General features: G+C 48.4%; 9 protein-coding genes, 2 long non-coding RNA genes and 1 other non-coding gene across 12 annotated transcripts; 8 read left to right on the top strand and 4 right to left on the bottom strand.

The window, feature by feature from the left end:
• Positions 1 to 830: 830 nt before the first annotated feature.
• On the bottom strand, positions 831 to 11,465 carry dek (DEK proto-oncogene). The gene is made up of 12 exons (XM_072461286.1): positions 11,405 to 11,465; positions 10,074 to 10,278; positions 9,231 to 9,329; positions 8,950 to 9,059; positions 7,789 to 7,883; positions 7,592 to 7,715; positions 6,325 to 6,705; positions 2,922 to 3,050; positions 2,716 to 2,797; positions 1,499 to 1,641; positions 1,197 to 1,265; positions 831 to 965 (listed from the first exon to the last, which is right to left on the bottom strand). Exons 2-12 carry the CDS (start codon positions 10,189 to 10,191, stop codon positions 954 to 956), a joined length of 1,362 nt encoding a protein of 453 aa, XP_072317387.1. The 5' UTR covers positions 10,192 to 10,278; positions 11,405 to 11,465; the 3' UTR covers positions 831 to 953.
• Positions 11,466 to 11,474: 9 nt separating this feature from the next.
• LOC140374621 (uncharacterized) lies at positions 11,475 to 14,983 on the top strand. The gene is made up of 2 exons (XM_072461549.1): positions 11,475 to 11,571; positions 12,726 to 14,983. Exons 1-2 carry the CDS (start codon positions 11,475 to 11,477, stop codon positions 14,396 to 14,398), a joined length of 1,770 nt encoding a protein of 589 aa, XP_072317650.1. The 3' UTR covers positions 14,399 to 14,983.
• Positions 14,984 to 19,965: 4,982 nt separating this feature from the next.
• On the bottom strand, positions 19,966 to 75,243 carry LOC140374619 (uncharacterized). The gene is made up of 10 exons (XM_072461548.1): positions 74,681 to 75,243; positions 71,201 to 72,623; positions 69,910 to 70,072; positions 56,518 to 58,286; positions 36,246 to 36,399; positions 35,542 to 35,605; positions 35,167 to 35,487; positions 34,546 to 34,977; positions 21,172 to 21,378; positions 19,966 to 20,640 (listed from the first exon to the last, which is right to left on the bottom strand). Exons 1-10 carry the CDS (start codon positions 74,817 to 74,819, stop codon positions 20,252 to 20,254), a joined length of 5,061 nt encoding a protein of 1,686 aa, XP_072317649.1. The 5' UTR covers positions 74,820 to 75,243; the 3' UTR covers positions 19,966 to 20,251.
• On the top strand, positions 24,175 to 29,084 carry LOC140373854 (uncharacterized). The gene is made up of 2 exons (XM_072460553.1): positions 24,175 to 24,240; positions 25,530 to 29,084. Exon 2 carries the CDS (start codon positions 25,538 to 25,540, stop codon positions 28,247 to 28,249), a length of 2,712 nt encoding a protein of 903 aa, XP_072316654.1. The 5' UTR covers positions 24,175 to 24,240; positions 25,530 to 25,537; the 3' UTR covers positions 28,250 to 29,084.
• Positions 47,918 to 50,191, top strand: LOC140373856 (uncharacterized). Its single transcript, XR_011929049.1, has 2 exons — positions 47,918 to 48,480; positions 49,066 to 50,191. It is a non-coding gene; the product is annotated as an uncharacterized lncRNA (long non-coding RNA).
• Positions 58,480 to 60,181, bottom strand: LOC140373857 (uncharacterized). Its single transcript, XR_011929050.1, has 3 exons — positions 60,040 to 60,181; positions 59,515 to 59,558; positions 58,480 to 58,708 (listed from the first exon to the last, which is right to left on the bottom strand). It is a non-coding gene; the product is annotated as an uncharacterized lncRNA (long non-coding RNA).
• Positions 75,244 to 76,189: 946 nt separating the features above from the next.
• Positions 76,190 to 80,215, top strand: LOC140374618 (uncharacterized). The gene is made up of 2 exons (XM_072461547.1): positions 76,190 to 76,193; positions 78,221 to 80,215. Exons 1-2 carry the CDS (start codon positions 76,190 to 76,192, stop codon positions 79,591 to 79,593), a joined length of 1,377 nt encoding a protein of 458 aa, XP_072317648.1. The 3' UTR covers positions 79,594 to 80,215.
• An 18,024-nt stretch (positions 80,216 to 98,239) lies between these two features.
• LOC140373855 (uncharacterized) lies at positions 98,240 to 100,825 on the top strand. The gene has a single exon (XM_072460554.1). It carries the CDS (start codon positions 98,325 to 98,327, stop codon positions 100,326 to 100,328), a length of 2,004 nt encoding a protein of 667 aa, XP_072316655.1. The 5' UTR covers positions 98,240 to 98,324; the 3' UTR covers positions 100,329 to 100,825.
• A 12,454-nt stretch (positions 100,826 to 113,279) lies between these two features.
• Positions 113,280 to 113,361, top strand: trnas-aga (transfer RNA serine (anticodon AGA)). The gene has a single exon. It is a non-coding gene; the product is annotated as a tRNA-Ser (tRNA).
• A 560-nt stretch (positions 113,362 to 113,921) lies between these two features.
• Positions 113,922 to 116,995, top strand: cfap418 (cilia and flagella associated protein 418). Its single transcript, XM_072461546.1, has 6 exons — positions 113,922 to 114,083; positions 114,545 to 114,902; positions 114,969 to 115,033; positions 116,020 to 116,085; positions 116,206 to 116,301; positions 116,414 to 116,995. Exons 1-6 carry the CDS (start codon positions 113,965 to 113,967, stop codon positions 116,574 to 116,576), a joined length of 867 nt encoding a protein of 288 aa, XP_072317647.1. The 5' UTR covers positions 113,922 to 113,964; the 3' UTR covers positions 116,577 to 116,995.
• Positions 116,996 to 121,890: 4,895 nt separating this feature from the next.
• Positions 121,891 to 127,360, top strand: wdr73 (WD repeat domain 73). The gene is made up of 8 exons (XM_072460575.1): positions 121,891 to 122,020; positions 122,285 to 122,352; positions 122,457 to 122,542; positions 123,314 to 123,402; positions 124,164 to 124,231; positions 124,299 to 124,490; positions 125,405 to 125,755; positions 126,804 to 127,360. The coding sequence occupies exons 1-8, from the start codon at positions 121,908 to 121,910 to the stop codon at positions 127,031 to 127,033; spliced, it is 1,197 nt and encodes a 398-aa protein (XP_072316676.1). The 5' UTR covers positions 121,891 to 121,907; the 3' UTR covers positions 127,034 to 127,360.
• A 1,456-nt stretch (positions 127,361 to 128,816) lies between these two features.
• Positions 128,817 to 139,502, bottom strand: plekhf2 (pleckstrin homology domain containing, family F (with FYVE domain) member 2). The gene is made up of 2 exons (XM_072461245.1): positions 139,395 to 139,502; positions 128,817 to 129,601 (listed from the first exon to the last, which is right to left on the bottom strand). The coding sequence occupies exon 2, from the start codon at positions 129,590 to 129,592 to the stop codon at positions 128,852 to 128,854; it is 741 nt and encodes a 246-aa protein (XP_072317346.1). The 5' UTR covers positions 129,593 to 129,601; positions 139,395 to 139,502; the 3' UTR covers positions 128,817 to 128,851.
• Positions 139,503 to 140,535: the final 1,033 nt, after the last annotated feature.

Below are 140,535 nucleotides of genomic sequence, written 5' to 3'. Positions count from 1 at the left end.
GGGGCAGTGGGGTCCATCGCACTGGAAAGATACGAAAACGGTCAGTCAGCGTGAGTTTGATCTTAGGCAAAGCAGTCGCTCAGTGAAGCTCGCAAAGTGGAGCCCCAGAACACACAAGCTCAAAGGAGGTGAGGGAGGGAGAGGAAGAGAGGGGGAAAGAGAGAAGTGGAGACAGGTTGTTGGTATGAGCCGAAGGAAAGTGACTCTCAAAGTTTCTAGCCCCTCCCCCGAGTGTTACCATGGAGATTATCTCACTAATAAATGTTATAATTCTTAAAAGAGCTACAATGAGGGGCTAATAAGCATATTTTTATATTATTTAATCCATTTGTGGCCATTTGCTTTTTAAATTATTCTGCAGTAATAAAGAGAGGGGAAGTTAATTGTTATTTACAAATAAATAAATGTTGCAGCGACAGCGTGAAGCCAAATAAAAGACATCCATAAAACACACTTTGCTTCACTAACATATCTGGGGGGCGGAGGGTGGGGGGGGGGGGGTTTCTTCTTCCTAGGAGAGGGGCTTATCAGAAAATTATTGAGAAGTTGCTACAGCCTAATTATGGATAAACAAATAAAAACCGGTTTGATACTGACAATAAAAATAATACTAAATTATACAATAACTTACAGCTATAGTAGCTCTTCGGGCTTTGTCTAGTGAGGCTTGACTGCAGTGCACTTTAGAGACCATTAGATGGACGTCATCACTAGTTTGTGAGCAATAAAAACATTAAAAAACTAAAACAAGTTTATTAAAACTGAAAACCGAACAGATTTTCAAAAATATTTTTTTTTATCAAAACAAACATATTTACATTCTGTTTTTAACCTCGTGGAACAAGCGCAGCGCAAACACACGAGCGACATTTTACACAACATGAAGAGCAAAACTATTCAGACCGGACGAAGCCTCAACGAAGCCCCGCCCGACCGGACGAAGCCCAGCGCGGTCATGTGATCAGCTGCAAGAGAAAAACATGATAAAATGTCAGAATTTTATTTAAATAATGTGAATTAAGTCATACATTTGGTAAATAGCCACTTTGAATATGTTTTATGTAAAGACATCGAATAAAACACATTCTCTTCTGTCAAAACGGGTCAAATGTTGAATATGTTTAAGCTGCAACGACACAGTATTCTCACTCTCTGCTCCTTCAGCTTTATTCTCAAGTGAAGGTCAAGTCACTCACAGATTTCACCGTCTGTTTGATGAAATCCTTTTTACTGCTCAAGTCGTGTTCTGAATGAGCTTCAAAAACCTGCAGCAGACAAAGAGTTACAACAGTTACAGGAGGAGGAGCAAGAGGAGAAGCAAGAGGAGGAACAAGAGGAGGGGCAGGGGCAAGAGGAGCAGTAGTACGGGCAGTAGTACGGGCAGTAGTACGGGCAGTAGTACGGGCAGTAGTACGGGCAGTAGTACGGGCAGTAGTACGGGCAGTAGTACGGGCAGTAGTACGGGCAGTAGTACGGGCAGTAGTACGGGCAGTAGTACCTTCTGGCAGATCTGCTTCATGGTCAGCTCCTCCAGGTCAGCCTCCTTCAGTAAATTCTGCACCGTTTCCTTCAGCTGTTCATCACTCGGAGTTTTCTTCACCATTTTACTGAGCGGCTCGTCTTCATCAGAGCTGTCGTCCACTAGAACACACAACACAGGGCTCAACGCTGAGGGCCCAACGCTGAGGGCTCCACACAGAGGGCTCCACACAGAGGGCTCCACACAGAGGGCTCCACAGAGAGGGCTCCACAGAGAGGGCTCCACAGAGAGGGCTCCACAGAGAGGGCTCCACAGAGAGGGCTCCACAGAGAGGGCTCCACAGAGGGCTCCACACAGAGGGCTCCACAGAGAGGGCTCTACACAGAGGGCTCCACACAGAGGGCTCCACAGAGAGGGCTCCACAGAGAGGGCTCCACACAGAGGGCTCTACACAGAGGGCTCCACAGAGAGGGCTCTACACAGAGGGCTCCACACAGAGGGCTCTACACAGAGGGCTCCACAGAGAGGGCTCTACACAGAGGGCTCCACACAGAGGGCTCCACAGAGAGGGCTCCACAGAGAGGGCCCAACGCTGAGGGCTCCACACAGAGGGCTCCACACAGAGGGCTCTACACAGAGGGCTCCACAGAGAGGGCTCTACACAGAGGGCTCCACACAGAGGGCTCCACAGAGAGGGCTCCACAGAGAGGGCTCCACAGAGGGCTCCACACAGAGGGCTCCACAGAGAGGGCTCTACACAGAGGGCTCCACACAGAGGGCTCCACACAGAGGGCTCCACACAGAGGGCTCCACACAGAGGGCTCTACACAGAGGGCTCCACAGAGAGGGCTTCACACAGAGGGCTCCACACAGAGGGCTCCACACAGGGCTCCACACAGAGGGCTCCACAGAGAGGGCTCCACAGAGAGGGCTCCACAGTTAGGGCTCTACACAGAGGGCTCCACACAGAGGGCTCCACACAGAGGGCTCTACACAGAGGGCTCTACACAGAGGGCTCCACACAGAGGGCTCCACAGAGAGGGCTCCACAGAGAGGGCTCCAGAGAGGGCTCCACACAGAGGGCTCCACACAGAGGGCTCCACACAGAGGGCTCCACACAGAGGGCTCCACAGAGAGGGCTCCACAGTTAGGGCTCTACACAGAGGGCTCCACAGAGAGGGCTCCACAGAGAGGGCTCTACACAGAGGGCTCCACACTCGCAGCTCTATATTTACCTGTGGTGCTGGTTGTTTTTCTGTTGCTGCTGCTGTCGGCTTTCTTCGTCTTTGCCGCTGGTTTGGACTTTTTCTTTTGCGGCTGAAAAGGAGAAAATGCAGAGTGAAACCCAGAGGAGACAGAATAATCACCCTGCCCCGCCCCCTGACCTGGCCCCGCCCCCTGACCTGGCCCCGCCCCCTGACCTGGCCCCGCCCGCTCTCACCTCGTCCTCGTCGCTCTCAGACTCAGAGTCCGTCTCGTCTTTCCTGCTTCTCTTTTTCACAGGTTTCTTGAGACTCTTTTGTTTTTTGGCTGGAGTCGTCTTCTTCACTCGAGCTTTAGGTTTGGGCAACTGAAACGAGATCACATGACCTGAGATAAACCAGGTCTAAACTAGAGTTAAACCAGGTCTAAACTAGAGTTACACCAGGTCTAAACTAGAGTTACACCAGGTCTAAACTAGAGTTACACCAGGTCTAAACTAGAGTTACACCAGGTCTAAACTAGAGATAAACCAGGTCTAAACTAGAGATAAACCAGGTCTAAACTAGAGTTAAACCAGGTCTAAACTAGAGTTACACCAGGTCTAAACTAGAGTTAAACCAGGTCTAAACTAGAGTTAAACCAGGTCTAAACTAGAGATAAACCAGGTCTAAACTAGCGTTACACCAGGTCTAAACTAGAGTTACACCAGGTCTAAACTAGAGTTACACCAGGTCTAAACTAGAGTTAAACCAGGTCTAAACTAGAGATAAACCAGGTCTAAACTAGAGTTACACCAGGTCTAAACTAGAGTTACACCAGGTCTAAACTAGAGTTAAACCAGGTCTAAACTAGAGATAAACCAGGTCTAAACTAGAGATAAACCAGGTCTAAACTAGCGTTACACCAGGTCTAAACTAGAGTTACACCAGGTCTAAACTAGAGTTAAACCAGGTCTAAACTAGAGTTAAACCAGGTCTAAACTAGAGTTACACCAGGTCTAAACTAGAGTTAAACCAGGTCTAAACTAGAGATAAACCAGGTCTAAACTAGAGATAAACCAGGTCTAAACTAGAGTTAAACCAGGTCTAAACTAGAGTTACACCAGGTCTAAACTAGAGTTACACCAGGTCTAAACTAGAGTTAAACCAGGTCTAAACTAGAGATAAACCAGGTCTAAACTAGAGATAAACCAGGTCTAAACTAGCGTTACACCAGGTCTAAACTAGAGTTACACCAGGTCTAAACTAGAGTTACACCAGGTCTAAACTAGAGTTACACCAGGTCTAAACTAGAGTTAAACCAGGTCTAAACTAGAGTTAAACCAGGTCTAAACTAGAGTTACACCAGGTCTAAACTAGAGTTACACCAGGTCTAAACTAGAGTTACACCAGGTCTAAACTAGAGTTACACCAGGTCTAAACTAGAGTTACACCAGGTCTAAACTAGAGTTAAACCAGGTCTAAACTAGAGTTAAACCAGGTCTAAACTAGAGTTACACCAGGTCTAAACTAGAGTTAAACCAGGTCTAAACTAGAGTTAAACCAGGTCTAAACTAGAGTTACACCAGGTCTAAACTAGAGTTAAACCAGGTCTAAACTAGAGTTAAACCAGGTCTAAACTAGAGATAAACCAGGTCTAAACTAGCGTTACACCAGGTCTAAACTAGAGTTACACCAGGTCTAAACTAGAGTTAAACCAGGTCTAAACTAGAGTTACACCAGGTCTAAACTAGAGTTAAACCAGGTCTAAACTAGAGTTACACCAGGTCTAAACTAGAGTTAAACCAGGTCTAAACTAGAGTTACACCAGGTCTAAACTAGAGTTAAACCAGGTCTAAACTAGAGTTACACCAGGTCTAAACTAGAGTTACACCAGGTCTAAACTAGAGTTACACCAGGTCTAAACTAGAGTTAAACCAGGTCTAAACTAGAGTTACACCAGGTCTAAACTAGAGTTAAACCAGGTCTAAACTAGAGTTACACCAGGTCTAAACTAGAGTTAAACCAGGTCTAAACTAGAGTTAAACCAGGTCTAAACTAGAGTTACACCAGGTCTAAACTAGAGTTACACCAGGTCTAAACTAGAGTTACACCAGGTCTAAACTAGAGTTAAACCAGGTCTAAACTAGAGATAAACCAGGTCTAAACTAGAGTTACACCAGGTCTAAACTAGAGTTACACCAGGTCTAAACTAGAGTTACACCAGGTCTAAACTAGAGTTACACCAGGTCTAAACTAGAGTTAAACCAGGTCTAAACTAGAGATAAACCAGGTCTAAACTAGAGTTAAACCAGGTCTAAACTAGAGATAAACCAGGTCTAAACTAGAGTTACACCAGGTCTAAACTAGAGTTACACCAGGTCTAAACTAGAGTTACACCAGGTCTAAACTAGAGTTAAACCAGGTCTAAACTAGAGATAAACCAGGTCTAAACTAGAGTTACACCAGGTCTAAACTAGAGTTACACCAGGTCTAAACTAGAGTTACACCAGGTCTAAACTAGAGATAAACCAGGTCTAAACTAGAGTTAAACCAGGTCTAAACTAGAGATAAACCAGGTCTAAACTAGAGTTACACCAGGTCTAAACTAGAGTTAAACCAGGTCTAAACTAGAGATAAACCAGGTCTAAACTAGAGTTACACCAGGTCTAAACTAGAGTTACACCAGGTCTAAACTAGAGTTACACCAGGTCTAAACTAGAGTTACACCAGGTCTAAACTAGTTACACCAGGTCTAAACTAGAGTTACACCAGGTCTAAACTAGAGTTACACCAGGTCTAAACTAGAGTTACACCAGGTCTAAACTAGAGTTAAACCAGGTCTAAACTAGAGTTACACCAGGTCTAAACTAGAGTTACACCAGGTCTAAACTAGTTACACCAGGTCTAAACTAGTTACACCAGGTCTAAACTAGTTACACCAGGTCTAAACTAGAGTTAAACCAGGTCTAAACTAGAGATAAACCAGGTCTAAACTAGAGATAAACCAGGTCTAAACTACCAGGTCTAAACTAGGGATAAACCAGGTCTAAACTAGAGTTAAACCAGGTCTAAACTAGAGTTACACCAGGTCTAAACTAGAGTTACACCAGGTCTAAACTAGAGTTACACCAGGTCTAAACTAGAGTTACACCAGGTCTAAACTAGAGATAAACCAGGTCTAAACTAGAGTTACACCAGGTCTAAACTAGAGTTACACCAGGTCTAAACTAGAGTTACACCAGGTCTAAACTAGAGATAAACCAGGTCTAAACTAGAGTTACACCAGGTCTAAACTAGAGTTACACCAGGTCTAAACTAGTTACACCAGGTCTAAACTAGAGTTAAACCAGGTCTAAACTAGAGATAAACCAGGTCTAAACTAGAGTTACACCAGGTCTAAACTACCAGGTCTAAACTAGAGTTACACCAGGTCTAAACTAGGGATAAACCAGGTCTAAACTAGAGTTAAACCAGGTCTAAACTAGAGATAAACCAGGTCTAAACTAGAGTTACACCAGGTCTAAACTAGAGTTAAACTAGGTCTAAACTAGAGTTAAACCAGGTCTAAAGTAGAGATAAACCAGGTCTAAACTAGAGATAAACCAGGTCTAAACTAGAGATAAACCAGGTCTAAACTAGAGATAAACCAGGTCTGCTTACCGCCGCCTCCTCTTCCTCCTCAGACTGCCCCTCTTCCTCCCGCTTGTCTCCAGACTCAGCCTCAGACTCGGCCTTGGATCCGGCCTCAGACCCGTCAGATTCCGCCTCAGACCCGTCAGATTCCGCCTCAGACCCGTCAGATTCCGCCTCAGACCCGTCAGATTCCGCCGCAGTCGTCTTCTCCTCGCCTTCGTCCTCGTCGTCGCTGCTCGAGTCCATGACGATGGCCTTGGACTTGGACCCGGACTTGGACTTCTTTGGGCTGGAGGTGGAGCTGGGCTTTTGTTTGCTGCTGCTGCGTTTCTTTGAGCTCTTTTTGGGTTTGGAGTCGTCGCCCGAAAGGTTTTTCTTGGAGCGTTTCTTCTTCTTCATCGGCACTCGCTAAAGAAGAAACAGATATTTGAACATTGACACGAGATACCTCGCTCCGGGTCAGCTCGTCTCTGTCCCCTCGCTCCGGGTCGGCTCGTCTCTGTCCCCTCGCTCCGGGTCGGCTCGTCTCTGTCCCCTCGCTCCGGGTCGGCTCGTCTCTGTCCCCTCGCTCCGGGTCGGCTCGTCTCTACTGTCCCCTCGCTTCGGCTCGTCTCTACTGTCCCCTCGCTTCGGCTCGTCTCTACTGTCCCCTCGCTTCGGCTCGTCTCTACTGTCCCCTCGCTTCGGCTCGTCTCTACTGTCCCCTCGCTTCGGCTCGTCTCTACTGTCCCCTCGCTCCGGGTCGGCTCGTCTCTACTGTCCCCTGGCTCCGCTTCGGCCCGTCTCTACTGTCCCCTCGCTTCGGCCCGTCTCTACTGTCCCCTCGCTTCGGCTCGTCTCTGTCCCCTCGCTCCGGCTCGTCTCTGTCCCCTCGCTCCGGCTCGTCTCTGCCCCTCGCTCCGGCTCCTCTCTGCCCCTCGCTCCGGCTCCTCTCTGTCCCTCGCTCCGGCTCCTCTCTGTCCCTCGCTCCGGCTCCTCTCTGTCCCTCGCTCCGGCTCCTCTCTGTCCCTCGTTCCGGGTCGTCCCTGTCCCTCGCTCAGGGTCGTCCCTGTCCCTCGCTCAGGGTCGTCCCTGTCCCTCGCTCAGGGTCGTCCCTGTCCCTCGCTCAGGGTCGTCCCTGTCCCTCGCTCCGGGTCGTCCCTGTCCCTCGCTCCGGGTTGTCCCTGTCCCTCGCTCCCGGTCCTCTCTGTCCCTCGCTCCGGGTCGTCCCTGTCCCTCGCTCCGGGTCGTCCCTGTCCCTCGCTCCCGGTCCTCTCTGTCCCTCGCTCCGGGTCGTTTGCGTGTGAACTCTGACCTTTCCGCTGCTTTTGGGCGACACCAGAAAGGCCATGATCCGGTCGACCAGATCCGAGTGCGTTCCTTTCTTCTCCAGGTCCAGAACCTCACACATCAACTTCAGCTTGGTGTTGGTGAAGTTCCTGAAACACAACACGGTGACAGTCTTGAGCATGAAGAGATCTAAACATGGATTCTTCGACAGACACAACTCACTTCTGGAGTTTGTCTCGTTTCTTGGTGAACTGTTCACTGTCGGAGTCGAAGGGAAAACCGTTAAACTGACGGATGTTCTTCTTTATCAGCGATGACTGAGAAAACAAAAGCACTTCATTTACTTCTCTATAAAACGCATAAACCCGTTTGTTGAACATTGTTCCATGAACGATTCAGAGCTGCGAGTGATCGGATCCAGAAAATATAGAAAGGTTTTTATACGCAAGATATGTTTACATATGGCTCTAGAGCAGTGTCGGTTTACATATGGCTCTAGAGCAGTGTCGGTTTACATATGGCTCTAGAGCAGTGTCGGTTTACATATGGCTCTAGAGCAGTGTCGGTGTGTTTACATATGGCTCTAGAGCAGTGTGTGTTTACATATGGCTCTAGAGCAGTGTCAGTGTGTGTTTACATATGGCTCTAGAGCAGTGTCGGTGTGTTTACATATGGCTCTAGAGCGGCGTCGGTGTGTGTTTACATATGGCTCTAGAGCAGCGTCGGTGTGTGTGTGTTTACATATGGCTCTAGAGCGGTGTGTGTGTTTACATATGGCTCTAGAGCAGTGTCAGTGTGTGTTTACATATGGCTCTAGAGCAGTGTCGGTGTGTGTTTACATATGGCTCTAGAGCAATGTCGGTGTGTGTTTACATATGGCTCTAGAGCAGTGTCGGTGTGTGTTTACATATGGCTCTAGAGCAGTGTCGGTGTGTGTTTACATATGGCTCTAGAGCAGTGTCGGTGTGTGTTTACATTTGGCTCTAGAGCAGTGTCGGTGTGTGTTTACATATGGCTCTAGAGCAGTGTCGGTGTGTGTTTACATTTGGCTCTAGAGCAGTGTCGGTGTGTGTTTACATATGGCTCTAGAGCAGTGTCGGTGTGTGTTTACATTTGGCTCTAGAGCAGTGTCGTTGTGTGTTTACATATGGCTCTAGAGCAGTGTCGGTGTGTGTTTACATATGGCTCTAGAGCAGTGTCGGTGTGTGTTTACATATGGCTCTAGAGCAGTGTCGGTGTGTGTTTACATATGGCTCTAGAGCAGTGTCGGTGTGTGTTTACATTTGGCTCTAGAGCAGTGTCGGTGTGTGTTTACATATGGCTCTAGAGCAGTGTCGGTGTGTGTTTACATATGGCTCTAGAGCTGGTGCGTCTGGAGCGTACTTTTCCGCGGCGGTCGAACATCAGGCTGTGCAGTGGCACCAGGTCGGCCGTCTTTATCTTGTTGAGCTGGTGAAGAGTGCGAGGCAGGTCGCCCAGTTTCTCTCCACTTCCTGGAACAGCACGACCACAAGGGGGCGTGTTTGAGTATTTACACACGGCATTTTGAAATGAAAGGCTACGGTTTAGGAACAGTAACGTTGTGACAGTGATTATGTTTAATATCCCGTCCTTAAAGCGGAGAAACCCGGCGCCCTAAAGCGGTAAAAGAGCGAGGCTGTCACCGTCTCCGATGCTCAGTTTGGGCGTCTTCTTGGGAGCCTGGATGTCCAAACGCTCCACGCTTTTCTTCGCTCGTTTGCCTTGGACAATCTCGCCAACGCCTGGAGAAAGAGAGGCCAGAGTCACACGGGACACGCCCTGCACGCTTTAACCGGCGGGTCAGAGCGCTCTTCACCCGGCGGGTCAGAGCGCTCTTCACCCGGCGGGTCAGAGCGCTCTTCACCCGGCGGGTCAGAGCGCTCTTCACCCGGCGGGTCAGAGCGCTCTTCACCCGGCGGGTCAGAGCGCTCTTCACCCGGCGGGTCAGAGCGCTCTTTACCCGGCGGGTCAGAGCGCTCTTTACCCGCCGGGTCAGCGCTCTGCCAGTCACACGGGACACTTTTACGTCAGTCATATATTTGTACTGCAGTAACAGTCTGGCTTATAAGTCAGATGTTGCGTCCAAACTGTTCTTCTTTATTGCAACATCAGGACAGTTCTATTGCACTTGACTGCGAAACACCAGACAAACAAACAAACACCAGACACAAACAAACACCAGACACAAACAAACACCAGACAGACAAACAAACACCAGACACAAACAAACACCAGACACAAACAAACACCAGACAGACAAACAAACACCAGAAACAAACAAACACCAGACAGACAAACGTGAGACAAACGCGAGACAAACACAATGAGACGTTCAGACACAAATTCTTCTGACTGTAACTTCTAAACACATGAACTCAGGAGGATCAAAAGTCTGGGCTCTGAACACCACAAGAGCTAAACGTTCAGTAGATGAAAGTTTCTTCCTCCGATGACTTCTTCTGATGAAACACGAGTAGAAGCTTTACCCCAGAGTGAAGACTTGTCTGGGCTGGACATCGCTTTCTCTGAAGACTCTGGTTTGTGTTCAGATTCTTCTGCAGACGCCGCCGAGCTGTCCATGGCCTCCTCTGCTGCATCACTCATGGCTCCTCTGTGGATCCTCTGCGGATCCTCTGTGGATCCTCTGTGGATCCTCTGTGGATCCTCTGTGGATCCTCTGCGTGTTCTTCACTGGAGACACAAGGAAAAGCATTAAAAAGAGAAGCAGAGACTGATCCAGGAGCCACAAACCAGGACTAAACAAAAAGAATCAGATAATAGAACGTCCTCTACAAAGAACCAAACGTCATGTCTTTCTTGAGATCTACAAACCGGTTCTGACATCTATTGGTTCATATTCTAGCCGTGTTTGCGGTTTGAGGGTGAAGAGACTAAAACTATACTATAAATTTTAGTTAATGTGTGTACTTCACTGTACACGGCTCTACTGTGGTGGGACATGAGGCTCCTGCTGCGTGTGCCCGGGGGGCATCGTGCCGGCTCACATTCCCACCCATGAAGCACGAGACTCATTCAGACTCTACAAACATCAATGGAATTTCATGGACTAATTTCACTGCCGCGTTGTGTCTTTTCTAGCCCATCTTCTTTTAATTATGGACCGCCTTGTGTCTGAAATAAACTTATTAATTTATATATGGATAAAGACCTGAGATTATCAGGTCACAAAGTAAATGCGACTACAAAAAAATATTGTGAACATTTTAGAAGCTTTAGTTAATTCAGTTGTCTATCTGTTTGTGTCACATTTACCTTTATTTTGTCTTTCAGACAGTTCAGTTTTGTACAGTTTGTCACAAAAGTGAGAGAGAGTGAGAAATGAAATACAAATGAAGCATTTCGCCGTTGAATGATTTGAAGCTGCTTCAAAGACACTTTCACAGCAGCAGCTCCGCTTTTTCACTTCACGTCAACTTTGGAAATAGTTCACATAATCGCACAAACTAATCAGTAATTCGCGCGCTTTTCCGCCTCGGACTTTTTACACTTTTATCCCATTAAATTAGAAAATAAACACATGTTTACAAATGACTTTGACCCGCAGTGTTTAGTCTAAAGGCGGAAGTGTTCAAAAGAGCTCCACAAACTGAAGAAAAAAGCGCCATTTATCCCGTGCTAAGGGAAGCTAATGCTAACTCCGGTGCTAGCTTACCGCGGCGTTTCCTTTAGCATTAGTTTGAGCTTCTTTTTGGGGATTAAATGGTATAAAACGTGGGGTTGCCCGTGGTTACCGTCTGTCACATTCGTCTGGAGCCTGCGCTTGATTCGTACAAAGCGTTTAAAGCTGAAAAAGTACCGTATTTCCAGATTGTTTTGGTCCGTGTGTCGCTGCTGCGCCGCGTCAGATCGGCGTTTGAAATTCTAAGATGGCGGTTTATCCAGGGGGCGGGGCTTGTGAGGTTAACTCGGGAGCTGATTGGACACATGTGATGACGTGTGCCTCGGTGGGTTTTGACCCAGGAAGTAAAAGGAACGTTTACTTCCTGGGTCAAAACCCAGAGTTTCTGAAGAGCGCAGACGCTTTCTCGCTCGCTCCAGCTGGATATCGCTGCTTTCCTCATTTATTTAGCTTTTTAATCATTTTTTTCTCTTCCAAATATTTTTGGTTATGACTTTTTAAAAGGAATAATCGAGGATTTTTCGCCGATTTGAGAACTCAAGCGACTTAGTCTCTTTATAAAAGGTGCGCACACTTCGCTGCTACACGCGGTTTGTTTATTAGCGCGAGGATCGCATCGTAAGTAAGTACATTTCATTTGTATCGCACCTTTCACAGACAGAAGTCACAAAGTGCTTCACAGTGTGTGAAATGTGGGCCCTTCTATTTGTGCGGGTCAAGATCCTCGCTGCAGAGTTCTGGGCCGGCCGCAGAGAGTTCTGGGCCGGCCGGCCGCAGAGAGTTCTGGGCCGGCCGCAGAGAGTTCTGGGCCGGCCGCAGAGAGTTCTGGACGAGAGAGCTCCTTCTTGTTTAAACAGGAAAACAAACTATTACAATCGTCTAAATGTGAAGAGACAAAAGCATGAATTGGGATGCGCAGGTGACGCTCGACCGCACGCGGTGATCTAGAGCGCCTCCGCACGCAGAGCGCCGTCTGGCGTAAATTATGGCATAACGTCAGACGGCGTTTAAAGCGCCGCTTTATTTTGTAAAAGCGTCGGAAAAAACGCTGCGATACACATATTGGCTTCCCATAACGTTCACTTTTTTTACACCCCCGGACAAAATTATTTGGACGCGGTGTTTTCAAATCCTGTCTAAAAGCCTGCCGGCATATCAACCACACATGCACAACCAGGGAAACGTGCTGCTATGGGAACGAGGCTGCAGGTCATTGAGGTCAATTTGATCATATCATCAGTAATCGGCGAGAAAGCCTGAATCCTTTTGTTGATCGATTGGTAATGCCTTTCACTCACCACTAGGGGTTTTCTGTGTTTCTTGAGAGACTTGAGGCAGAGCTGATCCCTTAGGGGCTTTTATTTGTTCTGAAATATCTTATTAGTGGAATTGTTTTTATGATTTGTGTTCTGTCGAGTCTTTCCTTTGCCCCAGGTCGCCCCTGTAAAAGAGCTCTCCATCTCAGTGGGTTTCTTACCTGGTTGTTTCTCTCCTGCAGGTGTTCAGGTGGAGCCCGGTCCTGCAGGTGTTCAGGTGGAGCCCGGTCCTGCAGGTATTCAGGTGGAGCCCGGTCCTGCAGGTGTTCAGGTGGAGCCCGGTCCTGCAGGTGTTCAGGTGGAGCCTGGTCCTGCAGGTGTTCAGGTGGAGCCCGGTCCTGCAGGTTTTAGTATGGAGCCTTGTCCTGCAGTTGTTAAAGAGGAGCCCGGTCTTGCAGGTGTGCAGGAGGAGCCCAGAGTGAAGCAGGAATTAGAGAGAGAGATTCCTCAGATTAAAGAGGAAACAGAGGAACTGAGATTAGAAACTCCAGACATTATTATTAGTAATGTATTTTCACTGTGTGATGCTAAAACTGACCATTCAGCGGACAAACCTTTCAGTTGTGCAGTCCATGGTAAAACCTCTAATATAAAAGAACAAAAACAGCACAAAAGAGAAAAGCATTTCCACTCAGAGGAACAACGAGAGCACAAAGAGACACAGGGAGAGCAGTGTGGAGGAGAAGCAGACATCAGCATAGACCCTCAGTTACACTCAGCCACTGAGGAAGACACTGAGAACTCATCTGACATTGACAGTGCTGAAGACTGGGAACCTTCAGCCAGAAGTTCAACTGTACAGATGGAGACAGAGGCTGATGGAGACCACGGCAATCAAGTCCAGATAAAAGACACAAGTACAACTGCACGCAACTCAGGTCTATTCAGCAAATACAAGTGTGGAGAGGAGAGCAGAGCCACTGTCACAGAGGGACACGTGTCAGGGACTGAAGGAGGAGCAGGAGAGAAGAAACACAAGTGTTCTGTTTGTCAGAAAAGGTTAACAACTAAACAAAAGCTAGAAACACACGCCAGAATCCACACAGGAGAGAGACCTTACAGCTGTTCAGTCTGTGAGAAAACATTCGCATGTAAAAGTATTCTCAGCAGTCACATGAACACTCACACTGGAGATAGACCCTTCAGCTGTCCATTCTGTAATAAAACATTTACCCGTAAAGCCCATCTCAACGACCACACGACCACCCACACTGGAGAGAAACCTTACAGCTGTTCAGTCTGTAAGAAAATATTTGCCCATAATGGCAATCTCAACAAACACATGGTCACTCACACCGGAGAGAGACCTTACAGTTGTTCAGTCTGTAAGAAAACATTTGCCCATAATAGCAATCTCAACAAACACATGGTCACTCACACCGGAGAGAGACCTTACAGTTGTTCAGTCTGTAAGAAATCATTTACCCAAAACGTTGCTCTCAGCCGCCACATGACCACTCACACTGGAGAAAGACCTTACAGCTGTTCAGTCTGTAAGAAAACATTTGCCTACAAAAGTACTTTCAACAACCACATGGCCATTCACACTGGAGAAAGTCTATACAGCTGTTCAGTTTGTAAGAAAATGTTAACACATAAAAGTTCTCTCAATGACCACATGACCATTCACACTGGCGAGAGACCTTACAGCTGCTCAGTTTGTAAGAAAACATTTGTCCGAAACAGTCATCTCAACATCCACATGGCCTCTCACACTGGAGGAAGACCTTACAGCTGCTCTGTCTGTAAGCAAACATTTACCCAAAAAGGTAGTCTCAGCGCCCACACGCGCCGTCACAGAGACCGAGCAGAACGTTCTGACACTGAACAGGAACCTTCAGCTGAGTTCTCCTGAGGAACCAGAACCAGGTCCTCCACCAGAACACCTGACCAGAAGAACCAGAACCAGAAAAGGTTTATTGGTATCGTCAATGAACAAAAGTCACAAACATAGGAACTTCTCTTTGGTGATTCGATGCAACACAAAACAATGAAGAAGTCATAATGATAAACTATTCAGGGGAGTGGCCTCCTGCTTGAGGGGAGTGGCCTCCTGCAGAGATTGAAGTCTGCAGCCAATCACCTTCTCAGCAGAGGGCGCTGTAGTCTCTGTTTGTCCCTGTCTGTGGCTGCAGCGAACTACACAGTGATGGAGGAGGTGAGGATGGACTCAATGATGGCATCCGTGATGGTTGTTCTGTCTCTTTTGGAGCTGATATGGTTGTGATGATGTGTGTACGTGTCAGTTTGTGTAAAAATAATTGTATTGTCATTTTTCTGAGGATGAGGGACGAAGACCTTTGTCAGGGAAAGTGATTATTTACTGTGCACGAGTCAATAAAGAAAGACAAACTCTGTTATATTTCATTATTTCTTGGTCATTGTTTGCAGAAATTCCACGACATCAGTCTGTGCCAGTTTCACGCAGACTTGGACAAGGATTTAGGGGGAACGTGATGTGACAGTGAGGATTTATTTTAAATTGTCCAAATAGACTTTGAGCTGAGTACAGACACAGTAACAGGTCCAACGCAGCGCAAAGAGCTTTAAAGGACAATTCATACTTGATAAGAAGGAATAAGTCTGTTCGTTTACCTCGTGCTGCCAGAACAAGATCAAACTTTGGCTGAGTTGAGAGATTGTGGAGAGAGGAGTGTAGTAAGATATAATGCTTAATGTTTTATCTGTCACATATTCACAGAAAAACGAGCCAAACGAGGAAGCAAAACGCAATGACACAGATGGAGCGCGAGCGTACGAGCTGTGGTCAGCGTTTTATAACCCGTCCAAACCGGCTCCGCTCTCTCCTCGAATATAAAACACACGGGTTAATATAGGTCTAAACAACATAAACATGCACTATTGCATCTATTATTAACGCTAGTTTGAAATTACTTAGTTACGATTCTGGGCAGGATGCATCAGGCCACGCCCTCAAGGATTTAAACTATAAAAATGTTTTGCCCAGATTTCTGTCTGTTCCAGACTCTTCCGATTTCCATCTCTAACCGACTGTTAGATGATGGAATAAAACTATCTCTAGATTTGTGTGGCAAGAAACCCTGAATCTGATTTAAACTCTACAATTATCAAAAGTTAAAAGGAGGCGGGGTTTACCTTGCCTGAAAATGACTTTATTTCAGGTGAAATGAGAGCGTTGCTGGTGTGATCCAGAATGTGCTCAATAGTCTCATATTGAGAGTCATGTGGTGCCGGGGGTTCCTGTACAGGTCTTATACTGAGAGTAATGTGGTGCCGGGGGTTCCTGTACAGGTCTTATACTGAGAGTAATGTGGTGCCGGGGGTTCCTGTACAGGTCTTATACTGAGAGTCATGTGGTGCCGGGGGTTCCTGTACAGGTCTTATACTGAGAGTCATGTGGTGCCGGGGGTTCCTGTACAGGTCTCATACTGAGAGTAATGTGGTGCCGGGGGTTCCTGTACAGGTCTCATACTGAGAGTCATGTGGTGCCGGGGGTTCCTGTACAGGTCTTATACTGAGAGTCATGTGGTGCCGGGGGTTCCTGTACAGGTCTTATACTGAGAGTAATGTGGTGCCTGAGGTTCCTGTACAGGTCTTATACTGAGAGTCATGTGGTGCCGGGGGTTCCTGTACAGGTCTTATACTGAGAGTCATGTGGTGCCGGGGGTTCCTGTACAGGTCTTATACTGAGAGTCATGTGGTGCCGGGGGTTCCTGTACAGGTCTTATACTGAGAGTCATGTGGTGCCGGGGGTTCCTGTACAGGTCTTATACTGAGAGTCATGTGGTGCCGGGGGTTCCTGTACAGGTCTCATACTGAGAGTAATGTGGTGCCGGGGGTTCCTGTACAGGTCTCATACTGAGAGTCATGTGGTGCCGGGGGTTCCTGTACAGGTCTTATACTGAGAGTAATGTGGTGCCTGAGGTTCCTGTACAGGTCTTATACTGAGAGTCATGTGGTGCCGGGGGTTCCTGTACAGGTCTTATACTGAGAGTCATGTGGTGCCGGGGGTTCCTGTACAGGTCTTATACTGAGAGTCATGTGGTGCCTGAGGTTCCTGTACAGGTCTTATACTGAGAGTCATGTGGTGCCGGGGGTTCCTGTACAGGTCTTATACTGAGAGTAATGTGGTGCCGGGGGTTCCTGTACAGGTCTTATACTGAGAGTCATGTGGTGCCGGGGGTTCCTGTACAGGTCTTATACTGAGAGTCATGTGGTGCCGAGGGTTCCTGTACAGGTCTTATACTGAGAGTCATGTGGTGCCGGGGGTTCCTGTACAGGTCTTATACTGAGAGTCATGTGGTGCCGGGGGTTCCTGTACAGGTCTTATACTGAGAGTCATGTGGTGTCGGGGGTTCCTGTACAGGTCTTATACTGAGAGTCATGTGGTGCCGGGGGTTCCTGTACAGGTCTTATACTGAGAGTCATGTGGTGCCGGGGGTTCCTGTACAGGTCTTATACTGAGAGTCATGTGGTGCCGGGGGTTCCTGTACAGGTCTTACTGCAGATGACAGACGCTTGAGTCATGAGGAGGAAGTGAAGAATCCCTGGGTCAAATCTGTCCCTCGCCACCACAGACATTGTTGATTAATTTCTCCCTGTGGCCCTCAGAGGAAACTGTTGTTGTGATTTTGGGCCTTACAAAAATAAATTGATTTGATTTGACAACATGGAAGGAGCTGATCAGAACAAACAAACTAAACACAGATGTTACAAACTTAAACTGGTAAAACTTTATGACCAAAGGTTTTGTACCAAATAGAACTGAGCTGAGACTCAAGGTCTGGAGGACAAAAGGTCTAAAGGTTTTTCACCAGATGTAAAAGAGAATCACATGAAAAGCTTTGATGAGTTGAAAGAGAAACAGAACTTTTATAGTTTTTTACAAATAAAGAATTATTATAACAAGACATTGAACAAAGTCATGACCTTTATGACCTCTGACTGAGATGTTTATCAAGGCGAATAAAGCAGAACTTTCAAGAGGAATAATATCTAAATTATATCAATACATTTCTAATCTGGACAAATACTAAATATATTAAAAACAATTGTGAAGGTCGTCTTGGACTGAAATGAAGGACGCTCTGCAGACAGGTTTTGACATTGAGATTCCACTCAATTTTGGAACTTTGTCCTTTAGGCCTAAGATCTGCTGCCATGGACACAGTGAATATCTAGTGGATACCTTTGGAACGGGCAGCAAAGGAAAAAAGGCCATAACCAAGAAATGGATGACTCAAAACCCCCGACGACCAAGGACTGGACCGACATAAAAACAGGGATTAGACTCACGGAGAAGAAAACATTCAAACTCCATTTGGAATAAGACAAATTTGACCGACTCTGGACTCGCTGGACTTTTATTTCACTTTGAACATGTTTTTATGTCGACCTTTGTTTTTTTCTCTCTGGTCGTACTGTGTTCTGTTCTGTTCTTTGTTCTATGTTTGTTCTTTTCTTTAAAAATTAACCAAATTAAAATATAAAAAAATAATAAATTAATAATTGTGTCTCAGACCACGTGCCCCTGACCTCTGGGGTGTCCCAAGGATCAGTCCTGGGACCTCTTCTGTTCAACCTCTACATGCTGCTGTTAGTGTGTGTGCAGATGAGTCAGATCTATGTTTCCCTGACGACAGGTGACATGAGGTAAACCATAACGAGAGAGTCCCCTCCTTGAACCGACACCTTAACGTGGTGGAGGGGTTTGAGCACACAAATGATCCCTGGGGCTATGTTGTTGGGGGCTTTAAGCCCCTGGTAGGGTCTTCCAAGGCAACGGGTCCTAGGTGACGGGGCAGACAAAGAGCAGTTTCAGAAGCCCTTATGATGAGCTCAAGATCAAGGCCAGTTACATCGCCCGGATTGGCGTCACCGGGGCCCCATCCTGGAGCCAGCCCTGGGGTGGGTGCTCGACGGCAAGCGGCTGGTGGCTGGGTCTTTCCCCATGTGGGGCCATCCTCCCGTGGGCCCACCACCTGCAGGAGGATCCATAGGGGGCGGGTGCAGAGTGATCTGGGCGGCAGTCGACGGCAGGGGCCTCAACGACCAGATCTCCAGACACAGAAAGTAACTCTGGGGCTCTGGAACCATCTCCTCCAGAGGGGCTGGACGCTTCACTTCTCCGGTGTTGCCCGCGGGGAGAGGCGGGGCTGGTGTGGGCTTATAGCCCCTCAGCTCAGCCGCCACGTGTTGGAGTTCACCCGGTGGACGAGAGGGTCGCGTCCCTCTCGTCTTCGGGTGGGGGACAGGTCTCTCACTTGTGTCGGCCTACGGGCCAAACAGCAGTGCAGAGGACCCGGCCACTGAGGTTGTTGGCAAACTCCTCAGTGGCTCCGGGGATGGATGAGATCCGGAGGAGCTAAAGTCTCTGGATGTTGTAGGACTGTCTTGGCTGACATGTCTCTACAACAGGGCGTGGCGGTCGGGGACAGTGTCTCTGGACTGGCAGACCGGGGTGGTGGTCCCTCTGTTCAAGAAGGGGGACCAGAGGGTGTGTTCTACCCTTCTAGGGATCACACTCCTCAGCCTCCCTTGAGGTCTATTCCAGGTCCTGGAGAGGAGAATCTGACCTATGGTCAAACCTCGGATTCAGGAGGAGCAGAGTGGTTTTCGTCCCGGTCGTGGAACACTGGACCAGCTCTATACCCTCCATCGGGTGCCCTTTACTCAGGGCTGTCCGGTCCCTGTCTGACAGGACCAGGAGCTGTGTTCATTGCAGTAAGTCAGACCTGTTCCCAGTGCATGTGGGACTCCTCAGGGCTGCGCTTTGTCACCGGTTCTGTTCATTTTTTAGAGAGAAGCGTCTGGGATGAGAATCAGCTCCAGATCCGAGGCCATGGTTCTCGACCGGAAAAAGGTGGCTTGTCCTCTCCAGGTGGGTGGGGAGTCCTTGCCCCAAGTGGAGGAGTTCAAGTATCTCGGGGTCTTGTTCACGAGTGAGGGATGGAGCATGAGATTGACAGTTGGATCGGTGCAGCAGCTGCAGTGACTGTTGTGGTGAAGAAGGAGCTGATCGCGGATACAAGCGGTCAAAATCAGTTTCCTCTGCTGGGTTGCTGGGCGCTCCCTTAGAGATAGGGGGAGGAGCTCGGCCACACGGGAGGAGCTCGGGATTGAGCCGCTGCTCATCCAGCTGAGGTGGCTCGGGCATCTGTTATGATGCCTCCTGGGCTCCTCCCTGGGGAGGTGTTTTCGGGCATAACCCACTGGGAAAGACCCTGGAGAAGCTGGAGGGACTATGTCTCTCGGCTGGCCTGGGAACGCCTCAGGATCCCCCTGGAGAAGTTGGAGGAAGTGTCTAGGGAGATGAAGTCTGGGAGTCACTGCTTAGACTGCTGCCCCCGCAACCCGGTTAAAGCGGAAGAAGATGGATGGATAACAAGAGAGTCTGTGGTGAGAAGAGAAGCTTTATTTGTCCCACAAACTGTGGTTTAGAACAAAAGGACAAAAAGCAAAAAAACAAACACTAAATACACAAAACTCTCCCAGCGTCATGAGCAGAGCAAACACAAGTGCTGCTGTGAATGGAACATAGACCCCAAGGCTCCTTTGTTCTCCCGAGTTTGCACTGATCAAAGGTTCTATTACAGGCTGAACAACTGTAAGGTTCTTCTGCTGCGTGAACACTAATGCAGCGTCCTGGTTCTCTCACTGAAGGAACAGCTGCAAGAGCCACAAACACTCAAAAACCAAAGAGTAACAATAGAACAAACAAAAGAACTCATGAACTTTCAGCAGTTTTAATTAAGGAATGGCTCAAGTTCTTGATTATTTTCTTGGTGTTCTGGTTCTTCTGGTCAGGTGTTGTGGAGGAACTGGTTCTGGTTCCTCTGGAGAACTCAGCTGAAGGTTCCTGTTCAGTGTCAGAACGTTCCGGTCTGTCTCTGTGACAGCGCATGTGGACGCCGAGAGTATCTGTACGGGCAAATTTTTTCTTACAGACTGAACAACTGTAAGGTTTCTCTCCAGTGTGAGTGTTTATGTGGTCGTTGAGATTATCTTTACGGGTAAATGTTTTCTTACAGACTGAACAGCTGTAAGGTTTCTCTCCAGTGTGAGTTTTCATGTGGATGTTGAGAGTATCTTTACGGGGAAATGTTTTCTTACAGACTGATCAGCTGTAAGGTCTATCTCCAGTGTGAGTGTTCATGTGGACGTTGAGATGACCTCTATGGGTATATGTTTTATTACAGTGTGAACAGCTGTAAGGTCTCTCTCCAGTGTGAGTGATCATGTGTTTGTTGAGATCAGCTTTTAGGGAAAATGTTTTCTTACAATGTGAACAACTGTAAGGTCCCTTTCCTGTGTGGATTCTGCTGTGTGTCTCTAGCTTCAGTTTAGTCTTAAATCTCTTCTGACAAACAGAACACTTGTGTTTCTTTACTCCTCCTCCACACTGCTCTCCCTGGGTCTCTCTGTGCTCTCGTTGTTCCTCTGAGTGGAAATGCTTTTCTCTTTTGTGGCTTTGCTTTCTGCTTGTTCGTCTCTGGAGCAGCGAAGAGCTGTTGGCGGTTTGACTGCGAGTCTTACAACGGGTCTTGGTATGTTCTTTTATATTAGAGCTTTTATCATGGACTGGACAACTGAAGGATTTATCTGCCAAATGGTCAGTTTTAGCATCACACAGTGAAAATACATTACAAATAATAATGTCTAAAGTCTCTGATCTCAGTTCCTCCACTTCCTCTTTAATCTGAGGAATCTCTGGGTTTTCCTGCTTCACACTGGGCTCCTCCTGAACTGTAAGACCAGGCTCCATCTTAACAGCTGCAAGACCAGGGTCCTCCTGAACACCTGCAGGACCGGGCTCCATCTTAAAACCTGCAGGACAGGGCTCCACCTGAACGCCTGCAGGAGAGAAACAAACCAGAAACCAGGTAAGAAACCCACTGAGATGGAGAGCTCTTTTACAGGGGCGACCTAGGGCAAAGGAAAGACTCGACAGAACACAAATCATAAAAACAATTCCACTAAGGCTGAGCATAATAATATGTCTGTTGCCGTAACCCGACCAACCCGGTATTAAACTTGCCAACTGAAAAGAAAAAAAAAATCAGCATTTTGTTGAAAAAACGTCAAAAATATTTAATTTTTCAATTATTTTGCCCACTCACCGACCGATCTTTCCTAAACCGCCGTGTCTAATATTTTTACCACGTTGTTAACCTTGTCTTTCATCCGACATACGTCTGTAATGAAACAGAACACGCATGAGGTTGATATATTGCTTTATACAAGTTAGTTTGCCTCTGACGGCGCCACTGTCCATAGGACATGTGTTTCTCTATCAGGGTGTGAAATTTGACTAACGCAATGCATTCTGGGATTGAAACACCCCCAGCAGCGTCATCAAAACAAACATGGCACATGGCGGCGGCCGTGTCCCCCGCATGTTTCCCCCGCTTGCCTTCGCTACCAAAATAAAGGATAGCGGCGTACAAAAGGTCGATTGAAATATCGTAAAATCGTGAGATTTAGTCTCTTGATCGGGTTGATCGAGACGTTTTCCGTCGTGGACTGCTGAAGCCTGACCCCTGGACTGTTGATGCCTCTGACCCCTGGACTGTTGATGCCACTGACCCCTGGACTGTTGATGCCTCTGACCCCTGGACTGTTGATGCCTCTGACCCCTGGACTGTTGATGCCTCTGACCCCTGGACTGATGAAGCATGACCCCTGGACTGTTGAAGCATGACTGTTGAAGCCTGACCCCTGGACTGTTGAAGCATGACCCCTGGACTGTTGAAGCATGACCCCTGGACTGTTGAAGCATGACCCCTGGACTGTTGAAGCCTGACCCCTGGACTATTGAAGCCTGACCCCTGGACTGTTGAAGCCTCTGACCCCTGGACTGTTGAAGCCTCTGACCCCTGGACTGTTGAAGCATGACCCCTGGACTGTTGAAGCATGACCCCTGGACTGTTGAAGCATGACCCCTGGACTGTTGAAGCATGACCCCTGGACTGTTGAAGCATGACCCCTGGACTGTTGAAGCCTGACCCCTGGACTATTGAAGCCTGACCCCTGGACTGTTGAAGCCTCTGACCCCTGGACTGTTGAAGCATGACCCCTGGACTGTTGAAGCATGACCCCTGGACTGTTGAAGCCTGACCCCTGGACTATTGAAGCCTGACCCCTGGACTGTTGAAGCCTCTGACCCCTGGACTGTTGAAGCCTCTGACCCCTGGACTGTTGAAGCCCCTGACCCCTGGACTGTTGAAGCCTCTGACCCCTGGACTGTTGAAGCCTCTGACCCCTGGACTGTTGAAGCCTCTGACCCCTGGACTGTTGAAGCCTCTGACCCCTGGACTGTTGAAGCCTCTGACCCCTGGACTGTTGAAGCCTTTGACCCCTGGACTGTTGAAGCCTCTGACCCCTGGACTGTTGAAGCCTCTGACCCCTGGACTGTTGAAGCCTAGTGGTCAATCCGAGTCCAAAAATGGCAAAATTTGGATCCTTTTTTTTGCCTTCAAAGTAAAAAAAATAAGAATTTGCCTACCGTCCGACCCACTTGAAAAATGTTGACTCGGGTTACAGCAAACATACAATTTATTTGGGGCAGCCTAATAATAAGATATTTATGAACAAATAAAAATTGAATTACATTTAAAACCACAGACCGTTTTTAAAGGATTCATTTACTTTGTGTTTTAAATGGTACTAAATCCCCTAAGGGATCAGCTCTGCCTCAAGTCTCTCAAGAAACAGAAAACCCCTAGTGGTGAGTAAAAGGCATTACCAATCGATCAACAAAAGGATTCAGGCTTTCTCGCCGATTACTGATGATATGATCAAAATAACCTCAAACTAAATGACAGAACTATTAGTGTAACATGACAAATAACGTTTTTAGAAAACTTTTAACCTTTAACTTTACGTTGATATTTTTTAGGCTTCTGTAAATTAATATTTATTGCAAACCTTTTAACTGTTTTAACGTATTTTTAAGCATGAGCTCACTTTATGAATCACATCACTGTATAAAGGCAAATAGAATTGTTTTAGTGCCATTCTAGCCTATCACAGACAGACCTGTCAGTGACCTTGACGTTTGACACAGATTCTCTCTCTGTTGCTGCCTTTTGGACACGTCATGTGTTACATTTGATCTTTGTTCATTTACTTCAGTCTCTGAAAGTTGTAAAAGTCTGTTTTATAGCTGTATTTTATGTGACTTTACGTTATATTTGAGTCACTAGGTTTAGATTGAAAGAAGCTGTTTTTCTTACCACTGGATGACACTGGAATTGTATCGTGGAGTCTTTTTCAGATTCTAAAACAAATATCCGTGCTTTTAGCTCATGAATTTCTTGTTGATATTTCCGACAGCGTTCACAAGAGTCTGTTTCACTTCTTCTCCCGGACATGTCGCTGGCTCCTCAGATGTGTCCTTAAAACTGTAACAATGTTCTTCAAATCCTTGCGTTACTTAAATAGGTCAAAACCAACAATGTTTGGAAGACAAAAACGGATTAAACAGCAAAATAAATGAGGAAAGCAGCGATATCCAGCTGGAGCAAGCGCTTCAGAAACAGGAAGTAAAAGAATGTTTACTTCCTGGGTCAAAAATTACCGAGGCATACGTCATCACATGCGTCCAATCAGCTCCCGAGCCTCCCTCACAAGCCCCGCCTCCTGCATAAACCGCCATCTTGGAATTCCAAACGCGGCGCGGCAGCGACACACGGACCAAAACAATCTGGAAATACGGTACTTTTTCAACTTTTAATGCTTTGTACGAATCAAGCGCAGGCTCCAGACGAACGTGACAGACGGTAACCACGGGCAACTCCACGTTTTATACCATTTAATCCACAAAAAGACGCTCAAACTAATGCTAAAGGAAACGCCACGGTAAGCTAGCGCCGGAGTTAGCATTAGCTTCCCTTAGCATTGGATGTGCTGCGTGTCCAGCGCGTGACCATGAGCAGCAATGCAAAGTTCTCTGGAGGATTAAAGGAGCTACAAGAGCCTCCTGCAGTCCCGACCAGAGCAGGTGGAGTTCTTGTGGTAGAGTCCGGGCTTGAAGTGAGACTTTAGGCTGCCTTGAGCTCAGTCCGGCTCAGTTTCTAGCTCACTATACAATCTGGCCTGTACAATAACAGGACCAATAATAATATAATACATCATGTTCACATCAAAAGATAAATACAAACTAGCTTAAAGTTTCAACATCAAGTGTTAAATATTGTAAATGATCAAACAGCTCATCATGTTCAATCATGTACTTAAAACAGTTTATTGAGTGCGAGAGTGTTTTGGGGAGAACACATTTTTCTGGTTTATACGGGTTGTGAACATAAATTATAATACAATCTCTATAACGATAACATATAATGCACAAATATACATTAGTGCCGTCATAACTAATGCTGTTAGCACTTAGCTCGAGGCGCTTAGCGTTTACAAATACAAACGAGGTAAATATATGGCCTTAACTACACTATTTAATAATAATAAGACAGAAGAAGTAGAAAGAAAAAGATGGGGATGTAACAGGGGGTAGAAGAGTAGACAATGGGGTAGAGGAGGCTAGGGGTAGGGGAGGTCATAGGCTTGGGTGAAGAGGTATGTTTTTAGGCAGGATTTAAATGTTGAGAGTGGGGGACAGGTTGGGGGAGGAAGTTCCAGAGTCGGGGTGCTGTTCAGGAGAATGCTCTGTCAGCGAGTGAGTGAGTGAGAGCGAGTGAGTGAGAGGGAGCGAGTGAGTGATAGTGAGTGAGTGAGTGATAGTGAGTGAGTGAGTGATAGTGAGTGCGAGTGAGTGAGAGGGAGCGAGTGAGTGATAGTGAGTGAGTGAGTGATAGTGAGTGATAGTGAGTGAGTGAGTGATAGTGAGTGATAGTGAGTGAGTGAGTGATAGTGAGTGAGTGCGAGTGAGAGCGAAAGAGAGTTGTGTTGATTTGTGTTCTGTCGAGTCTTTCCTTTGCCCCAGGTCGCCCCTGTAAAATAGCTCTCCGTCTCAGTGGGTTTCTTACCTGGTTGTTTCTCTCCTGCAGGTGTTCAGATGGAGCCCGGTCCTGCAGGTGTTCAGATGGAACCCGGTCCTGCAGGTGTTCAGGAGGAGCCCGGTCCTGCAGCTGATCAGGAGGAGCCTGGTCCTTCGGCTGATCAGAAGGAGCCTGGTTCTACAGGTGTTAAGGAGGAGCCCGGTCCTGCAGGTATTCAGGAGGAGCCCGGTCCTGCAGGTATTCAGGAGGAGCCCGGTTCTGCAGGTGTTAAGGAGGAGCCCGGTCTTGCAGCTGTTCAGGAGGATTCCAGTCCTGCAGGTGTTCAGGAGGAGCCCAGAGTGAAGCAGGAAAACCCAGAGACTCCTCAGATTAAAGAGGAAGCAGAGGAACTGAGATTAGAGACTCCAGACATTAATATTAGTAATGTATTTTCACTGTGTGATGCTAAAACTGAGGAACAACGAGAGCTCAGAGAGACACAGGGAGAGCAGTGTGGAGGAGGAGGAGACATCAGCTTAGGCCCACAGTTACACTCAGACACTGAGGAAGACACTGACAACTCTTCTTACACCGACAGTGATAAAGACTGGGAACCTCCAGCCAGAAGTACAACTGCACACAACTCGGGTCTATTCAGCAAATACAAGTGTGGAGCAGAGAGCAGAGCCACTGTCACAGAGGGACACGTGTCAGGGACCGAAGGAGGAGCAAGAGGAGGAGGAGCAGGAGGAGGAAATGAACACAAGTGTTCTGTTTGTCAGAAGAGATTTAAGACTAAACTGAAGCTAGAGACACACGGCAGAATCCACACAGGGGGAAAAACTTACAGCTGTCCATTCTGTAATAAAACAGTTGCCCGTAAAGGCCATCTCAACGACCACATGATTATTCACACTGGAGAGAGACCTTACAGCTGCGCAGTCTGTAAGAAAACATTTGCCCGTAAAGGCCATCTCAATGGCCACATGATCACTCACACTGAAGATAGACCTTACAGCTGTTCAGTCTGTGAGAAAACATTTGCCCTCAAAAATACTCACAACATCCACATGAACACTCACACTGGAGAGAGACCTTACAGCTGCTCAGTATGTAAGAAAACATTTGCCCGTAAAGGTACTCTCAGCGTCCATATGACCACCCACACTGGAAAGAGACCCTACAGCTGTTCAGTCTGTAAGAAAACATTTGCCCACTTAAGTACTCTGAGCATTCACATGAGCACTCACACTGGAGAGAGACCGTACAGCTGCTCTGTATGTAAGGAAACATTTCTCCTTAAAGGTCATCTCAACATCCACATGACCACTCACACTGGAGAGAGACCTTACAGCTGCTCAGTGTGTAAGAAAACATTTGCCCACTTTAGTACTCTGCGTATCCACAAGAACACTCACACTTTAGAGAGACCGTACAGCTGTTCAGTCTGTAAGAAAACATTTTCCCGTAAAGATACTCTCAAAATCCACATGAACACTCACACTGGAGAGAAACCTTTCAGCTGTCCAGTCTGTGAGAAAACATTTGCCCGTACAGGTCATCTCAACGAGCACATGACCACTCACACTGGAGAGAGACCCTACAGCTGTTCAGTCTGTGAGAAAACGTTTGCCCATAAAAGTCATATTAAAAGACACATGACGACTCACACTGGAGAGAGACCGTACAGCTGCTCAGTGTGTAAGAAAACATTTGCCCACAAAAGCACTCACAACGTCCACATGGCCACTCACACTGGAGAGAGACCGTACAGCTGCTCAATCTGTAAGAAAACATTTGTTCAAAAAGGTAATCTTAGCGACCACCTGAACATTCATGCTGGAAAGAGACCTTACAGTTGCTCAGTCTGTAAAAAAACGTTTCCCCGTAAAGGTACTCTCAGCCTCCACATGACCTGTCACACTGGCGAGAGGCCGTACAGCTGTTCAGTCTGTGAGAAAACATTTGCCCTCAAAAGTCATCTCAAAAGACACATGACTGCTCACACTAGCAAGAGATCGTACAGTTGCTCAGTTTGTGAGAAAACATTTGCCCTTAAAAGTCATCTCAATGTCCACATGACCATTCACGCTGAAGTGACATCGAAAACATTAATCCAAAAAGGTAATCTCAGCGACCAAATGACCACTCACTCTGGAGAGAGACCTTACTGCTGTACAGTCTGTGAGAAAACATTTGCCCAAAAAGGTACTCTCAAAAGACACATGACCACTCACTCTGGAGACAAACCTTACAGCTGCTCAATTTGTAAGAAAACATTTGCTCAAAAAATATCTCTCAGCGTCCACAAGAACACTCACACTGGAGAGAGGCCTTTCAGCTGTACAGTCTGTAAGAAAACATTTGCCCAAAGAAGTGCTCTCAGCAGACATATGAACACTCACACTGGCGAGAGACCTTTCAGCTGTTCAGTCTGTAAGAAAACATTTGTCCGCCCAGGTCATCTCAACGACCATATGATCTGTCACACTGGAGAGAGGCCCTACAGTTGTTCAGTCTGTGAGAAAGCATTTGCCCATAAAAGTCATCTCAACAGACACATGACCACTCACTCTGGAGAGAGACCCTACAGCTGTTCAATCTGTAAGAAAACATTTACCGATAAACGTACTCTCAGCAAACACAAGGGCCGTCACAGAGACAGATTAGAACGTTCTGACACTGAACAGGAACCTTCAGCTGAGTTCTCCAGAGGAACCGGAACCAGTTCCTCCACAACACCTGACCAGAAGAACCTTGAACACCAAGAAAACAATCAAGAACTTTAGCCATTCCTTAATCAATTCTGCTGAAAGTTTGTGAATTATTTAGTTTGTTCTTTTGTTTCTTGGGTTTTGTTGGCTCTTTCAGCTGTTCCTTTAGTGAGAGAACCAGGACGAGCGCTGCATTACAGTGTTCACGTTCATGCAGCAGAAAAACCTTACAGTTGTTCAGTTAGAACATTTGATCAGTGCAAATTCAACTTCAATGCGAAGCTCTCACTTCTGAGAAAAGAAACCTATGCAAGGATTAAAAAAAAAAAATTCCAACCTGCTTGAATTTTTTTTCAATGTTACCGGAAACGCACTATTTTATTTGGCTTAAGTCCAGTGATCCGGAGCTTCTTGGGGACAGGGACAGGGACGATGATGGACGATTTGAAGCTGGGACATGGCATGACTCCAGGAGGTGTTAAAATGTCAGTGAAGACAGGGGTCAGCTCGCCTGCACAGTGTCTTAAGGTGGCCGGAGTGACACCGTCTGGTCCAGCAGCTTTTCAAGGGTTGTATTTCTGAAATAGTCTGTTTACTTCCTCTTCCTGAACAGAGGGGGGGGGAGGGGGGGTGATGGTAAAATGTCATGTCATTCTATCTCTGCTGTTATTGTGTGCAGAGAATATGAGAATATGGGTTCCTGATAAAGATGGTCCGGCGCCTTCTGTATCGTGAAGTCATGTGTCAGGACATGGATTGAATCTTTGCATCCGTGATGGTTGTTCTGTCTCTTTTGGAGCTGATTTGATTGTGATGATGTGTGTACGTGTCAGTTTGTGTCACTGCCTTTAAAAGGAATTGTATTGTCATTGTTGTGGAGGACGAGGGACAGAGACCTTTGTCAGGGACAGTGATTATTTACTGTGCACGAGTCAATAAAGAAAGACAAACTCTGTTATATTTCATTATTTCTTGGTCATTATTTGCAGAAATTCCACAACAATTTGGGGTCAACAAACATGGATTGTTCGAATACATCCTCGATTTAAACAGACGTTTCATATTGTTATTAAAATGGTAAAAGAAGATTTAAATGATTGAATTATGCTTTATGACATAACTTCAGTCAAACACAGGATGCTGCTGGAAGACATGAGACTTGAGCTGGAAAGAGAGAGAAAGATATCAGCACGACCTTTAGTTTAATCACTGTGTTCTGTGGATCGTGCCATGTTGTTATTGTTTTTTAGCTGGGGGAACGCTAATGCTAATAATGACATAGCCACAGATAAGGCACTTCCTGTCTCTAACATAGTAACAGACAAGACACTTCCTGTCCCCGACATAGTAACAGACAAGGCACTTCCTGTCCCCTACATAGTCACAGACAGGGCACTTCCTGTCCCCGACATAGTAACAGACAGGGCACTTCCTGTCCCCGACATAGTCACAGACAGGGCAATTCCTGTCCCCGACATAGCCACAGATAAGGCACTTCCTGTCCCCGACATAGTCACAGACAGGGCACTTCCTGTTCCGACATAGTCACAGACAGGGCACTTCCTGTCCCGACATAGTCACAGACAGGGCACTTCCTGTCCCCGACATAGTCACAGACAAGGCACTTCCTGTCCCTGATATAGTCACAGACAAGGCACTTCCTGTCCCCGACATAGTTACAGACAAGACTCTTCCTGTCCCCGACATAGTCACAGACAGGGCACTTCCTGTCCCCGACATAGTCAGAGACAGGGCACTTCCTGTCCCCGACAAAGTCACAGACAAGGCACTTCCTGTCCCCGACATAGTCACAGACAGGGCATTTCCTGTCCCCGACATAGTCACAGACAAGGCACTTCCTGTCCCCGACATAGTCACAGACAGGGCACTTCCTGTCCCCGACATAGTCACAGACAAAGCACTTCCTGTCCCCGACATAGTCACACCTTTGAACATATTTGCTGAATGTTCAAACAACATTGGGGCAGGGTTATTATAAGCTCGTTTTCAGGGTTTGACAGGTGATTGACAGGAGCACATGATCCAGAGAGTGGATCTATGTGAACAACGGAACAAGAATTACAATGTGCAACTCCAGGAGAAGAGTAGTTGTTTTTGTGTTTGTGTTGTTCTTTATCTTCACATGAACAGAGGTGAAACAATATGAAGTCAAAGAAACCAAGAATCTGGTCCATGAGGCGAGTTAGTGTTTGCCTCAATTTACACTGAGCTTCTATTTGGATTTAAAATCAGATGAAGCATTTACCAGAAGCACGTCAGTGCATGTCATCTACCAGAAGTTCATTCAAGAAACTAAGCAAACATGTTTGGGCCATTTCAGAAAAGAAAGCCCTGTCTGCCAGGTGTTAAGATGGAGCCCAGTCCTGCAGGTGTAAGATGGAGCCCGGTCCTGAAGGTGTTCAGGAGGAGCCTGGTCTTGCAGGTGATCAGGAGGAGCCTTATTCTGCAGGTTTAAAGGTGGAGCCCAGTCTTGCAGGTGTTAAGTTGGAGCCCGGTCCTGCAGGTGTCCAGGACGAGCCTGGTTCTGAAGGTGTTCAGGAGGAGCCTGGTCTTGCAGGTGTTCAGGAGGAGCCTTGTCCTGCAGGTATTCAGGTGAATTTCGGTCCTGCAGGTTTAAAGGTGGAGCCCGGTCCTACAGGTGTTAAGGAGCAGCCCGGTCTTGCAGGTGTTAAGTTGGGGCCCGGTCTTGCAGGTGTTAAGGTAGAGCCAAGTCCTGCAGGTGTTCAGGAGGAGCCTGGTTCTGAAGGTGTTCAGGAGAAGCCTGATCTTGCAGGTGTTAAGCAAATACAAGTGTGGAGCAGAGAGCAGATCCACTGTCACAGAGGGACACTTGTCAGGGACTGAAGGAGGAGCAGGAGGAGGAGAAAAGAAACACAAGTGTTCTGTTTGTCAGGAGAGGTTTAAGACTAAACTGAAGGTAGAGTCACACGGCAGAATCCACACAGGAGAGAGACCTTACAGCTGATCAGTCAGTAAGAAAACATTTGTCCGTAAAGGTCCTCTCAACAGACACATGCACCATCACAGAGACGGAGCAGAACGTTCTGACACTGAACAGGAACCTTCAGCTGAGTTCTCCAGAGGAACCAGAACCAGTTCCTCCACAACACCTGACCAGAAGAACCTTGAACACCAAGAAAACAATCAAGAACTTTAGCCATTCCTTAATTAATTCTGCTGAAAGTTCATGAGTTCTTTTGTTTGTTCTTTTGTTTCTTGGGTTTTGAGTGTTGGTGGCTCTTGCAGCTGTTCCTTCAGTGAGAGAACCAGGGCGATCGCTACATTACAGTGTTCATGTTCATGCAGCAGAAGAACCTTACAGTTGTTCAGTCTGTAATAGAACATTTAATCAGTGCAAACTCAACTTCAATGCGAAGCTCTCACTTCTGAGAAAAGAAAACTGTGCATGACATGGCATGACTTAAAAATGGCAGTGAAGACAGGGGTGAGGCAGTAGTCTGGGTGCGGGTGAGGCGGGTGAGGCAGTGGTCTGGGTGCGGGTGAGGCGGGTGAGGCAGTGGTCTGGGTGAGGCGGGTGAGGCAGTGGTCTGGGTGCGGGTGAGGCGGGTGAGGCAGTGGTATTGGTGAGGCGGGTGAGGCAGTGGTCTGGGTGCGGGTGAGGCGGGTGAGGCAGTGGTCTGGGTGAGGCGGGTGAGGCAGTGGTCTGGGTGCGGGTGAGGCGGGTGAGGCAGTGGTATTGGTGAGGCGGGTGAGGCAGTGGTCTGGGTGCGGGTGAGGCGGGTGAGGCAGTGGTCTGGGTGAGGCGGGTGAGGCAGTGGTCTGGGTGAGGCGGGTGAGGCAGTGGGATCTCAGAGGGAGATAGTGGTTTGTAAGATACATTTGGTCTATTTCAGGTTTCTCTCATTTGTTTTCTCTTTTTGCATTTGAGTAAAATCTATTTTTCTTAAAAGAGACTAAATGCAATTTGTTGAGGCATTAAAATATTTTGCTATTTAATTCATGTTTAGAGTTCTTCCCACTGAAAACCCATATTTCTCTGACAAAGAGACAGACATTCTAAGCTTCTTGCCCAATATATTTGACGTTATGACTTTACTGGTGTCTCTGGGATTTACACATCACTCTTGGATTGATTTTTGTTTTTCCATTTTACGAGCGCACGTTTCTAGCCAGTCCACACGTCTGTGTTGTGCTAACGTACCTTCCACTCTCTAGTTTAGGCGACACAACTCGCAGAACTCATTGCCCCAGGCAAAACTCTACTAAAGCAAACTTTTAAATCTGCTTTTAGTCAGTGGGTGAGTGAGCTCTCCTGGTCTTTGCAGTGGCCTCTTGCTCACTGAGCGACCTCGAGTCACAACAGACTAAACCCTCCTCAGACATCAGGCTCCATGTGCAGCACCGACACAAACTCTGGATTTGCTCTGGATTGTTTCCAATTGCAATGAATGTTTCTTTGTTTTGTTTCCTTTTAATTAAAACCATGGAGCTAAGGATAGCCCCGCCCCTTTTTTCTTTTTACATTTTTGTCCCGAGAGAAATTACAAAAACCCTAATTATAAACAGAATTGAAAAAGACAACACAACCCAAATGTGTTAGTTTTGAATCCTAGCGCCGGTGTTGTCGTCCCAGGCCCTGTGAGGCTGTCCAAACGAGGCTGTCCAAACGAGGCCGTCCAAACGAGGCCGTCCAAACGAGGCCGTCCAAACGAGGCCGTCCAAACGAGGCCGTCCAAACGAGGCCGTCCAAACGAAGCTGTCCAAATGAGGCTGTCCAAAGGCTGCGTCACACGGCCCTTGGACGACCGGACGAAGGATCCACGTTCGTTGACGCCAAATTGTTGTAGAATTTCTGCAAATAATGACCAAGAAACAATGAAATATAACAGTTTGTCTTTCTTTATTGACTCGTGCACAGTAAATAATCACTGTCCCTGACAAAGGTCTCTGTCCCTCGTCCTCCAGAACAATGACAATACAATTCCTTTTAAAGGCAGTGACACAAACTGACACGTACACACATCATCACAATCAAATCAGCTCCAAAAGAGACAGAACAACCATCACGGATGCAAAGATTCAATCCATGTCCTGACACATGACTTCACGATACAGAAGGCGCCGGACCATCTTTATCAGGAACCCATATTCTCATATTCTCTGCACACAATAACAGCAGAGATAGAATGACATGACATTTTACCATCATCGTCCCCAAGAAGCCCCGGATCACTGGACTTCATGACTACAGACCTGTGGCACTGGCATTTGGGCCCCTGGTCCTTCCCCCCCTCAAGTCCTTCACCTCCCCCCTGCTGGACCCCTACTGGACCCCCTGCAGTTCGCCTACAGAGCTCCACAGGGCTGTGTACTTTATCCCCTGCTCTTCTCCCTGTAAACAAACTGCTGCACCTCCAGCAACGACTCCGTAAAACTGATCAAGTTTGCGGACGACACCCCCTCATCACCATGACAACACCACCCTCATTGCCATGACAACACCACCCTCATTGGGCTCATCTTACGGGGATGAGTCTGTCAACAGGAGGTGGAGCGGCTGGTGCAGCGGTAACAACCTGGAGTTCAACGCCCAGAAGACACAGCCTCCCCCTCACCATCTCAGACTCCCCCATCTCCACTGTGGACTCCCTCCACCTCCTCTGCTCCTCCATCACCAGGACCTCAAGTGGGAGGAGCCACCATCAGCTCCTCATCAAGAAGAACCAGCAGAGGATGTACTTCCTGCAGCAGCTGAGGAAAGACAAGCTGATGATGGAGCAGTTCTACACCAGCATCACTGAGTCCATCCTCACCTCCTCCATCACCTCCTCCACCACCTCCTCCATCACCTCCTCCATCAACTCCTCCATCACCTCCTCCATCACCGTGTGGTACGCTGGAGCCACAGCCAGGGACAAACAGAGACTACAGCGCCCTCTGCTGAGAAGGTGATCGGCTGCAGACTTCTATCTCTGCAGGAGGCCACTCCCCTCAGGCAGGAGGCCACTCCCCTCAGGCAGGAGGCCACTCCCCTCAGGCAGGAGGCCGCTCCCCTCAGGCAGGAGGCCACTCCCCTCAGGCAGGAGGCCACTCCCCTAAATAGTTTATTGTTATGACTTCTTCATTGTTTTGTGTTGCATCGAATCACCAAAGACAAGTTCAATTCAATTTATTTTTGTAACGCCCAAAATCACAACAACGGTTGCCACTGAGGGTCATGTTTGTGACTTTTGTTCTTCTGGTCAGGTGTTGTGGAGGAACTGGTTCTGGTTCTTCTGGTCAGGTGTTGTGGAGGAACTGGTTCTGGTTCCTCTGGTCAGGTGTTGTGGAGGAACTGGTTCTGGTTCCTCTGGAGAACTCAGCTGAAGGTTCTTGTTCAGTGTCAGAACGTTCTGCTTCGTCTCTGTGACGGCGCGTGTGGATGTTTAGAGTACCTTTACGGGCAAATGTTTTCTTACAGACTGAACAGCTGTAAGGTTTCTCTCCAGTGTGAGTGTTCATGTGTCTGTTGAGATTACCTCTAAGGGCAAACGTTTTCTTACAAACTGAGCAACTGAAAGGTCTTTCTCCAGTATGAATGGTCATGTGGTCGTTGAGAATACCTTTACGAGCAAATATGTTATTACAAACTGAACAGCTGTAAGGTTTCTCTCCAGTGTGAGTCGTCATATGGTCGTTGCGAGTACTTTTTCGGGCAAATGTTTTCTTACATACTGAACAGCTGTAAGGTCTCTCTCCTGTATGAGTGGTCATATGTTTGTTCAGATTACCTCTATCGGCAAACGTTTTCTTACAAACTGAACAGCTGTGAGGTTTTGCACCTGTGTGGATTCTGCTGTGTGATTCTAGCTTCAGTTTAGTCTTAAACCTCTTCTGACAAACAGAACACTTGTGTTTCTTCTCTCCTGCTCCTCCTTCAGTCCCTGACACGTGTCCCTCTGTGACAGTGGCTCTGCTCTCTGCTCCACACTTGTATTTGCTGAATAGACCTGAGTTGTGTGCAGTTGTACTTGTGTCTTTTATCTGGACTTGGTTGCCGTGGTCTCCATCAGCCTCTGTCTCCATCTGTACAGTTGAACTTCTGGCCGGAGGTTCCCAGTCTTCATCACTGTCAGTGTCAGAAGAGTTCTCAGTGTCTTCCTCAGTGTCTGAGTGTAACTGTGGGTCTAAGCTGAAGGGTTTGTCCGCTGAATGGTCAGTTTTAGCATCACACAGTGAAAATACATCACTAATAATAATGTCTGGAGTCTCTAATCTCAGTTCTTCTGCTTCCTCTTTAATCTGAGGAGTCTCTGGGTTTTCCTGTTTCACTCTGGGCTCCTCTTGAACACCTGCAGGACCGGGCTCCATCTTAACAACTGCAGGACCGGGCTCCTCCTGAACACCTGCAGGAGAGAAACAACCAGGTAAGAAACCCACTGAGATGGAGAGCTCTTTTACAGGGTCGACCTGGGGCAAAGGAAAGACTCGACAGAACACAAATCATAAAAACAGTTCCACTAATAATAAGATATTTAAGAACAAATAAAAACAGAATTACATTTAAAACCACAGACCGTTTTTAAAGGATTCATTTATTTTGTTTTTTAAATCGTACAAAATCTGTGTCTGATGGATCAGGGTTCCAAGCTGCTGGAGCAGCTTAAGAGAACGCTCTCTTTCCCCAGTCAGTGGTCACATGGGACAGGCTGTACGTATGAGGTGAGCAGCCCATAATGACCCTCGCTCTGCACCAGGCACACGAGCACGAGGGCCACAACTACATATGACTTTAGAAACTAAAAACATCCAGTGTGTGACCCTCCTGCACCCAAAGGTCACCCAGCCCTGGCACAGAGGTCAAAGAGGGCACAGAGGGCACAGGGGACACAGAGGGCACAGAGAACACAGAGGTCTCTCTCTCTCTCTCCCCCTCTCTCACTCTCTCTCTACGTTGTTGCGTCGTGCGTCAGTCGGTCATGTGACGTGCGCTGCCAATCGGCTGCATATAAACAGGAAGTTAGTTGCAGCTAATGACATGCCGGTGGGGGATTGGGGCTGTTGCTACAGGGTTAAAAGGTCACGGATCATTTGAACTAAAGGCATTTACTGTTCCAATCTCAGGAGCCGACGACCGAGCCCAGATCGTCTTGGGCTGCAACGACTCTAGCAGCGGTGAAAGGCGCCGGCGCCGGTCTGGATGCGCATTCATCGGACTTTGGGACTTGTGGACTTTGGGACTTGTGGACTTTGGGACTTGTGGACTTTGTGGAACCATTTCACTGGTAATTTGCAGTTTTGGACTAATACAGTGAGGAACCTCGTCATCTTTGTATTTCACATAATTTCATCGGAAATATTCCAGTTTAAATGCACCATTCAGGAAGTCAGTTGATGTCTTGTCGCCATCTCATTCTCATCTCCTCATCTCATTCTCCGACACCAGAACTCCGTCAAACGAGAACTCCGCCACCAGAACTCCACCTGCTCTGGTCGGACCTGTAGGAGGCTCTTGTAGCTTTACTTTTGGAGTTTAATAAAGGCATATTCAGGCCAGCTTACAGCCTCCACTAGTTGTGCCTGACCCTGTGTGAACCTGCACAGTCACAAAACCCCAAGTCTCTTGACGGTGAAAAAAGGCACAAATGTCCAGAGGGAATTGTAACCATTATATTTGATAGAGTTTGGATGCAAAGCAAGCAGAAGTCCCCCTATGTACTTGACCCAACGCATATGATCCATCTATCACAGACGCTGCACTGACATCAAATGTGACTGACCGTGAGACACAAGTCTCCCCAGAGACATTAAGTTATTCACAGATTCTGAAAGTGTAAATTCAAAGCTATAAAATGATGTCTCACTCATGTAGATCTGATCATATTTGAGTAAGTTGTGCTCATTTGAATGTAAACAACTCTGAATTCCTCTTACTGAGAAAACTGCCTCTAAAGAGACTCACCTGAGAGAGCCCAGAGTCACAGGGGGCGGGGCTCATTTGCATCTCAATGAGATAAGCCCTCCCCCTGTCACACTGACAGCACCTCCCCCTGTCACACTGACAGCACCTCCCCCTGTCACCTCCCCCTGTCACACTGACAGCACCTCCCCCTGTCACACTGACAGCACCTCCCCCTGTCACACTGACAGCACCTCCCCCTGTCACCTCCCCCTGTCACACTGACAGCACCTCCCCCTGTCGCACTGACAGCACCTCCCCCTGTCGCACTGACAGCACCTCCCCCTGTCGCACTGACAGCACCTCCCCCTGTCGCACTGACAGCACCTCCCCCTGTCGCACTGACAGCACCTTCCCCTGTCGCACTGACAGCACCTTCCCCTGTCACACTGACAGCACCTCCCCCTGTCACACTGACAGCACCTTCCCCTGTCACACTGACAGCACCTCCCCCTGTCACACTGACAGCACCTTCCCCTGTCACACTGACACCACCTCCCCCTGTCACACTGACAGCACCTTCCCCTGTCACACTGACACCACCTCCCCCTGTCACACTGACAGCACCTCCCCCTGTCACACTGACAGCACCTCCCCCTGTCACACTGACAGCACCTCCCCCTGTCGCACTGACAGCACCTCCCCCTGTCGCACTGACAGCACCTTCCCCTGTCGCACTGACAGCACCTTCCCCTGTCACACTGACAGCACCTCCCCCTGTCACACTGACAGCACCTCCCCCTGTCACACTGACAGCACCTCCCCCTGTCGCACTGACAGCACCTCCCCCTGTCGCACTGACAGCACCTTCCCCTGTCGCACTGACAGCACCTTCCCCTGTCACACTGACAGCACCTCCCCCTGTCACACTGACAGCACCTCCCCCTGTCACACTGACAGCACCTTCCCCTGTCACACTGACAGCACCTCCCCCTGTCACACTGACAGCACCTCCCCCTGTCACACTGACAGCACCTCCCCCTGTCACACTGACAGCACCTCCCCCTGTCACACTGACAGCACCTCCCCCTGTCACACTGACAGCACCTCCCCCTGTCACACTGACAGCACCTCCCCCTGTCACACTGACAGCACCTCCCCCTGTCACACTGACAGCACCTCCCCCTGTCACACTAAGAAGACTCAAGAGGAGTGTTGTTGATGTGAACTGGACTTGAATCAGAAGTTACTATATTAAAATGGAAATACTTTTATTACAAAAGGCCCTGAAGAGCATCAAAGAATCAGAATCAGAATAAGGGTTTATTGCCATTTGTCGACAAACAGAATTCACAGGTGATTCAGTGCAACACAAACTACAAACCATTGAACACTGAGCACTAAACAGCATGTTATATACATAATAGAATATAAAAGGTATAAAGTTATGTAGTGCAATAGGAAGTGGTGATATGTACATCATAAAAATGTATTAATCCAAGAGTCCAATTACATCAGAGATCACATCCACATCCTCTTCTGCACATTCTTCTGCACATTCTTCTGCACATTCTTCTGCACATTCTTCTGCACATTCTTCTGTGCTGTGACTCTGGGCATGTGATGTCTTTCGCTTCGTCAGCACAGAAAAGCCTGATGTTTTCATGCAGACGGATCCGTCTGTCCACGTTGGCATAACAGCCCCGGCTGCAGAGGGTTTGAGGGAAAGTGCATCTGTAGAAGACAGAGTGAGAGAGGGAAGGGATTAGATTAAGACATGTGACATTTGATTAAGACATTTATGTTGATTCATACAGTAAGTGTCTATAATTGCTATTCTGCATTTGCACTTTATTGTAAATTTGATGAAGTGAAGTAAATGATGTGTGATGAATAACCTGCTGTGCAAAGTGGAAGCTGCAATGCAATGGACTTCTGCATAGTTATGATAAACTCCAGCTGTGAGCGCTTCTTCCTCACCCGTGGTCTCGCTCCGTTGTCCTCATAGTGTGATTATATCAGTCACGATGTCCTTGCCAATTCTGACAAGGGAAACAAAGAAGGGTTAGGGTCAGAGAACCCCGTATTTAATATGCAGACGACCCTAAATTTATTATGCAGAAGCCGAGGAAAAAAGAAAAACACGGCCGGCGCTAGCTTGGAATTTAGCGAGCTAAACCGGCTAACACGGGCTAACCGTAAAAAAACACGATACAGCCATTACCATCCACATACCATCCCAAAACAGCTAGTTTCAAGAGAGTCTGTGATGCTAACTATTCAGCAAGTAGTCACATTAAATTCAAGCCCCTATTTATTATGCAGAGTGCGCTGAAGCAGCATGTTAGCTTAGCATAGCTCCGTCTGCTCCGGTGCCCGAGGCAAAAGTGACGAAAATCACAAAAACTAACACCAAACCACCATAAAACACAGCGTTAAAGCAATACTTTAAAGTAAAAGTACCTCCGTTCCGTTGCAATGCAGTCCAGGGCTGAAGTAAGTAGCCATCTGCTTGGCAGCTGATTGGTCGAAAAAGAACAACATTGCACTGTTGAAAAAAAGGTAACGCCCGCCGGCGCGGAGCACGAAAACTAACCATTTTCAACAGCTTAATGTGTACTTTTAAGGTAACGAATCTTTAACCTTAACCCTAAGCCTGGTGAATGACATTTAACCCTAACCCTGGTGAATGACCTTTAACCTTTAATGTGCAGTACTATGATGGGTTGGATTCATCCAGTGTCATTTGTTTTCAAAGTAAACATTCCTTCCATAGGTTTCAGAGATGGACCGCTGCCATGGCAACGTCATAAACTAACTGTTTAATGGAAGGTGGAACTCACAGTGATCAGACAGAAAGTAGTCCCAGACTGTGGCGTAGGAATCGCTCAGCTCAGGTCATCGGGACAAGTAGCGGTCAAAGCCTTTAGAAGAGAACGTGTGACTCCACTAGCTGGACATGTCGACATGAGGAGGACATGTCCACACGAGGAGGACATGTGCACACGAGGAGGACATGTCCACATGAGGAGGACATGTGCACACGAGGAGGACATGTGCACACGAGGAGGACATGTCCACATGAGGAGGACATGTCCACATGAGGAGGACATGTCCACATGAGGAGGACATGTGCACACGAGGAGGACATGTGCACACGAGGAGGACATGTGCACACGAGGAGGACATGTGCACACGAGGAGGACATGTGCACACGAGGAGGACATGTCGACATGAGGAGGACATGTGCACACGAGGAGGACATGTGCACACGAGGAGGACATGTGCACACGAGGAGGACATGTCGACATGAGGAGGACATGTCGACATGAGGAGGACATGTCGACATGAGGAGGACATGTCGACATGAGGAGGACATGTGCACATGAGGAGGACATGTGCACATGAGGAGGACATGTCGACATGAGGAGGACATGTGCACATGAGGAGGACATGACCACATGAGGAGGACATGTCGACATGAGGAGGACATGTGCAAATGAGGAGGACATGTGCACATGAGGAGGACTTGTCCACATGAGGAGGACATGTGCACATGAGGAAGACTTGTCCACATGAGGAGGACATGTGCACATGAGGAGGACATGTGCACATGAGGAGGACATGTGCACATGAGGAGGACATGTGCACATGAGGAGGACATGTCCACATGAGGAGGACATGTGCACATGAGGAGGACATGTGCACATGAGGAGGACATGTCCACATGAGGAGGACATGTCCACATGAGGAGGACATGTCCACGGACATGTCCACATGAGGAGGACATGTCCACATGAGGAGGACATGTGCACATGAGGAGGACATGTCGACATGAGGACATGTGCACATGAGGAGGACATGTCCACATGAGGAGGACATGTCCACGGACATGTCCACATGAGGAGGACATGTCCACATGAGGAGGACATGTCCACGGACATGTCCACATGAGGAGGACATGTCCACATGAGGAGGACATGTCCACATGAGGAGGACATGTGCACATGAGGAGGACATGTGCACATGAGGAGGACATGTGCACATGAGGAGGACATGTGCACATGAGGAGGACATGTCGACATGAGGACATGTGCACATGAGGAGGACATGTCGACATGAGGACATGTGCACATGAGGAGGACATGTGCACACGAGGAGGACATGTCCACATGAGGAGGACATGTGCACACGAGGAGGACATGTGCACACGAGGAGGACATGTCCACATGAGGAGGACATGTCCACATGAGGAGGACATGTCCACATGAGGAGGACATGTGCACACGAGGAGGACATGTGCACACGAGGAGGACATGTGCACACGAGGAGGACATGTGCACACGAGGAGGACATGTGCACACGAGGAGGACATGTCGACATGAGGAGGACATGTGCACACGAGGAGGACATGTGCACACGAGGAGGACATGTGCACACGAGGAGGAGGACATGTCGACATGAGGAGGACATGTCGACATGAGGAGGACATGTGCACATGAGGAGGACATGTGCACATGAGGAGGACATGTGCACATGAGGAGGACATGTCGACATGAGGAGGACATGTGCACATGAGGAGGACATGACCACATGAGGAGGACATGTCGACATGAGGAGGACATGTGCAAATGAGGAGGACATGTGCACATGAGGAGGACTTGTCCACATGAGGAGGACATGTGCACATGAGGAAGACTTGTCCACATGAGGAGGACATGTGCACATGAGGAGGACATGTGCACATGAGGAGGACATGTGCACATGAGGAGGACATGTCCACATGAGGAGGACATGTGCACATGAGGAGGACATGTGCACATGAGGAGGACATGTCCACATGAGGACATGTCCACATGAGGAGGACATGTCCACGGACATGTCCACATGAGGAGGACATGTCCACATGAGGAGGACATGTCCACATGAGGAGGACATGTCCACGGACATGTCCACATGAGGAGGACATGTCCACATGAGGAGGACATGTCCACATGAGGAGGACATGTGCACATGAGGAGGACATGTCGACATGAGGACATGTGCACATGAGGAGGACATGTCCACATGAGGAGGACATGTCCACGGACATGTCCACATGAGGAGGACATGTCCACATGAGGAGGACATGTCCACGGACATGTCCACATGAGGAGGACATGTCCACATGAGGAGGACATGTCCACATGAGGAGGACATGTCCACATGAGGAGGACATGTGCACATGAGGAGGACATGTGCACATGAGGAGGACATGTGCACATGAGGAGGACATGTCGACATGAGGACATGTGCACATGAGGAGGACATGTCGACATGAGGACATGTGCACATGAGGAGGACATGTGCACATGAGGAGGACATGTCGACATGAGGAGGACATGTGCACATGAGGAGGACATGACCACATGAGGAGGACATGTCGACATGAGGAGGACATGTGCAAATGAGGAGGACATGTGCACATGAGGAGGACATGTGCACATGAGGAGGACATGTGCACATGAGGAAGACATGTCCACATGAGGAGGACATGTCCACATGAGGAGGACATGTGCACATGAGGAGGACATGTGCACATGAGGAGGACATGTGCACATGAGGAGGACATGTCCACATGAGGAGGACATGTCCACATGAGGAGGACATGTCCACATGAGGAGGACATGTCCACATGAGGAGGACATGTGCACATGAGGAGGACATGTCCACATGAGGAGGACATGTGCACATGAGGAGGACATGTGCACATGAGGAGGACATGTCCACATGAGGAGGACATGTGCACATGAGGAGGACATGTGCACATGAGGAGGACATGTCCACATGAGGAGGACATGTCCACATGAGGAGGACATGTGCACATGAGGAGGACATGTGCACATGAGGAGGACATGTCCACATGAGGAGGACAAGTGCACATGAGGAGGACATGTCGACATGAGGAGGACATGTCGACATGAGGAGGACATGTGCACATGAGGAGGACATGTCGACATGAGGACATGTGCACATGAGGAGGACATGTGCACATGAGGAGGACATGTCCACATGAGGAGGACATGTGCACATGAGGAGGACATGTGCACATGAGGAGGACATGTCCACATGAGGAGGACATGAGGAGGACATGTCGACATGAGGAGGACATGAGGAGGACATGTCGACATGAGGAGGACATGTCGACATGAGGAGGACATGTGCACATGAGGAGGACATGTGCACATGAGGAGGACTTGTCCACATGAGGAGGACATGTGCACATGAGGAGGACATGTCCACATGAGGAGGACATGTCCACATGAGGAGGACATGTCCACGGACATGTCCACATGAGGAGGACATGTCCACATGAGGAGGACATGTGCACATGAGGAGGACATGTCGACATGAGGAGGACATGTGCACATGAGGAGGACATGTGCACATGAGGAGGACATGTGCACATGAGGAGGACTTGTCCACATGAGGAGGACATGTCCACATGAGGAGGACATGTGCACATGTGCACATGAGGAGGACTTGTCCACATGAGGAGGACATGTGCACATGAGGAGGACATGTCCACATGAGGAGGACATGTGCACATGAGGAGGACATGTCCACATGAGGAGGACATGTCCACACGAGGAGGACATGTCCACACGAGGAGGACATGTCCACATGAGGACATGTCCACACGAGGAGGACATGTCCACACGAGGAGGACATGTGCACATGAGGAGGACATGTGCACATGAGGAGGACATGTCCACATGAGGAGGACATGTGCACATGAGGAGGACATGTGCACATGAGGAGGACATGTCCACATGAGGAGGACATGTCCACATGAGGAGGACATGTGCACATGAGGAGGACATGTGCACATGAGGAGGACATGTCCACATGAGGAGGACATGTGCACATGAGGAGGACATGTCGACATGAGGAGGACATGTCGACATGAGGAGGACATGTGCACATGAGGAGGACATGTCGACATGAGGACATGTGCACATGAGGAGGACATGTGCACATGAGGAGGACATGTCCACATGAGGAGGACATGTGCACATGAGGAGGACATGTGCACATGAGGAGGACATGTCCACATGAGGAGGACATGAGGAGGACATGTCGACATGAGGAGGACATGAGGAGGACATGTCGACATGAGGAGGACATGTCGACATGAGGAGGACATGTGCACATGAGGAGGACATGTGCACATGAGGAGGACTTGTCCACATGAGGAGGACATGTGCACATGAGGAGGACATGTCCACATGAGGAGGACATGTCCACATGAGGAGGACATGTCCACGGACATGTCCACATGAGGAGGACATGTCCACATGAGGAGGACATGTGCACATGAGGAGGACATGTCGACATGAGGAGGACATGTGCACATGAGGAGGACATGTGCACATGAGGAGGACATGTGCACATGAGGAGGACTTGTCCACATGAGGAGGACATGTCCACATGAGGAGGACATGTGCACATGTGCACATGAGGAGGACTTGTCCACATGAGGAGGACATGTGCACATGAGGAGGACATGTCCACATGAGGAGGACATGTGCACATGAGGAGGACATGTCCACATGAGGAGGACATGTCCACACGAGGAGGACATGTCCACACGAGGAGGACATGTCCACATGAGGACATGTCCACACGAGGAGGACATGTCCACACGAGGAGGACATGTCCACGGACATGTCCACGGACATGTCCACACGAAGAGGACATGTCCACATGAGGAGGACATGTCCACATGAGGAGGACATGTCCACGGACATGTCCACATGAGGAGGACATGTCCACATGAGGAGGACATGTCCACATGAGGAGGACATGTGCACATGAGGAGGACATGACCACATGAGGAGGACATGTCGACATGAGGAGGACATGTGCACATGAGGAGGACATGTGCACATGAGGAGGACATGTCCACATGAGGAGGACTTGTCCACATGAGGAGGACATGTCCACATGAGGAGGACATGTCCACATGAGGACATGTCCACATGAGGAGGACTTGTCCACATGAGGAGGACATGTCCGCATGAGGAGGACATGTCCACATGAGGAGGACATGTCCGCATGAGGAGGACATGTCCGCATGAGGAGGACATGTCCACATGAGGAGGACATGTCCGCATGAGGAGGACATGTCCGCATGAGGAGGACATGTCCACATGAGGAGGACTTGTCCGCTACTTAAATGGCAGCGACAAAATTATTCTGATCAAATCGGTCAAGACGCGTATTCTTCATTTCCTCGTTGCAACACGACGAGTTCAATGAATGGGAGCCAAAGCCACGCCCACCCGCATCAAAGCCACGCCCACCCGCATCAAAGCCACGCCCACCCCGCATCCTTTAAAGGTTGAATGGACGATTTTTTTGGCCCAAATTTTAGTCTTATTTCCTCGTGGCGTGGACGGCCGATTAGTCCTGCCACGTGTCAATCATAAAATGCACCTACCGTTCACCTGCAGCCGCGTGCGGCTCGTCCCCCGAGAGCAGCACGGTCCGCGTGTCTAAGCGCATTGATCTATCATAGTATAGTTCCCTCAGTGTACGGGACAAAATGAAGACGGAGAAAGACTGTTCGAGTTGACTCATAAAAGACGGAAATCTACGGGAGACGAGAGATGCGATGCGATCCGTCGCGCTAATAAACAAACGCACGTGTGTGTTGTATCGGTCCACACGGGGGAGTGGCATGTGCACGGGGGAGTGGCATGTGCACGGGGGAGTGGCATGTGCACGGGGGAGTGGCATGTGCACGGGGGAGTGGCATGAGCACGGGGGAGTGGCATGTGCACGGGGGAGTGGCATGTGCACGGGGGAGTGGCATGTGCACGGGGGAGTGGCATGTGCACGAGGGAGTGGCATGAGCACGGGGGAGGGGCATGAGCACGAGGGAGTGGCATGTGCACGGGGGAGTGGCATGTGCACGGGGGAGTGGCATGAGCACGGGGGAGTGGCATGTGCACGGGGGAGTGGCATGTGCACGGGGGAGTGGCATGTGCACGGGGGAGTGGCATGTGCACGGGGGAGTGGCATGAGCACGGGGGAGTGGCATGTGCACGGGGGAGTGGCATGTGCACGGGGGAGTGGCATGTGCACGGGGGAGTGGCATGTGCACGGGGGAGTGGCATGAGCACGGGGGAGTGGCATGTGCACGGGGGAGTGGCATGTGCACGGGGGAGTGGCATGTGCACGGGGGAGTGGCATGAGCACGGGGGAGTGGCATGTGCACGGGGGAGTGGCATGTGCACGGGGGAGTGGCATGTGCACGGGGGAGTGGCATGAGCACGGGGGAGTGGCATGTGCACTTCCACCTGCGTTCTCAAATCGCCGAAAAAATCGTCCATTGCGCCTTTAAGTGAATCTACCAGTGAGATAAACTCCAACACTTTCATGTTTCAGGTTATGTCGCGTTAGCTTAACATGCGCGGAAGTGGGCGGGGCTTAGGCTTTCATTTGATTCAGCTCAGAAGGCGAAATGTTCTCAAAAGAGAAAGAGTTTGTACATTTTTAAGTGCACCATAGCAAAAGATCAGAATAGGAGTAACACAACGTACAGTTACACGTGTCCTCACTGTTCCTCTGAATGGTGGAAGCTCTTCTATTCAGTCTTTGTTCATGTTGCTCTGGACAGCTGCAAGTCTCCCAACTTGACCTGGACTGGAGCCGTGAAACCATGAGGCTGAAAAAGAGTAAGAGCCGTGTGAACATGGTGAGGTGACCACGTTTACGACATTCAAAATGACGACATTATAACTCAGACATTAAACACAGTCATGACCTTTATGACCTCTGACTGAGATGTTTATCAAGGCGAATAAAGCTGAACTTTCAAGAGGAATAATATCTAATGCAATCGTTGTATTTGTAATCAGTTTGCAATAAAATGTGTCTCGTTTCTTCATAACTCCATGACAATGTACTCGGGCCTCAAAGCTCCTGCCGTGGACAAAATAAATGTAAACTTTTGGAATGTGCTTTTGGCGACAGGAAAAAGGCCAAAACAAAGAAATGGACGACACAAAGATCAGCAACGATCAAAGACTGGACTGAGAGTGACAGACATTAGACAAATGGGGAAAATGACCTTCAGACTTCATTTGGAAATATAAAGATATAAAAGAAAGAGCAACAAGAGGAAACGAATATACAAAAACACAGCAACACAAAAGACACACACTAATAATACTGTACAAAATATATTGTATTGTGATGTCTTTTATTTAGAAGTTTGCCCTCTGTCTGAGTGTAAAGGACAGTCGTTAGTGTCAGTGGGAAAATAACTGTATATTTATGACTCCAAATTGTGCCAAACTGTGATGCAGGAGCAACTAACAAATAGTGACAAACTGTAAAGCCAAATTAGCTGCATCTTCTTAAAGGAAAGTCTTAGAACTACTGTGTCATGCCGTTGTAATGTAACTATATAATAAAGTCATTTCTGAAGATGTAAATATACTCCACACATCACGTGACATACGTGCGTGCGCATGCGCGCTGATGAAGAGGCGCTAGCATACCGCGGCGTTTCCTTTAGCATTAGCGTCTTTTTGTGGATTAAATGGTATAAAACGTGGGGTTGCCCGTGGTTACCGTCTGTCACGTTCGTCTGGAGCCTGCGCTTGATTCGTACAAAGCGTTTAAAGCTGAAAAAGTACCGTATTTCCAGATTGTTTTGGTCCGTGTGTCGCTGCTGCGCCGCGTCAGATTCGCGTTTGAAATTCTACGATGGCGGTTTATCCAGGGGGCGGGGTTTGTGAGCGCGGCTCAGGAGCTGATTGGACACATGTGATGACGTGTGTCTCGGTGGGTTTTGACCCAGGAAGTAAACATTTCTTTTACTTCCTGTTTCTAAAGAGCGAAGACGCGAAACAAAAGTGTTCAAAGATTCCGTCTCTGTGGATAAAAATCACTTTTGGCCTTCATAGTTATGGTCATAAATTGTACTTTTGGACTTCAGAGAAAGTCAGAACAAACGTGATTCTTGAAGCAGCGAGGACTTTTTTAGACGTTAAAGATGTCACCGGGGAAGAATAGCACCAGATGCTAAGGAAGGGGCTGCACATACTGCGGAATAAGGACTATTTGTGATCGTCTGGGTGAGCACTGTATATATACATACATTGAGTGCCAATCGCCATTAAACTAAACCAAGAAGAAGAAGAAGAGTAATCATTTTTTGTCTTCCAAACATTGTTGTTTTTGACTTTTTTAAGTAAACCAAGGATTTGAAGAACATTGTTACAGTTTTAAGGACACATCTGAGGAGCCAGCGACATGTCCGGGAGAAGAAGTGAAACAGACTCTTGTGAACGCTGTCGGAAATATCAACAAGAAATTCATGAGCTAAAAGCACGGATATTTGTTTTAGAATCTGAAAAAGGACTCCACGATACAATTCCAGTGTCATCCAGTGGTAAGAAAAACAGCTTCGAAGCCCCTAAAACAATTCTATTTGCCTTTATACAGTGATGTGATTCATAAAGTGAGCTCATGCTTAAAAATACGTTAAAACAGTTAAAAGGTTTGCAATAAATATTAATTTACAGAAGCCTAAGAAATATCAACGTAAAGTTAAAGGTTAAAAGTTTTCTAAAAACGTTATTTGTCATGTTACACTAATAGTTCTGTCATTTAGTTTGAGGTTATTTTGATCATATCATCAGTAATCGGCGAGAAAGCCTGAATCCTTTTGTTGATCGATTGGTAATGCCTTTCACTCACCACTAGGGGTTTTCTGTGTTGTTTCTTGAGAGACTTGAGGCAGAGCTGATCCCTTAGGGGATTTAGTACCATTTAAAACACAAAGTAAATGAATCCTTTAAAAACGGTCTGTGGTTTTAAATGTAATTCTGTTTTTATTTGTTCTTAAATATCTTATTATTAGTGGAACTGTTTTGATGATTTGTGTTCTGTCGAGTCTTTCCTTTGCCCCAGGTCGCCCCTGTAAAAGAGCTCTCCATCTCAGTGGGTTTCTTACCTGGTTGTTTCTCTCCTGCAGGTGTTCAGGAGGAGCCCGGTCCTGCAGGTGTTCAGGTGGAGCCCGGTCTTGCAGGTGTTAAGGAGGAGCCCGGTCCTGCAGGTGTTCAGGTGGAGCCCGGTCTTGCAGGTTTTAAGGTGGAGCCCAGAGTGAAGCAGGAAAACCCAGAGACTCCTCAGATTAAAGAGGAAGCAGAAGTACTCCAGACATTATTATTAGTGATGTATTTTCACTGTTTGATGCTAAAACTGACCATTCAGCGGACAAACCCTTCAGCTGCCCAGTCCATGATAAAACCTCTAATATAAAAGAAAAAAACAGCAGAAAAGAGAAAAGCATTTCCACTCAGAGGAACAACGAGAGCACAGAGAGACACAGGGAGAGCAGTGTGGAGGAGGAGCAGGAGGAGGAGCAGGAGGAGGAGCAGAAGACATCAGCTTAGACCTCAAAGGCACTCGCAACAGACACATGAACAATCACACTGGGGAGAGACCTTTCAGCTGTTCACTCTGTAAGAAAACATTTCCCCGTAAAGGTGATCTTAACAGACACGTTACCACTCACACTGGAGATAGACCTTTCTGCTGTTCAGTATGTATGAAAACGTTTTCCCGTAAAGGTACTCTCAACAAACACATGCGCTGTCACACAGACAGACCGGAACGTTCTGACACTGAACAGGAACCTTCAGCTGAGTTCTCCAGAGGAACCAGAACCAGTTCCTCCACAACACCTGACCAGAAGAACCTTGAACACCAAGAAAACAATCAAGAACTTTAGCCATTCCTTAATTAAAACTGCTGAAAGTTCATGAGTTATTTTGTTCTTTCTTTTGTTTCTCTTGAGGTTTTGAGTGTTTGTGGCTCTTGCAGCTGTTCCTTCAGTGAGAGAACCAGGACGCTGCATTAGTGTTCACGTTCACGCAGCAGAAGAACCTTACAGTTGTTCAGCCTGTAATAGAACCTTTGATCAGTGCAAACTCAGGAGAACAAAGGAGCCTTGGGGTCTATGTTCCATTCACAGCAGCACTTGTGTTTGCTCTGCTCATGACGCTGGGAGAGTTTTGTGTCTTTAGTGTTTGTTTGATGCTTTTTGTCCTTTTGTTCTAAACAACAGTTTGTGGGACAAATAAAGCTTCTCTTCTCACCACAGACTCTCTCGTTATGGTTTACCTCATGTCACCTGTCGTCAGGGAAACATAGATCTGACTCGTCTGCATATTTTCACTGTGTATCATTTGACCTAACAGCAGCATGTAGAGGCTGAACAGAAGGGGTCCCAGGACTGACCCTTGGGGCACTCCACAGGTCAGGGACACGTGGTCTGAGACACAATTACTGATTTATGTTTTAAATGTATTTATATTTAATTTGAAAAAGAACAAACATAGAACAAAGAACAGAACAGAACACAGTACGACAAGAGAGAAAAAAACAAAGGTCGACATAAAAACATGTTCAAAGTGAAATAAAAGTCCAGCGAGTCCAGAGTCGGTCAAATTTGTCTTTTTCCAAATGAAGTTTGAATGTTTTCTTCTCCGTGAGTCTAATCCCTGTTTTTATGTCGGTCCAGTCCTTGGTCGTTGGGGTTTTTTGAGGAGTCCAACAATACAAGAGATGGAGCCTCCAGCGTGGAGCCTGTGAGGTCAGGGTCTGGTCACCATGGTGATACATCTCTGTTCATTTGAAGACACCGATGACATGATTTATCTGTGTTTAACATCAGACTTTATGCTCCATGTGGCCGTCTGCTTTTGGACATAAACTCTGTGATAAACACATCGACTCATCCATGTGCCAAATGTGGGAGATCGTAAAATACTTTCAGAGTCCAGCAGGGGGAGTGGTGAGCCAGGGGGCGTGGTGAGCCAGGGGGCGTGGTGAGCCAGGGGGCGTGGTGAGCCAGGGAGGTCATATATCCGGTTCTTTCTGAGGATTGGTGTTGTTGATGGTGTTATTTCCCCTGTAACGTGGGAGGTGGTCCCCCACTGGGACCAGTGGTGAGAAGGTGAGAAGCCGGAGCCCACTCCACACAGAGGCGGAGCCACTCCACACAGAGGCGGGGCCACTCCACACAGAGGCGGGGCCACTCCACTCAGAGGCGGGGCCACTCCAGACGTGTATTGTACTGGGATCTAGCTCTCGACACCTCCTGATAAATCCATACTTTGCATCTTTGTAGCGCCCTCAAGCTCCGCTCTGTGCGCCGCCCTCTAGCTCCGCCCTGTGCGCCGCCCTCAAGCTCCGCTCTGTGCGCCGCCCTCTAGCTCCGCCCTGTGCGCCGCCCTCTAGCTCCGCCCTGTGCGCCGCCCTCTAGCTCCGCCCTGTGCGCCGCCCTCTAGCTCCGCCCTGTGCGCCGCCCTGTAGCTCCGCCCTGTGCGCCGCCCTCTAGCTCCGCCCTGTGCGCCGCCCTCTAGCTCCGCCCTGTGCGCCGCCCTCTAGCTCCGCCCTGTGCGCCACCCTCTAGCTCCGCCCTGTGCGCCGCCCTGTAGCTCCGCCCTGTGCGCTGCCTCTTTCTGCCGCCTTAAAGGAATAATAGAGGATATTTCATCAATTAGAGAACTCAAGCGACTGTTAGTCCCTATTGTTAAAAACTCATGTGCACAGTGGGCCGCACACTCACCCCCCTCCCTCCTGTTCTTTCCGAGAGGCCCATCAAACCTCGTGCGTGAGCAGCAACAGCGCCACTGCTACACGTTTGTTTATTAGCACGACGGATCGCATCATCTCTCGTCTCCGCAGACTTCCGTCTTTTCTGAGCAGCTTGAACACCGTCTTTCTTTTTCGTCCCTCGGCCATTTTTTCACTGCACACTGAAGGAAGTCGCTGCTCGCTTCGCTAAACACACCGGCATATCATCCACGCATGGTGTAATGTGGTTAGACCGTTTGGAGAGGGCGCTAGAGAGCCATTTTATTAGCTAGAATGGATGATTATGTTTTATATTTCTTCAGATTTAATATAAATCGCACAGCAAACAATGGCAGGAAACCAGTGCATTTAGGCCAAATTATATTATGTAAATGAATAACTGAAATGTTCATATCAAAAATAAACATTTCAATTAAAAAACAATACAGAAAATGATGATACTATTAAAACTGTAAATGAACAAATGTAGTTTGTATATCAGACCTGTACAACATGATACAAGTATATTTATAGATGTATATAACAATTCATCGTTCTCAATTTTGGTAAACAGCATTTCCAGTCGACATATTCTAAGACGCCAAAGACCTCAACAGCTTCAGGCCGGTGTCTCTCACGTCCTGATGAAGACACTGGAGCTGGTCCTGGACCACCTCCGCTCCACCGTGAGCTCAGCCATGGACCCGCTGCAGTTTGTACGTCCTGGCATCGGAGTGGAGGACGCCGTCATCTCCTGCTGCACTGCTCTCTCTCTCACCTGGAGAAGCCTGGCAGCTCTGTGAGGATTCTGTTCTTTCATCTCTCCAGCGCCTTCAACACCATCAGCTCCTGAGGGACAAGCTGGAGACGGCTCCTGAGGGACAAGCTGGAGACGGCTCCTGAGGGACAAGCTGGAGACGGCTCCTGAGGGACAAGCTGGAGACGGCTCCTGAGGGACAAGCTGGAGACGGCTGGAGTGGAGTACGACCTGCAGAGTGGATCCTGGACGACCTCACAGACCGACCCCAGTTTGTGAGAGCCCGGGACTGTGTGTCTGACACTCGGACCTGCAGTGTGGGGGACCTGCAGTGTGAGAGACCTGCAGTGTGAGGGACCTGCAGTGTGGGGGACCTGCAGTGTGGGGGACCTGCAGTGTGAGGGACCTGCAGTGTGGGGGACCTGCAGTGTGGGGGACCTGCAGTGTGTGGGACCTGCAGTGCGGGGGCCCTGCAGTGTGGGGGCCCTGCAGTGTGGGGGACCTGCAGTGTGGGGGCCCTGCAGTGTGTGGGACCTGCAGTGCGGGGGCCCTGCAGTGTGGGGGACCTGCAGTGTGGTGGCGCCCCAGGGCACCGTCCTTGCGCCCTTTCTCTTCACCCTTTACACTGCAGACTTCAGACACGACATGGACAGCTGTGTCCTGCAGAAGTTCTCTGACCACTCTGCCATCATCGGACTCATCACAGACGATGATGTGGAGGACAGAGGACAGAGGACAGAGGACTGGAGCAGGACTTTGTGGAACCTCCTCCTCCTCAACGCGGGGAAGACCAAGGAGATGGTGGTGGACTTCCACAGAGGCCACGCCCCCCTCACCAGTGAACAGGGACGGGACAGGCCACGCCCCCCTCACCAGTGAACAGGGACGGGACAGGCCACGCCCCCCTCACCAGTGAACAGGGACGGGACAGGCCACGCCCCCCTCACCAGTGAACAGGGACGGGACAGGCCACGCCCCCCTCACCAGTGAACAGGGACGGGACATTGAGAGAGTGACTCATACAAGGACCTGGTGTTCATCTGAACCACAAACTGGACTCATAACACAGACTGAACAGGAAGAGCCAGAGTCAGCTCCTCCTCCTGAGGAGACTCAGGTCTTTTGGAGTGACAGGGCCGCTCTTGTCACTCCTGAAGACCTTCTCTGACTCTGTGGTGCATCAGCTCCTGTAGGTGTGGTCATCACAGAGAGGGAGAGGAAGAAGCTGGACAAAGCTCCGTCCTGGGCTGTCCTCTGGACTCGGTGCAGGAGGTGGGGGACAGAAGGGTCCTGGCTAAACTCACATCTATGCTGGACCATGAGTCTCACCCCCTGCAGGACACTCTGTCCCCTGCAGGACACTCTGTCCCCTGCAGGACACTCTGTCCACTCTGGAGAGCAGCTTCAGAGACTGAGCCACCCTCTGTGTGAAGGAGACGTTTCAGTCTTTCCTTCTGCTGCTCAGACTCTACAACAAACACTGTCATGTGCAATAATGTCACATTCATGTGCATATAACTGATGTAAATAGAGTGTTTATTAGGCCCGAGCGCCACAAGCTGGCGAGAGGCCTATTAATCTCGTAAGGCCGTGCGAAGCACGGCTGCGAAAGTGCGCACGTAGTGCGCACGAAATCGAGCGCGAAGCGCTCGCCCACTTCCAAACACTCACTAACGCACTCCTTCACTCACGCACGCCCCGTGCATACTAATTAGTAGTAGGAAAATGGAACATTACCGTTGTAAACGGGCGAAGCCCGTGCAAAAGTGCGCACTAAACGAGCACTTTACATTGGGATCCCCATATAAAGCACTCATTTGCCCTAAGTAGCTCACGAATACGTTCCCCATCTCTTGCATGTTCCGTGCATATAAGCATGTAATGCAAAAATTGAACATTATTACTGTATAGAGGGCCAAAAACACAAAGTGGGCGGAGCCCACTCAAAATTAACGAAAGTACCCGTCAGTGACCAGGGACCCACACCATGAGGTAGGAAAGCGCGAGCGCTTTCCGAAAATGTATAGTTTATGATATTTGAAAAATGGGAAACATTGTTTTCGCATCGGAATATTATTCTTTCTTCTTCTTCTTCTTCTTCTTCTTCTTCTTCTTCTTCTTCTCGGGACCAACCCCCCTATTTTTCACCCAGTGAACATTGACGAAAAGTCACAAAAATTTGCACGCCTCTAAAAATCGTGCCTCTCTACATTCTGGCTATTTCCTTTTTCTAAAATAAAAAAAATTGGCGCGTCAGCGCCCCCAAATGTACCAAAAATGCATTGAGAGATGGGAAATGACCCAAAAAAAATATGATCGTAGAATCATGAAATTTGGCGCAGAGGTAGATGGTGACAAGAGAAGTAAAAAATATTATTACGGCAACGCCGTCCGCCCAACCAAATGTCGGCCATATTGCTTCAAAAATGGCTAAACATGACTTCGGAGTTTTTCCAAACGTCGTACTTTTACGAACTCCTCCCAGGGCGTTGGCCCTAAAAAGCTGAAATTTGGTGAAAATGCTACTGAGGAGTGGGACATCAAAAGTTATCCAAATTACATTGATACCTCTCACGGTCTCTGTGCGGCGAAGCCGCAAACTGTAGCTAGAATTTCAGAAATCTCCCATATTTAAAATTTCTGCCGTTTGCGCAGATAAAGTCCGAATTGCGTCAAATTAGAATCAGTTGTTAAACTCTTTGCCCTAAACCTACTTGAAGTGAAATAAATTCATTTGGCGCCACAGCGCCCCCTACAGATTTTATATGGAGGTTAAATGTTTAGTTTTGCGAAATTATATAAAATTTGACACACAACTCAATTTTAGCATCCCCATCAAAAAAGTCAATGAGACCCATGTCATAATTGTTATGGCGTTGCCGTAACGATGACCGAAACCTTTCATGTTATTCCAATGGGGAAATCGCCAGAACATGTTTACACTTTAGACTTTCACAAACTCCTCCCAGGGCGTCAGCCCTATTAACCTGAAATTTGGTGAGACTCATCTGCAGGACCATCAAAAGTTATCCACATTTTCATTCAAAGAGTCACGGTGTCTGTGCGGCAAAGCCGCACATTTTGCCAAGAATTCAAAATAAAATAGCTTTTTGATGTAAAACAAAGGGGAGAAGATGTGACAGCGTCACAGATTCAGCAGTAGGCGTAATAAAAGGACAATTGGGGCGCGTTAGCGCCCCCTCCTCTTGCGGCGTGGCGGCGGTGTGGCGGCGGCGTGGCGAGGGCCGATCATTGCCGCTTGCGGCTATATTTTTACCATTATTATTGTATTATTTTGTCTTACACTGTTTTTATTTTATCTTTATTTTTCCCCTCCATTCCTTATTAATAAATGAGAGGTTTTGTCTACAAGAGTTTTGTTTATAAGAGTTCTTCTATTAGTGTGTTTTTTAAACTTCCAATAAGTTTTCTGTCCTTTTCCTTTGTATCTACTGCGTTACAACAATTTAATTGTGGCGAGTAGCAGAAAAGCTAAAATTGATTGAGAGTTTGGAATAAATCTGATCCTCTCCCTCTGCCACGCCCTCTCAGTGGACAGTCGAGTGGAGGGTCCATGTTCGTTGATCCCAAATTGTTGTAGAATTACTGCAAATAATGACCAAGAAATAATGAAATATAACAGTTTGTCTTTCTTTATTGACTCGTGCACAGTAAATAATCACTGTCCCTGACAAAGGTCTCTGTCCCTCGTCCTCCAGAACAATGACAATACAAGTCCTTTTAAAGGCAGTGACACAAACTGACACGTACACACATCATCACAATCAAATCAGCTCCAAAAGAGACAGAACAACCATCACGGATGCAAAGATTCAATCCATGTCCTGACACATGACTTCACGATACAGAAGGCGCCGGACCATCTTTATCAGGAACCCATATTCTCATATTCTCTGCACACAATAACAGCAGAGATAGAATGACATGACATTTTACCATCATCGTCCCCAGGTTCTCTCACTGAAGGAACAGCTGCAAGAGCCACAAACACTAAAAAAAACAAGAGAAACAAAAGAACAAACAAAAGAACTCATGAACTTTCAACAGTTTTAATTAAGGAATGACTAAAGTTCTTGATTGTTTTCTTGGTGTTCAAGGTTCTTCTGGTCAGGTGTTGTGGAGGAACTGGTTCTGGTTCCTCTGGAGAACTCAGCTGAAGGTTCCTGTTCAGTGTCAGAACGTTCCGGTCTGTCTCTGTGACTGTGCATGTGTTTGTTGAGAGTACTTTTACGGACAAATGTTTTCTTACAGACTGAACAGCTGTAAGGTCTCTCTCCAGTGTGAGTGTCCATGTGGCTACTGAGATGAACTTTTTGGACAAATGTTTTCTTACAGACTGAACAGCTGTAAGGTCTCTCTCCAGTGTGAGCGTTCATGTGGACCCTGAGATGAACTTTAAGGGCAAATGTTTTCTTACATACTGTGCAGCTGTAAGGTCTCTCTCCAGCGTGAGTGGTCATGTGGATGCTGAGATTACCTTTACGGGCAAATGTTTTCTTACAGACTGAGCACCTGAAAGGTCTCTCTCCAATGTGAATAGCCATGTGGTCATTGAGAGTACCTTTACGGGCAAATGTTTTATTACAGACTGAGCAGCTGTAAGGTCTCTCTCCAGTGTGAGTGGTCATGTGGTCGCTGAGATGACCTTTTTGAACAAATGTTTTTTCACAGTCCGAACAGCTGTAAGGTCTCTCTCCAGTGTGATTTTTCATGTGTCCGTTGAGAGTACGTATACTGGGAAATGTTTTCTTACAGACTGAGCAACTGAAAGGTCTCTCCCCAGTGTGAGAAGTCATGTGGTCTTTGAGACTACGTTTACTGGCAAATGTTTTCTTACAGAGGGAGCAACTGAAAGGTTTCTCACCAGTGTGGGTGGTCATGTGGTCGTTGAGATGATCTTTACAGTACTTTACGGAAGATGATCCTCCTGCTCCTCCTTCAGTCCCTGAAACGTGTCCCTCTGTGACAGTGGCTCTGCTCTCTGCTCCACACTTGTATTTGCTGAATAGACCTGAGTTGTGTGCAGTTGTACTTGTGTCTTTTATCTGGACTTGGTTGCCGTGGTCTCCATCAGCCTCTGTCTCCATCTGTGCAGTTGAACCTCTGGCTGGAGGTTCCCAGTCTTCATCACTGTCAGTGTCAGAAGAGTTCTCAGTGTCTTCCTCAGTGTCTGAGTGTAACTGTGGGTCTAAGCTGATGTCTGCTCCTCCCCCTGCTCCTCCTCCAAACTGCTCTCCCTGTGTCTCTCTGTGCTCTCGTTGTTCCTCTGAGTGGAAATGCTTTTCTCTTTTGTGCTGTTTTTGTTCTTTTATATTAGAGGTTTTATCATGGACTGTCCAGCAGAAAGGTTTGTCCGCTGAATGGTCAGTTTTAGCATCACACAGTGAAAATACATCACTAATAATAATGTCTGGAGTCTCTAATCTCAGTTCCTCTGCTTCCTCTTTAATCTGAGGAGTCTCTGGGTTTTCCTGCTTCACTCTGGGCTCCTCCTGAACACCTGCAAGACTGGGCTCCTCCTTAACACCTGCAAGACCGGGCTCAACCTTAACAACTGCAGGACCGGGCTCCTCCTGTTTACCTGCAGGACCAGGCTCCATGTTAAAACCTGCAGGACCGGGCTCCATGTTAAAACCTGCAGGACCGGGCTCCACCTGAACACCTGCAGGACCGGGCTCCACCTGAACACCTGCAGGACCGGGCTCCACCTGAACACCTGCAGGACCGGGCTCCACCTGAACACCTGCAGGACCGGGCTCCACCTGAACACCTGCAGGACCAGGCTCCATGTTAAAACCTGCAGGACCGGGCTCCACCTGAACACCTGCAGGACCGGGCTCCACCTGAACACCTGCAGGACCGGGCTCCACCTGAACACCTGCAGGACCGGGCTCCACCTGAACACCTGCAGGACCGGGCTCCACCTGAACACCTGCAGGACTGGGCTCCTCCTTAACACTTGCAGGACCGGGCTCCTCCTGAACACCTGCAGGACCGGGCTCCTCCTGAACACTTGCAGGACCGGGCTCCACCTGAACACCTGCAGGACTGGGCTCCACCTGAACACCTGCAGGACTGGGCTCCACCTGAACACTTGCAGGACCGGGCTCCTCCTTAACACTTGCAGGACCGGGCTCCACCTGAACACCTGCAGGACTGGGCTCCTCCTTAACACCTGCAGGACAAGGCTCCACTGGAACACCTGCAGGACCGGGCTCCACTTGAACACTTGCAGGACCGGTCTCCATCTGAACACCTGCAGGAGAGAAACAACCAGGTAAGAAACCCACTGAGATGGAGAGCTCTTTTACAGGGGCGACCTGGGGCAGAGGAAAGACTCGACAGAACACAAATCATAAAAACAGTTCCACTAATAATAAGATATTTAAGAACAAATAAAAACAGAATTACATTTAAAACCACAGACCGTTTTTAAAGGATTCCTTTACTTTGTGTTTTAAATGGTACTAAATCCCCTAAGGGATCAGCTCTGCCTCAAGTCTCTCAAGAAACAACACAGAAAACCCCTAGTGGTGAGTGAAAGGCATTACCAATCGATCAACAAAAGGATTCAGGCTTTCTCGCCGATTACTGATGATATGATCAAAATAACCTCAAACTAAATGACAGAACTATTAGTGTAACATGACAAATAACATTTTTAGAAAACTTTTAACCTTTAACTTTACGTTGATATTTTTTAGGCTTCTGTAAATTAATATTTATTGCAAACCTTTTAACTGTTTTAACGTATTTTTAAGCATGAGCTCACTTTATGAATCACATCACTGTATAAAGGCAAACAGAATTGTTTTAGGGGCTTGGAAGCTTCTCCCGGACTTTTAATTGTTCCCCAAACCTGACCGGCCGATGATTGTCTACCGAGCGTGTCACACTAACCTCTCCAATACTCTTTCCTCGCCCCTTTTACCGTTCTTTTTACCATTGCCATTTTCTTTTTATAATCAATAGAATTTTGAAAACAATCATTTATATTCCTCGCTCGAATGGCATGTGTGCATTCTTCAGACCAACAAGGGACAATCTTTGTTTTTTTCTTACCTTTTCTATTCCTCGTTGTCTGCTTTGCTGCTCTCACAATCGCACTGCACAAAGAAGAATTGAGATCGTCAATATTTACATCCACATTTACTTTCTCCGGTTCATTTTCAGAAATTACCCTGAATTTACTCCAGTTTACACCTTTAAAACACCAGCTACTTATTCCTTCTGTGCTAACACTCTCATAATTAAAACGTATCTGTTTTTATTGGATAGTGATCACTCCTTATCCACGACCCAGGTGCTCGTCCCAGTGATAGTTTCAGACGCCAGTGTTAAGTCTAGAGATGATTCTGTCCCATTCCTCATTAAATCTAGTTCCACTCTCGTCATTTAAACATACAAGACCCTTCAAATCCATTAAATCCTCTATCACCAACCCATTCTCATCATTATTCCCACCCCACAACGTACTATGAGCATTAAAATCACCACAACATATAGATTTGCCCTAAAGATGAACAATAAAACTCTCCAGTGTTAAACGCTTACATGTGTTATACAAATGTACTATATTAAACTTACTCTCTTTCCCCCACACTTCTATCACAAGGAATTCTAATTCTTTCCCTTTACTTCAAACTCTAAACTGAATCCTATTCCTGATAAATATGGCACATCCTCCACCATTTCCTCCTCTTCTCTCCCTTCGACTCAATCCACAGAGACGGAGACACTTTTGTTTAGCGTCTGCGCTCTTCAGAAACAGGAAGTAAAAGAAATGTTTACTTCCTGGGTCAAAACCCAACGAGGCCTACGTCATCACATGCGTCCAATCAGCTCCCGACCCACCCTCACAAGCCCCGCCCCATCTTAGAATTTCGGACGCGGCGCGGCAGCGACACACGGACCAAAACAATCTGGAAATACGGTACTTTTTCAGCTTTTAATGCTTTGTACGAATCAGGCGCAGGCTCCAGACGAACGTGACAGACGGTAACCACGGGCAACGCCAACGTTTTATACCATTTAATCCACAAAAAGACGCTAATGCTAAAGGAAACGCCGCGGTATGCTAGCGCCTCTTCATCAGCGCGCATGCGCACGCACGTATGTCACGTGATGTGTGGAGTTTATTTACATCTTCAGAAATGACTTTATTATATAGTTACATTACAACGGCATGACACAGTAGTTCTAAGACTTTCCTTTAAGAAGATGCAGCTAATTTGGCTTTACAGTTTGTCACTATTTGTTAGTTGCTCCTGCATCACAGTTTGGCACAATTTGGAGTCATAAATATACAGTTATTTTCCCACTGACACTAACGACTGTCCTTTATCTCTTCAGTACATGAAACAAATACTTGTTCCTTCAGGACTGTTGCTCTTTCTTTTTAATTTTATTTTTAGATATTAATTAAAAACATCGCAATAGGAGGAGGGAAATGTGAAAATATCTTGCTGATCTGATTTTGCGACCGCGGTTGAAGCATTCGGTTACCAAGGCGGTTGCTATGGTGCGTTCTCGTGTTTGGCGGAATGAACTCGTGAAATGTTTTTGTCTTTGGTGAAAACTAACCGTCCAGACTTGGTTAACACTTATGAACGGACGTTGCAGCCCATCTTTGAAGTGCTTCAAATACACTCACTAATAAACAATAATCAGTATTCGTTTTCAAGCATGAGATAGTTTTCACTATGTTTGATAACGTGATATTTGAGGAAACAAGCATGAAAGAAAATGCTAACCACCCCATTCAAACCAATGGGCGCGGCTAAGCTAAGCAGCACACGTCGTCAACGTTCACTCTAAATAAGACGATCTGGGCTCGGTCGTCGGCTCCTGAGATTGGAACAGTAAATGCCTTTAGTACAAATGATCCGTGACCTTTTAACCCTGTAGCAACAGCCCCAATCCTCCACCGGCATGTCATTAGCTGCAACTAACTTCCTGTTTATATGCAGCCGATTGGCAGCGCACGTCACATGACCGACTGACGCACGACGCAACAACGTGATGACCTAAAGAGAGAGAGAGGGAGCGAGAGAGAGTGCCCTCTGTGTCCCCTGTGCCCTCTTTGACCTCTGTGCCAGGGCTGGGTGACCTTTGGGTGCAGGAGGGTCACACACTGGATGTTTTTAGTTTCTAAAGTCATATGTAGTTGTGGCCCTCGTGCTCGTGTGCCTGGTGCAGAGCGAGGGTCATTATGGGCTGCTCACCTCATACGTACAGCCTGTCCCATGTGACCACTGACTGGGGAAAGAGAGTGTTCTCTTAAGCTGCTCCAGCAGCTTGGAACCCTGATCCATCAGACTTGAGGGAGAGCTGATCTCTTAGGGGTTTTTGTACCATTTAAAAAACAAAGAAAATGAATCCTTTAAAAACAAACGGTCTGTGGTTTTAAATGTAATTCTGTTTTTATTTGTTCTTAAATATCTTATTATTAGTGGAATTGTTTTTATGATTTGTGTTCTGTCGAGTCTTTCCTTTGCCCCAGGTCGCCCCTGTAAAAGAGCTCTCCATCTCAGTGGGTTTCTTACCTGGTTGTTTCTCTCCTGCAGGTGTTCAGGTGGAGCCCGGTCCTGCAGGTGTTCAGGTGGAGCCCGGTCCTGCAGGTGTTCCAGTGGAGCCTTGTCCTGCAGGTGTTAAGGAGGAGCCCTGTCCTGCAGGTGTTCAGGAGGAGCCCTGTCCTGCAGGTGTTCATGAGGAGCCCTGTCCTGCAGGTGTTCAGGAGGAGCCCGGTCCTGCAGGTGTTCAGGAGGAGCCCGGTCCTCTAGGTGTAAAGGAGGAGCCTGGTCTTGCAGCTGTTCAGGAGGAACCCAGAGTAAAGCAGGAAAACCCAGAGACTCCTCAGATTAAAGAGGAAGCAGAAGTACTCCAAACATTATTATTAGTGATGTATTTTCATTGTGTGGTGCTAAAACTGACCATTCAGCGGACAAACCTTTCAGCTGTCCAGTCCATGATAAAATCTCTAATATAAAAGAACAAAAACAGCACAAAAGAGAAAAGCATTTCCACTCAGAGGAACAACGAGAGCACAGGGAGAGCAGTGTGGAGGAGGAGCAGACATCAGCTTAGACCCACAGTTACACTCAGACACTGAGGAAGACACTGAGAACTCTTCTGACACTGACAGTGCTGAAGACTGGGAACCTCCGGCCAGAAGTTCAACTGCACAGATGGAGACAGAGGCTGATGGAGACCACGGCAATCAAGTCCAGATAAAAGACACAAGTACAACTGCACACAACTCGGGTCTATTCAGCAAATACAAGTGTGGAGCAGAGAGCAGAGCCACTGTCACAGAGGGACACGTGTCAGGGACTGGAGGAGGAGGAGAGAAGAAACACAAGGGTTCTGTTTGTCAGAAGAGATTTAAGACTAAATTGAAGCTAGAAACACACACCAGAATCCACACTGGAGAGAGACCTTACAGCTGTTCAGTCTGTACGAAAACATTTGCCCGTAAAGGTCATCTCAGCGACCACATGACTTCACACTGGAAAGAGACCTTTCAGCTGTTCAGTCAGTAAGAAAACATTTCCCCGTAGAGGTATTTTCAACAGGCGCATGTACTCTCACACTGGACAGAGGCCTTACAGTTGGTCAGTTGGTGAGAAAACATTTGCCCATAAAGGTACTCTCAACAAACACATGCGCCGTCACAGAGACAGACCGGAACGTTCTGACACTGAACAGGAACCTTCAGCTGAGTTCTCCAGAGGAACCAGAACCAGTTCCTCCACAACACCTGACCAGAAGAACCTTGAACACCAAGAAAACAATCAAAAACGCTGCATTACAGTGTTCACGTTCATGCAGCAGAAGAACCTTACAGTTGTTCAGCCTGTAATAGAACCTTTGATCAGTGCAAACTCAGGAGAACAAAGGAACCTTGGGGTCTATGTTCCATTCACAGCAGCACTTGTGTTTGCTCTGCTCATGACGCTGGGAGAGTTTTGTGTCTTTAGTGTTTCTTTGATGCTTTTTGTCCTTTTGTTCTAAACTACAGTTTGTGGGACAAATAAAGCTTCTCTTCTCACCACAGACTCTCTCGTTATGGTTTACCTCATGTCACCTGTCGTCAGGGAAACATAGATCTGACTCGTCTGCACATTTTCACTGCGTATCAGCTGACCTAACAGCAGCATGTAGAGGTTGAACAGAAGGGGTCCCAGGACTGACCCTTGGGGCACCCCACAGTTCAGGGACACGTGGTCTGAGACACAACTACATTTCATTTATTTTTAAATATATTTAATTTGTTTCACTTAGGCCATGGAGAGACTTGTACACAAGCAGAGCTGCTTTAAAGTCTATTCTCTGAGCCACAGGGGGCAGTGCAGAGACCTGAGAACAGGACTAATGTGATGGTACTTCCTGGTTCTAGTCAGGACTAATGTGATGGTACTTCCTGGTTCTAGTCAGGACTAATGTGATGGTACTTCCTGGTTCTAGTCAGGACTAATGTGATGGTACTTCCTGGTTCTAGTCAGGACTAATGTGATGGTACTTCCTGGTTCTAGTCAGGACTAATGTGATGGTACTTCCTGGTTCTAGTCAGGACTAATGTGATGGTACTTCCTGGTTCTAGTCAGGACTAATGTGATGGTACTTCCTGGTTCTAGTCAGGACTAATGTGATGGTACTTCCTGGTTCTAGTCAGGACTAATGTGATGGTACTTCCTGGTTCTAGTCAGGACTAATGTGATGGTACTTCCTGGTTCTAGTCAGGACTAATGTAATGGTACTTCCTGGTTCTAGTCAGGACTAATGTAATGGTACTTCCTGGTTCTAGTCAGGACTAATGTGATGGTACTTCCTGGTTCTAGTCAGGACTAATGTAATGGTACTTCCTGGTTCTAGTCAGGACTAATGTGATGGTACTTCCTGGTTCTAGTCAGGACTAATGTGATGGTACTTCCTGGTTCTAGTCAGGACTAATGTGATGGTACTTCCTGGTTCTAGTCAGGACCCGAGCAGCAGCGTTCTGGATGTACTGCAGCTGTTTTACAGCTCGTTTGGAGAGACCAATGAGCGGCCGTAACAGTCTAATCTACTGGAGACAAACACATGGATAAGTCTCTCTAAATCTGGTTTTGACACTATATTTTTAATTTTGGCAATGTTTTTTAGATGGTAAAAAGCTGCTGATGTTATTGATTTGTTGTGTTAAAAGTCTGAGTCCATTATTACCTTCAGATTTCTAACTTGGTTGGTAGGTTTTAGAGCGAGACTCTGGAGGTGACACTAACACTTTCTCTTTGTTTCTGTGACAAAGACGATTATTTCAGTCTTGTCTGAGTTCAGCTGGAGAAAGTTGTTTTGCTCCACAAACTGACTCTGGCACCAGCAGGAGGCCGGTCCAGACACTGTTCTGTTGGATGCAGTGACAGAGTGAATGGTCCATATTCACCTGCCGACAGTGGAACATAGATCTGACTCGTCTGCACATTTTCACTACGTATCAACTGACCTAACGGCAGCATGTAGAGGTTGAACAGAAGGGGACCCAGGACTGACCCTTGGGGCACTCCACAGGTCAGGGTCATGTGGTCTGAGACACAGCTACCAATTTCAACAAAGTACTTCCTGTCTTCCAGATAGGACCTTAACCAGTTTAGGGCAGTGCCAGTGATGCCCACCCAGTCCTCTAGTCTCTGTAAGAGGATCCCATGATCGACAGTGTCAAAAGCAGCACTCAGATCTAACAGAATTAAGACTGAGGCTTTGCCCGTGTCAGTGTTCAGGCGGATGTCATTTATCACCTTGCTGTGTTTGATCTTCACTTGTCTATGAATTGTCTTGATGTGGACAGTTTAACTCATTCCTTTAGGGATCATCTCAAAATGTGTTGAAGCTGAAAAGACTTAATTTTTTTTAGTCTCTCTACGATAGTAGCTTGATAGACCTGCTCACCTCTAGTGAACATCCCTGAACATCCTTTGGTAAGTTTATATTTAGAAGTTATGAACTCTCCAAATAATGTCACCTGTCGCGCATGTTTGTTTACGTAATCCACATGGTCCACGGGCTCTAGGGCCTAGGGGCCCTCGGGCCCTACGGCACATCCCATTCAACCGAAACTGTGAGATGACCACATTGAGATAGTCTCAAGAGGAAGAGAGAGTGAGAAACTAATGTTTCTTGTCAAAACCTGTAATTGTCAATTGCTTGAGTTTAGACCTTAGACATGTCAGAATGACAGGAGCAGGACACGTGAGAATCTCACGTCTTCTGTGATTGGCCGAAACCTCATGCAGGGTTTGTGTTGGTCCTTCTTCCGGTCAGTGCGTAGCACGTGACTAGAGCCGAATCTCTTGATCATTTGCTGCGCCGCGTCTTGCCGCAAAAAAGCTTTTCCAACTTTTCTGCACCAGCCGCGTTGGCGACGGCGACGCCCGCCCCGCTCCCTGCTCCCCCGCACGCACCCGCCATGCTCCGCGCACGCACCCGCCGCCTAATGTTGGCCTAATGCTCGTTGCTGAGAGTTTTTTAGCATTTCAAAACAATGACTGCAACAAAAAGACTAAATGTAGGTTCATGAAGGAATCCTAACTCTAAAGAGACTATGTTGGAAAACTGAGCGTCTGTGGAAAACCTCCAGTCTTGAGGTCATAGGTCACGCCTCAGAGAGCTTGTGTCATCTCACAATGAAATGATGGAAAGTTCCAGATCTGATTACTTCCTCCAGCTAATTACATCCAACAAGAAAAACCTCAAAGTGTTTGACACTATAAGTTCTATTGTTTGTCCTTCAGCTGCAGTGGCTCCTGTTTTCTGTAAAGCCGACAGCAACTAACGCCTCAGGTTCTTTATCGATAAGATCAAGATGATCAAAGACCAAATCCCACTCCTTTTGTGTGATAAACCGGCTTCTTTTAAGCCTGTCACTCTAGAAGACATCTCAGCTCTGGTGACCAAGATGAAACCCTCCTCTTGTACATCAGATGCCCTTCCCTGCAGGCTCTTCCTCAAAGTGTTTGATGTTATTGGCCCCTGGGGACCAAAATGGTAAATCTCTCTCTTTCTCCCGGTGTGTTTCCTGGTCCATTTAAACATGCCACAGTAGAACCTTTACTGAAAAAGACAAACTTGGACCCGACAAACCCCAAAAGTTTCAGACTTATTTCAAAGCTCCCGTTCATGTCCAAGATCCTTGAGAATGTGGCTCTGAACAACTGTCAGATTTCCTTGATCAGTCAAACATTCACGACTCTTTTCAATCTGGTTTCCACAAACATCATTCTACGGAAACCGCATTGCTAAAAGTGTCCAGTGACATTATGATGTCTGCTGATTCTGGAAAATGCACTGTTCTAGTTCTGTTGGATCTGTCTGCACAGTTGACCTTTGACACCGTCGACCATCATATCCTGTTAAACAGACTGAGGGACCTGATTGGACAGGGTCAGTTCTTCATTGGTTTTCCTCATATTTATCCGGTCGGAGCTTTAAGCCTCGTCCACACCGCCGCGGCCGAAGCGTCCAGTTTTCACTCAAAGTCTATAGTAAACGCGTGTCAAGCGCGTTGTGCGTTTCCCGCGGCGCGATTTCTTTGTTTTTGCGGCGCGATTGGTGTGTTTTCATACGTTCTCGACGCTTTGAGCGCGCGTATAAGGCGACCGAGCCAAAGCGGCTGGCGCAACGTGTTCAGATTTGTTCAGCTCGCTGCAGCAGATGCGCCGCAGCCAATCAGAGATGACGTGCTACGCACGGCCCGGGAAAAGACCCAAAACAAACCCCGCAAGATAAAAAAAAAATCGTTAAAACGCAGCTCTTGGAGCAAATAATGATATTGACTAAACTCTGCTCAGCTCTGAAGTATCTGCGGGTCCCAGACGGGCCCCGGGGCCCATCGCCTCCGCTTTTGGACTTTGTAAAGTTAATAAACCAAAGCCATGGTCCAACATTAAACTACATTTACACCACGAGAAAAGCAACACAGCACAACTCCTCCACTGAGCATGTGCAGGACGACTCGGACGCACGTCTGCTGCTGAGTGTATTTAGTCCGGCGCGTCGAGAACGCGCGTCCAGTGCATTTGTCTTTCTAATGTACATGCGCTCAAATTCTGCGTCGGGCGCGATTCAGCCGCAGCGGTTTGTATGAGGCTTTAGTGTCGCTGCAAACCAAATCATGTCTGACTGGGCTGATCTGTTGTGTGGAGTTCCTCAGGGCTCTGTTTTTGGTCCCGTCTTATTTTTGCTTCATATAATCCCCCTGGGAAAGAGTTTAGTGATGTGTCCTACCACCTGCTCATGACGATATTCAGCTATATTGCTCTTTTAAACCTTCTGAGATCTAGAAGCTGAACTCCTTGGTCAGTTCATCCTGGAGAGACTCAGACACAGGACACGAAAAGATAGTTTAGCAGTTTTATTACGAAGGTTCTTTGGCGCTCAGACCCCGGCGGAGGACATAGTGATCATGGGCACTCCATAATCTAATTGAATTAGATGTCTCCCCCCAGGGCCTGGAGACTGGTGGTGGTAGATATGGAGAGAGGGTAGAGAGGATGAGAGGGATGCAGAGGAGGAGCAGGAGAGGTGGTGGGTCGCAGTACGGTCTGAAGCGTCCAAGCCATCTGCCTGAGGATTTAAATGCGACCGCCTGAGCGCTGATTGGGAGTGGAGGAGGAGTTGATTGAGGAGAGGAGCAGGTGCGAGGGCGATGACGCAGGCGTCCCCTGTCCTTACACCCTCCTTCTGTCCTTACACCCTCTCTTCTGTCCTTACACCCTCCTTCTGTCCTTACACCCTCTCTTCTGTCCTTACACTCTCCTTCTGTCCTTACACCCTCCTTCTGTCCTTACACCCTCTCTTCTGTCCTTACACCCTCCTTCTGTCCTTACACCCTCCTTCTGTACTTACACCCTCCTTCTGTCCTTACACCCTCCTTCTGTCCTTACACCCTCCTTCTGTCCTTACACCCTCCTTCTGTCCTTACACTCTCCTTCTGTCCTTACATCCTCCTTCTGTCCTTACACTCTCCTTCTGTCCTTACATCCTCCTTCTGTCCTTACACCCTCCTTCTGTCCTTACACCCTCTCTTCTGTCCTTACACCCTCCTTCTGTCCTTACACCCTCCTTCTGTCCTTACATCCTCCTTCTGTCCTTAGCCCCTCCTTCTGTCCTTAGCCCCTCCTTCTGTCCTTACACCCTCCTTCTGTCCTTACACCCTCCTTCTGTCCTTACACCCTCCTTCTGTCCTTACACCCTCTCTTCTGTACTTACACTCTCCTTCTGTCCTTACACCCTCCTTCTGTACTTACACCCTCCTTCTGTACTTACACCCTCCTTCTGTACTTACACCCTCCTTCTGTCCTTACATCCTCCTTCTGTCCTTACACCCTCCTTCTGTCCTTACACCCTCCTTCTGTCCTTACACCCTCCTTCTTGGCCAGGAAAAACTACAAAACCTCTTTGGGAAAAAGTAGAAACCTGGAGGAGTCCATGGTGAAGGAGGATCTGACTCTCACAGACGGACAGGCCACGCCCGCTTGAGTGCGATGATGGAGCTGGGGAGAGGTGTCCTGGCATGGTGGTCGACGCAGATCAAGTTAGGTCTTCCAGGTGAACTTAAACAGGGTTCATTTGTTTAGTGCAAATAAAACAATGGCTGAATAAAAGCTCTCTGGAGCTAAACGCAGGGATAAACCAGTACTTGGGTGTTTTAGGCCAGAGTGCTAAACCAAGTCTTAGAAACTTGGATGTTCTATTTGACACAGACATGTCTTTAGAGCTCCACTCCAAGCAGCTGACGAGGAACTGTTTCTTTCAGTTGAGGAAAATCTCTAAACTCAGGAAAATGGAGTCTCAAAATGATCTGGAACTTATAATTCATGCATTTGTGTCTCACGTTTAGACGATTGTAACAGTTTGTTTTCCTGTTTAAACAAGAAGGAACTCTCTCGTCTGCAGCAGGTCCAGAACTCTGCAGCGAGGATCTTGACAAATCTCACAAATAGAAGGGCCCACATTTCACCCTCAAAGCCCTTCACTGGCTGCCGGTCTCCATGGAAACAGTTTAAAATTCTAGTTCTGACTTTTAGAGCTTTGCATGGTCAGGTCCCTCTGTACATCAGCGATCTGATCACACCGCACACTCGCCCTCGCTCACTCAGGTCTTTGGATCAGGACCTGCTGTTGGTTCCTCGCACTCGCTTTGGGACCAGAGGAGACAGATCTTTCCAGACTGTTCCAGACTCTGGAATGATCTTCTGCTCTCCATTCGGTCACTGGACTCTGTTGTTGCTCAAAACCTTTTTATTTAGTCGAGCCTTTTAATTGCATTTGCTTTAGGGTCTGATTTGACAGTATATTGTTGTATGTGTATCGCTCACTGTAAGTTTTTAGTCTTTTTATTGTTTTATTCTGTGTTTTTGTGAAGCACTTTGTGACTTCTGTCTGTGAAAGGTGCGATACAAATGAAATGTACTTACTTACAGTGGCTCTGCTCTCTGCTCCACACTTGTATTTGCTGAATAGACCTGAGTTGTGTGCAGTTGTACTTGTGTCTTTTATCTGGACTTGGTTGCCGTGGTCTCCATCAGCCTCTGTCTCCATCTGTGCAGTTGAACTTCTGGCTGGAGGTTCCCAGTCTTCATCACTGTCAGTGTCAGAAGAGTTCTCAGTGTCTTCCTCAGTGTCTGAGTGTAACTGTGGGTCTAAGCTGATGTCTGCTCCTAATCCTCCTGCTCCTCCTCCACACTGCTCTCCCTGTGCTCTCATTGTTCCTCTGAGTGGAAATGCTTTTCTCTTTTGCGCTGTTTTTGTTCTTTTATATTAGAAGTTTTATCATGGACTGTACCGCTGAATGGTTTGTCGACTGAATGGTCAGTTTTAGCATCACACAGTGAAAATACATCACTAATAATAATGTTTGGAGTCTCTAATCTCAGTTCCTCTGCTTCCTCTTTAATCTGAGGAGCCTCTGGGTTTTCCTGCTTCACTCTGGGCTCCTCCTGAACAGCTGCAAGACTAGGCTCTACCTTAAAACCTGCAGGACCGGGCACCTCCTGAACACCTGAATGATCGAGCTCCACATTACACCTGCAGGACCAGGCTCCTCCTGACACCTGCAGGACCGGGCTCCGTACTGTGTTCCGTTATGTTTTTTGTTCTATGTTTATTCTTTTTATTTAAAAATGGAACAAATTAAATATATTTTAAAATAAATGAAATGTAATTGTGTCTCAGACCACGTGTCCCTGACCTGTGGGGTGCCCCAAGGGTCAGTCCTGGGACCCCCTCTGTTCAACCTCTACATGCTGCTGTTAGGTCAGCTGATAAACAGTGAAAATGTGCAGACGAGTCAGATCTATGTTTCCCTGACGACAGGTGACATGAGGTAAACCATAACGAGAGAGTCTGTGGTGAGAAGAGAAGCTTTATTTGTCCCACAAACTGTTGTTTAGAACAAAAGGACAAAAAGCATCAAACTAACACTAGATACACAAAACTCTCCCAGCGTCATGAGCAGAGCAAACACAAGTGCTGCTGTGAATGGAACATAGACCCCAAGGCTCCTTTGTTCTCCCGAGTTTGCACTGATCAAAGGTTCTATTACAGGCTGAACAACTGTAAGGTTCTTCTGCTGCATGAACGTGAACACTGTACTGCAGCGCTCCTCCTGGTCCTCTCACTGAAGGAACAGCGGCATGATCCACCAACACTCAAAAACCAAAGAGTAACAAAAGAACTCTTGAACTTTCAGCAGTATTAATTAAGGAATGGCTAAAGTTCTTGATTGTTTTCTTGGTGTTCAAGGTTCTTCTGGTCAGGTGTTGTGGAGGAACTGGTTCCTCTGGAGAACTCAGCTGAAGGTTCCTGTTCAGCGTCAGAACTTTCCAGTCTGTCTCTGTGACGGTGCATGTGTTTGCTGAGATGACCTTTATGAGCAAATGTTTTCTTACAGATCGAACACCTGTAAGGTCTATCTTTAGCGTGAGAGGTCATGTGGTCGTTGAGATGACCTTTATGGACAAATGTTTTCTTACAGCCTGAACAACTGTAAGGTCTCTCTCCAGAGTGAGTTATCATGTGTCTGTTGAGATCACCTTTACAGGGAAATGTTTTCTTACATACTGAACAACTGTAAGGTCTCTCTCCAGAGTGAGTCATCACGTGTCTGTTGAGAATACCTTTAAGGGCAAATGTTTTCCTACAGACTGAACAACTGTAAGGTCTCTCTCCAGAGTGAGTCATCATGTGTCTGTTGAGATCACCTTTACAGGGAAATGTTTTCCTACAGCCTGAGCAGCTGTAAGGTCTCTCTCTAGGGTGAGTTATCATGTGTCTGTTGAGAATACCTTTAAGGGCAAATGTTTTCCTACAGACTGAACAACTGAAAGGTCTATCCCCAGTGTGAGTGGTCATGTGGTCATTGAGACTACGTTGACTAACAAATATTTTCTTACAAACTGAACAGCTGTAAGGTTTCTCACCAGTGTGGGTGGTCATGTGGTCGTTGAGATGAGCTTTACAGTACTTTGCGGATGATGATCCTCCTTTTCCTACTCGTGCTTCTCCTGCTCCTCCTTCAGTCCCTGACACGTGTCCCTCTGTGACAGTGGCTCTGCTCTCTGCTCCACACTTGTATTTGCTGAATAGACCCGAGTTGTGTGCAGTTGTACTTGTGTCTTTTATCTGGACTTGATTGCCGTGGTCTCCATCAGCCTCTGTCTCCATCTGTGCAGTTGAACTTCTGGCTGGAGGTTCCCAGTCTTCAGCACTGTCAGTGTCAGAAGAGTTCTCAGTGTCTTCCTCAGTGTCTGAGTATAACTGTGGGTCTAAGCTGATGTCTGCTCCTGCTCCTCCTGCTCCTCCTCCACACTGCTCTCCCTGTGTCTCTCTGAGCTCTCGTTGTTCCTCTGAGTGGAAATGCTCTTCTCTTTTGTGCTGTTTTTTTTCTTTTGTATCAGAGGTTTCATCATGGACTGTCCAGCTGAAGGGTTTGTCTGCTGAATGGTCAGTTTTAGCATCACACAGTGAAAATACATCACTAATATTAATGTCTGGAGTCTCTGATCTCAGTTCTTCTGCTTCCTCTTTAATTTGAGGAGTCTCTGGGTTTTCCTGTTTCACTCTGGGCTCCTCTTGAACACCTGCAGGACCGGGCTCCATCTTAACAACTGCAGGACCGGGCTCCATCTGAACACCTGCAGGAGAGAAACAACCAGGTAAGAAACCCACTGAGATGGAGAACTCTTTTACAGGGGCGACCTGGGGCAAAGGAAAGACTCGACAGAACACAAATCATAAAAACAATTTCCACTAATAATAAGATATTTTTATGATCTTTATATGAAGGACATCAAGGTGTTGTGAAATGCAAAGCTCGTGCACGCCAAACTGTACGGTGGCCTGGACTGAGCCAACGAGTAATGGAAATGGTGCTCAAATGCAGGGCATGAATTCAAGACAGACACGACCGTAGTGAGCCGCTTATGCAACTGAATGTCTCGACCGCCCGTGGCAAAGAGTGGGAACAGATCGTTTTGAGCTGGGAGGAAAACTGACCTTCTTGCTGTGGACTATCTATACAGGTCTTGAACAAAACTAAATGTGATAATGTTATAAACCGCCTGAAATTGTTCTTTGCTCGTCACGGCATTCCCGAGGTCCTAATGTCGGACAATGGGCCAGAGTTTTCCGGACAAACATTTGCAGACTTTGCAGCAGCTTATGGTTTTAAACATGCCACAAGCAGCCTCAGGTATCCTCAAAGTAACGGGAAGGCGGAACCTGCTGTACAGACTGTGAAAAAGCGACAGATCCTTATCTCGCTCTACTTGCCTACAGAGCTACACCTCTTCAAAACAGACACAGCCCTGCAGAACTTCTGATGGGCCGACGTCTGCAAAGAACTGTGACAGTTCTGCACTTGCTCAGAAGGAAAGGAAGAAGAGGATGTTGGATAATACAAACTTTAAAAGGCGTAACGGATGATTTTTTGGCCCAAATCTGAGTCTCATTTCCTCGTGGCGTGGACGGCCGATTAGTCCTGCCACGCATCAATCATAGAACGCACCTACTGCTCACCTGCAGCCGCGTGCGGCTCGTCCTCAGAGAGCAGCATGTTTCCCCGTGGCTAAGCGCATGGATTTATCATAATATAGTTCCCTCAGTAACGGGACAAAATGAAGACGGAGAAAGACAGTTCGAGCTCAGAAGAGACAGAAATCTGCGGGAGACGAGAGATGCGATGCACTAATAAACAAACGCACGTCTAGTCGCGAAGCTTTTCTCTGCATCTGCACGGGTTAAGTTCACATGTGCACTTCCGCTTGAGTTCTCCAAAATGGTCCATTACGCCTTTAACAGACGTCACCGCGCAAAGCCTTTGTGCAAATGATCACCAGGAGAACAAGTGTGGGTGACTGATGCCACAACACCAGGCTCTGTGGTCCAGAGTCACTCTACACCGAGATCTTACACAGTGGATTCACCACAGGGAACAGTGAGGCGCAATCGCAGGCATTTGATTCCTTTACAGTCACCAGTGCAAGAGAAATCTGATTTGTCTGTAGTGCAGAAAACACCTGGTGTAACTCCTGTTTCACCTGTGAACACTGATGTTAGAACTAGATCAGGGAGAGAAGTGGTCAAACCTAGAAGACTGGACTTATGATGTGGACAAATACAACAACAAATCTGGAAACAAACAAAACTGTTAATAAGAGATAATATCGTTTGAGGCAAAGACAAAAAAGAACATGGCATATTGTTGCACATTTGATTTTAAGTGTTATTGGTCCAAAGGGATGTTAATTAAGCAAAAGCATTATTTTTGGTTTGTTAAAAAGGGAGATGTGGTAAATTCTGAATCTTGTTTTATACTGACATGATTGTTATGAAATGACGTGAGGCAGAAGCCCGGGGCATGTTGGGTAATTCAATAAATGTAGTTGTTGAAGCACGCAGTGGTCCCACGTATATTAATGTTTAACACAAGAACACGACATGTCTAAAGGCAAATAGAATTGTTTTAGTGCCATTCTAGCCTATCACAGACAGACCTGTCAGTGACCTTGACGTTTGACACAGATTCTCTCTCTGTTGCTGCCTTTTGGACACGTCATGTGTTACATTTGATCTTTGTTCATTTACTTCAGTCTCTGAAAGTGGTAAAAGTCTGTTTTATAGCTGTATTTTATGTGACTTTACGTTATATTTGAGTCACTAGGTTTAGATTGAAAGAAGCTGTTTTTCTTACCACTGGATGACACTGGAATTGTATCGTGGAGTCCTTTTTCAGATTCTAAAACAAATATCCGTGCTTTTAGCTCATGAATTTCTTGTTGATATTTCCGACAGCGTTCACAAGAGTCTGTTTCACTTCTTCTCCCGGACATGTCGCTGGCTCCTCAGATGTGTCCTTAAAACTGTAACAATGTTCTTCAAATCCTTGGTTTACTTAAAAAAGTCAAAAACAACAATGTTTGGAAGACAAAAAATGATTACTCTTCTTCTTCTTCTTGGTTTAGTTTAATGGCGATTGGCACTCAATGTATGTATATATACAGTGCTCACCCAGACGATCACAAATAGTCCTTATTCCGCAGTATGTGCAGCCCCTTCCTTAGCATCTGGTGCTATTCTTCCCCGGTGACATCTTTAACGTCTAAAAAAGTCCTCGCTGCTTCAAGAATCACGTTTGTTCTGACTTTCTCTGAAGTCCAAAAGTACAATTTATGACCATAACTATGAAGGCCAAAAGTGATTTTTATCCACAGAGACGGAATCTTTGAACACTTTTGTTTCGCGTCTTCGCTCTTTAGAAACAGGAAGTAAAAGAAATGTTTACTTCCTGGGTCAAAACCCACCGAGACACACGTCATCACATGTGTCCAATCAGCTCCTGAGCCGCGCTCACAAACCCCGCCCCCTGGATAAACCGCCATCGTAGAATTTCAAACGCGAATCTGACGCGGCGCAGCAGCGACACACGGACCAAAACAATCTGGAAATACGGTACTTTTTCAGCTTTAAACGCTTTGTACGAATCAAGCGCAGGCTCCAGACGAATGTGACAGACGGTAACCACGGGCAACCCCACGTTTTATACCATTTAATCCACAAAAAGACGCTCAAACTAATGCTAAAGGAAACGCCGCGGTAAGCTAGCGCCTCTCCAGCAGCGCGCATGCGCACTTACGTATGTCACGTGATGTGTGGAGTTTATTTACATCTTCAGAAATGACTCTCTATTAAGATAAGATATTCCTTTATTGTCCCACATGGGGAAATTTCATTGATACAACGCAGGAAGATACAGAGGCTTTACAACGGCATGACACAGTAGTTCTAAGACTTTCCTTTAGGAAGATGTGTCATGCCGTTGTAATGCAACTATATAATAGAATCATTTCTGAAGACGTAAATAAACTCCAGTTCCAGCTTCATCTTTGGGAACTTCACATGTTCATATGATGAAAGTATGTAAACTGCTCTCGTGTTCCTGTTCACCGTGATCCCAGAAAGCACCTTTGGACAAACAGATTGATCGCGTGCGTGGTTCTGAAGAGACAGCTCCACTAGATCATCTTGCAGACTCCACATCTCCGCTGGGTCGACTTGTACAGGCCCAAAAGCGACGCTATGGCCTGTGCATTGTCCTGCAAACATTCCCTTTGTGTTGTGTCAGGCTCACGTTATTACAATTACACCGTAATGAGCCCATTTCCTGCTTATCTGCGCGGCCGATGGCAAACACCTGAGATCAATGGGTTTGTCCACAATAATTCAAGACTATGTGCAGAGTACAGTGAGGCAATGCTATATTTGCACTGGCCTGAGTTAAATGACAAAAGCGCGACAGGAGCTCCAGGTTAAGTTTGGAGACTTGCAGCTGTCCAGAGCAACGTGAACAAAGACGGAATAGACAAACAACCGACAGTGTATGGGTCAAACTAGATCTAGTCGTATGGAAACGTGGTCACAACACCATGTCCCGATGACCTGAGCTGAGCGTCCACGACTCGAGCGTGTGAAAGATTCCTTCGCCACAGTCTGGGACTACTTTCTGTCTGATCACTGTGAGTTCCACCTTCCATTAAACAGTTAGTTTATGACGTTGCCATGGCAGCGGTCCATCTCTGAAACCTATGGAAGGAATGTTTACTTTGAAAACAAATTACACCATCATAGTACTGTACATTAAAGGTTAAAGGTCATTCACCAGGCTTAGGGTTAAGGTTAAAGGTCATTCACCAGGCTTAGGGTTAGGGTTAAAGGTCATTCACCAGGCTTAGGGTTAAGGTTAAAGGTCATTCACCAGGCTTAGGGTTAGGGTTAAAGGTCATTCACCAGGCTTAGGGTTAAGGTTAAAGGTCATTCACCAGGCTTAGGGTTAGGGTTAAAGGTCATTCACCAGGCTTAGGGTTAAGGTTAAAGGTCATTCACCAGGCTTAGGGTTAAGGTTAAAGGTCATTCACACAGTGGTGCTTCTTTTATCTTACATCATTGACATTTTGCTGGAGCATCTTTTTTGAAGGCATTTCTCTCCACAGTATATGGAGTTTAAAAAAGAGCTTTGTAACCATTTTATTTGACAGAGGTCAGAGGTCGATGCAGAGCAGGCAGAAGAAGTCCCGCTCTGTATTTGACCCAACGTGGATAACCCTAACCCAACCAGTCAAACGGTTCCATCCCACATGTCCCAAAGTCCACTAGTCCAAAAGTCCACAGATCAGATCAGATCTGAATGTTCCACCTGGGTTTTTACTTAAATCCCTGGACACTTGTATCACAGTGAGATTCACAACAGGCTCACCCACCTCCGTGTCCTCTGTGTCCTCTGTGCCTGGGCTGGGTGACCTTTGGGTGCAGGAGGGTCACACACTGGGTGTTTTTAGTTTATAATATATCCTGGCTAAATTCACATCTATGCTGGACCATGAGTGTCCCCCCTGCAGGACACTCTGCCCCCTGCAGGACACTCTGTCCCCTGCAGGACACTCTGTCCCCTGCAGGACACTCTGTCCACTCTGGAGAGCAGCTTCAGTGACTGATCCACCCTCGCTGTGTGAAGGAGACGTTTCACAGTCTTTCCTTCTGCTGCTGTCACACTCTACAACAAACACTGTTATACACATGTGCAAAACTGTCATACTCTTCGTAATCTTGTCTTATGCTAGCTGTTTTTATTTTTATTTTATTTGTATCTTTATTTATTTTCCCCTTCCATTCCTTATTGATAAATGAGAGGTTTTGTCTATAGGAGTTTTTTGTTTATAAGAGTTCTTCTATTAAGAGTGTTTTTTAAACTTCTGTCCTTTTCCTCTGTATCAACCTGCGTTGCAACAATGAAATTTCCCCATGTGTGGACAATAAAGGATTATCTTATAAAGTCATATGTAGTTGTGGCCCTCGTGCTCGTGTGCCTGGTGCAGAGCAGAGGGTCATTATGTCCTGCTCACGTCATACGTACAGCCTGTCCCATGTGACCACTGACTGGGGAAAGAGTGTTCTCTTAAGCTGCTCCAGCAGCTTGGAACCCTGACCCATCAGACTTGAGGGAGAGCTGATCTCTTACGGGATTTTATACAATTTAAAACAGAAAGCAAATGAATCCTTTAAAAACGGTCTGTGGTTTTAAATGTAATTCTGTTTTTATTTGTTCTTAAATATCTTATTATTAGTGGAATTGTTTTTATGATTTGTGTTCTGTCGAGTCTTTCCTCTGCCCCAGGTCGACCCTGTAAAAGAGCTCTCCATCTCAGTGGGTTTCTTACCTGTTGTTTCTCTCCTGCAGGTGTTCAGATGGAGCCCAGTCTTGCAGGTGTAAAGGAGGAGCTCGATCTTGCAGGTGTAAAGGAGGAGCTCGATCTTGCAGGTGTAAAGGAGGAGCCCGATCCTGCAGCTGTTCGGGAGGAGCTCAGAGTGAAGCAGGAAAACCCAGAGACTCATCAGATTAAAGAGGAAGCAGAGGAACTGAGATTAGAGACTCCAGACATTATTATTAGTGATGTATTTTCACTGTGTGATGCTAAAACTGACCATTCAGCGGACAAAGCCTTCAGCGGTCCAGTCCATGATAAAAGCTCTAATATAAAGGAGGAACAACGAGAGCTCAGAGAGACACAGGGAGAGCAGTGTGGAGGAGGAGCAGGAGGAGGAGCAGGAGCAGACATCAGCTTAGACCCACAGTTACACTCAGACACTGAGGAAGACACTGAGAACTCTTCTGACACTGACAGTGCTGAAGACTGGGAACCTCCAGCCAGAAGTTCAACTGCACAAATGGAGACAGAGGCTGATGGAGACCACGGCAACCAAGTCCAGATAAAAGACACAAGTACAACTGCACACAACTCGGGTCTATTCAGCAAATACAAGTGTGGAGCAGAGAGCAGAGCCACTGTCACAGAAGGACACGTGTCAGGGACTGAAGGAGGAGCAGGAGAGAAGAAACACAAGTGTTCTGTTTGTCAGAAGAGATTTAAGACTAAACAAAAGCTAGAAACACACACCAGAATCCACACAGGAGAGAGACCTTACAGCTGCTCAGTCTGTACGAAAACATTTGTTCATCAACGTAGTCTCAATGACCACATGACCAATCACACTGGAGAGAGACCTTTCAGTTGCTCAGTTTGTAAGAAAACGTTTTCCCTTAGAAGTCAACTCACCAAACACATGATCACTCACACTGATGAGAGACCTTACAGCTGTTCAGTCTGTAAGAAAACATTTTCACGGAAAGCTACTCGCAACGAGCACATGATCACTCACGCTGGAGAGAAACCTTACAACTGTTCAGTTTGTAAGAAAATATTTGCTCGTCAACGTATTCTCAACGACCATATGAACATACATACTGGAGAGAGACCTTACAGCTGTTTAGTCTGTAAGAAAACATTTGCCCATAGTGGTAATCTCAACAACCACATGAACACTCACACTAGAGAGAGATCTTTCAGTTGCTCAGTTTGTAAGAAAAGTTTTGCCCAGAAAGGTAATCTCAGCGTCCACATGAACACTCACAGTGGAGATAGACCTTACAGCTGCTCAGTCTGTAAGAAAACATTTGCCCGTAAAGGTACTCTCAGCAGACACATGCACCGTCACAGAGACGGAGCAGAACGTTCTGACACTGAACAGGAACCTTCAGCTGAGTTCTCCTGAGGAACCAGAACCAGTTCCTCCTCAACACCTGACCAGAAGAACCAGAACCAGAAAAGGTTTATTGGTATCATCAATGAACAAAAGTCACAAACATAGGAACTTGTCTTTGGTGATTCGATGCAACACAAAACAATGAAGAAGTCATAACAATAAACCATTTAGGGGAGCGGCCTCCTGCCTGAGGGGAGTGGCCTCCTGCCTGAGGGGAGTGGCCTCCTGCCTGAGGGGAGCGGCCTCCTGCCTGAGGGGAGTGGCCTCCTGCCTGAGGGGAGTGGCCTCCTGCCTGAGGGGAGTGGCCTCCTGCAGAGATAGAAGTCTGCAGCCGATCACCTTCTCAGCAGAGGGCGCTGTAGTCTCTGTTTGTCCCTGGCTGTGGCTCCAGCGTACCACACGGTGATGGAGGAGGTGATGGAGGAGGTGGAAGAGGTGATGGAGGAGGTGATGGAGGAGGTGAGGATGGACTCAGTGATGCTGGTGTAGAACTGCTCCATCATCAGCTTGTCTTTCCTCAGCTGCTGCAGGAAGTACATCCTCTGCTGGTTCTTCTTGATGAGGAGCTGATGGTGGCTCCTCCCACTTGAGGTCCTGGTGATGGAGGAGCAGAGGAGGTGGAGGGAGTCCACAGTGGTGATGGGGGAGTCTGAGATGGTGAGGGGGAGGCTGTGTCTTCTGGGCGTTGAACTCCAGGTTGTTACCGCTGCACCAGCCGCTCCACCTCCTGTTGACAGACTCATCCCCGTAAGATGAGCCCAATGAGGGTGGTGTTGTCATGGCAATGAGGGTGGTGTTGTCATGGTGATGAGGGGGGGTCGTCTGCAAACTTGATCAGTTTTACGGAGTCGTTGCTGGAGGTGCAGCAGTTTGTTTACAGGGAGAAGAGCAGGGGATAAAGTACACAGCCCTGTGGAGCTCTGTAGGCGAACTGCAGGGGGTCCAGTAGGGGTCCAGCAGGGGGGAGGTGAAGGACTTGAGGGGGGGAAGGACCAGGGGCCCAAATGCCAGTGCCACAGGTCTGTAGTCATGAAGTCCAGTGATCCGGGGCTTCTTGGGGACGATGATGGTAAAATGTCATGTCATTCTATCTCTGCTGTTATTGTGTGCAGAGAATATGAGAATATGGGTTCCTGATAAAGATGGTCCGGCGCCTTCTGTATCGTGAAGTCATGTGTCAGGACATGGATTGAATCTTTGCATCCGTGATGGTTGTTCTGTCTCTTTTGGAGCTGATTTGATTGTGATGATGTGTGTACGTGTCAGTTTGTGTCACTGCCTTTAAAAGGACTTGTATTGTCATTGTTCTGGAGGACGAGGGACAGAGACCTTTGTCAGGGACAGTGATTATTTACTGTGCACGAGTCAATAAAGAAAGACAAACTCTGTTATATTTCATTATTTCTTGGTCATTATTTGCAGAAATTCTACAACAATTTGGTTTGGACAGCCTCATTCGGACAGCCTCGTTTGGAGAGCCTCGTTTGGACGGCCTCGTTTGGACAGCCTCGTTTGGACAGCCTCGTTTGGACGGCCTCGTTTGGACAGCCTCGTTTGGACAGCCTCACAGGGCCTGGGACGACAACACCGGCGCTAGGATTCAAAACTAACACATTTGGGTTGTGTTGTCTTTTTCAATTCTGTTTATAATTAGGGTTTTTGTAATTTCTCTCGGGACAAAAATGTAAAAAGAAAAAAGGGGCGGGGCTATCCTTAGCTCCATGGTTTTAATTAAAAGGAAACAAAACAAAGAAACATTCATTGCAATTGGAAACAATCCAGAGCAAATCCAGAGTTTGTGTCGGTGCTGCACATGGAGCCTGATGTCTGAGGAGGGTTTAGTCTGTTGTGACTCGAGGTCGCTCAGTGAGCAAGAGGCCACTGCAAAGACCAGGAGAGCTCACTCACCCACTGACTAAAAGCAGATTTAAAAGTTTGCTTTAGTAGAGTTTTGCCTGGGGCAATGAGTTCTGCGAGTTGTGTCGCCTAAACTAGAGAGTGGAAGGTACGTTAGCACAACACAGACGTGTGGACTGGCTAGAAACGTGCGCTCGTAAAATGGAAAAACAAAAATCAATCCAAGAGTGATGTGTAAATCCCAGAGACACCAGTAAAGTGTAGTGTCCCTTTTAAAGATGGGCTGCAACGTGTTTTTTAAAGTGGAATACAGCTTTCATTTTTACACAACGAAGTCTGGACGGTTCGTTTCGACCAATGACAAAAAAAATGCACAAGTTAATTCAACCAAACCCGAGAAAACTCCATAGCAACCGCCTTGGTAACCGAATGCTTCAACCGCGGTCGCAAAATCAGTGTCGTCACACCGTGAACACGCTGTAGCCGACCCTCATTGCTCTCGTCTGAAATGTGCTAAACAGAGCGTAATTTTACGTTTAACACGACGAATCTTGCAATAACACGAGACGTGAAGCGCTGCACTGCTCTAGAGGGAGGCGGGCTCTTTGAGGGGCCCAAAGGGAAGAGTAGAGGACGTTTTTGGACACGATTTGTCCCGGACTAAGAGAATGTAAGCAGGGATGTGTGGCAAGTCTGGTCCAGTGCTACCGACATTTCACGACAGTTTCCAAAACCTCGCGAAGTATCGACTTGGATTTGCCACAAAAGTAAGTTGCAAGATATTTTCAGTTGTCTGCTTTTCGTAGTCGCAGTCGTAGTCGTCTGACTGACGCCGTGTGTGATGCAGTTGTTCACGGAAGAGTGCTGACCTTATGCATCACTGGTTGTAATAAATATACCAGGAAGTTGAATGGACCAGTGTGTGGTATAGTTTTCTGAATAACTTGTCTGGGAAGTCAGTGCGCGTCCTCGGGGAGAGCCCGGTGCAGCCTGTGCTCACAGCAGAGCACACGGGCGCCACAGCGCATCCACGCCATTGCGCCTCACACACCCGCGCGGATCCCCGCTGCCTTGTGTGGTGCATCCACGGCGCCATGCGCTGCACCGGGCTCTCCCCGAGGACGCGCACTGACTTCCCAGACGAGTTGTTCAGAAAACTATACCACACACCGGTCCATTAAACTTCCTGGTATAATGTGGAGTCAGCAGCGTTGAGCAGCAGCACATTCTCGTCTTCTCATCATCATTCTCATCCGCTCTTTTTTCATGGTCTGACGAGGCTCAGGCTCAAATATATGAGGCAAGACATGTTCTTCAACATATGCATCATCATCATCTGTTGAAATCCTCTCACTTGACGAGGATTCACTGGTGTTTTGGTCGCTCTCGCTGTCCACTTCAGTGTAAATGTCCTCAGTGTTGGCTGGACAGTATCACTGTGGGACGACACATTTCCGGGTGAAGGCGAAAACACGGACGCAACAAAAGAGCGTTATTCTTTGAAATAAAAGTTCATTTTTTCAGCAGAGTATCTGAATATATTAAGACTTGGATACTACCGGCCAACGAGGACTTAACAGCATAAATAACATTGCAGCATCTTTAAGAATAATATATTTATTCTCACTCTTTCTGTTTGTTTTTGTCACTTCCTCCCTCTGAGCATGCCACGCTCGCAGTGGGATCACCTGCATGAGAGAGGGTCCACTGGAGCTTCAGAGTGACCCTCCACTCGACTGTCCACTGGAGCTTCAGAGTGACCCTCCACTCGACTGTCCACTGGAGCTTCAGAGTGACCCTCCACTCGACTGTCCAATTTCAATTCAATTCAATTTATTTTTGTAAGGCCCAAAATCACAACAACAGTCGCCTCTGAGGGCGATGGAGTCAGACAATGTCTGTGGTCTTTAGACTCTCCTTCTCGGCCAGAAAAAACTACAAAAAAAACCTCCTTGGGATAAAGCGTAGAAACCTGGAGGAGTTCCAGTGAAGGAGGATGTGACTCTCACAGACGGACACGAGGAGACTGGAGATGGAGCCACTCTTCAGGCAGAAGAGGGACCGTCCACACAGGGCAGGGACCACTTCACCAGGAGAGGGACATCTGGGTCCACAGGTCCTCAGGAGTGAGAGAAAGAAAAAGAAGGCGGTGAACAGTTTGCAAGTGGAATTAAAAAATAAATATTTTTGAAAGAATAAGTAGTCAGAAGAAGAAGAGGATAGTGCTCAAGCTGTCATACTTCCCCCAGCATAGTTACTCCTAGGGCAGCGTAGCTAAAGCTGTGGGTTTATGTTTCTGTTCCTAACTAGTCTGACCATAAGCCATTTCAAAGACGAACGTTTTAAGCCTGGACTTAAATGAAGAGACTGTGTCAGCATATTTAACATGGGTCAGGAGCTGATTCCATAACACAGGAGCTTGGTAGCTAAACGCTCTACCTCCTACAGTACTTTTAGAGACTCTTGGCACCACCAGGAGGCTCTACCTCCTACAGTACTTTTAGAGACTCTTGGCACCACCAGAAGGCCAGCGTTCTGAGAGCGAAGAGCTCTGTTTGGATGATATGGTTCTATAGCATCTTTGAGGTAGGATGGGGCCATGTCATTTATGGCTTTGTAGGTCAAGAGTAGAATTTTAAATTTGATTCTAAACTCGACGGGAGCCAGTGAAGAGACTTCAGCACTGGCGTAATGTGCTCTCTTCTTTTAGTTGCTGTTAGTAATCTTGCTGCTGCATTTTGAACCAGTTGAAAGCTTTTTATGGAGCTTTTAGGACCTGCTGCGAGCAGGAGTTACAGTAGTCTAATCTAGTCGTTACAAATGCATGGATAAGTTTTTCGGCATCACTTTTAGGCAGGATTCTTCTGATTTTGGCTCTTGTTGCGCAAATGGAAAGAGTCTGTTTTACAAGCTTGATTTATATGAGCTTTAAATGAGAGCTCCTGGTCAAATAAGACTCCAAGGTTTCTTACAGTAGAACTGGAGGCTACACTGACATTGTCCAGTGTGACTATCTGCTCAGATAGAGCGTCTCGTAGATGCTTAGGACCAGCACAAAGACAACCTTGGTTTTTTCAGGGTTAAGAAGCAGGTAGTTTAGTTTCATCCAGGTTTTTATCTCCTTCACACAAGCACTAAGTCTGTCTACTTGATCGCTCTGATCAGGTTCATTGATAAATACAGCTGAGTGTCATCTGCATCTGACCATGTGACCTGACCATGTGACCTGACCATGTGACCTGACCATGTGACCTGATCATGTGACCTGACCATGTGACCTGATCATGTGACCTAACGGCAGCATGTAAAGAGTAAACAGAATTGGACCGAGTACCGAACCCTGTGGCACACCGTAAATTACTTTAGAGCAGGTGAGGAGCTCTGGTTTACATGAACAAATTGGAACCTATCAGATAGATAGGATTTAAACCAGCTGAGGGCGGAGCCTCTGAGGGCGGGGCCTCTGAGGGCGGGGCCTCTGACACCTACATCACATTCTAACCTCTGCAGTAGAATGTTGTGGTCGATGGTCAAACGCTGAGGTCCAACAGAACCAGGACTGAGACCAGTCCATCGTCAGCGGCTAATAACAAATCATTTGTGACTTTAACTAGTGCAGTTTCAGTGCTGTGGTGGGCTCTGAACCCTGCTGTGGTGGGCTCTGAACCCTGCTGTGGTGGGCTCTGAACCCTGCTGTGGTGGGCTCTGAACCCTGCTGTGGTGGGCTCTGAACCCTGCTGTGGTGGGCTCTGAACCCTGCTGTGTTGGGCTCTGAACCCCGCTGTGGTGGGCTCTGAACCCTGACTGGAAAACTTCAAATAAGTTATTGTCCTGTAGGTGGCGACAAAGCTGTTTTACTACAACTTTTTAGAGACAAAGGGAAGATTGTAAATAGGTCTGTAGTTTACCAATAGGTCGGGATCTAGATGAGTCTTTTTCAGAAGAGGTTTAATGACGTCATGTTTGAAGGACGTGGAACATAAGCACTTTCTACTGAAGTATTTATTATATTAAGAATAGAGTCTAAAATTAGGGGGAGAATGTCTTTGAGGAGCTTGGAATGGGGTCTTGGACACAAGTTGAGCTTTTAGAGGACATAATGGCTGAAGTTATCTCTTCTTGATCAACAGCTGAACCTTTTTAAATTTACAAGTGGATTTATATGGGACGTTAGATTTACAGCTTGGGCTCGTTCAGGGCGAATAGTGGGGGTAATTTCATCTCATTTATCTCTGATTGTTTTTATTTTATTGTTAAAAAATAGGAGGAAATCATCAGAGCTGAGAGAAGCTGGGAGTGAGGGCTCTACTGCTGTGACAGTTTGTTACCATGGCTACAGTGCTGAAAAGAAATTTTGTGTTACTTTTGTTGACTTGACTAGATTTGAATAGTATTCTGTTTACTCTTTATATGCTGCCGTTAGGTCACATGGTCAGGTCACATGGTCAGATGCAGACGACACTCAGCTGTATTTATCAATGAAACCTGATCAGAGCGATCAAGTAGACAGACTTAGAGCTTGTGTGAAGGAGATAAAAACCTGGATGACACTAAACTACCTGCTTCTTAACCCTGAAAAAACCGAGGTCATTGTGCTGGTCCTAAACATGTACGAGATGCTCTATCTGAGCAGATAGTCACACTGGACAATGTCAGTGAAGCCTCCAGTTCTACTGTAAGAAACCTCAGAGTCTGATTGGACCAGGAGCTCTCATTTAAAGCTCATATAAATCAAGCTTGTAAAACAGCCTATTTCCATCTGCCCAAAATCAGAAGAATCCGGCCTAGAAGTGATGGTGAAAAACGTCTCCTGCATTTGTCACGTCTAGATTCTCCTGTAACTCCTGCTCGCAGCAGGTCCTAAAAGCTCCATAAAAAGCTTTAACTGGTTCAAAATGCAGCAGTAAGATTACAAACAGGAACAAAAAGAAGAGAGCACATTACACCGGTGCTGGAGTCTCTTCACTGGCTCCTGTCCAGTTTAGAATCAAATTTAAACTCCTCCTCCTGACCTACAAAGCCATAAATGACATGGCCCCTCCCACCTCAAAGATGCTATAGAACCATATCATCCAATCAGAGCTCTTCGCTCTCAGAACGCTGGCCTTCTGGTGGTGCCAAGAGTCTCTAAAAGTACTGTAGGAGGCAGAGCGTTTAGCTCCCAAGCTCCTGTGTTATGGAATCAGCTCCCGACCCATGTTAAATATGCTGACACAGTCTCTTCATTTAAGTCCAGGCTTAAAACGTTCGTCTTTGAAATTGCTTATGGTCAGAGTAGTTAGGAACAGAAACATAAACCCACAGCTTCAGCTACGCTGCCCTAGGAGTAACTATGCTGGGGGAAGTATGACAGCTTGAGCACTATCCTCTTCTTCTTCTGACTACTTATGCTATCAAACAATATTTATTTTTTGATTCCACTTGCAAACTGTTCACCGCCTTCTTTTTCTTTCTCTCACTCCTGAGGACCTGTGGACCCAGATGCCCCTCCCCTGGTGAAGTGGTCCCTGCCCTGTGTGGACGGTCCCTCTTCTGCCTGAAGAGTGGCTCCAGCTCCAGTCTCCTCGTGTCCGTCTGTCCGTCTGTGAGAGTCGGATCTCTCCTTCACTGGAACTCCTCCAGGTTTCTACGCTTTTTTCCCAAAGAGGTTTTTTTGTAGTTTTTCCTGGCCGAGAAGGAGAGTCTAAGGACAAAGGACTCTGGGACATCGTCCCTCGCCACCACAGACATTGTCTGACTTCATCGCCACCACAGACACTGTTGATTCATTTCTCCCTGTGGCCCTCAGAGGCAACTGTTGTTGTGATTTTGGGCCTTACAAAAATAAATTGATTTGATTTGATTTGACAACTGAAGCTTTTTCTACTATAAAAGAAGAGAGCACATTACGCCGGTGCTGAAGTCTCTTCACTGGCTCCCCGTCGAGTCCAGAATCAAATTCAAAATTCTACTCTCGACCTACAAAGCCATAAATGACATGGCCCCATCCTACCTCAAAGATGCTATAGAACCATATCATCCAAACAGAGCTCTTCGCTCTCAGAATGCCGGCCTTCTGGTGGTGCCAAGAGTCTCTAAAAGTACTGTAGGAGGTAGAGCGTTTAGCTCCCAAGCTCCTGTGTTATGGAATCAGCTCCCGACCCATGTTAAATACGCTGACACAGACTCTTCATTTAAGTCCAGGCTTAAAACGTTCCTCTTCGAAATTGCTTATGGTCAGACTAGTTAGGAACAGAAATATAAACCCACAGCTTCAGCTACGCTGCCCTAGGAGTAACTATGCTGGGGGAAGTATGACAGCTTGAGCACTATCCTCTTCTTCTGACTACTTATGCTATCAAACAATATTTATTTTTTGATTCCACTTGCAAACTGTTCACCGCCTTCTTTTCTTTCTCTCACTCCTGAGGACCTGTGGACCCAGATGCCCCTCCCCTGGTGAAGTGTCCCTGCCCTGTGTGGACGGTCCCTCAACTGCCTGAAGAGTGGCTCCAGCTCCAGTCTCCCTCGCGTCTGTGAGAGTCACATCCTCCTTCATCTGGAACTCCTCCAGGTTTCTACTTTTTCCCAAGAAGGTTTTTTTATTGTAGTTTTTCCTGGCCGAGAAGGAGGGTCTAAGGACAGAGGACTCTGGGACATCGTCCCTCGCCACCACAGACATTGTTGATCATTTCTCACTGTCGCCCTCAGAGGAAACTGTTGTTGTGATTTTGGGCCTTACAAAAATAAATTGAATTGAATTGAACTCAGAGAGCTTGTGTCATCTCACAATGAAATGATGGAAAGTTCCAGATCTGATTACTTCCTCCAGCTAATTACATCCAACAAGAAAAACCTCAAAGTGTTTGACACTATAAGTTCTATTGTTTGTCCTTCAGCTGCAGTGGCTCCTGTTTTCTGTAAAGCCGACAGCAACTAACGCCTCAGGTTCTTTATCGATAAGATCAAGATGATCAAAGACCAAATCCCACTCCTTTTGTGTGATAAACCGGCTTCTTTTAAGCCTGTCACTCTAGAAGACATCTCAGCTCTGGTGACCAAGATGAAACCCTCCTCTTGTACATCAGATGCCCTTCCCTGCAGGCTCTTCCTCAAAGTGTTTGATGTTATTGGCCCCTGGGTTACATAAATGGTAAATCGGCGGCTGGTCCAGAACTCTGCAGCTGATCCAGAACTCTGCGGCCGCTCCAGAACTCTGCGGCCGCTCCAGAACTCTGCGGCCGCTCCAGAACTCTGCGGCCGCTCCAGAACTCTGCGGCAGGTCCAGAACTCTGCGGCAGGTCCAGAACTCTGCGGCCGCTCCAGAACTCTGCGGCCGCTCCAGAACTCTGCGGCCGCTCCAGAACTCTGCGGCCGCTCCAGAACTCTGCGGCCGCTCCAGAACTCTGCGGCCGCTCCAGAACTCTGCGGCAGGTCCAGAACTCTGCGGCCGCTCCAGAACTCTGCGGCCGCTCCAGAACTCTGCGGCAGGTCCAGAACTCTGCGGCAGGTCCAGAACTCTGCGGCCGGTCCAGAACTCTGCGGCCGGTCCAGAACTCTGCGGCAGGTCCAGAACTCTGCGGCAGGTCCAGAACTCTGCGGCAGGTCCAGAACTCTGCGGCAGGTCCAGAACTCTGCGGCAGGTCCAGAACTCTGCGGCAGGTCCAGAACTCTGCAATGAGGATCTTGACAAATCTCACAAATAGAAGGGCCCACATTTCACCCTCAAAGCCCTTCACTGGCTGCCGGTCTCCATGGAAACAGTTTAAAATTCTAGTTCTGACTTTTAGAGCTTTGCATGGTCAGGTCCCTCTGTACATCAGCGATCTGATCACATCGCACACTCGCCCTCGCTCACTCAGGTCTTTGGATCAGGACCTGCTGTTGGTTCCTCGCACTCGCTTTGGGACCAGAGGAGACAGATCTTTCCAGACTGTTCCAGACTCTGGAATGATCTTCTGCTCTCCATTCGGTCACTGGACTCTGTTGTTGCTCAAAACCTTTTTATTTAGTCGAGCCTTTTAATTGCATTTGCTTTAGGGTCTGATTTGACAGTATATTGTTGTATGTGTATCGCTCACTGTAAGTTTTTAGTCTTTTTATTGTTTTATTCTGTGTTTTTGTGAAGCACTTTGTGACTTCTGTCTGTGAAAGGTGCGATACAAATGAAATGTACTTACTTACAGTGGCTCTGCTCTCTGCTCCACACTTGTATTTGCTGAATAGACCTGAGTTGTGTGCAGTTGTACTTGTGTCTTTTATCTGGACTTGATTGCCGTGGTCTCCATCAGCCTCTGTCTCCATCTGTGCAGTTGAACTTCTGGCTGGAGGTTCCCAGTCTTCATCACTGTCAGTGTCAGAAGAGTTCTCAGTGTCTTCCTCAGTGTCTGAGTGTAACTGTGGGTCTAAGCTGATGTCTGCTCCTAATCCTCCTGCTCCTCCTCTTGTTGTTCCTCCTCCTGCTCCTCCTCCTCCTCCACACTGCTCTCCCTGTGTCTCTCTGTGCTCTCGTTGTTCCTCTGAGTGGAAATGCTTTTATCTTTTGTGCTGTTTTTGTTCTTTTGTATTAAAGGTTTTATTATGGACAGTCCAGCTGAAAGGTTTGTCCGCTGAATGGTCAGTTTTAGCATCACACAGTGAAAATACATCACTAATAATAATGTCTGGAGTCTCTGATCTCAGTTCCTCTGCTTCCTCTTTAATCTGAGGAGTCTCTGGGTTTTTCTGCTTCACTCTGGGCTCCTCCTGATCAGCTGCAAGACCAGGCTCTACCTTAACACCTGAAGGACCGGGCTCCATCTTAACACCTTCAGAACCAGGCTCCCCCTTAACACTTGCAGGAGAGAAACAACCAGGTAAGAAACCCACTGAGATGGAGAGCTCTTTTACAGGGGCGACCTGGGGCAAAGAAAGACTCGACAGAACACAAATCATCAAAACAATAATAATAAGATATTTAAGAACAAATAAAAACAGAATTACATTTAAAACCACAGACAGTTTTTAAAGGATTAATTTTCTTTGTGTTTTAAATGGTACAAAAATCCTCTAAGACAGTGGTCCCCAAACTTTTTGACTCGAGGGCCACATTGGGTTCTAAAATTTGGCCGAGGGGCGGGGCCAGGAAAATATGGTGTGTTTGTGTGAACTAATGAATTACTATAAATTACACGCAAGATTTGACCTGTAACTTGTAACAAAGCAACAAATGCAAGGCTCAATGTACAAATTGTTTTTCAAATGCATTAAATAATAATTATTTTAATTACATTTCAGTTGAATAAACACAGCAGGAAAATTGACCTTCAATTTCAGTGGGAACAGTGTTGTTGATCTCCCCGTTTTGCATCAAAGTCTGGTGTAAGTTTTGTTGTTCTCAGGATGGATCCTCTGGTGTTGCTCAGTGAAGCTGGATCTGTGACGTTCATGTTCATGACACTGAATGTCTCACATGAGCAGGTCGAGCAGAACAAGACCAGCATCTTCTGTTCGTCCTCCCGAGGTTTTGTTTCCTTCAGTGAAGCATTAAAGTCGTTAAGTTTAAGAGTGTTGGTCCGTTTTTTTATTAGCATTTCTTCTCCCCATAAATGATCTAGTAGTAACAGCATGGAATGATTCATATCCATGAATAAAACATCTTAATAAATGTCACCAGAATATGCAACATTTTGACTTGAATGTTACATTTTTGCTCTTCTGTCCTTCTCACGTCTCCCGTGGTTGGACACGTCTCCAGTGGTTGGACACGTCTCCAGTGGTTGGACACGTCTCCAGTGGTTGGACACTTTGTCCAGGTTGATGCTGCGTTTGCTTCCTGCTGTGACTTTAAGATCATCAACTGCTCCAAAATGTGCCACTTCAAGACCATTTCTGGATGATATTATTCATAAACTAACAGGGCCGCACCTGTCATAAACCGCACCTGTCATAAACCGCACTTGTCATAAACCGCAGGTGCCCACGTTGTAACATGAGATATTTACACAGAAATAAACGCAGTAGTGATGCGTCTTTTAAACCAGGGCCTCGTGGCGCACGCGGCGCACCCTGCGGTCCGCTTTAGTCCTACTTTAGAACAAATCACAGCTGTCTCTAGTGTCCCCTCTGTCTCTAGTGTCCCCTCAATCCCCTCTGTCCTTGAAGACTCTGTGAGCTGATTTACCTGTGTCTTCACATCAGGATCATCTGCTCCTGAGCTCGTGCTCATGGAGTGAGTTTTACTGTGACATGAGATATTTACACAGAAATATGCTCCAGATAATGATGCACATGTGTCTTTGACTCGTGAGTCAGGTCTGGACAAGAAAGTCTCATTTACACAATAGTGACTCACCAGTGTCTATTGAACAAAGTGACAAACTGTAAAGCCAAATTAGCTGCATCTTCTTAAAGGAAAGTCTTAGAACTACTGTGTCATGCCGTTGTAATGTAACTATATAATAGAGTCATTTCTGAAGATGTAAATAAACTCCACACATCACGTGACATACGTGCGTGCGCATGCGCGCTGCTGAAGAGGCGCTAGCATACCGCGGCGTTTCCTTTAGCATTAGCGTCTTTTTGTGGATTAAATGGTATAAAACGTTGGCGTTGCCCGTGGTTACCGTCTGTCACGTTCGTCTGGAGCCTGCGCCTGATTCGTACAAAGCATTAAAAGCTGAAAAAGTACCGTATTTCCAGATTGTTTTGGTCCGTGTGTCGCTGCCGCGCCGCGTCCGAAATTCTAAGATGGGGCGGGGCTTGTGAGGGTGGGTCGGGAGCTGATTGGACGCATGTGATGACGTAGGCCTCGTTGGGTTTTGACCCAGGAAGTAAACATTTCTTTTACTTCCTGTTTCTGAAGAGCGCAGACGCTAAACAAAAGTGTCTCCGTCTCTGTGGATTGAGTCGAAGGGAGAGAAGAGGAGGAAATGGTGGAGGATGTGCCATATTTATCAGGAATAGGATTCAGTTTAGAGTTTGAAGTAAAGGGAAAGAATTAGAATTCCTTGTGATAGAAGTGTGGGGGAAAGAGAGTAAGTTTAATATAGTACATTTGTATAACACATGTAAGCGTTTAACACTGGAGAGTTTTATTGTTCATCTTTAGGGCAAATCTATATGTTGTGGTGATTTTAATGCTCATAGTACGTTGTGGGGTGGGAATAATGATGAGAATGGGTTGGTGATAGAGGATTTAATGGATTTGAAGGGTCTTGTATGTTTAAATGACGAGAGTGGAACTAGATTTAATGAGGAATGGGACAGAATCATCTCTAGACTTAACACTGGCGTCTGAAACTATCACTGGGACGAGCACCTGGGTCGTGGATAAGGAGTGATCACTATCCAATAAAAACAGATACGTTTTAATTATGAGAGTGTTAGCACAGAAGGAATAAGTAGCTGGTGTTTTAAAGGTGTAAACTGGAGTAAATTCAGGGTAATTTCTGAAAATGAACCGGAGAAAGTAAATGTGGATGTAAATATTGACGATCTCAATTCTTCTTTGTGCAGTGCGATTGTGAGAGCAGCAAAGCAGACAACGAGGAATAGAAAAGGTAAGAAAAAAACAAAGATTGTCCCTTGTTGGTCTGAAGAATGCACACATGCCATTCGAGCGAGGAATATAAATGATTGTTTTCAAAATTCTATTGATTATAAAAAGAAAATGGCAATGGTAAAAAGAACGGTAAAAGGGGCGAGGAAAGAGTATTGGAGAGGTTAGTGTGACACGCTCGGTAGACAATCATCGGCCGGTCAGGTTTGGGGAACAATTAAAAGAATGGATGGTGTTAATACAAGTTTGAGTTACTCAGTGATGAAAAATGGAGAAGAGGTAGTTCTAGATAATGCAAATAAAGCTGAGTTGTAGCGAGGCAATTTGTAAAAGTCCATAGTCGTGAAAATGTAGAGGAAAAGAGAGCAAGAAGAAAAACTGTGGGAAATAACACCAGTAGATTAGATGATGTCAGTGACTATAATAGTGCAATTAATGTTGAATTTACAATGAAGGAACTCAATTACACTCTAAATAAGTGTGGCAAGACAACTCCTGGAAAAGATGAAGTAAGTTATTGTGTGTTGAGGAACCTCAGTGGAAAAAGTAAAGCCTTGATTTTAAAGTTGCATAATAAAGTGTGGATGGAGAGTTCCTGCCGGATCAGTGGAAGGAGGCGGTAATAGTGCCAATATGTAAACCAGGTAAGGACCCAAGGCTGGCAGAGAGCTCTAGACCTAGAGCCTTGACATGGCATTTAGGGAAAATGATCAATGAAAAACTATGCAAATTTTTTTGGGGGAAATGAAATGATTAAAAGCCACCAGTCTGGATTTAGGAAAGGTAAGAGCACAATAGACTCAGCGGTCATTTTGGAGCATGAAATTAGAAATGCTCAAGTGAATAAGGAGTGTGTTGTTGAGGTATTTTTTGACATTGAAAAAGCTTATGACATGATGTGGAGGGAGGGGCTAATTATAAGGTTGCATCAGATGGGAATAAGAGGCAAGATGTTAGGATGGGTTAGGAATGTTTTAACTGGTAGGAATATTTCAGTGCATGTGGGGAAAGACTTTAGCTCAAAGTATGACATCGAAAATGGAACGCCACAGGGGAGTGTAGTGGGCCCGGTACTGTTTTCTATTATGATTAATGAAATATTTTGTAATGTTGAAGGCTCTAGAAGGCTCCAGAGGGCTCCAGAGGGCTCCAGAGGGCTCCAGAGGGCTCCAGAGGGCTCCAGAGGGCTCCAGAGGGCTCTACAGGGCCTCTCTTTTTGCAGATGATGGAGTGATGTGGAAGAGAGGTAGAAATATTGAATATATCGGGGGAAATTGCAACAAGCCGTACATAAAGTGGAAACATTTAAGACAATTAAGTGGGGTTTAGTTTTTCTGTAAATAAGACAAAAACAATGTTTTTTACGAGGAGGAAAGTTGACCATATCAACATTAAGCTTTATGGGGTGAATTTAGAAAAAGTGTGTGAGTTTAAGTATTTGGGATTGTGGTTTGATACTTGATTGACATGGGGAGTGCATATAAGTAAAACAGTAGAGAAGTGTAAAAAAGTGATACACATTATGTGGGGACGGGAGTGGGGACGGGAGTGGGGACGGGAGTGGGGACGGGAGTGGGGACAAGAGTGGGGACGGGAGAGGGGACGGGAGAGGGGACGGGAGAGGGGACGGGAGAGGGGACGGGAGAGGGACGGGAGAGGGACCGGAGAGGGACGGGAGAGGGACGGGAGTGGGGACGGGAGTGGGGACGGGAGTGGGGACGGGAGTGGGGACAAGAGTGGGGACAAGAGTGGGGACGGGAGTGGGGACGGGAGAGGGGACGGGAGAGGGGACGGGAGAGGGGACGGGAGAGGGACGGGAGAGGGACCGGAGAGGGACGGGAGAGGGACGGGAGAGGGACGGGAGAGGGACGGGAGAGGGACGGGAGTGGGGACGGGAGAGGGACGGGAGTGGGGACGGGAGTGGGGACGGGAGTGGGGACGGGAGTGGGGACGGGAGTGGGGACAAGAGTGGGGACGGGAGTGGGGACGGGAGTGGGGACGGGAGTGGGGACGGGAGAGGGGACGGGAGAGGGGACGGGAGAGGGGACGGGAGAGGGGACGGGAGAGGGACGGGAGAGGGACGGGAGAGGGACGGGAGTGGGGACAAGAGTGGGGACGGGAGTGGGGACGGGAGTGGGGACGGGAGAGGGGACGGGAGAGGGGACGGGAGAGGGACGGGAGAGGGACCGGAGAGGGACCGGAGAGGGACGGGAGAGGGACGGGAGAGGGACGGGAGAGGGACGGGAGAGGGGCCGGAGAGGGACCGGAGAGGGACCGGAGAAGGGAGCTTGCCGGAAATGCCTGAAGGTAAAATATATGGCTCTGGTCACATCCGTGATTGACGATGGGTGTATTGTGTATTGTATGTTGTATGTTGTATATTGTATATTGTGTATTGTGTATTGTATATTGTATATTGCTCAGCTTCAAGGAGTAATCTCAAAAAATGAGATACAGTTCAGAACCGAGCTTTAAGAGTGTGTTGTGGACGTGAGGTCAACTCCAGTAGATGCACTCCAAGTTGAAATGGGGGAGATGCCTCTAGATAGCAGAAGAGAGCAGATGATTCTAACATATTGGGTTAATTTACAAGGACATAGTGTAAGCCACCCAGGACTAAATGTACTAAAACCAGGACTAAATGTACTAAAACCAGGACTAAATGTACTAAAACCAGGACTAAATGTACTAAAACCAGGACTAAATGTACTAAAACCAGGACTAAATGTACTAAAACCAGGACTAAATGTACTAAAACCAGGACTAAATGTACTAAAACCAGGACTAAATGTACTAAAACCAGGACTAAATGTACTAAAACCATGCCAGGAAAAAGAATAGGCACAGCTCACCAGCTTTTGGTGGAGAGGAGAGAGTGAAGCTCAAAGAATAGGAATAAATCAGCTGAACGTGAGCCCTACAGTTCCAATCTCTAATGTTCCTCCATGGTTTCTGAAAGAGCCTGTGGTAGATCTGAGTTTTTTGAGAAAGAAATGTTAATGTGAACGGGACATAAACAGAGAGTATTCAGAAAATCTAGTCATTTCCACTGATGCCTCAAAGTTAACTCGTGGTAAGGTTGGAGTAGCTTTTGTCATCCCTGATATAGACATTGTTGTAAAAAACAGAGTTGGCTGTGCTGTTGGCACTGAGCTGGAGGAGGATGTAGTGGCTTCAGACTCAAGTAGTGCAATAACAAGTATTAGATACTTGAGCTCGGAAACCAGACAAGACGTAATCTGTGAAATAGAACAAGTACTAGAAAGAATAAACAGACAAGGGAAACGAGTAACCCTTTTGTGGCTCCCAGCGCACATAGGGGTGGAAGGGAACGAGCTGGCAGATAAATATGCAAAAGGAGGAGCTACAAAATCAGAGGTGGACATCCCCATTAAGTATTGTAAAACAGAAATCAAAACCATAATTAGGGAAGAAGTTAAGAAACGATGGCAGAGGAGATGGGATGCTCGCCTCAAAGGCCGTTTTTTCTATATTATACAAACGAGAGCAGAGGGGAGAACAAGAGGGTGGAGAAATAAGAGCCGCAGAGAGGAGGATGTTCTGAGCTGTGAGAGCCGCAGAGAGGAGGATGTTCTGAGCTGTGAGAGCCGCAGAGAGGAGGATGTTCTGAGCTGTGAGAGCCGCAGAGAGGAGGATGTTCTGAGCTGTGAGAGCCGCAGAGAGGAGGATGTTCTGAGCTGTGAGAGCCGCAGAGAGGAGGATGTTCTGAGCTGTGAGAGCCGCAGAGAGGAGGATGTTCTGAGCTGTGAGAGCCGCAGAGAGGAGGATGTTCTGAGCTGTGAGAGCCGCGGAGAGGAGGATGTTCTGAGCTGTGAGAGCCGCAGAGAGGAGGATGTTCTGAGCTGTGAGAGCCGCAGAGAGGAGGATGTTCTGAGCTGTGAGAGCCGCAGAGAGGAGGATGTTCTGAGCTGTGAGAGCCGCAGAGAGGAGGATGTTCTGAGCTGTGAGAGCCGCGGAGAGGAGGATGTTCTGAGCTGTGAGAGCCGCAGAGAGGAGGATGTTCTGAGCTGTGAGAGCCGCAGAGAGGAGGATGTTCTGAGCTGTGAGAGCCGCGGAGAGGAGGATGTTCTGAGCTGTGAGAGCCGCAGAGAGGAGGATGTTCTGAGCTATAAGAGCCGCAGAGAGGAGGATGTTCTGAGCTGTGAGAGCCGCAGAGAGGAGGATGTTCTGAGCTATAAGAGCCGCAGAGAGGAGGATGTTCTGAGCTATAAGAGCCGCAGAGAGGAGGATGTTCTGAGCTATAAGAGCCGCAGAGAGGAGGATGTTCTGAGCTGTGAGAGCCGCAGAGAGGAGGATGTTCTGAGCTGTGAGAGCCGCAGAGAGGAGGATGTTCTGAGCTGTGAGAGCCGCAGAGAGGAGGATGTTCTGAGCTATAAGAGCCGCAGAGAGGAGGATGTTCTGAGCTGTGAGAGCCGCAGAGAGGAGGATGTTCTGAGCTATAAGAGCCGCAGAGAGGAGGATGTTCTGAGCTATAAGAGCCGCAGAGAGGAGGATGTTCTGAGCTATAAGAGCCGCAGAGAGGAGGATGTTCTGAGCTATAAGAGCCGCAGAGAGGAGGATGTTCTGACCTGTGAGAGCCGCAGAGAGGAGGATGTTCTGAGCTGTAAGAACCGCAGAGAGGAGGATGTTCTGAGCTGTAAGAACCGCAGAGAGGAGGATGTTCTGAGCTGTGAGAGCCGCAGAGAGGAGGATGTTCTGAGCTGTAAGAGCCGCAGATGTTCTGGACTCACAGGGCTGAATGACCCTCAGAATAAGAGGGAAACATTAAACGGGAGTGCGAGCGCTGCAGAGCCCAGGAGCCAGTGGAACATGTCATTATTCATTGCCCGAAATATCAACAACAAAGATAAATTCTGAGAGAGTATGTGGATATGGGATTAGATTCAATATCAAGGAATTATTGCAGAACATCAAACAAGAGGTTATGATAAAGGTACTGCTTATGTATCTTAAGTCAACAGGATTAAAACAGCAACAGTAGATGCCGGAAATGCACTTAAATGTTGAGTACCACTCGCCATAAAACAAAACCAAGAAGAAGAAGAGTGCTCCACCTTTTGCGTTTTAATAAGATTTTGTCTTCCAAACATTTTTGGTTCTGACTTTTTTTAAGTATACCAAGGATTTTAAGAACATTGTTACAGTTTTAACGACATATCTGAGGAGCCAGCGACACTTTCCTTTGCCCCAGGTCGCCCCTGTAAAAGAGCTCTCCATCTCAGTGGGTTTCTTACCTGGTTGTTTCTCTCCTGCAGGTGTACAGGTGGAGCCCGGTCCTGCGAGTGTTAAGGAAGAGCCCGGTCCTGCAGGTGTTCAGGTGGAGCCCGGTCCTGCATGTTTTAATATGGAGCCCGGTCCTGCAGATGAACAGGAGCCCGGTCCTGCAGGTGTACAGGAGGAGCCAGGTCCTGCAGTTGTTAAGGTGGAGCCCAGTCTTGCAGGTGTTAAGGAGGAGCCCGGTCTTGCAGGTGTTAAGGAGGAGCCCGGTCTTGCAGGTGTTAAGGAGGAGCCCGGTCTTGCAGGTGTTAAGGAGGAGCCCAGTCTTGCAGGTGTTAAGGAGGAGCCCGGTCTTGCAGGTGTTAAGGAGGAGCCCGGTCTTGCAGGTGTTAAGGAGGAGCCCGGTCTTGCAGGTGTTAAGGAGGAGCCCAGTCTTTTAGGTGTTAAGGAGGAGCCCGGTCCTGCAGTTGTTAAGGTGGAGCCCGGTCTTGCAGGTGATCAGGAGGAGCCCAGTCTTGCAGAGACTCCTCAGATTAAAGAGGAAGCAGAGGAACTGAGATTAGAGACTCCAGACATTAATATTAGTAATGTATTTTCACTGTGTGATGCTAAAACTGACCATTCAGCGGACAAACCTTTCAGCTGGACAGTCCATGATAAAACCTCTAATATAAAAGAACAAAAACGGCACAAAAGAGAAAAGTATTTCCACTCAGAGGAACAACGAGAGCACAGAGAGACACAGGGAGAGCAGTGTGGAGGAGGAGCAGGAGGAGGAGGAGCAGGAGCAGACATCAGCTTAGACCCACAGTTACACTCAGACACTGAGGAAGACACTGAGAACTCTTCTGACACTGACAGTGCTGAAGACTGGGAACCTCCAGCCAGAAGTTCAACTGCACAGATGGAGACAGAGGCTGATGGAGACCACGGCAATCAAGTCCAGATAAAAGACACAAGTACAACTGCACACAACTCAGGTCTATTCAGCAAATACAAGTGTGGAGCAGAGAGCAGAGCCACTGTCACAGAGGGACACGTGTCAGGGACTGAAGGAGGAGCAGGAGAAGCACGAGTAGGAAAAGGAGGATCATCATCCGCAAAGTACTGTAAAGCTCATCTCAACGACCACATGACCACCCACACTGGTGAGAAACCTTTCAATTGCTCCGTCTGTAAGAAAACATTTGCCAGTAAACGTACTCTCAACGGACACATGAAAAGTCACACTGGAGAGAGACCTTACAGCTGTTCGGAGTGTGAAAAAACATTTCTTCAAAAAGGTCATCTCAGCGACCACATGACCACTCACACTGGAGAGAGACCTTACAGCTGCTCCGTCTGTAAGAAAACATTTGCCAATAAAAGTAGTCTCAAAAATCACATGACCACTCACACTGGGGATAGACCTTTCAGTTGCTCAGTCTGTAAGAAAACATTTGCCTGTAAACGTACTCTCAACGGACACATGAAATGGCACACTGGAGAGAGACCTTACAGCTGTTCGGAGTGTGAAAAAACATTTGTTCTAAAAGGTCATCTCAGCGTCCACATGGCCACTCACACTGGAGAGAGACCTTACAGCTGTCCATTCTGTAATAAAACATTTGCCCGTAAATGTACTCTCAACAACCACATGGCTATTCACATTGGAGAGAGACCTTTCAGCTGCTCAGTCTGTAAGAAAACATTTCCCCGTAAAGGTAATCTCAGCATCCACATGACCACTCACGCTGGAGAGAGACCTTACAGCTGCACAGTATGTAAGAAAACATTTGCCCTTAAAGTTCATCTCAGGGTCCACATGAACGCTCACACTGGAGAGAGACCTTACAGCTGCTCAGTCTGTAAGAAAACATTTGTCCAAAAAGTTCATCTCAGTAGCCACATGGACACTCACACTGGAGAGAGACCTTACAGCTGCTCAGTCTGTAAGAAAACATTTAGCCGTAAAGGTACTCTCAACAAACACATGCACAGTCACAGAGACAGACCGGAACGTTCTGACACTGAACAGGAACCTTCAGCTGAGTTCTCCAGAGGAACCAGAACCAGTTCCTCCACAACACCTGACCAGAAGAACCTTGAACACCAAGAAAACAATCAAGAACTTTATTCACTCCTTAATTAATTCTGCTGAAAGTTCATGAGTTCTTTTGTTTGTTCTTTTGTTTCTTGGGTTTTGAGTGTTGGTGGCTCTTGCAGCTGTTCCTTCAGTGAGAGAACCAGGACGAGCGCTGCATTACAGTGTTCACGTTCATGCAGCAGAAAAACCTTACAGTTGTTCAGTCTGTAATAGAACATTTGATCAGCGCAAACTCAACTTCAATGTGAGGCTCTCACTTCTGAGAAAAGCAAACTGTGTAAAAACCTGTGCAAGGATTTTTTTTTTTTTTAAGTTAAATGTTACTGGAAACACACTAAGTCCAGTGATCCGGGGCTTCTTGGGGACAGGGACAGGGACGATGATGGACAACTTGAAGCTGGGACATGGCATGACTCCAGGAGGTGTTAAAATGTCAGTGAAGACAGGGGTCAGCTCGCCTGCACAGTGTCTTAAGGTGGCCGGAGTGACACCGTCTGGTCCAGCAGCTTTTCAAGGGTTGTATTTCTGAAATAGTCTGTTTACTTCCTGTTCCTGAACAGAGGGGAGGGAGGGGGGGTGATGGTAAAATGTCATGTCATTCTATCTCTGCTGTTATTGTGTGCAGAGAATATGAGAATATGGGTTCCTGATAAAGATGGTCCGGCGCCTTCTGTATCGTGAAGTCATGTGTCAGGACATGGATTGAATCTTTGCATCCGTGATGGTTGTTCTGTCTCTTTTGGAGCTGATTTGATTGTGATGATGTGTGTACGTGTCAGTTTGTGTCACTGCCTTTAAAAGGACTTGTATTGTCATTGTTGTGGAGGACGAGGGACAGAGACCTTTGTCAGGGACAGTGATTATTTACTGTGCACGAGTCAATAAAGAAAGACAAACTCTGTTATATTTCATTATTTCTTGGTCATTATTTGCAGTAATTCTACAACAATTTGGGGTCAACGAACATGGACCCTCCACTCGACTGTCCACTGAGAGGGCGTGGCAGAGGGAGAGGATCAGATTTATTCCAAACTCTCAATCAATTTTAGGTTTTCTTCTGCTCGCCACAATAAAATGTGTGATTTAAACAGACGTTTCATTTTGTTATTAAACTGGTTAAAAGAAGATTTAAATGATTGAATAATGCTTTATGACGTAACTTCAGTCAAACACAGGATACTGCTAACTACAGCTACAACATGTCGGAGTTAAAGGGCTAGAGTCCCATTGGTCATGAAATAGATGATTAAATGTATTAGACTATATTGATAATTAACTTTGTCAAAAAGACTGACTTAAGTGTCAGGCGACACTGCGAAATAGACAGGGGCCCGGGGCCCGCAAGCAGTTGAATCTCCGGCAGGTTCGCGGTTTGAAATAGGAGGGGGCCCGCCGTGCCCCTCCTCAAAAAAAAATCAAGATTTAACTAGTAATTTGGCCATATCCGGGGCATTTTCATCGCTTTAGTTTCGTTTTGACAGACATGCCCACTTCCCACGTCTTCTCGCTTCTCATTGGCCGAGCGGTCTCCGTGATGTAATATCGATGAAAGCGGGCATCTGATTGGCCGTTGCGTTTGTGTTGCGTTCACGTGTCCTCGGAAATGCCCGGTCTAATTTTCGGGGGAAAGTATATATGTTAGTAGTTCATTTTGTAGGAGGTGATTTCATATATTCCACAAGATTTCCTTGTGTCAAATGCTGTAAACAGTATTTATTTTGTATCTAAGAAACATTATTATATTAAATTAAACAGTTTTAAAGATCATGATCTCTGGTTTATATGATTCAGTATTCGTGCTCTTCATATCAAATAACAGATAAAAGTACTTTAAATTGTTTTACATGCTAATAACCAGGTTTAAAACAACACATTTATCTTGTTCTTATGACGCCGCGCGTGCTTGTGGGCCCCTGAAATTGCTTGGGGGCCCCTAACTTTGAAAATCTATTTCTCAGCCTGAGTGTGATCATGGCACATGATCCACAAAGGATAAGAAATATAATTTAAGTATAAACTCAATGATGTTAATGCATGAGAAACGTATAAATATGAGAAGTGTAAAGTGAAGCATCAGAAGTGTCATCTATTTGTTTATTAGAATCATCTCAGAACATTAAAAGAATAAGTAAATCCAGCTGGTGTAAACTTGGACTAAACTTAATTACTGAGAGCTCTGGAGATTAATAAAGATCGAATAGATATTATTAAACTTGTTGCAACAAAAGTTAAAGAACATTTTTGATTTGAAATATGGTCAATGTTTTGGGGAATGTGATCACAGACAGGAAACTTCCTGTCCCCGACATAGTTACAGACAAGACTCTTCCTGTCCCCGACATAGTCACAGACAAGACTCTTCCTGTCCCCGACATAGTCACAGACAGGGCACTTCCTGTCCCCGACATAGTCAGAGACAGGGCACTTCCTGTCCCCGACAAAGTCACAGACAAGGCACTTCCTGTCCCCGACATAGTCACAGACAGGGCATTTCCTGTCCCCGACATAGTCACAGACAAGGCACTTCCTGTCCCCGACATAGTCACAGACAGGGCACTTCCTGTCCCCGACATAGTCACAGACAAAGCACTTCCTGTCCCCGACATAGTCACACCTTTGAACATATTTGCTGAATGTTCAAACAACATTGGGGCAGGGTTATTATAAGCTCGTTTTCAGGGTTTGACAGGTGATTGACAGGAGCACATGATCCAGAGAGTGGATCTATGTGAACAACGGAACAAGAATTACAATGTGCAACTCCAGGAGAAGAGTAGTTGTTTTTGTGTTTGTGTTGTTCTTTATCTTCACATGAACAGAGGTGAAACAATATGAAGTCAAAGAAACCAAGAATCTGGTCCATGAGGCGAGTTAGTGTTTGCCTCAATTTACACTGAGCTTCTATTTGGATTTAAAATCAGATGAAGCATTTACCAGAAGCACGTCAGTGCATGTCATCTACCAGAAGTTCATTCAAGAAACTAAGCAAACATGTTTGGGCCATTTCAGAAAAGAAAGCCCTGTCTGCCAGGTGTTAAGATGGAGCCCAGTCCTGCAGGTGTAAGATGGAGCCCGGTCCTGAAGGTGTTCAGGAGGAGCCTGGTCTTGCAGGTGATCAGGAGGAGCCTTATTCTGCAGGTTTAAAGGTGGAGCCCAGTCTTGCAGGTGTTAAGTTGGAGCCCGGTCCTGCAGGTGTCCAGGACGAGCCTGGTTCTGAAGGTGTTCAGGAGGAGCCTGGTCTTGCAGGTGTTCAGGAGGAGCCTTGTCCTGCAGGTATTCAGGTGAATTTCGGTCCTGCAGGTTTAAAGGTGGAGCCCGGTCCTACAGGTGTTAAGGAGCAGCCCGGTCTTGCAGGTGTTAAGTTGGGGCCCGGTCTTGCAGGTGTTAAGGTAGAGCCAAGTCCTGCAGGTGTTCAGGAGGAGCCTGGTTCTGAAGGTGTTCAGGAGAAGCCTGGTCTTGCAGGTGTTAAGCAAATACAAGTGTGGAGCAGAGAGCAGATCCACTGTCACAGAGGGACACTTGTCAGGGACTGAAGGAGGAGCAGGAGGAGGAGAAAAGAAACACAAGTGTTCTGTTTGTCAGGAGAGGTTTAAGACTAAACTGAAGGTAGAGTCACACGGCAGAATCCACACAGGAGAGAGACCTTACAGCTGCTCAGTCAGTAAGAAAACATTTGTCCGTAAAGGTCCTCTCAACAGACACATGCACCATCACAGAGACGGAGCAGAACGTTCTGACACTGAACAGGAACCTTCAGCTGAGTTCTCCAGAGGAACCAGAACCAGTTCCTCCACAACACCTGACCAGAAGAACCTTGAACACCAAGAAAACAATCAAGAACTTTAGCCATTCCTTAATTAATTCTGCTGAAAGTTCATGAGTTCTTTTGTTTGTTCTTTTGTTTCTTGGGTTTTGAGTGTTGGTGGCTCTTGCAGCTGTTCCTTCAGTGAGAGAACCAGGGCGATCGCTACATTACAGTGTTCATGTTCATGCAGCAGAAGAACCTTACAGTTGTTCAGTCTGTAATAGAACATTTAATCAGTGCAAACTCAACTTCAATGCGAAGCTCTCACTTCTGAGAAAAGAAAACTGTGCATGACATGGCATGACTTAAAAATGGCAGTGAAGACAGGGGTGAGGCAGTAGTCTGGGTGCGGGTGAGGCGGGTGAGGCAGTGGTCTGGGTGCGGGTGAGGCGGGTGAGGCAGTGGTCTGGGTGCGGGTGAGGCGGGTGAGGCAGTGGTCTGGGTGCGGGTGAGGCGGGTGAGGCAGTGGTCTGGGTGCGGGTGAGGCGGGTGAGGCAGTGGTCTGGGTGAGGCGGGTGAGGCAGTGGTCTGGGTGCGGGTGAGGCGGGTGAGGCAGTGGTATTGGTGAGGCGGGTGAGGCAGTGGTCTGGGTGAGGCGGGTGAGGCAGTGGTATTGGTGAGGCGGGTGAGGCAGTGGTCTGGGTGCGGGTGAGGCGGGTGAGGCAGTGGTCTGGGTGAGGCGGGTGAGGCAGTGGGATCTCAGAGGGAGATAGTGGTTTGTAAGATACATTTGGTCTATTTCAGGTTTCTCTCATTTGTTTTCTCTTTTTGCATTTGAGTAAAATCTATTTTTCTTAAAAGAGACTAAATGCAATTTGTTGAGGCATTAAAATATTTTCTCCTCCTTGAACCGACACCTTAACGTGGTGGAGGGGTTTGAGTGCCCGAATGATCCCGGGAGCTATGTTGTCGGGGGCTTCATGCCCCTGGTAGGGTCTCCCAAGGCAAACAGGTCCTAAGTGACGGGTCAGACAAAGATCGGTTCAGAAGCCTCTTATGACGACGACACAATCAAGGCAGTTCACGTCGCCCGGATCGGCGTCACCGGGGCCCCATCCTGGAGCCAGGCCTGGGATGGGTGCTCCATGGCGAGCGCCTGGTGGCCGGGTCTTACCCCACGGGGCCCGGCCGGGCACAGCCCGAAAGAGCGACGTGGGGCCGCCCTCCCGTGGGCCCACCACCCGCAGGAGGATCCATAAGGGGCCGGTGCAGAGAGATCTGGGCGGCAGTCGACGGCAGGGGCCTCGGCGACCAGATCTCCAGACACAGAGACTAACTCTGGGGACATGGAATGTCACCTCGCTGGGGGGGAAAGAGCCTGAGCTTGTGCGGGAGGTTGAGCGATACCGACTAGATATAGTCGGCCTCACCTCCAGCACAGTTTGGGCTCTGGAACCCATCTCCTCGAGAGGGGCTGGACGCTCCACTTCTCTGGTGTTGCCCGCGGGGAGAGGCGGCGGGCTGGTGTGGGCTTGCTGATAGCCCCTCAGCTCAGCCGCCACGTGTTGGAGTTTACCCCGGTGAACGAGAGGGTCGCGTCCCTCCGCCTTCGGGTGGGGGACAGGTCTCTCACTGTTGTGGCGGCCTACGGGCCGAACAGCAGTGCAGAGTACCCGGCCTTCTTGGAGTCCTTGGGAGGGGTACTGGACAGTGCACCGACCGGGGACTCCGTTGTTCTACTGGGGGACTTCAACGCCCACGTGGGCAATGACAGTGACACCTGGAGAGGGGTGATCGGGAAGAACGGCTTCCCCGATCTGAACCCGAGCGGTGTTCAGTTATTGGACTTCTGTGCTAGCCACGGATTGTCCATAACGAACACCATGTTCAAGCACAAGGGTGTCCATCAGTGCACGTGGCACCAGGACACCCTAGGCCGGAGGTCAATGATCGACTTTGTTGTCGTGTCATCAGACCTCCGGCCGCGTGTCTTGGACACTCGGGTGAAGAGAGGGGCAGAGTTGTCAACCGATCACCACCTGGTGGTGAGTTGGATCCGCTGGCGGAGGAGGAAGCCGGACAGACTTGGCAGACCCAAGCGCATTGTGAGGGTCTGTTGGGAACGTCTAGTGGAGCCCTCTGTCAGTAGGGTATTCAACTCGCACCTCCGGGAGAGCTTCTCCCATGTCCCGGGGGAGGCTGGGGACATTGAGTCCGAGTGGACCATGTTCTCCGCCTCCATTGTTGATGCGGCTGCTCGGAGCTGTGGTCGCAAGGTCTCCGGTGCCTGTCGTGGCGGCAACCCCCGAACCCGGTGGTGGACACCGGAAGTAAGGGATGCCGTCAGACTGAAGAAGGAGGCCTATCAGGCCACTCTGGCTTGTAGGTCTCCGGAGGTCATCGACGGGTATCGGCAGGCCAAGCGAGCCGCGGCTCGGGCTGTCGCAGAGGCAAAAACCCGGGCCTGGGAGGAGTTCGGGGAGGCCATGGAGGAGGACTATCGGTCGGCACCAAAGAAATTCTGGCAAACCGTCCGGCGCCTCAGGAAGGGGAAGCAGTGTCTCACAAACACCGTTTACGGTGCGGGTGGAGGCCTGCTGACCTCGACTGGGGATGTCGTCGGACGGTGGAAGGAATACTTTGAGGATCTCCTTAATCCCTCAGTCACGTCTTCCGAAGAGGAAGTAGAGACCGGGGACTCGGAGGCTGGCTCATCCATCACCCAAGCTGAAGTCACTGAGGTTGTTCGCAAACTCCTCGGTGGCAGGGCTCCGGGGGTGGATGAGATCCGCCCTGAGTACCTAAAGTATCTGGATGTTGTAGGACTGTCTTGGTTGACACGTCTCTGCAACATCGCGTGGCGTTCGGGGACCGTGCCTCTGGACTGGCAGACCGGGGTGGTGGTCCCTCTGTTCAAGAAGGGGGACCGGAGGGTGTGTTCCAACTACAGAGGGATCACACTCCTCAGCCTCCCGGGTAAGGTCTATTCCAAGGTACTGGAGAGGAGAATCCGACCGATAGTCGAACCTCGGATTCAGGAGGAGCAGAGTGGTTTTCGTCCCGGTCGTGGAACAATGGACCAGCTCTATACCCTCCATCGGGTGCTCGAGGGTTCATGGGAGTTTGCCCAACCAGTCCACATGTGCTTTGTGGATCTGGAGAAGGCTTTCGACCGTGTCCCACGGGGTGTCCTTTGGGGGGTGCTCCGGGAGTACGGGGTCCGGGGCCCTTTGCTCAGGGCTGTCCGGTCCCTGTATGACCGGAGCAGGAGCTGTGTTCACATTGCCTGCAGTAAGTCAGACCTGTTCCCAGTGCATGTTGGACTCCGCCAGGGCTGCCCTGTGTCACCGGTTCTGTTCATAATTTTTATGGACAGAATTTCTAGGCGCAGTCAGGGGTCGGAGGGGGTCCGGTTTGGGGACCACAGGATCTCATCTCTGCTGTTTGCAGACGATGTTGTCCTGATGGCTCCATCAAACCCGGACCTGCAACATGTACTGGGACGGTTTGCAGCCGAGTGTGAAGCGGCTGGGATGAGAATCAGCACCTCCAAATCCGAGGCCATGGTTCTCGACCGGAAAAAGGTGGCTTGCCCTCTCCAGGTGGGTGGGGTGTCCTTGCCCCAAGTGGAGGAGTTCAAGTATCTCGGGGTCTTGTTCACGAGTGAGGGAAGGATGGAGCGTGAGATCGACAGGTGGATCGGTGCAGCGGCTGCAGTGATGCAGTCGCTGCATCGACCGTTGTGGTAAAGAGGGAGCTGAGCCGAAAGGCAAAGCTCTCGATTTACAGGTCGGTCTACGTTCCTACCCTCACCTATGGTCATGAGCTTTGGGTAGTGACCGAAAGAACAAGATCGCGGATACAAGCGGTCGAAATTAGTTTCCTCCGCCGTGTGGCTGGGCGCTCCCTTAGAGATAAGGTGAGGAGCTCGGCCACACGGGGGGAGCTCGGAGTAGAGCCGCTGCTCCTCCACGTCGAGAGGAGCCAGCTGAGGTGGCTCGGGCATCTGTTCCGGATGCCTCCTGGGCGCCTCCCTCGGGAGGTGTTTCAGGCATGTCCCACCGGGAAGAGGCCCCGGGGAAGACCCAGGACACGCTGGAGAGACTATGTCTCTCGGCTGGCCTGGGAACGCCTCGGGATCCCCCCGGAGGAGTTAGAGGAAGTGTCTGGGGAGAAGGAAGTCTGGGAGTCCCTGCTCAGACTGCTGCCCCCGCGACCCGGCCCCGGATAAAGCGGCAGAAGATGGATGGATGGATTAAAATATTTTGCTATTTAATTCATGTTTAGAGTTCTTCCCACTGAAAACCCATATTTCTCTGACAAAGAGACAGACATTCTAAGCTTCTTGCCCAATATATTTGACGTTATGACTTTACTGGTGTCTCTGGGATTTACACATCACTCTTGGATTGATTTTTGTTTTTCCATTTTACGAGCGCACGTTTCTAGCCAGTCCACACGTCTGTGTTGTGCTAACGTACCTTCCACTCTCTAGTTTAGGCGACACAACTCGCAGAACTCATTGCCCCAGGCAAAACTCTACTAAAGCAAACTTTTAAATCTGCTTTTAGTCAGTGGGTGAGTGAGCTCTCCTGGTCTTTGCAGTGGCCTCTTGCTCACTGAGCGACCTCGAGTCACAACAGACTAAACCCTCCTCAGACATCAGGCTCCATGTGCAGCACCGACACAAACTCTGGATTTGCTCTGGATTGTTTCCAATTGCAATGAATGTTTCTTTGTTTTGTTTCCTTTTAATTAAAACCATGGAGCTAAGGATAGCCCCGCCCCTTTTTTCTTTTTTGTCCCGAGAACAATTACAAAAACCCTAATTATAAACAGAATTGAAAAAGACAACACAACCCAAATGTGTTAGTTTTGAATCCTAGCGCCGGTGTTGTCGTCCCAGGCCCTGTGAGGCTGTCCAAACGAGGCCGTCCAAACGAGGCCGTCCAAACGAGGCCGTCCAAACGAGGCCGTCCAAACGAGGCCGTCCAAACGAGGCCGTCCAAACGAGGCTGTCCAAACGAGGCCGTCCAAACGAGGCCGTCCAAACGAGGCCGTCCAAACGAGGCCGTCCAAACGAGGCCGTCCAAACGAAGCTGTCCAAACAAGGCTGTCCAAACGAGGCTGTCCAAACGAGGCTGTCCAAACGAGGCTGTCCAAACGAGGCTGTCCGAACGAGGCTGTCCAAACGAGGCCGTCCAAACGAGGCCGTCCAAACGAAGCTGTCCAAATGAGGCTGTCCAAAGGCTGCGTCACACGGCCCTTGGACGACCGGACGAAGGATCCACGTTCGTTGACGCCAAATTGTTGTAGAATTTCTGCAAATAATGACCAAGAAATAATGAAATATAACAGTTTGTCTGTTTGTCAGAAGAGGTTTAAGACTAAACAAATGCTCGGAAGACATGCCGGAATCCTCACAGGAGAGAAACCTTACAGGTGTTTGGTATGTAAGAAAACATGTGCCCATAAAGGCCATCTCACCAGACATATGAACTCTCACACTGGAGAGAGACCTTACAGCTGTTCAGTATGTAAGAAAACATATGCCAACAAAAGTGCTCTCAATGACCACATGATCTCTCACACTGGAGAGAGACCTTACAGCTGTTCAATTTGTAAGAAGGCATACAAACATAAAACTAATCTCAACAGACACATGAACACTCACACTGGAGAGAGACCTTACAGCTGTTCAGTTTGTAAGAAAACTTTTGTCCAAAGCTGTCATCTCAACGAGCACATTGCCACTCATACTGGACAGAGACCTTACAGCTGTTCAGTATGTGAGAAAGTATTTGCCCACAAAAAAACTCTCAACAACCACATGACCTCTCACACTGGAGAGAGACCTTACAGCTGCTCAGTTTGTAAGAAAACATTCGCACATAGAGGTAATCGCAACAGACACATAACCAATCACACTGGCAAGAGATCTTACAGCTGTTCAGTTTGTAAAAAAACTTTTGTCCGTAACAGTCATCTCAGCAGACACATGCGCCGTCAAAGAGACAGAGCAGAACGTTCTGACACTGAACGGGAACCTTCAGCTGAGTTCTCCAGAGGAACCAGAACCAGGTCCTCCACCAGAACACCTGACCAGAAGAACCTTGAAAACAATCAAGAACTTTAGTCATTCCTTAATTAAAACTGCTGAAAGTTCATGAGTTCTTTTGTTTGTTCTTGTTTCTCGTGGGTTTTTGAGTGTTTGTGGCTCTTGCAGCTGTTCCTTCAGTGAGAGGACCAGGACGCTGCATTACAGTGTTCACGTTCATGCAGCAGAAGAACCTTACAGTTGTTCAGCCTGTAATAGAACCTTTGATCAGTGCAAACTCAGGAGAACAAAGGAACCTTGGGGTCTATGTTCCATTCACAGCAGCACTTGTGTTTGCTCTGCTCATGACGCTGGGAGAGTTTTGTGTCTTTAGTGTTTCTTTGATGCTTTTTGTCCTTTTGTTCTAAACTACAGTTTGTGGGACAAATAAAGCTTCTCTTCTCACCACAGACTCTCTCGTTATGGTTTACCTCATGTCACCTGTCGTCAGGGAAACATAGATCTGACTCGTCTGCACATTTTCACTGTGTATCAGCTGACCTAACAGCAGCATGTAGAGGCTGAACAGAAAGGGTCCCAGGACTGACCCTTGGGGCACTCCACAGGTCAGGGACACGTGGTCTGAGACACATTTACTAGTTTATTTATTTATTTTTTATTTAATTTGTTTCATTTTTAAAGAAAAGAATAAACATAGAACAATTCCCTGTGAAAAGATAAAGCCCAGTCCCACTGAAACTCGTCTGAAACTCACTCTTCTAAACGTCAGATTCTTATGGAACAAATCGTCTTAATTCATTTTATTTCTTCTTTTAATCTTGATTTGATGTTTTGGACTGAAATGTGACAAAAACACAGGAAATGTAGTTCTGACAGAATCTGCTCCAAACAGAAAAGGGGGCGGAGTCTGTGCTAATAATGACCCGCAGGTTGTTCTTTTGGGGTCTTTTCGTCATGTGACTTTGTCTCCTTTAAAATGGAGCTAAAACTGTCTCATTCTCTTCATTGTCTGACACGAGCCGCTTCAGCACTGAGACGTTTTACTGATGATTTTACTGAGATGTTTCAGTCGTATGCACTGACTTAGATGGTTTGGTCATTACAGGTGATTTCAAGGGCCTCCCGCTGGTGCCAGAGGGCCTCCCGCTGGTGCCAGAGGGCGAGGGCCTCCCGCTGGTGCCAGAGGGCCTCCCGCTGGTGCCAGAGGGCCTCCCGCTGGTGCCAGAGGGCCTCCCGCTGGTGCCAGAGGGCCTCCCGCTGGTGCCAGAGGGCCTCCCGCTGGTGCCAGAGGGCCTCCCGCTGGGAGGAGATTTTTTTGTGACAAAGAAGTATCTGTTCTAATCAGTCGATCAGAGTTAAATCAGAGTTGTAGAAATAACTGGAAACTCAAGAGAACCATAACATTATGTTCTTTGTATGCCAACTTTTGACCACAACTGATATATGTATATATGTATATATATATATATATATATTACATATATATACATATATATATATATATATTACATATATATACATACATATATATATGTATGTATATATATAATGTGTTACGGTCGGGACCTTACAAAAGGTATTTTGAAGATAAAGCGAACAGAATTCCGTGAAGAACACGGTACAGATGGAAGGTGAGTTAACGATACTTAGACCAAAAATGCGGCCCGCGAATTCAACTATGAAGAGCCGATGATCCGAGTAGCATCTGGTGATGAGCCCCTGTGTCCTGAGCCCCTGTGTCCTGAGCCCCTGTGTCCTGGTGATGAGCCCCTGTGTCCTGAGCCCCTGTGTCCTGGTGATGAGCCCCTGTGTCCTGGTGATGAGCCCCTGTGTCCTGAGCCCCTGTGTCCTGAGCCCCTGTGTCCTGGTGATGAGCCCCTGTGTCCTGAGCCCCTGTGTCCTGAGCCCCTGTGTCCTGGTGATGAGCCCCTGTGTCCTGGTGATGAGCCCCTGTGTCCTGGTGATGAGCCCCTGTGTCCTGGTGATGAGCCCCTGTGTCCTGAGCCCCTGTGTCCTGGTGATGAGCCCCTGTGTCCTGGTGATGAGCCCCTGTGTCCTGAGCCCCTGTGTCCTGGTGATGAGCCCCTGTGTCCTGGTGATGAGCCCCTGTGTCCTGGTGATGAGCCCCTGTGTCCTGAGCCCCTGTGTCCTGGTGATGAGCCCCTGTGTCCTGGTGATGAGCCCCTGTGTCCTGAGCCCCTGTGTCCTGGTGAACTTTGTTAAGTATAAGTCTAAATAGTATTTAGAAAGTAAACTAAAAGTAAACTATGAAATTATTGGTCTAAAATAAGTATACTTAAAGGTGCCATAACATGCTTTTTTCACGTTTCGTAGTCTATCCTAAGTGTATAATTGATAATAATAAGGGTTGTGCAACACCCTTAACATAATAGTTATGAAATATCACGGGTGAGGGGGGATGATGACGCGGTCCTGTGGTTATGACGCGGTCTTGTAGACACCCCCTGTCAGTTTGCAGATTGGAGGAAAGGAGATAGTCTGTACTAAAGCTAAACACTGCGGGAATCAATCAAAAAAACACTCTGGACATTTATGAAGCACAAATAGCAATGTAAGAAGGTTAAAAGCTCTGAAAAGTCGATTTTGCATGTTATGGGACCTTTAAAATGCACTTATATATGATGCTGTTTGGTAAGGGAAGAGTCCAGATGAAACAACGGAACATTTTTCTGTACTGGCCCCTCCTGGCTCCTGGCCCCCTCCTGAACCCCTCCTCCTGAACCCCTCCTCCTGAACCCCTCCTCCTGAACCCCTCCTCCTGAACCCCTCCTCCTGAACCCCTCCTGGCCCCCTCCTGAACCCCTCCTCCTGAACCCCTCCTCCTGAACCCCTCCTCCTGAACCCCTCCTCCTGGCCCCCTCCTGGCCCCCTCCTGAACCCCTCCTCCTGGCCCCCTCCTGAACCCCTCCTCCTGGCCCTCCTCCTGGCCCCCTCCTCCTGGCCCCCTCTACTACAACTACACCCACATCTAACAGAACATCACGTGACACACTTTTAATTACTTTCAATTTAGTAATGTAAGATAAAAGTTGGTATTTCTGTTTTTATTCATCTGAAACGTTTATTTCCCTTTGATCATTTATCCTCACTTCTTTTTGATTGACACGTAAAAAAACACCATAACTACACGCGGTGCCTTTAAGAACTCTCTACGTCATGAGGTGACAGCGCAGTTGTCGTGGCCGAGTGGTTAAGGCGATGGACTAGAAATCCATTGGGGTCTCCCCGCGCAGGTTCGAATCCTGCCGACAACGTCTCATTTTGTCTTTGCAAACAACAAACCGCATTTCACACGTTTTACTCCGTTTTATCCACTTTAGTGTCATAACAACATGTTTACAATCACATGTAAATACAATTTAAAAAGCCAGGATAACACAAAAAAGCGCAAGCTTGTGGTCCTTGTATAATAAGTGAAAAGGAAATGTAAAACATCTTAGTAAAATACATAAAATAAGTTTGATTTCTGGCTATTTAGACATTCAAATAAAAAGGTTTTGACTAGAGATTTAAAATGAGACTTATTTTGAGCATTCTGTACGTGACGAGGTCATTGATTCCAGACTTTTATTCCAGTTTATAAAAAAGTGGATTTGCCAAACGACTTTACCTGTGGAATCTGAAGAGATAAGTAACAGAGTCTAGTAATAAAAAGAATAAAATATATCGTAAATACGTCGTTTTGAGTTTGTTTCACGTTTTAACTCGCGAGCCGGCCGTTTACGCTCGACTCAACAGCGCCCCCTGGTGACACTCTTCTGCGTTACCTGGCAACGGTCGAACGCCGTGGCGCTGTAGCCGTAGCATGCTAGTTAGCCGCGATGCTACGCGGGATAAATGGGTAAAACGCGGTGGAAATGGGCGACGACCTGGACCGGCTCCTGGACGAAGTGGAGCGGAAGTTCTGTGGAGGTCCTCAGTGCGCAGGCGCGGGGCAGGCGCGCGACAAACACGAAGACGAGGCGAGAAAAGCGGGGTAAACGCGATGCTACAGCGTTAGCCGGGATGCTAGCGGGCTAACAGTGGATAACTCTGAACGTTAAAACTTCCACTGTCTTTGTTTGGCCTCGGTTTTGTTCCGATGAAGTCGACAAACGCGTAAATGTTTGATCGAGTCACGTTTAGTGCTTGTAAAATATCTAAAATGAAATATTGTTCCTTGATTCTTGAGCTTTTCTAAACCTTTATTGTTTTGTTTACGAGGAGAGTCATTTATGATCCAGAATAACACTTCACAGTCACTTTTGCTCCATAAATAAGGTTTTTTATCGATCATTAATTTTGCCCGAACGGCCACATTTGACACTTTATTTGTTTAGTTAGTTAATAGTTACGTCACTTCTTGCGCCGAAGTTTATTTTATTTTGACTCAATTTCCTGTAGAAAGCTAATGGTGCTTGTGTCTTGATTAAAATGCTTTGTTTGCTCTTGGTTTAGTTGTGCTAAGCTCCCACTGACCACGGGGACCACAGGGACCCCAAGGACCACGGGGACCACAGGGACCCCAAGGACCACGGGGACCACAGGGACCCCAAGGACCACGGTGTCCACAGGGACCACAGTGACCCCAGGGACCCCAGGGACCCCAAGGACCCCAAGGACCACGGTGTCCACGGGGACCACAGGGACCCCAAGGACCACAGGGTCCACGGGGACCACGGTGTCCACAGGAACCCCAGGGACCACGGTGTCCACAGGGACCACAGGGACCACAGGGACCAGCGACACTGACGATCTGGACGCTTTTATAGACAAACTACTGGAGGACGAGTGTGCGGCGGTCACTGCTGCGACGGTCAGTAAACGTGCCACAGAATCTACTTTCCACTAAACGTCTGAACAAACGTACTTCATTCCACAGACGCAGAGCTCGTCCAGAGGTGGCGCTGTCCAGAAGAAAGTCTCCGCTCGGTCCGGCGCAAGGAAGTAAGTCTTTTAGAGGTCTCGGGTAAACATGTGGCGGTCTCGGGTAAACAGGGTAAACATGTGGCGTCTCGGGTAAACATGTGGCGGTCTCGGGTAAACAGGGTAAACATGTGGCGTCTCGGGTAAACATGTGGCGTCTCGGGTAAACATGTGGCGGTCTCGGGTAAACAGGGTAAACATGTGGCGGTCTCGGGTAAACAGGGTAAACATGTGGCGGTCTCGGGTAAACAGGGTAAACATGTGGCGTCTCGGGTAAACATGTGGCGGTCTCGGGTAAACAGGGTAAACATGTGGCGGTCTCGGGTAAACAGGGTAAACATGTGGCGGTCTCGGGTAAACAGGGTAAACATGTGGCGGTCTCGGGTAAACAGGGTAAACATGTGGCGGTCTCGGGTAAACAGGGTAAACATGTGGCGGTCTCGGGTAAACAGGGTAAACATGTGGCGGTCTCGGGTAAACAGGGTAAACATGTGGCGGTCTCGGGTAAACAGGGTAAACATGTGGCGGTCTCGGGTAAACAGGGTAAACATGTGGCGGTCTCGGGTAAACAGGGTAAACATGTGGCGGTCTCGGGTAAACATGTGGCGGTCTCGGGTAAACAGGGTAAACATGTGGCGGTCTCGGGTAAACAGGGTAAACATGTGGCGGTCTCGGGTAAACAGGGTAAACATGTGGCGGTCTCGGGTAAACAGGGTAAACATGTGGCGGTCTCGGGTAAACAGGGTAAACATGTGGCGGTCTCGGGTAAACAGGGTAAACATGTGGCGGTCTCGGGTAAACAGGGTAAACATGTGGCGGTCTCGGGTAAACATGTGGCGGTCTCGGGTAAACAGGGTAAACATGTGGCGGTCTCGGGTAAACAGGGTAAACATGTGGCGGTCTCGGGTAAACAGGGTAAACATGTGGCGGTCTCGGGTAAACAGGGTAAACATGTGGCGGTCTCGGGTAAACAGGGTAAACATGTGGCGGTCTCCTCTCTTCTTCAGGTGTTGTCCCGTGTTCGTCGGCGGCAGCTCAGTCCAAAGTGGAATCGGAACCACGACGTCCAAACGGTGAGAGACATGTTTACCTCACAAAGAATACTATAAAACTACTGGCCGTGGGTCACTAGTGGTTACCGTGGCGACGACCTCTCTCTAGCCTTCGTCATGTGACCTTCCCCTTGTCCTCAGGTCATGTGATCAGCTGCGGTGCACGTCATGTGACTTCAGCGTTCTGGCGTTTGACGACTGTGAGTGGGACCAGAGCTGCCACTACCTTTTCTTCAGGTGAGAAACTCTGCAGCGCTCTCAGCGTCTCCATGGAGACAGAATGTTCCACACTCTGGCTTTACCGGGCCGAGTGACACAGATGCTTCTGGTGTGTTTTCGCTCTGATCAGGAACAACGTCCCGGAGCGGGTCAAGCTTCGGTCCAAACTGCGGCCGAGACGTGGGACCAGGTCTTACTGCTGTCAATGCAGCTGGACGTCTGAGGACGAGACCAAGGAGCTGAAGATGAGGCCACGGCTGCAATGGGTCTGTGCAGGGAAACACCAGGACTGACCCGGGACTGGACCAGGACTGGACCGGGACTGACCCGGGCCTGAACCGGGACTGGACTGGGACTGGAACGGGACTAGAACGGGACTGGACCGGGACTGACCCGGGACTGGACCGGGACTGGACCGGGACTGGACTGGGACTGGAACGGGACTAGAACGGGACTGGACCGGGACTGACCCGGGACTGGACCGGGACTGGACCGGGACTGGAACGGGACTAGAACGGGACTGGACCGGGACTGACCCGGGACTGGACCGGGACTGACCCGGGACTGGACCGGGACTGGACCGGGACTGGACTGGGACTGACCCGGGACTGGACCTGGCCGTGACCAGAGCCCTTTAGAGTCCTGTGCTCATGTTTTTATGCCTTTAATTGTAAATATTCAATGTTTTTACTCGACACAAACTAAACCAAGATTTCAGATGAAATTAATAAAAGATTCAACATGTTTTTACAGTGTGTTATTTAAGAGTTATATTAATATGTACATATTAATATATATATATTATATATTAATATATATATATATACATATATATACATACATATACATATCCAACTGAAAACATGTCTTATATTCTAGGTTCTTCACATGAATGTGACAGTATTGCACATGGGTATGTCAGTATTGCACATGGGTATGTCAGTATTGCACATGGGTATGTCAGTATTGCACATGGGTATGTCAGTATTGCACATGGGTATGTCAGTATTGCACATGGATATGTCAGTATTGCACATGGGTATGTCAGTATTGCACATGGGTATGACAGTATTGCACATGGATATGTCAGTATTGCACATGGGTATGACAGTATTGCACATGGGTATGACAGTATTGCACATGGGTATGACAGTATTGCACATGAGCCCAGTCCAGTGTGTGGTACAGAGGAACACCCAGGTATTTGAATGAGTCTCTCGCTCTCTCGAGTTGGCCACTGTCCAGGTTGTACCCCGCCTAAGGCCCGAAGTCACTGGGATTGGCTCCAGTCACCCGCGACCCCGAAAGGGAACGAGCAGTAGAAAATGGATGGATATATATTTATGGATATATAGATATACTGTATATATATATATATACTGTGTGTATATATATATATATATATATATATATATACATATACATACTGCATATATATATATATATATATATATATATATATATATATATATACATACTGCATATATATATATATATATATATATATATATGCAGTATGTGTATATATATATATATACAGTATATATTTATATATATATATATACTGTGTGTATGTATGTGTGAAACCCACAGTGAGGACAGTTAAAGTGTGGCCAGAGGGAGCAGACTCTGAACTACAGCAGCGGTTTGAACACACAGACTGGAGTGTGTTTGTTACCCAGACCACACTGGACTCCCACACGGACATTGACTCTTATGCCTCCTCTGTGCTGGACTTCATCAACACCAGCATCAACAGTGTCACCACTCACAAACAGATTACTACATTCCCGAACTAGAAGCTGTGGATGAACAGAGAAGTCCGCCTACTGCTGAAGGCACGTGACGTCGCCTTCAGATCTGGCGATGCACAGGCTTACTCTTCATCCAGGGCTGACCTGAAGAGGGGCATCAGGGAGGCCAAGCACAGCCACAAGCTAAGGATTGAGGAGCACTTTAAGAACAACTCCGATCCCCGACGCATGTGGCAGGGCATCCAGGCCATAACTGACTACAAACCCACCAACACCACCCCAACATCCAACGACGCCTCCTTCCTGGACGAGCTTAACAGCTTTTATGCTCGCTTTGAGAGGGATAACCAGGAGCCAGCCATTAAGGCTGTGCTCACGACAGGACACCAACCCCTCACACTCTCCCTCACCGACGTGTCTGCTGCACTGAGTAGGACCAATGCACGTAAGGCTGCTGGCCCCGATGGCATCCCTGGGACGTGTGCTCAGGACCTGTGCTGGGCAGCTAGCTGGGGTCTTGACTGACATTTTCAACCTGTCACTGGCCCAAGCAGCTGTCCCCACATGCTTCAAAACCACCTCCATCGTGCAAGTGCCAAAACATTCCAAAGCTGAGAGCCTCAACGACTTCCGCCCTGTTGCACTCACCCCCACCATCATGAAGTGCTTCGAGAGGCTGGTCCTGGCTCACCTCAAAACCTGCCTACCACCCACACTGGACCCCTTCCAATTTGCCTACCGCCAGAATAGGAGCACGGAGGATGCCATCTCTACGGCACTACACTCCGCCCTTGCTCACCTGGACAATAACAACACCTATGTGAGAATGCTGTTCATTGACTTTAGCTCAGCATTCAACACCATCATCCCCTCCAAACTGATGACCAAACTCAGTGACCTGGGTATCGATGCTTCCCTCTGCAACTGGGTTCTGGACTTTCTAACCAACAGACCCCAGTTTGTTAAGCTGGAAAACCACACCTCCTCTACACTCATCCTGAACACCGGTGTCCCACAGGGCTGTGTGCTGAGTCCTCTCCTCTACTCCCTCTTCACCCACGACTGCACACCTGTACATGGTTCTAACACCATTGTCAAGTTTGCAGACGACACAACGGTGGTTGGCCTCATCAGCAACAACGATGAGACGGCGTATAGAGAAGAGGTTCAGCATCTGGCAGAGTGGTGCGCCGCCAACAACCTGGCTCTCAATACCAAGAAGACCAAAGAGCTCATCGTGGACTTCAGGAAGAAGAGTGGCACACACACCCCCATCCTTATCGACGGGACGGAGGTCGAGCGTGTCACCAGCTTCAAGTTCCTGGGTGTCCACATCTCCGAGGATCTCTCTTGGTCTCTCAACACCTCAACCCTGGTCAAGAAGGCACACCAGCGTCTCTTCTTCCTGAGGAGGTTGAAGAAGGCCCACCTGTCTCCTCTGATCTTGGTGAACTTTTACCGCTGCACCATCGAGAGCATCCTTACCAACTGTGTCTCAGTATGGTATGGCAGCTGCTCTGCTGCGGACCGGAAGTTACTCCAGAGGGTGGTGAAAACTGCCCAACGCATCACAGGTTCCTCACTCCCCTCCATTGAGACTGTCCAGAGCAAGAGGTGTCTGCGGAGGGCGCGCAGCATCGTCAGAGACAGCTCTCACCCCAGCCACCAACTGTTTGCCCTCCTCCCCTCCGGGAGGCGCTACAGGGTGCTCCGTTCCCGGACCAGTACCCATACTGCCCCCTACTGTACATTCTGTATTTATTCACTGATTCACTTTACATACTCTGCACTTTTAACTGCTGTTTTGCACTTCTGGTTGAAGCTAACTGCATTTCGTTGTCTTAGTACCTGTACTCTGTGCAATGACAATAAAGTTGAATCCAATCCAATCCAATATATATATATATATATATATATATATATATATATATATATATGTATATATACATATACATACGGCATATATATATATATATATGTGTATATATATATATATATGTATATATATACATATATATATATATATATATATATATATATATATATATATATATATATATATATATATATATATATATATATATATATATATATATATATATATATATATATATATGTCGGCTCTACCTGAGGCTCTACCTGAGGAGACTCAGGTCTTTTGGAGTGACAGGGCCGCTCCTGACAGGGCCGCTCCTGTCACTCCTGAAGACCTTCTCCTCCTCTGTGGTGCATCAGCTCCTGTAGGTGTGGTCATCACAGAGGAAGAAGCTGGACAAAGCTCCGTCCTGGGCTGTCCTCTGGACTCGGTGCAGGAGGTGGGGGACAGGAGGGTCCTGGCTAAACTCACATCTATGCTGGACCATGAGTGACACCTGTTGTGGAAAAAATATAATCTGGCCCTTTACTTTTTAACTTTCAATCCTATTTCTAATCAGATTTAGTTCTAACAGCCTGACAACCCCTTTTGGCCTGGAAATGTCCATGTCCGGACCTCCTGGAGTGGCCTGGAAGTCCCACGTTATGTTTCACACTAATTGAAGTGAACAGTGAATTGAATTAATGCAAATGTTATGTACTGTCTCCTTCCTGAAACCACTGTTTCTTTGATGTCCCATTTGCTCCTTCTGTGTGTGTGTGGTCATGTGACCATCGGTGATTTAAGGCAGGGGACAGACGTGGGACGGGAGGATTTGGGAGACACACAGTTTGGGAAGCAGGGAAGAGACAGATGCGTGGACTCGGCCTTCTATGAGAATGGCCGAGTCCACACGAGTTTCTTTCTGATTCAGCCACAAGATTAAACAGTTTACTTTTGAAACGAAACAACTTGCTTTTTTGTCTTATCGAGAGATTTTTGCCACTACACACCCCCTGCAGGACACTCTGTCCCCTGCAGGACACTCTGTCCGCTCTGGAGAGCAGCTTCAGTGAGAGACTGATCCACCCTCGCTGTGTGAAGGAAAGGTTTCGTAGGTCTTTCCTTCTGCTGCAGTCACTCTACAACAAACACTGTTAGTACTGAACACTCACAATACTGACCTAACCATGTGCAATTCTGTCATATGTGCAATTATTGTTGGAATTCATGTGCAATCTATGTGCTGTCGTGACACATATTCATGTGCAATTACTGTCGTGATCACATGCAATGGAATTTATGTATTTATTTATTTATTTGTCTACGGGAGTTTTTATTTTTTTATTTATTTGTAGGAAATCTTCTACTGAAAGTGTTTTTCAGACTTCCTATAAGTGATCTGTTCTTCTGTATCTACCTCTGTATCTACCTGCGTTGCACCAATGAAATTTCCCCATGTGGGACAATAAAGGAATACCTTATCTTATCTTATATATATATATATATATATATATATATATATATATATATATATATATATATATACAGTATGTGTATATATATATATATATACAGTATATATATATACAGTATGTATATATACAGTATGTACTGTGTATATATATATATATATATATACATACAGTATGTATATATATATATATATATATATATATATATATATATATATATATACATATATATATATATATATATATATATATATATATATATATACACAGTATATATACACAGTATATATACATGTATACATATACCAGTATATGTATACATACATATATGTATACATATACTGGTTCACACTCTTACACTTTCATGATGATTTGGGGCAGTAATCGTTGTTAACCCTCATTAAACTGCTCATGTTCTGTTGTTGTTCGCGTCAGTTTCATTGTCCAGCAGAGAGCGCTGTGGAGCCGTGTGTAAATGTTCCATCAGCGAGCGTCACGCTGCGTCATTGCGTCAGACCCGGAAGTAAACATCGGTTTGTAATGACGCACGTGAGTCTGAAAACGAGAGAAATAAACCTTAAAGAAATGCGTGAGAGTGACGAGTCAGATCCGGACGAGGCGCTGGACGAGTGGTTCTTGGAGTCTCTGAAAACGTGAGCATTTTAGACTTTTTATATTAAGATGGTTAAAGTAGCACAAAGAGCAAGATGTTTCAAAGGTAAAAGTAAGTAAAATACATATCTAAACCAAACCTGGACCAAACCTGGACTAAACCTGGACTAGATCAGGACTAAACCTGGACTAGATCAGGTCCAGATCAGGTCAGATTCGGTCCAGGTCCAGATCAGGTCCAGATCAGGACGGGTGATAAAAAGGTTCCAGGTTGAGCTTCTCTGAATGTGTTTGTGTTTCCATAGTTACAAAGACCTTCACGTCTTCCAGCTGGAGCGTCCCACTCGTGTCCTGGAGTGGACCTCGGGCAGAAGTACGAGCTTCAGGCACATTCACTAAACACCATGCAGTTCTTTGTGCCGTGACGACTGTTTGTTGTTTGTTTGTTTGTTTGTTTGTTTGTTGGCGTCTCCACAGCCGTGTGCGTCGCCGGGTTTTCTTCTTCCAAAAATGAAATCCTGGAGCTGAGTTTACCGCTCCGGCTTTTGGCGGAACAGAACAAGGTGAAGGAAGAAGAATGAGATGTATTTCTTCTATTGCTCATGTACGTGTACTTTCCTGTTACGTGTGTACTTCTATTGCTCATGTACGTGTACTTTTCTGTTACGTGTGTACTTCTATTGCTCATGTACGTGTACTTTTCTGTTACGTGTGTACTTCTATTGCTCATGTACGTGTACTTTTCTGTTACGTGTGTACTTCTATTGCTCATGTACGTGTACTTTTCTGTTACGTGTGTACTTCTATTGCTCATGTACGTGTACTTTTCTGTTACGTGTGTACTTCTATTGCTCATGTACGTGTACTTTTCTGTTACGTGTGTACTTCTATTGCTCATGTACGTGTACTTTTCTGTTACGTGTGTACTTCTATTGCTCATGTACGTGTACTTTCCTGTTACGTGTGTACTTCTATTGCTCATGTACGTGTACTTTCCTGTTACGTGTGTACTTCTATTGCTCATGTACGTGTACTTTTCTGTTACATGTGTACTTCTATTGCTCATGTACGTGTACTTTTCTGTTACGTGTGTACTTCTATTGCTCATGTACGTGTACTTTTCTGTTACGTGTGTACTTCTATTGCTCATGTACGTGTACTTTTCTGTTACGTGTGTACTTCTATTGCTCATGTACGTGTACTTTTCTGTTACGTGTGTACTTCTATTGCTCATGTACGTGTACTTTTCTGTTACGTGTGTACTTCTATTGCTCATGTACGTGTACTTTTCTGTTACGTGTGTACTTCTATTGCTCATGTACTTGTACTTTCAGGGTCTTTGCGCCGAGCGGGATTTCAAAGTCGTTCACGGAGGATTGTCAGACGCTCCGGTCCTCGGCCTCAGACACGTCCCGGGAAGCAGGTACGCTGTGATGCGAGGGTCTGCGATGCGGGGGTCTGTGATGCGAGGGTCTGCGATGCGGGGGTCTGTGATGCGGGGGTCTGTGATGCGGGGGTCTGCGATGCGGGGGTCTGCGGCGCGGTCTGTGATGCGGGGGTCTGTGATGCGGGGGTCTGCGATGCGGGGGTCTGCGATGCGGGGGTCTGCGATGCGGGGGTCTGTGATGCGGGGGTCTGCGGCGCGGTCTGCGATGCGGGGGTCTGCGATGCGGGGGTCTGCGATGCGGGGGTCTGTGATGCGGGGGTCTGTGATGCGGGGGTCTGTGATGCGGGGGTCTGCGATGCGGGGGTCTGCGATGCGGGGGTCTGCGATGCGGGGGTCTGCGATGCGGGGGTCTGCGATGCGGGGGTCTGCGATGCGGGGGTCTGTGATACGGGGGTCTGTGGCCGCGGGGGTCTGTGATACGGGGGTCTGTGGCCGCGGGGGTCTGGCCACAGGGGTCTGTGGGCGAGGGGGTCTGCGGTGCTTGAACGTGCATCTTTGGGCGTTTGAAGTGCTCGTCGTCGCCCCCTGCTGTCTCTGGGAGGAAAACCTGAAGAAGACTCTCCTGAGAAACCCTCGCCCTGTTGTTTATTTTACATTTACAAGTTTATCTTTTATCACCTTTTTTATTATTATTATTTTAAAAAGAATAATTAGAACATAAGACAACAAAAACAACAACAAAATCATAATAATGCTGAGCGCTCCTGACCGCTCGGCTGTGTCTCTTGTCTCTGCAGATGCGCCGTGTCCAGCGACGGCCGCCGCTCGTCTCTGCAGCTGTGGGACCTCGGAGGGGACGACAGCGGTCAGTTTCCACTTGGACGTGACGTCCGGCTCAAAGTGACACGTGTTGTTTGTTCTCTCCGTGTCAGACGTGATCAGACGAACGGGACAGATCCACGTTCAACACGACTCGTCAGGAGGGGAGGGTCAGGGGGGCGGGGCCAGGGAAATGGACGCTCCGCCTTCTCCGAACTCAGAGCCGAGGATTCTTCACGGAGCGACGACGAGCGACGTCCAGCTCACCGACATCAGCACTGGACAAGAACTCTACAGACTACAGGGTATTTTATTTATTTATTTATTAAAATCTATATTCATTTTATTTATTTATTTATTTTCGTTGTATTTATTTATTATTTCATTTTATTCACTTATTTTGTTGTATTTATGTCGTATTTATGTCTACGTCACAAGGAGAACCTCCCCTCAGTCTACAACAGCCTCATAAGACCTCAGACCGTCCCACGCTAACGAGGCACAGCATCATAACTCCTCCCCTTTGGGCAGGACCAATCAGAGCTCAGGACAGTTAAAACGCAACAGAACTCTGCAGTTCTTTTATTCCTTAAAGATAGATATATATTATAAAGCACAGCGCCCCCTGGAGGACGTTCTCATGTGTCTGCAGCACAGCGCCCCCTGGAGGACGCTCACATGTGTCTGCAGCGCCCCCTGGAGGACGCTCACATCTGTCTGCAGCGCCCCCTGGAGGACGCTCACGTGTATGTGCAGCGCCCCCTGGAGGACGCTCACATCTGTGCAGCGCCCCCTGGAGGACGCTCACATGTATGTGCAGCGCCCCCTGGAGGACGCTCACATGTATGTGCAGCGCCCCCTGGAGGACGCTCACGTGTGTCTGCAGCGCCCCCTGGAGGCCCCCTGGAGGACGCTCACGTGTGTCTGCAGCGCCCCCTGGAGGACGCTCACGTGTGTCTGCAGCGCCCCCTGGAGGACGCTCACGTGTGTCTGCAGCGCCCCCTGGAGGACGCTCACGTGTGTCTGCAGCGCCCCCTGGAGGACGCTCACGTGTGTCTGCAGCGCCCCCTGGAGGACACTCACGTGTGTCTGCAGCGCCCCCTGGAGGACGCTCACGTGTGTCTGCAGCGCCCCCTGGAGGACACTCACGTGTGTCTGCAGCGCCCCCTGGAGGATGCGCTTTACAAACATGATTCTAAGTGTAATCCTGTCTCTTCAGCTGCTGGGGCCCCGGAGCCTCTGTCGTGTCTGCGGCTCCTCGGTGACGGTGCGTTCGTGTGCGGCTCCGTAAGCGGCAGCGTCCTGGAGGCGGACTCTCGCAGTCCGGCCGCGCTCGTGCGTCGCTTGGCTCCGCTCGGCCCCTCGGACCCCGGCCCCTGGAGCGTCGACGTCCGCGGGGGCCTCGTGGTGCGTTCGAGCGTGTCGGGACAAACGCTGGTGTCTGACCTGCGCCGGGGGGACTCGTGTGCGGCCCAGGCCCGGCTCTCGACGGGTGCCGGGGCCCAGGACACGTTCGGGGCCCCGAACGTGTCCTGGGCCCCGGCGCTGCAGCATCACATGGCTCTGTCAGGTAAAACGAGTTTGTGTTTGGTAGAACATGAGCTTTAGATGAAGAGCAAAGAGTTTGTGACAAAATGAGGATTCAATAGTGTTGTTGTTGTTGTTGTTGTTACTTTTAATGGCGGTTGGCAGATGGAGCTGGTTACCATGGCGACAAACTCATTGGGTGTCGCAGCATTTAGTCTCCATGGAGATGTTGTTTGCTTGTGATGTTCCACAGCAGCGACTTCACCTCACGTGAAGCTCCTCAGTCCAGATCTGTCAGCTCTACTTCCTGTCTGTGTCGCACACTGATGACATCACAGAGGGAGTCAGCTCTACTTCCTGTCTGTGTCGCACACTGATGACATCACAGAGGGAGTCAGCTCTACTTCCTGTCTGTGTCGCACACTGATGACATCACAGAGGGAGTCAGCTCTACTTCCTGTCTGTGTCGCACACTGATGACATCACAGAGGGAGTCAGCTCTACTTCCTGTCTGTGTCGCACACTGATGACATCACAGAGGGAGTCAGCTCTACTTCCTGTCTGTGTCGCACACTGATGACATCACAGAGGGAGTCAGCTCTACTTCCTGTCTGTGTCGCACACTGATGACATCACAGAGGGAGTCAGCTCTACTTCCTGTCTGTGTCGCACACTGATGACATCACAGAGGGAGTCAGCTCTACTTCCTGTCTGTGTCGCACACTGATGACATCACAGAGGGAGTCAGCTCTACTTCCTGTCTGTGTCGCACACTGATGACATCACAGAGGGAGTCAGCTCTACTTCCTGTCTGGAGCTGAATAACGGCTCCACCTTCTGAGATTGTGACTGAATGTGACTTTAGTTTATTTGTGCCACAGAAAAGACAAAGTTTGTTTTTATGTGGAAAGAACCAGTGATGACAGACATGACCTCTGACCCCTGACCCTGAGAGTTCACCTGAGGATTTTCACCTGAACCAGATCAGATTAATCTACAGATTTTAGCGTCTCCATGGATACGGGCAGGTGGCACGCCCTCCACAGTGCATCTTTAATGAAGCCCCTCCTCTTTCCTCTGGTTTCTTTCAGGTGTGAGTGGATTGGTGCAGATTTACGACACGTCTCTCTGGGGGGCGGAGCTTCAGCCTGCACACGCTCAGTTTGAACACAAAGGTCATGCGGTCTCGTCTCCCTCTGATGACATCATCACCACTGGTCACGCCTGGCACCCAGAGCGACCGCGAACGCTGCTGTCGGCCGCGAGCGACGCCTCTGTGCACGTGTGGGACTGGAACGACCAATCAGAGACGAGAGAGTGAGGAGGGGCCAATCAGAGACGAGGGAGTGAGGAGGGGCCAATCAGAGACGAGGGAGTGAGGAGGGGCCAATCAGAGACGAGGGAGTGAGGAGGGGCCAATCAGAGACGAGGGAATGAGGAGGGGCCAATCAGAGACGAGGATGAGGAATAAAGCTACCTCCAGGTCTAAACCAGACCTGGTTTAAACTAGACTCAGTGTGTGGGACCTCAGCGTGTGGGACCTCAGCGTGTGGGACCTCAGCGTGTGGGACCTCAGCGTGTGGGACCTCAGCGTGTGGGACCTCAGCGTGTGGGACCTCAGCGTGTGGGACCTCAGAGTCAGATTTTATTCATATTTCTTTATTTGCTGACGTCACATGATCGAACTGATTTTCGGAGTCATAAATCGTCTTCAGTCGTAATCATTGTATTTTAATAAAAATATCTGTTTAAAAACGTGTTTCAGATGTTTTCAGATCAAACAAACTTTAAGTTCAGATTTAGAACAAACTCAGATCAAAAGTTTGTTTATGAAGCAGAAGAAAAACTTTACAAAATCTGTACAAAGTCTTATTTTATATTTACACAAGATTCTGAAAAATATCACAAATTCCACATCAAAACATAAATGTGGTTTTCCCTTCAGCCCAAAGTCGCTCCATAAACCCAATATAAATATATTTAAAATGATTCTGTGGGAAAAATAACTATTGTAGAAAAGTGGAATAAATATGAGTTTGTTTTCAAATATAATGCATTTTTCAGGGGGAAAATATGATTTTGTTTAGTTTAGTTCTTTTAGACTTTAGTGTGTTTGAAATGAGACAAATAAAGAATATAAAGTGTTGTGGAGCTTTAGTGTCGGAGGAGGAGGAGGAGGTGGTGAAGGAGGAGGAGGACGGTGAGGAGGAGGGTGAGGAGGAGGAGGGTGAGGAGGACGGTGACGAGGAGGAGGGTGAGGAGGACGAGGAGAAGAAGGAGGAGGACGAGGAGAAGGAGGAGGAGGAGACATGCAGAACGTTCAAATTCATTTCGATGATTTAAAAGTCCAAAAGCAAAAATAAAAGTCAAGAGCGTAATTTTTGTAGAGAAGCTCCAAAGAGAAAAGCTCTAACGTCACATCTAGAGTTAAAGCTCTAAATCAAACCCACAATTCTGCAAGTTAGAAATCTAAGTTTCGCTGGTGAAAAAAACATGAAACAAAATCTAAAGAATAAAAATGCTGCGAATCAGACGCATTGTTCCCTGGAAGACACAGTATAAACCTCTGCACAGCTCTAAGGTCTCTAAAGCCCAGAGTCTCTAAAGTCTCTAAAGCCCAGAGTCTCTAAAGTCTCTAAAGCCCAGAGTCTCTAAAGTCTCTAAAGCCCAGAGTCTCTAAAGTCTCTAAAGCCCAGAGTCTCTAAAGTCTCTAAAGCCCAGAGTCTCTAAAGTCTCTAAAGCCCAGAGTCTCTAAAGTCTCTAAAGCCCAGAGTCTCTAAAGTCTCTAAAGCTCAGAGTCTCTAAAGTCTCTAAAGCCCAGAGTCTCTAAAGTCTCTAAAGCTCAGAGTCTCTAAAGTCTCTAAAGCTCAGAGTCTCTAAAGTCTCTAAAGCCCAGAGTCTCTAAAGTCTCTAAAGCCCAGAGTCTCTAAAGTCTCTAAAGCCCAGAGTCTCTAAAGTCTCTAAAGTTTTTGCTGGTGAAAAATATGAAACATGTCAAATCCAAAAATGGAGTTACATTTCACCCAGAATCCCTTGCGTCTCGATAGAAACCTCCAATGTTTTTGGTACTTTCAGTTTCCGCTGGCGAGAGTCACATCCGACCCATAATCCCCCGCTCTGCCCCGCCCCCTGCCCCGCCCTAGTCGCTGCTGTCGTCGTCGTCGTCCTCCGACACGGCGCTGCTGTTGTTGTTGAACTGGTCGTGCCGTAGCTGTCGCGCCGCGCCGCCGTTAGCCGCCGTTAGCACGTCGTAGCAGAAGTCGCACACTCGCACCGGCCGCGACGACTGGCTGGGCAGCAGGTGGCGCTTCTCCGAGCACGGGCCGCACACCACGAAGCCGCACTTCCTGCAGTGGTGGCGGCGGGTGACGGTGGTGAACTTGGCCTTCTGGCAGCGCATGCAGATGGTCGCCTCGGAGTCGGGCACCCACACGGCGGCGTGCTCGCCCGTCGGCGCCTTCCCGCTCTTCTGCAGCAGGTCGCCCACGCACTTGCCGATGTGGTTCATCCACTCGGACTTCTCGGTGGCGGTGGCGGCGAACACGGTGAAGGACTTGGTGGGCGTCTTGATGAGCCAGCCGTTCCGCAGGTCGTACTCGGCGTTGTCGGGCGCTGTGTCGATGGTCACCGACTCCAGCGGGATGATGTGCTGCTTGTTGTACTTCTTCTTCTGCAGGACGATGTTGCCGTAGACCAGGATGTCGTTGAAGAGGAAGAACTGGCGCAGTTTGGGTTTCTTGCGGCACAGTTTGGTCAGGATGCCCTCCCCGATGAGCACGCGGCCCGGGATGGCAAGCGGCTGACCCGCGGCGCCGAAGCAGCCCTCCACCAGCGTGATGCGCTTGGAGTTGGCCTCGCTGTTCGCCAAACGGTCCACCATCTTCACCGCCTGGAACACAACGACTTTAGTCACGAGTCGAGCAGCAACACTCGCACTTTTACTGATTTGGAACGATAAAAACGATAACGACAAAAACGACCACGTCCAAACAAAGCATTATGAGGCGATAAACAGGAAGCGGCTGTTGCTAATGTGCTTTGTTAGCTCTGTCTTGCTGACGTGCTTTGCTAGCTCTGTCTTGCTGACGTGCTATGCTAGCTCTGTCTTGCTGACGTGCTATGCTAGCTCTGTCTTGCTGACGTACTATGCTAGCTCTGTCTTGCTGACGTGCTATGCTAGCTCTGTCTTGCTAACAGTCTTCTTCCTTTGTAAAGCTCAGATATTGCAGCTCTTTCTCTGACACTTTGACACTTGGAGCTCGTCAAGTTAAAAACTGTAATTATGAGTCATTAAAACGCTCCAAACGAGCTCCAGCCTTTACTTTATCAACAGGTCTGAGCAACCAGGTCTAAACCAGGTCTAAAGCCCCGGTCTAAAGCCCCGGTCTAAAGCCAAAGCCCCGGTCTAAACCCAGGTCTAAACCCAGGTCTAAACCAGGTCTAAACCCCGGTCTAAACCCAGGTCTAAACCCAGGTCTAAACCCCGGTCTAAAACACAGTCCTGCTCAGTGTTAAGCAGAGGCCAGAGTAAATGAGCTCCATCACAATGTAATGACTATAATAAGAGAAATGACAGAGTCAGGTGTGTTCCACATGTAATATAAAGAGGAGGAGGAGGAGGAGGAGGAGGAGGAGGAGGAGGAGGAGGAGGAGGAGGAGGAGGAGGAGAAGAGATTAGGGGAGGGGGAGGAGGAGCTGTGAAGGAGGTGAAGGAGAGAGAACAGAACGTATCAAACAAGATGCAAAAATGTCTCCAGACTGGTGTTTATCCATGAACAAATATGTTAAAATTCGGAATCATAGGGTGTGGCTAAAGTTAGTGCATGTGAGGGGCGTGGCTAAAGCAAGGGAATGTGTGAGGGGCGTGGCTAAAGCTAGTGCATGTGTGAGGGGCGTGGCTAAAGCTAGTGCATGTGTGAGGGGCGTGGCTAAAGCTAGTGCATGTGTGAGGGGCGTGGCTAAAGCCAGTGTGTGTGAGGGGCGTGGCTAAAGCCAGTGTGTGTGAGGGGCGCGGCTAAAGCTAGTGCATGTGTGAGGGGTGCGGCTAAAGCTAGTGCATGTGTGAGGGGTGTGGCTAAAGCCAGTGTGTGTGAGGGGCGCGGCTAAAGCTAGTGCATGTGTGAGGGGCGTGGCTAAAGCTAGTGCTTGTGTGAGGGGCGTGGCTAAAGCTAGTGCATGTGTGAGGGGCGTGGCTAAAGCTAGTGCATGTGTGAGGGGCGTGGCTAAAGCTAGTGCATGTGTGAGGGGCGTGGCTAAAGCTAGCGCATGTGTGAGGGGCGTGGCTAAAGCTAGCGCATGTGTGAGAGGCGTGGCTAAAGCTAGTGCATGTGTGAGGGGCGTGGCTAAGGCTAGTGCATGTGAGGGGCGTGGCTAAATCTAGTGCATGTGTGAGGGGTGTGGCTAAAGCTAGTGCATGTGTGAGGGGCGTGGCTAAAGCGAGTGTGTGTGAGGGGCGTGGCTAAAGCTAGCGCATGTGTGAGGGGCGTGGCTAAAGCTAGCGCATGTGTGAGGGGCGTGGCTAAAGCTAGTGCATGTGTCAGGGGCATGGCTAAAGCTAGTGCATGTGTCAGGGGCGTGGCTAAAGCTAGTGCATGTGAGGGGCGTGGCTAAAGCCAGTGTGTGTGAGGGGCGCGGCTAAAGCTAGTGCATGTGTGAGGGGTGCGGCTAAAGCTAGTGCATGTGTGAGGGGTGTGGCTAAAGCCAGTGTGTGTGAGGGGCGCGGCTAAAGCTAGTGCATGTGTGAGGGGCGTGGCTAAAGCTAGTGCTTGTGTGAGGGGCGTGGCTAAAGCTAGTGCATGTGTGAGGGGCGTGGCTAAAGCTAGTGCATGTGTGAGGGGCGTGGCTAAAGCTAGCGCATGTGTGAGGGGCGTGGCTAAAGCTAGCGCATGTGTGAGGGGCGTGGCTAAAGCTAGCGCATGTGTGAGGGGCGTGGCTAAAGCTAGCGCATGTGTGAGAGGCGTGGCTAAAGCTAGTGCATGTGTGAGGGGCGTGGCTAAGGCTAGTGCATGTGAGGGGCGTGGCTAAATCTAGTGCATGTGTGAGGGGTGTGGCTAAAGCTAGTGCATGTGTGAGGGGCGTGGCTAAAGCGAGTGTGTGTGAGGGGCGTGGCTAAAGCTAGCGCATGTGTGAGGGGCGTGGCTAAAGCTAGCGCATGTGTGAGGGGCGTGGCTAAAGCTAGTGCATGTGTCAGGGGCATGGCTAAAGCTAGTGCATGTGTCAGGGGCGTGGCTAAAGCTAGTGCATGTGAGGGGCGTGGCTAAAGCTAGTGCATGTGTGAGGGGCGTGGCTAAAGCTAGTGCATGTGTGAGGGGCGTGGCTAAAGCTAGTGTGTGTGAGGGGCGTGGATAAAGCTAGTGCATGTGTGAGGGGCGTGGCTAAAGCCAGTGTGTGTGAGGGGCGTGGCTAAAGCCAGTGTGTGTGAGGGGCGTGGCTAAAGCCAGTGTGTGTGAGGGGCGTGGCTAAAGCCAGTGTGTGTGAGGGGCGTGGCTAAAGCTAGTGTGTGTGAGGGGCGTGGCTAAAGCTAGTGCATGTGTGAGGGGTGTGGCTAAAGCTAGTGCATGTGTGAGGGGTGTGGCTAAAGCCAGTGTGTGTGAGGGGCGTGGCTAAAGCTAGCGCATGTGTGAGGGGCGTGGCTAAAGCTAGCGCATGTGTGAGGGGCGTGGCTAAAGCTAGTGCATGTGTGAGGGGCGTGGCTAAAGCTAGTGCATGTGTGAGGGGCGTGGCTAAAGCTAGTGCATGTGTGAGGGGCGTGGCTAAGGCTAGTGCATGTGAGGGGCGTGGCTAAATCTAGTGCATGTGTGAGGGGTGTGGCTAAAGCTAGTGCATGTGTGAGGGGCGTGGCTAAAGCGAGTGTGTGTGAGGGGCGTGGCTAAAGCTAGTGCATGTGTGAGGGGCGTGGCTAAAGCTAGCGCATGTGTGAGGGGCGTGGCTAAAGCTAGTGCATGTGTCAGGGGCGTGGCTAAAGCTAGTGCATGTGAGGGGCGTGGCTAAAGCTAGTGCATGTGTGAGGGGCGTGGCTAAAGCTAGTGCATGTGTGAGGGGCGTGGCTAAAGCTAGTGTGTGTGAGGGGCGTGGATAAAGCTAGCGCATGTGTGAGGGGCGTGGCTAAAGCTAGCGCATGTGTGAGGGGCGTGGCTAAAGCTAGTGCATGTGTCAGGGGCGTGGCTAAAGCTAGTGCATGTGTCAGGGGCGTGGCTAAAGCTAGTGCATGTGTCAGGGGCGTGGCTAAAGCTAGTGCATGTGTGAGGGGCGTGGCTAAAGCTAGTGCATGTGTGAGGGGCGTGGCTAAAGCTAGTGTGTGTGAGGGGCGTGGATAAAGCTAGCGCATGTGTGAGGGGCGTGGCTAAAGCTAGCGCATGTGTGAGGGGCGTGGCTAAAGCTAGTGCATGTGTCAGGGGCGTGGCTAAAGCTAGTGCATGTGTCAGGGGCGTGGCTAAAGCTAGTGCATGTGAGGGGCGTGGCTAAAGCTAGTGCATGTGTGAGGGGCGTGGCTAAAGCTAGTGCATGTGTGAGGGGCGTGGCTAAAGCTAGTGCATGTGTGAGGGGCGTGGCTAAAGCTAGTGCATGTGTGAGGGGCGTGGCTAAAGCTAGTGCATGTGTGAGGGGCGTGGCTAAAGCTAGTGCATGTGTGAGGGGCGTGGCTAAGGCTAGTGCATGTGAGGGGCGTGGCTAAATCTAGTGCATGTGTGAGGGGTGTGGCTAAAGCTAGTGCATGTGTGAGGGGTGTAGCTAAAGCGAGTGCATGTGTGAGGGGTGTGGCTAAAGCGAGTGTGTGTGAGGGGCGTGGCTAAAGCTAGTGCATGTGTGAGGGGCGTGGCTAAAGCTAGCGCATGTGTGAGGGGCGTGGCTAAAGCTAGTGCATGTGTCAGGGGCATGGCTAAAGCTAGTGCATGTGTCAGGGGCGTGGCTAAAGCTAGTGCATGTGAGGGGCGTGGCTAAAGCTAGTGCATGTGTGAGGGGCGTGGCTAAAGCTAGTGCATGTGTGAGGGGCGTGGCTAAAGCTAGTGTGTGTGAGGGGCGTGGCTAAAGCTAGTGCATGTGTGAGGGGCGTGGCTAAAGCTAGCGCATGTGTGAGGGGCGTGGCTAAAGCTAGTGCATGTGTCAGGGGCGTGGCTAAAGCTAGTGCATGTGTCAGGGGCGTGGCTAAAGCTAGTGCATGTGAGGGGCGTGGCTAAAGCTAGTGCATGTGTGAGGGGGGTGGCTAAAGCTAGTGCATGTGTGAGGGGCGTGGCTAAAGCTAGTGCATGTGTGAGGGGCGTGGCTAAAGCTAGTGCATGTGTGAGGGGCGTGGCTAAAGCTAGTGCATGTGTGAGGGGCGTGGCTAAAGCTAGTGCATGTGTGAGGGGCGTGGCTAAAGCTAGTGCATGTGTGAGGGGCGTGGCTAAAGCTAGTGCATGTGTGAGGGGCGTGGCTAAAGCTAGTGCATGTGTGAGGGGCGTGGCTAAAGCTAGTGCATGTGAGGGGCGTGGCAAAAGCCAGTGTGCGTGTGAGGGGCGTGGCTAAAGCCAGTGCATGTGTGAGGGGCGTGGCTAAAGCTAGTATGTGTGAGGGGCGTGGCGTTTGAACCTTTATGTCATGCTAATGCTAATGCTAACGTCAGACGAATTATGACCTGGAAATATCAGATTGTGGCTCTTGACAAAGAGAGTGCCGTGCGGCCGTAAACAGGAAACAGCTGCTGCTAACGTGCTACGCTAGCTTTGTGTTGCTAAGGCTCCACATAGTCGTTAGCATCAGCGGAAACATGGTTACGGTGTAAACTGTGTCGCACACTGATGACATCACAGAGGGATTAAACTCTATTCTTCAACATTTCTTCACAAACTGTGAGAAACAAAGTGTTTCACTGAGTCTGAGACAAAACAGGAAGAGAAAGTGTCTCCACCACGAGACAAGCAGAAGTCACAGCTGCAGTTAGTGGTCCCTAGTCTCTGGTCCCCGTCCTCACTCCTGGTCCTCACTCCGGGTCCCCGTCCTCACTCCGGGTCCCCGTCCTCACTCCGGGTCCCCGTCCTCACTCCTGGTCCCCGTCCTCACTCCTGGTCCCCGTCCACACTCCTGGTCCCCGTCCTCACTCCTGGTCCCCGTCCTCACTCCGGGTCCCCGTCCTCACTCCTGGTCCCCGTCCTCACTCCTGGTCCCCGTCCTCACTCCTGGTCCCCGTCCTCACTCCTGGTCCCCGTCCTCACTCCTGGTCCCCGTCCTCACTCCTGGTCCCCGTCCACACTCCTGGTCCCCGTCCTCACTCCTGGTCCCCGTCCTCACTCCGGGTCCCCGTCCTCACTCCTGGTCCCCGTCCACACTCCTGGTCCCCGTCCTCACTCCTGGTCCCCGTCCTCACTCCTGGTCCCCGTCCTCACTCCTGGTCCCCGTGTGTCTCTGGTCTGATGGTCAGTTCCTCTTGTGGTCAGAATAATGACTTTATTTAAAGTCACAGCTGTTTGTGGTTTTGTGGTTTCACTTTACAACATTTAAATAAAGTCATAAACCACTGACTCTAATAACAGCATAAGTATAAAGATTATCTGTCCATCTAAAGCAGGCCTAAAGCGGGACTAAAGCGGGACTAAAGCAGGTCTAAAGCAGGTCAAAAGCAGGTCTAAAGCGGGACTAAAGCAGGTCTAAAGCAGGTCTAAAGCGGGACTAAAGCAGGTCAAAAGCAGGTCTAAAGCAGGACTAAAGCAGGACTAAAGCAGGTCTAAAGCGGGACTAAAGCAGGACTAAAGCAGGTCTAAAGCGGGACTAAAGCAGGTCTAAAGCGGGACTAAAGCAGGTCAAAAGCAGGTCTAAAGCAGGACTAAAGCAGGACTAAAGCAGGTCTAAAGCGGGACTAAAGCAGGACTAAAGCAGGTCTAAAGCGGGACTAAAGCAGGTCAAAAGCAGGTCTAAAGCGGGACTAAAGCAGGACTAAAGCAGGTCTAAAGCGGGACTAAAGCAGGACTAAAGCAGGACTAAAGCAGGTCTAAAGCGGGTCAAAAGCAGGTCTAAAGCGGGACTAAAGCAGGACTAAAGCAGGACTAAAGCAGGTCTAAAGCGGGTCTAAAGCAGGTCTAAAGCGGGACTAAAGCAGGTCAAAAGCAGGTCTAAAGCGGGACTAAAGCAGGACTAAAGCAGGTCTAAAGCAGGTCTAAAGCGGGACTAAAGCAGGTCAAAAGCAGGTCTAAAGCGGGACTAAAGCAGGTCAAAAGCAGGTCTAAAGCGGGACTAAAGCAGGACTAAAGCAGGTCTAAAGCAGGTCTAAAGCAGGTCTAAAGCAGGTCTAAAGCGGGACTAAAGCAGGACTAAAGCGGGACTAAAGCAGGACTAAAGCAGGTCTAAAGCGGGTCTAAAGCAGGTCTAAAGCGGGACTAAAGCAGGTCAAAAGCAGGTCTAAAGCAGGTCTAAAGCAGGTCTAAAGCAGGTCTAAAGCGGGACTAAAGCAGGACTAAAGCGGGACTAAAGCAGGACTAAAGCAGGTCTAAAGCAGGTCTAAAGCAGGTCTAAAGCGGGTCTAAAGCGGGACTAAAGCAGGACTAAAGCGGGTCTAAAGCGGGACTAAAGCAGGACTAAAGCAGGTCTAAAGCAGGTCTAAAGCAGGTCTAAAGCGGGACTAAAGCAGGACTAAAGCAGGACTAAAGCAGGTCTAAAGCAGGTCTAAAGCGGGTCTAAAGCAGGACTAAAGCAGGACTTGTACTGAGATACAAATAAGTGTATAAAAGTATTATATTTTTAGTAAACTGTGTGTGTTATGAAAAGCTCTGGTCGCTCCTGATATTTCACCTCAACACAAAGTGGGCGGGGCAAAACAGAGGCCATTATCAAAATAACACTGAGGCTCCTGGCGGTTCACCCCCGCGGCTCCGGCTCCTGGCGGTTCACCCCCGCGGCTCCGGCTCCTGGCGGTTCACCTCCGCGGCTCCGGCTCCTAGCGGTTCACCTCCGCGGCTCCGGCTCCTGGCGGTTCACCCCCGCGGCTCCGGCTCCTGGCGGTTCACCTCCGCGGCTCCGGCTCCTAGCGGTTCACCTCCGCGGCTCCGGCTCCTGGCGGTTCACCCCCGCGGCTCCGGCCCCTGGCGGTTCACCTCCGCGGCTCCTGGCAGTTCACCCCCGCGGCTCCGGCTCCTGGCAGTTCACCCCCGCGGCTCCGGCTCCTGGCAGTTCACCCCCGCGGCTCCGGCTCCTGGCGGTTCACCTCCGCGGCTCCGGCTCCTGGCGGTTCACCCCCGCGGCTCCGACTCCTGGCGGTTCACCCCCGCGGCTCCGGCTCCTGGCGGTTCACCCCCGCGGCTCCGGCTCCTGGCGGTTCACCTCCGCGGCTCCGGCTCCTAGCGGTTCACCTCTGCGGCTCCAGCTCCTGGCGGTTCACCCCCGCGGCCCCTGGCGGTTCGCCTCCGCGGCCCCTGGCGGTTCACCTCCGCGGCCCCTGGCAGTTCACCCCCGCGGCTCCGGCTCCTGGCAGTTCACCCCCGCGGCTCCTGGCAGTTCACCTCCGCGGCTCCGGCTCCTGGCGGTCCACCCCCGCCGCCCCTGGCGGTTCACCTCCGCGGCCCCTGGCGGTTCACCTCCGCGGCCCCTGGCGGTTCACCTCCGCGGCTCCTGGCAGTTCACCTCCGCGGCTCCTGGCAGTTCACCTCCGTGGCTCCGGCTCCTGGCGGTTCACCTCCGCGGCCCCTGGCGGTTCACCTCCGCGGCTCCTGGCAGTTCACCCCCGCGGCTCCGGCTCCTGGCAGTTCACCCCCGCGGCTCCTGGCAGTTCACCTCCGCGGCTCCGGCTCCTGGCGGTCCACCCCCGCCGCCCCTGGCGGTTCACCTCCGCGGCCCCTGGCGGTTCACCTCCGCGGCCCCTGGCGGTTCACCTCCGCGGCTCCTGGCAGTTCACCTCCGTGGCTCCTGGCAGTTCACCTCCGTGGCTCCGGCTCCTGGCGGTTCGCCTCCGCGGCCCCTGGCGGTTCAACTCCGCGGCTCCTGGCAGTTCACCCCCGCGGCTCCGGCTCCTGGCAGTTCACCCCCGCGGCTCCTGGCAGTTCACCTCCGCGGCTCCGGCTCCTGGCGGTCCACCCCCGCCGCCCCTGGCGGTTCACCTCCGCGGCCCCTGGCGGTTCACCTCCGCGGCCCCTGGCGGTTCACCTCCGCGGCTCCTGGCAGTTCACCTCCGCGGCTCCTGGCAGTTCACCTCCGTGGCTCCGGCTCCTGGCGGTTCACCTCCGCGGTCCCTGGCAGTTCACCTTCGCGGCTCCTGGCAGTTCACCCCCGCGGCTCCGGCTCCTGGCAGTTCACCCCCGCGGCTCCTGGCAGTTCACCTCCGCGGCTCCGGCTCCTGGCGGTCCACCCCCGCCGCCCCTGGCGGTTCACCTCCGCGGCCCCTGGCGGTTCACCTCTGCGGCTCCTGGCAGTTCACGTTTTCATTTTGTCACATTTAGAAGAGAGTTTATTGAGATGATTCATCTTTAATATGATGGTTTGTCGTGATATTTGCCGTCGTTGCCATGACGATTGTACCACATGAAGGTTCAAGTCTCTCCAGGCTTTTCAGAGACACAAACAGCCGTGTAATCTGGAGCGTCGGAGGCGGATAATGAGCTTAAACCTGAGACTTAAAGCGCTCGGGAGACAAGACGCTGGAATCTGATCATGTGACCGGGCGTCATGTGACCTATGATGTCATAAGTCTGAAGAGGAGATGAAGCTTTAGTCCCAGGATGCCTCCACGAGCGATGGAGCGACAGGAGGAGGAAAGACACAGCTTCACAGGCTACACTCTGTCGTCACAGGAAGTCATGTGACATTTTGAAATATCAGCGACTCAAACCAAATACTTCAACATAACGTTTCTACTTCTTCCATCGACGAAGGATTATTTTAGTGCTCGACCAAAGTATTATTTCTATTTAGAAACTTTTAAAGACACTATTTATACAATTTTAAAGACACTATTTATACAATTTTAAAGACACTAGACACTTTTAAATATAGTTTAACTAAATAAAAGGTGTTTTTTTAGGACAGTTTCCGGTGTGTAATTGTAGTGAAACTTCTAAACTGATGATCCGTCTCGTCTGAACACGTCCCTGCCCAAGACAAGCCGAGACACACTTCCTCTTTCCGGACCAAACCGGGCCAAACCCGCGCGCCTCTCACCGGAGCCCCGTGAGTCACGTGACGGGACAGGTACAGGTTTCAGGTGCGCGCTCGCGCCACGGGCCCAAAGGCGTGGGAAAAATGTAGAAACATCACACTTTAAACACGAATAAAACTCTTTCTACGGCTCAAACTGAAGCTGCAAAGACCCGCACCGCACACACGCCACGATAAACCCAGGCAAGACGATAAACGTGGAGTTTGAGACGGTTTGAGAGGAGTTTGTGACGGTTTTACAGGAGTTTCCAGTCAAGCGTCCAACTTTTTAGCATTAGCCACCTAGCTCCAAAGTTAGCCAACTGTCAGTTCCACTCCGCGGGATTCAGAGCACAAGTTTATGAAAAACTCTACTTTAACTGGCATTTTCTATGTTCAAACTTGCTTCACGCCACGTTTAAAGCCTCTAAAGACGCGTGTTATGAGTTAAACGCGTTCAAATAAGACGTTTTGCGTGTTGTTTTGCTAAGTTAGCGTCCGTTAGCTTCAGTGGGAAAAGTAGAAGTGAAGCTCTCAATGGTTTGTCACTTTCCCGTTTCTCCTCGTGTTTCCTCGGTTACGGAACTCACCGGACGAGGTTCGGACGCGGTCCTGGAGCGGGTTCCGTGAGTTTGAGTCCAGACAGAGTCCGCACAAAGTCCCCAAAGTGACGGCCACTTGTGGAAGCGTCCACCCAGGGAAGGAAAAGCTCCGGCTCAAGTGTGGCTCCAGCAGAGAGGAGGAGGAGGAGGAGGAGGAGGAGGAGGAAGGAGGAGGAGGAGGAGCAGGGAGGGAGGAGGAGGAGGGAGAGATGAGGAAGGAGGAGGAGGAGCAGGGAGGGAGGAGGAGGAGGGAGAGATGAGGAAGGAGGAGGAGGAGCAGGGAGGGGGGAGAGGAGAGAGGAGGAGGGAGGGAGGAAGGAGGAGAGGAGGAGGAGGAAGGAGGAGAGGAAGGAGGAGGAGGGAGGAAGAGAGAAGAGGAGGGGAGGAGGAGGAGGGAGGAGCAGAGAGGAGGAAGCAGGAGGGGAGGAGCAGAGAGGAGGGGTGAGGGAGGAGGAGGAGCAGAGAGGAAGGAGGAGGAGGGGAGGAGGAGGAGAGAGGAGGAGGAGGGAAGGAGGAGGAGGAGGGAGGAAGGAGGAGGAGGGAGAGAGGAGGAGCAGGAAGGGAGGAGGAGGAGGAGGAAGAGATGAGGAGGGAGGAAGAGGAGCAGGGAGGGGGGAGAGGAGAGAAGAGGGAGGGAGGGAGGAGGAGCAGGGAGGAAGGAGGAGAGGAGGGAGGAGCAGAGAGGAGGGAGGAGCAGAGAGTAGCAGAGAGGAGAGGGGAGGACAAGAGAGGAGGAGGAGGAGGGAGGGAGGAGCAGAGAGGAGGAGGAAGAGGGAGGAGGAGGGATGGGGAGGAGAGGAGGAGCAGGGAGTAGTAGAGAGGAGGCGGAGGGAGGAGCAGAAAGGAGGAGAGGAGGAGCAGAGGGGAGGGAGGAGCAGAGGAGAGGAGGAGCAGAGAGGAGCGAGGGGAGGAGGAGGAGAGGAAGAGAGGAGCGAGGGGAGGAGGAGGGGAGGAAGAGAGAAGAGGAGGGGAGGAGCAGAGAGGAGGGAGGAGGAGGAGGGAGGAGCAGAGAGGAGGGAGCAGGAGGGGAGGGAGGAGCAGAGAGGAGGGGTGAGGGAGGAGGAGGAGCAGAGAGGAGGGAGGAAGGAGGAGAAAGGAGGAGGAGGAGGGGGGAGGAGGAGGAGCAGAG

The sequence above is a fragment of the Eucyclogobius newberryi genome, unplaced genomic scaffold (genome assembly GCF_026437365.1).
Source record: "Eucyclogobius newberryi isolate DKJ021-1_F unplaced genomic scaffold, fEucNew1.0.hap1 SCAF_3, whole genome shotgun sequence".
NCBI classification, from domain to species: domain Eukaryota; kingdom Metazoa; phylum Chordata; class Actinopteri; order Gobiiformes; family Gobiidae; genus Eucyclogobius; species Eucyclogobius newberryi.
This window is presented reverse-complemented; position numbering and strand designations above follow the sequence as displayed.

Excerpts from the sequence above, each read along its gene's own strand:
- dek (XM_072461286.1), bottom strand. The coding sequence starts at position 10,191 with ATGAGTGATGCAGCAGAGGAGGCCATGGACAGCTCGGCGGCGTCTGCA. Across the intron at positions 6,706-7,591 it reads CGCCCAAAAGCAGCGGAAAG|CGAGTGCCGATGAAGAAGAA; the intron begins GTCAGAGTTCAC and ends TTTCTTCTTTAG. Across the intron at positions 1,642-2,715 it reads AAAAACAACCAGCACCACAG|TGGACGACAGCTCTGATGAA; the intron begins GTAAATATAGAG and ends TGTGTGTTCTAG.
- LOC140374621 (XM_072461549.1), top strand. The coding sequence starts at position 11,475 with ATGGCGGTTTATCCAGGGGGCGGGGCTTGTGAGGTTAACTCGGGAGCT. Across the intron at positions 11,572-12,725 it reads GGTGGGTTTTGACCCAGGAA|GTGTTCAGGTGGAGCCCGGT; the intron begins GTAAAAGGAACG and ends TCTCTCCTGCAG.
- LOC140373854 (XM_072460553.1), top strand. The coding sequence starts at position 25,538 with ATGGAGCCCGGTCCTGCAGGTGTTCAGATGGAACCCGGTCCTGCAGGT.
- LOC140374619 (XM_072461548.1), bottom strand. The coding sequence starts at position 74,819 with ATGTCCGGGAGAAGAAGTGAAACAGACTCTTGTGAACGCTGTCGGAAA. Across the intron at positions 58,287-69,909 it reads GAGCAGAGAGCAGAGCCACT|GGTCCTGCAGGTGTTCAGGT; the intron begins GTAAGTAAGTAC and ends CAGGTGGAGCCC. Across the intron at positions 21,379-34,545 it reads TCACAGAGACGAAGCAGAAC|GCGTTCAGGTGGAGCCCTGT; the intron begins GTTCTGACACTG and ends TCTCTCCTGCAG.
- LOC140373855 (XM_072460554.1), top strand. The coding sequence starts at position 98,325 with ATGGAGCCCGGTCCTGCAGATGAACAGGAGCCCGGTCCTGCAGGTGTA.
- cfap418 (XM_072461546.1), top strand. The coding sequence starts at position 113,965 with ATGGGCGACGACCTGGACCGGCTCCTGGACGAAGTGGAGCGGAAGTTC. Across the intron at positions 115,034-116,019 it reads GCTCGGTCCGGCGCAAGGAA|GTGTTGTCCCGTGTTCGTCG; the intron begins GTAAGTCTTTTA and ends TCTCTTCTTCAG. Across the intron at positions 116,302-116,413 it reads TGCCACTACCTTTTCTTCAG|GAACAACGTCCCGGAGCGGG; the intron begins GTGAGAAACTCT and ends CGCTCTGATCAG.
- wdr73 (XM_072460575.1), top strand. The coding sequence starts at position 121,908 with ATGACGCACGTGAGTCTGAAAACGAGAGAAATAAACCTTAAAGAAATG. Across the intron at positions 122,543-123,313 it reads TTTTGGCGGAACAGAACAAG|GGTCTTTGCGCCGAGCGGGA; the intron begins GTGAAGGAAGAA and ends TTGTACTTTCAG. Across the intron at positions 123,403-124,163 it reads AGACACGTCCCGGGAAGCAG|ATGCGCCGTGTCCAGCGACG; the intron begins GTACGCTGTGAT and ends TTGTCTCTGCAG.
- plekhf2 (XM_072461245.1), bottom strand. The coding sequence starts at position 129,592 with ATGGTGGACCGTTTGGCGAACAGCGAGGCCAACTCCAAGCGCATCACG.